The sequence below is a fragment of the Staurois parvus genome, unplaced genomic scaffold (genome assembly GCF_062004578.1).
Source record: "Staurois parvus isolate SC_StPar_1 unplaced genomic scaffold, SC_StPar_1.0 ptg000068l, whole genome shotgun sequence".
NCBI lineage: Eukaryota > Metazoa > Chordata > Amphibia > Anura > Ranidae > Staurois > Staurois parvus.
In genome coordinates this window covers 1,097,419-1,219,314 of record NW_028317864.1, presented here as the reverse complement: position 1 = coordinate 1,219,314, position 121,896 = coordinate 1,097,419, and the positions used below count along the sequence as shown (strand labels likewise).

General features: G+C 42.2%; 1 protein-coding gene and 1 pseudogene across 1 annotated transcript; one reads left to right on the top strand and one right to left on the bottom strand.

The window, feature by feature from the left end:
* Positions 1 to 2,045: 2,045 nt before the first annotated feature.
* ENG (endoglin) lies at positions 2,046 to 93,022 on the top strand. Its single transcript, XM_089669004.1, has 15 exons — positions 2,046 to 2,440; positions 33,205 to 33,359; positions 41,508 to 41,639; positions 43,604 to 43,763; positions 49,220 to 49,391; positions 53,120 to 53,246; positions 56,252 to 56,408; positions 57,838 to 57,947; positions 62,860 to 63,003; positions 64,974 to 65,003; positions 67,503 to 67,607; positions 74,702 to 74,926; positions 76,916 to 76,979; positions 85,637 to 85,738; positions 87,713 to 93,022. Exons 1-15 carry the CDS (start codon positions 2,389 to 2,391, stop codon positions 87,829 to 87,831), a joined length of 1,854 nt encoding a protein of 617 aa, XP_089525130.1. The 5' UTR covers positions 2,046 to 2,388; the 3' UTR covers positions 87,832 to 93,022.
* LOC149469484 (U2 spliceosomal RNA) lies at positions 69,544 to 69,659 on the bottom strand (annotated as a pseudogene).
* Positions 93,023 to 121,896: the final 28,874 nt, after the last annotated feature.

Sequence of the window (121,896 nt, the reverse complement as noted above, 5' to 3'; positions counted from 1 at the left end):
GAGATGCAGAGAATGGTGCTGGTGTTATCACATCAGCAAAGCTCTCTACATCATTGAAGAATACCCAGTGTTAGAGAAGAGGCGAAGAATAAGATTCCTGCATGTAATGGGGAGGCCTTAAGACTTCTGAAAAAAGGCAGGTATGAATAAAAAATACAAAAATACTGTCACTGCAGCCCGATTTCCTCCTGTTGTTCACTGATATCAGAACGTTTTTATCTTCCCACTGACAACATTGGGGTATTTTTTCTCCTGCTGGCTACTGTTGCATTACATTAAATGCTTCACAACCATTGCTTTCATTTTTATATAGTGCACCGACTGACTAGCCAGACTAACTATGTAAATATGCTATTCGTCAGGTCTATATGCCCAGGGAGAAGCAGGATGTGCACCCAGGAAATCTTTTTTGTGGGCAAGAGTGGCCTGTCCTGGAGCAGTTGACTCATTATACCATTTACTAAACTGATGTGTTGCATTGCATTTTGGAAATATTCTACCCACCGCAGTTTTAGGGGGGTGGACCCAAGGCATCTGGTGTGAATGAGTTCTTACTGCCAACAGGAGGTCCTACATACCATCAGGGCCACTATTACAAAAATGGGGCAACTGTCCTTGGCCCATCAGGTTTGTGTGGCACCACCAGATCCCCCAAACATCCTAAAGTTCTACTGCCTGCCACTGTAATCTGTGTAACGAGACCTTTCCTTTCAATCTCTGTCCGTGTAGTAGTACAGGTAGATTTACAAAGGATGGTCAAATTGCCCTTGTTTGATACAGTGCAAGGGAATTCTTACTATCAGTTACATAGGCAGAGTTTGAACAAAAGGGTTCAACTGCACCAATTAGAGTAATGGGCAGCAGGACTGTTGAGGATTTGGTGGTGGGCTCCTCCTAACCTACATGATGATTAAAACAGGCCTACTGAAAGATCAGAACATTCATTTTGCCCTCAGAATATAGGCCTTTTTTGGGGGGAGGTCTGTTGGGGGTCCAACCACGAGATATTTTTCCTGACCTCACCCATTTCTTTAAAAAGTCACCATGTTAAATACAAGAGCTTATAGCACTTCATCACTCTATAAAACTTACACCTCCCAATCTTCTGAGATGAGGAATCAGGGCACCTTTTAGCTCCAATATAGAGGAAACACACCTGCCACACCTCAAGTTACACAGGCTGAAAAGAAATAATATTTTAAAAATGCAAAAAAAGGATTGGTTTAAAACTCAGTTTTTTTTCCACCAATACCTAAGCAGACCATACATTAAGCAATTTTCTTTCCTGCAACCACAGGTTGCAGGAAAGAAAGTTGCTTGATTCACCCATAAACACATTCAGTGTTGATTCAGGGAATCCCTCCAGCAGCACTATTGTGTTCTGACAGCGGGAGGTTTCCCATACGTCAGAATACAATGATCACTGCTGGTGGCTATATCTACCGGCGGTGATCGAACAAAATGAACCCAACAGGCTGGTTATACTGAAGTCAATCGATGGATCCCTGGATGAACCCTGTTGAACCGGACAAATTTTGAACCATCTATGGCCGGCTTCATCCTTTTTAAAATAACAAACGCAATCATTCAGAAGTGGAGTACAAGGTTTAGGGTAGTATAACATGTCTGGTAGTTAAATAGTACATTTCATAGAGGTCTATACTGTACATCTGACCAAAAAGAGGGATAACTGAGGAGAAGAGAAGGACAAGGAGATATGATTCTAGAAAAGGGACAGACCCTCCGAATGAGGTACAGTTGGGAGAAATGTAAAACATTTTTCAACTGGAGTTCCTCTTTATTGCAAACTTTCGGCTTTATTAGTAGAAAACGTATTTGTTAGCTGCTGAAAATAGCCCATTGTGGAGGCCACACAGACGACAAACAACAGAACTTCAGAGTGACAAAAACATCAAGTTGATCCTCCTCAGTGGGGGTCACAGTACACCCCGCCTTCTGGACGTGTGTGAGGAGGAGGAGGGTCTGTTTTTCTGGTATTCGGGCTCCTTAGAGAATGTCTTTACTTGTGTAAAAGGCATTTCCTCCTCAATGCTGTCCAGCTGCCTAAGACCTCCCTTAGTCCTGCTTATTTCCTGCACAAGGCTCATCATACACAGTGTTGTGTGAGCACAGCAATCTGCACAGCTGTCCACTGCTAACTTTGCTGTCACTTCTCCAACTTCCCATCTATTCTTTATCTCTCTCTCTTCTCTTGCTTATAAGCTGATAACTCTGCTGTGGAGGAACAAAACCTGGAGTTCTCGGACTCCTTGCCCACACTCCGCTCTGTCTGTCCAGCTGTGCCTGTGCTGCGCTGCCTGCTAAGGGCTTACTGGAAGCCAGCGCCTTTGGATACCGGCTGAGGAAGTGCAAGGCAAACCCAGCATAATGAAGGCTCTGATGCTGCTGATTCTCAGCTGTCTGAGAATGGGACAACCAAGTAAGTCTCTTTTATTTCTACATGTGTAAACTCAACTGGAGCTTAACGGTCTTCTATTCAGCCTTGACCTGTGCCCTGATCTACAGGGACTAATTTGAGGTTTTGGAGGTTCGTATCTGCAAAGGTCCACCAGAGAAAGGGTCCCTGAGTTTCATTTGAGGTTTTTGAGGTTTGTGTCTGGAATGTCAACCAAAGAAAGGGTCCCTGATTTTCATTTGAGGTTTAGGAGGTTTATATCTGGAATGTCCACCAAAGAAAGGTCCCCAATTTTCATTTGAGGTTTTGGAGGTTCGTATCTGGAATGTCTACCAAAGAAAGGGTCCCTGATTTTCATGAGGTTTTGGAGGTTCGTATCTGGAATGTCCACCAAAGAAAGGGTCCTGATTTTCATTTGAGATCTAGGAGGCTCATATCTGGAATGTCCACCAAAAAAAGGGTCCCTGATTTTAGTTTTTGACCAGCTGTGCCATACTATTCTCTATCTTCGGGATCATAGATTCATTATGTATCTATTTATCTAAAAACGGGAATTTTATGTAGCTTTATGATTTAGTTGGGTTTCTGACCTTTGACAATAAAGCCTGTCCCATAAGGACATTTCAAAATTGCACTTTGATGAGTGCCTGAACATTACTCAATTAGCCCAATGACACCCCTAACTCTTGATCTATAATACACACATTTTATATGCCTACACTGATCACAATCTATATATCCAAACCTTTTACAAGAACTGTTACTACTCATGAAAAAATAACTATTTTATGAATGTATATTTCATTGTTTTTCCTTGTTGTTCTTTGTATGACAGGTTAAGAATCATTTTCACAATTGTATAATGTCTAAGGAAGGAACCCAATGAATCCTAAAAGCTTTAATAACTTAACAAAGCCAATTAAAATCCCAGTATGACTTAAAACTCCAAACATTCTGAAATACCTATTTATGATAGGCTAGTCTTTTTAAAGAGAATTATAGATATTCATGATGCAGAAAAAGACATAGTTTAAATTAATGTTTATAAGTACTAGGGATCCCCTGTAATCATCTAGGTTAATGCTAAATGTGTTAGGCTATGAATATAAAACTATGTTATTGTTAAATTCAATGTTTCCAGAATACTCACTTGAATTGACAATCTTATATGAAATATATAAAATCGTTTATGAAATTCTATTTCTAAGCCCCCCTTGTTATATCTATAAACACCTGGAAACTTCACACATTATAATTAACCTAATTCAAATAATATCACTTTGGACATTCAGATTTTTAAAAGGCTTGCACTAAAATATATTATTAGCCAATAAAAGTTACCAGCCACTTTATATTTTCCCTGTTCTACTAGTTAACTCGTTAACATGATACCAAATATTACAGCTACACCAAATTATGGCAGTGGAACGTACTTGGAGTTTTAGTTTGAAATGTTGGCACATGTGCTTCAGTCCAGCCTGCCCACCAAAGCCTGACATCTTTGGTTCCGACTATAATGATGTTTCTTATAGTCCAAGACTAGCCATACACTGTGTGATTTTACTGGATATGAGACTATCAAGGGCGGACTGACCATTTGAGAACTCGGGCACTGCTCGAGGGCCCGGGGTCAGTAGGGGGCCCCATGAAATGCCCCTGGTACCTTTTATAGGCTTTTTTTGAGTGTGGGCGAGGACACAGGGGCCCCATGATCCCCTATTGCCCGGGGGGCCCCATGAGTTGTCAGTCCTCCCCTGGAGACTACTGATGCTGTTCATCAGCCTCCAAAATCTCTTTGTTTTAAAACAAATTGCTTATCACAAAGGTACTACATTACCATATATACAGAGCTCTGCTGGGGTCGGACAAATTACAAACAATACTGGTCATGAAGACTTTCCAAAATAATCTATGATCCAAGCTTCACACCCTGGCTCAGCAAAATTAAACTAAACATGTTAAAAAAAGCATTTTTTTCAAAAAGATATTGCTGTGTTAAATTAGATTGTATACTTCTTCAAAAGTAGGCTATATTATATATTGTGTAAAACTACAGGTCCCAGCATGTCCTGTCTGTTGGAGGCTTTTTACAAACTCGAGGATAGATTTTATTCTGGCTTCCTATTGTGATTCTTGCTGCTTTTAGTATCCTTAGATGCTCTGTAGGTCTTAGGTTGACCATAAGCATCTTGTAGCCAACTCTTTGTGCACATCAGCCAATCAGATTATGGTTGATTGTGGTCAGATTACCGCTGAAGATATGAATATGTGTGTGTTCCACTGCTGTAAAAGGTGAATTTAGGCTACAGTCCCACTTCTGCTTTATGTATGGGGTAAAGTTTGAATGCATTCTAGATGAGGGTCCTATACATGTCTAACGTGCATTATATGGTGCGTTTTGCTGAAAACCACCACAAAAAGGTGCAGTAAGCTGACGGCGTGCCAAAACACAAAGCTGTCAATACAACTTTCTTTATTCTAATAATAACCTAATTTAAAAAACCTTCAACCATACAATTGTTAAAAAGCATTTTTTTTATATTTGATTGCGTGCTCAAACAATATGTCCAGCCAAACCTTTTTTTTTTTTTGTTATAGTAGAGTATGGGGAGTTTGGAACCAATTGTCAGCTCTTTATTGCTGTATGTGCCTCTGTTCTTGATTTTCCCTCATTTCCTGCCTAGTGAAACCATTGTCACCATCACAGAAAGTAAGGGTCCTCACTGAAGAAGACCCAGGTGGCAGAGAAAACCTGACAGGGGTTCTAATCCTTCCAGCATGTCTTTGGAGGTGGGAGGAAACCAGAGTACCCAGAGGAAACCCACACAACCACAGGGAGCACATGCAAACTCCATCCCCATGTAGGTAGGGTCGTGGTTACAAGTCGAACCAAAGACCCTAATGTTGCCGGGCAGGAGTGATGACCACAAAAAAACTTTTGGCTGTACTTCATGGATGATTTATCCATAGGTTTTTCTTTTTACTCCTGTTTAATTTGATTTGGTTTGGTTTTTGAGAATGTTTAGTAATCCTGTCCCATCAAAGGTATTCATAGGCCATTGTTCCGTAAAATGTGTGGGAAAGATCTGCATGTAAACTCTGCAGAAAAAAGTCAATTGACAGCGCTGTGATTTTAATGCCAGTCCCACGCAGCAAGTGACATCCTGTAAGAGGGGAAAACCTGGCGCCAAGTTCACAGCTCGTACACAAACTGCAAAATAGTCTAGGTGTGTGTTGGGTACAAAAAGGGACTTTTGATGGGTGGATTGTTTGCTGATGCAATCGCTAAAGCCATCAACTGTGACCATCATGCATACATTTATATGCTGGGTATAGTAAGGCTTAATGAAGAATATGAATAAATATGTAACTTCTTAAGAGAATGTCAAAACAGAAGAAAAAACAAATATGGGTGCCTTATCAAGTGGCGATATATTCCTACACGCAGATTACTTCATGCTTAGGAATCCTTTAAAGCAGGGGTGTCAAAATGGCGGTCCTCCAGCTGTTGCAAAACTACAAGTCCCATCATGCCTCTGCCTTTGGGAGTCATGCTTGTAACTGTCAATCTTGTAATGCCTCATGGGACTTGTAGTTTGGCAACAGCTAGATGGCCACCAGTGTGACACCCGTGCCTTAGAGTAAGGCAGCCAGTCATTTTAATGCCTTCTTTTTCTGAACATGCCAGCCAAGACAGAAAAATAAACAGCAAGCAAAAGATATATAAAATCCACATAGCTCAGTGTATCAGAATATCTGCGTGTGTGAAATAATTAGGCCACCAAGATCTGGAAGGCTTATCTGTCAATCTCAAGTTCACCCTTCTAATCATCCAAAGACACCATAACATTATCTCAAGCAGTTAAAGTCTTACTAAACCCGCGGACCCTGCATTCGCTATATCTGGTCACTTTAATAAATCTGTAACATCACTTGATTGTATCATGCCACTCAAATGCAGATCATGTTCATTGCGATTTCAGTATACAATCTTCTTTAGATCTCCCAACAGCAGTATAGTCCGAGGGCCCTTCTGACTGGTTAAATGTGAATGGATTGTTTAATTAGGCTCTTACGTTACATGGTTTTGGAAAATCCAAAGAAGAGTTTGTAAAATCAAGTTGTAATTCGCATGTCCATCTTAAAAATATTGGGCTGAGAGCTACCATACATCAGTTCTTTACGACAGATTTTCTCAATATTTTTAGAAAATTGGAACCCTGAAATAAATTTTAGGCCTCAAGGAACCCTCAGTAAGAATTATTATCTCTGCAGAACATAGGACATTATGATGATCAGTGAATTGTAGATGTAATAAAATAATTAACAATGGGGTGCACCTAGTAACCTTGATAACCATTTTTTTAGAACACCATTGATCTATATGACAAAAATATCCCTTTATACTGGTGGGAAGTGAAGGAATACCCGATTACATCAGTAAGCAATGTAATGATTCAGAGTAAAACCCCCTTACATTGGTGATTTGTAGAGAAATGTTCCCTTACACTGGAGATCACTGAATAATGGCCCCTTTACATTGGAGATCAGTAGAGAATGGCCCCCTTACATTGGAGATCAGTAGAGAATGGCCCCCTTACACTGCAGATCAGTGGAGAATGGCCCCCTTACACTGGAGATCACTGAATAATAGTCCCCTTACATTGGAGATCAGTAGAGAATGACCCCCCTTACACTGCAGATCAGTGGAGAATGGCCCCCTTACACTGGAGATCACTGAATAATAGTCCCCTTACATTGGAGATCAGTAGAGAATGACCCCCCTTACACTGCAGATCAGTGTAGAATGGCCCCCTTACACTGGAGATCAGTGGAGAATGTCCCCCCTTACATTGGAGATCAGTAGAGAGTGGCCCCATTACACTGGAGTTCAGTGAAGAAGTGTTCCCGTTGCATTGCTGATCAGCAGAGAAAGACTATTATATTAGGTACCATTGGAGAAGGAAACTTTTACATTGGTAATCAGTGTAGTGCTCCTATATATTAGTGGTTAGTGGAACAGTGCTCTTGTAAATGGGTGGTTTGCAAAGAAAGGTCCCCTTACATTCATGATCAATGTAGTGTCCTCCAATACTTTCGGTCAGTGGCAATGTGCTTACTTACACTCACCAGCCAAATTCCTTTATTGGGGTTGAATGGCCACATCACCTAGGAAAAAGGTAATAACCAGTACAGTGCTGCGAAAAAGCATTTGCCCTTCCTGGGATTTTTTTTTTTTGTGTGTGTGTATATTTGTCAGTAAGGGGGCAAATACTTTTTCACAGCACTGTGTTTTTTATTTCTTTGAAGGTAAAAAAAAGACAGTATTTTGAAATACTCCGGCCACTTTATTAGGTACATCTTGCTAGTGCCAAAAAAATATCTCCCACACCATTACACCACCACCATCATTCTGAACCGTTGATACAAGGCAGGATGCCTCCATGCTTTTGTGTTGTTTATGCCACATTCTGACCCTACCATCTGCATGTCACAGCAACCAGTCTGCCCATTCTCCTCTGACATCAACAAGGCATTTTTGTCCACACAACTGCTGCTTGCTGGATATTTTCTCTTTTTCGGGCCATTCTCTGTAAACTCTAGAGATAGTTATGCATGAAAATCCCAGTAGATCAGCAGTTTTTGAAGTACTCAGACCAGCCCATCTGGCACCAACAACCATGTTATGTTCAATGTCACTTAAATCCCCTTTCTTCCCATTCTGATGCTTGGTTTGAACTTCAAAATTGTCTTCACCATATCTATATGCCTAAATGCATTGAGTTACTGCCATGTGATTGGCTGATTAGCCATTTGTGTTACCAAGCAATTGAACAGGTGTACCTAATAAAGTGGCTGGTGAGTGTGTACTGGTGGTTAGTGGGGAAAGTGTACCCTTACATTACTGGCCAATGGAATAATGCCTGATTACATGAGCGCAGTGTCTCTTTACATTTGTGGTCATTGTAGCCCCCCCCCCCTTAGTTGGTGGTCAGTGGAGAAGGCCTTCCTTGCATTGGTGGGGAGTAGAGAAAGCCTTCCCTACATTGCTGGTGAATGGAAAATTGCCTTGTATACTGATAGTCTATAAGAAAAGTGCTCCATTACATTGGTGGTTAGGGCAGAAAGGCCCCCTTAGATTGCTGGTCATTGTGAGCAGTGTTCTCTTGATGGAATAGCAAGAATGATGCCTTAACATTATTGGTCAATTTAAAGAATGTGCTTCACAGACAGCTAAAAGGTTCACTGGTGTCAGTGGTTACTTATCTGAGAGATGAGAGGTGCCACTGGTCCCATGTGTGTGGTCTACAAGAACCCAAAGTTCCACAGAACCCTGATTGAGAAAGGCTGTCCTAGAAACTGCCTTACGACTCACTGGGGTTGATTTACTAAAATTGTACAGTGCAAAATCTGGTGCAACTGTACATGGTAGCCAATCAGCTTCTAACTTCACCTTGTTCAGTTAAGCTTTGACTCTCCAGTTTGCTGTATGGAATACTTTGCATGCCAGTTATATACATATACAACATACACTGAATCTTGTATTTCCAGAAAATTACAAAATTCCCCACTGTTTATCCCTATTAGTCAGCAAAGAGGACCTATCTAACGGAAAATAAAAGCAGATATCGAAGTTGCACACATTTCCTAATATATGTGATACTGTATGTTTCTATATCGCATAGTTCACCCTCATTGCAGCACCATCACTAAGACATATACTATAGCCCTGAATAAACTGGAGGGAAACTTATCTGGAGGCTGCACATGTGTAAACTGCATGCGGTAGAGGTGCCTTGACACAGCATGCATCTTGCACATCTTCCAATATATTTTAAATTAGAAACAGATATTGTGTCCTCTTTATTGGCTAGTGGGTCTGTGTGCGCTGCAAAATGTTACTGTATACTGTATTGTGCAATGAGCAAAATACCTCTCCCACCATGCACTGACCACATTAGTTATAGATTGATCGAGCGTCTTCCATTTCTACTGTCAGTTCCCAAGCATTCTGAGTCCCCAAGTATTCAGAATCTTGTAGTTGCTAGCCCTATTTTAAAAGAATGTTTGCAGTATGATTATAATCACGAAGGCGAAATACCCAAGAGGACCAGGCAATGCACGCAAACAGATGGTTTGTAGATTGGGAAGAGGTTTTCGACTAAAGCCAAAACAGGAACAAAATACTCAGAATAAAGAGAATTTCTCCCACATTAAATCTTGACTGCTGCTTTATAAGGGCAGAGGGGACCGTGTTGAGGGTTTTATCTATATTGCTTTAGTGGGAAATTGTGCACAAGATGACCTAAACTCAGAGGAATTAACAGGAACCTGAACTTACAGAATTATGGAGGTTGCCATTCGGGACTAGAAATGCTAGGTGCCTGGCTATCTTTGGTCTTTTGGTTTGGTGTAGTTTCTGAGTTATTGATCTGCATTATGTATGCAGTTTCAAAGTGTAGACTGCCCTGATTTCACTGGTTGCATACTTTGACAATTCTTCTCTTGGACCATTGGACAGCTACTTATGATTGTATACTGAACAATATGGTAGTGTGACAAGAGCACCCCTACCTGAAAAAAGAAGGTTACTAAGAGATCCACGCGGAGTAATATGGATTCAAAAAATTTACAGGCAATACTTTATTTGATCACATAGATCATAAGGAGGTTAAACATGAGCACGGTGAACATGTCAAGCAAATAAAATCATTTTAAAAGCACTTAGCGTCTTCATATCAGGGTCATTTAGGCAAGTAGAGTACCATATAAGGCAATATATGGTAATGGTGAGGTTTTGATCCTAGGTTTCCATGAATTTCCAGCTCGTATTAAAGTGAACCATAGATTCAGCAAATATGTTCCCAATATAAGTCAGGATGTGTAGAGTAGCCTCCTGATGTATGGAAGCTGGAACACAAAAATACACAAAAATGTATGAAAGTATAGGAGCTGAATCACATCCAGGCCTCACCAAGCCTCCCTCTTCAGTAATTAGTGGATACCTTCATTACCTTCTTAGTTGTGAAACTGTCATACCCGCTTCTCAAATGTAGGGACTTCCTGGATAGCCACCCCAAGTGAAACACAGTCCACAGTACCAAATGATTCTGGGGATATATATAAAAAATTATTATAAAGAACACAGGCATCAAGTGAACCCTGAAAGCAAAAAACAAAGTATGGGTATATTACCATCAATAGGGATCAAGAAGACTCCCGTCGACTTGAAATAGGATCAGGTCCTTGATGCTTGTTCAAAGGTGCATATGGGGGTGGGGAGCCAGGTAGTCACAGTACGTAGATTCCAAACACATATATTGTGTATATAGCAGGCCGTGAGTACCTGAGTCTGTATACCCACTGAAGGGGTTTCCAAAAATTACTCAATCTAAGAAAATTGAAGCGGTTTGAATAGGATATGGCTTTGTCACAGCATACAATGCCTAAATAGGATAGCATATAAGTATATATATGTATATATTATCCTCTAAAGAGGATTTCCAAAAAATTCCCCAAGTATACAGGGTAGATTAGGCCATGGAACGGCGGTGTCACAGCTCCTTGCTAGGAAGGCACGAGGCCCTCTGAAAACTACCATAAAGTCTACTACTACAGCGGTTCGCAAACGGCAATCCCCTAGGGGAATATACCTTCCACCGGTGGCAAGTTATTTAAGCTTACAGCTGTGTAGATTTATAGAGTATATCTGGAGCCAAGAGGGCATGTTATATGGGCCTAATCTACCCTGTATACTTTTTTGTACATTTTTCATACATTTTTGTGTATTTTTGTGTTCCAGCTTCCATACATCAGGAGGCTACTCTACACATCCTGACTTATATTGGGAACATATTTGCTGAATCTATGGTTCACTTTAATACGAGCTGGAAATTCATGGAAACCTAGGATCAAAACCTCACCATTACCATATATTGCCTTATATGGTACTCTACTTGCCTAAATGACCCTGAAATGAAGACGCTAAGTGCTTTTAAAATGATTTTATTTGCTTGACATGTTCACCGTGCTCATGTTTAACCTCCTTATGATCTATGTGATCAAATAAAGTATTGCCTGTAAATTTTTTTAATCCATATTACTCCGCGTGGATCTCTTAGTAACCTTCTTTTTTCAGGTAGGGGTGCTCTTGTCACACTACCATATTGTTCAGTATGCATTTTCTGGGTTTATGGATCCACACTTATACACTAAGTGAGTCGGAGATATGATTATGACACTAGCTATTCGTGTCATTCTAGGTGGCCTGTTTCTGTTCTATTTTTGTGACATACTTATGATTGTAACAGCTGTGCATGGGTTACACTGTCCATGGTACGTGGATTCATTTTGGGTATCTTATTTATGTCAGTAATGGATTGGGGTGTGCACTGCCCTGCGTACATACCATAAATTTGCTAAGAGACTAGAGAAAAGGGGCTTTTTAGCAGAAGAGACATACAAAGTAGGTGATTATAGTAATGAAACACGAAAAGGGGATTCCAAACTATATATACATAAATCCTTAAATCAATTCATATTTTGTCTCACAAGGTGATGTAAATTCCCTTTAAATAGAAAATAGAGAGACGGGGACCCCTCGAAGTATTACTAAACCCAAGAAGAAAAATTGAATATATTGCTGCTTACAAATACTTCTAGTGACACCACGCTACAATGTAACTCTTCTTTCTGTAAATACCTTAAATATGTACTGCAAACCATAATAAATATCGAAATAATAAAGAACAAAGAGGCAGCACACATAATAATAAACATTTAAAAAATAGAACAAAGTTAGGCTCTATGTACACAAGAGGTTTGGAAAACACTTCTGAACAATGGAAACTGACTGCTGGAAAACGTAGGTTAAAAAACGTCTGTTTGCATACCGCGTTTATGCGCATTTATGTGCGTTTAGAAGCGTTTTTTAAAGACAACATTGGGAGACCTTCCAAAATGCCCAGAATGCACTGAAAAACAGTACAAAATTAACTATTTCAGACATTCTGAGACAAAGACAGAGCAGAAGCAAAGAGAGCAGTATGTGTTGAGGTTACCTATCTTTTTTGGTTGTATTCACTATAGATCCCATCATGAGCATAATGGGGCGCGTTCTACCATTTTTTCCTTCACGCAATACCTGAAATTGACTGCGCTGGTGTGCTAGGTCCATTTGAATACATGGAAAATGCTTTGCATGCATTTCTGGACTCTGGACAGAATTTGGATATGGAACAGTTAAAAACCACTTCTATATGCAAACGCTTATAAATGCACTTAGGCGCGTTTACAAGAGTTTGGCGTTTGAAACGCTGATAAAATCTACTCCAGAACACAAGTTTGGTGTGTTAAAAATAAACTACTGTAAACTCAACTGCCTGTAAATGACCGTAAACGACGATGTGTACATTAACACATAGGAAACCATTAGGGAGAGTTCAGGGGCTGCTGAAAAAAATACATAGAAGCTCCTAAACGTGAGTTTATCAGCTGCAGTGTACATGAGCCCTAATAGTCTGTATGTGCAGTTTTAGTAAATTAGTAACTACCTCTACCAATGTGTATCATTCAGTACTCCAGGTGCAATCCAACCACCTACTGGACTAGACCTCACTGCATCAGAACGATCACCTGTTTGATATTGCACCTTGGATGTAGTAGTTATATTAGTTACCCTATACAAAATTACCTGTTGATACTACCAGAAATCCAGTGTCCTTGTAACTTCCTGTATACTGTACTGAAAAGGCAGTTTTTTCGACATTCCCATTCTCACCTTTTGGACTACAGAACTGTCACTTTTACGCCTAAGAAGAGAGGGGGAGCTGTTCTGTAGTCCTACCATACCACCTACTGCTGCTCCATAGACCCAGTACACTCAGTTGCTACCCTAGCACAGGAAGTGTATTAATGGCAGGATCACCAGGTGAAAATAAAGGGAAACAAATTAAAGAAAACTACAAGGAATAATAAGCTACAAATTTTGTTCCTGGGTTTAGATACACTTCAATAGTTTTGAGATGAGTATGTTCACACCAGCTGCTGTTACATCGCAATGGCCAGTATGCGGTGCAGTCTGGTCTGATCAGTGCATGCTCATGCACCAATCTCAATGGATTGCACTGCTCCTTTTTTTTATGGCTGTGCAGTGCAAGGTGACGGATTTCCTCACACTGTGCTGTGCTGTGCTAGAAAAAGTACTGCACGTATTTTTTTCAGCGTAAACTGCCTGCACACCACAGCAATGGAGTAGTGTTAACTGGGCAGATAAGGAGACAAGGCATTTTGCCTTGTCATGCTGTGGGACTGCTCTGGAATAGCTAGCCAAAATAGTCCCACCATCATCTGGTGTGAATGGGCCCTTACACATAGTCATGGCCCTGAACCCATGGTTACTGCAAGTTCTCACATGGGTTCCCACTGGTGCTCATTCCTTAGCTTCTTCCCCAGGTAATGTTGGTCAGATCTGAGACAGCATTTAAAACTGTAATACACACAGATCTGTCACTAAAGACACAAGAGCTATCCTTATTCATCCAGGTCAGTGATAATACACTCTTACCCAAGGGTTTGCTGATCTATATAGTTGTGCATGAAAAAACAAAATCATGGTTTCATTTTCTTTAGAGAAGATGGAATAATTGCCGAAAGCCTTTGCCTATAAATCGGTTACATACATACATAGGGCCCAGGGGCGGACTGACAACACATGGGGCCCCGGGCAATAGGGGATCATGGGGCCCCTGTGTCCTTGCCCAAACTCAAAAAAGCCTATGAAAAAGGTACCAGGGGAATCTCATGGGGGCCCCCTACTGACCCCTGGCCCTCGGGCAGTGCCCGAGTTTCCAAATGGTCAGTCCGTCCCTGATAGGGCCTACATAGCCCTGTTGATGCAAACAGATTGTCATAGTTTGGGTGGGATAAAGGTGGTCTTACACTAGAATTTCATTCTTTCCTTTCAAGAACATTTGTTTGATTTTTCAAATCATTAGTGGGGTCAAATTGATGTTCGTTTTCAACCTCAGTTATGACAATTTGAAGAAGCAGGAAGGAAATTTTTTCTCGATTAAACAAATTTTTAAACAGCGACAGTAGTTTTTGTTTAGAAAATTATATTTCTACCAAAATCCAATGTTAAAGGCAAACTAAATTTTTAAGTACTATTCAACTACATTTGTCAGGTCATCAAATGTACTGATTAATTTTCGCATGAACATTCATTGAAAAATGTAGTAGTGCATGGCCAACTTTAGGATAAATAGAATTGACAGATATCCTTGTGTCTTTGGGGACTTTGTAGAGCTGGGTCATCCATTATGCAACCTAGGCAGGAGCTTAGGGCTCAGTGACTGTCCAAGGGGGCCATCGACAACATTCATGCATCTGCAGTAAACTAGGGGGTTAGAGCAGTTGGCCAACGTTTTGCTTCACAGTAGCCGATGCATTTGCTGGTGTCTGATGGAGTGACATCAGTATAGACAGAGCAAATTGAGCAGCTTCTCTGTGCCATTGCAATCCTAATGAATGTCAATTAAAGGGATGGGGAGCCAAAACAGCTACCTTGATTAGGGCCTCACTGAAAAAATTGTTCTAATCATTATTGTTCCCTGACAGTGACTTCTCTTCTCCTCACTGATTTACAGGTGTAAGATCAGAAGAACCAAGCGTACACATTTATGGAATGGAGCTCTCTCGGACAATTAAACATAATTGTACCGTTTGCACATTTAAACCCCCATCTGTGTGTTGGCCACCGTAATAGTTAAATTGTTCTCTACATGCGATCGTAGTAGAAGCTATTTGTCTGACTTAATGTAGTTCACTGAATAAATTGTTCTGATTTGGACTCTGGAATATGTCATTCATGACAACATCCAGATCCCATGGAGCTCAGGGACATTACTCATGTCTGCCTGCAACTTGCTCCTCAATTCAAAGAATAAGCAGATCCCAGGGGAGAAAAGGCCCTTATATTGAAGATTTGGGCATAGGAATTGCTGGTATATGTTTACTTAAAGGGAACCCATGTTAAAATGTTGCAATTTAAAGTACCATCCTAACTAGAAAGCTGGCAGTGTAAAATGTCAGATTACACATTCAAATGCACTTCAGAGGTCTCCTAGGATGCCTATGCTGATTTCAGATTTCAAAAGTCTGTATTTGTACATGCACAAACGTGGCTCCCTGTTCTCCAGCATGACAATATCGGTGACTGATTATAGGTCTCTCAGATGTAAAGGGGGAGTGCCTCTGCTCCAGTAAAGGAAAGTGTACAAAGCCCCTAACACTAAACCTCAGGCCCAAAATAAAATTCTTTAGGTATACTATATCCCTTAATGTAACTCTTAAACCCAAACTAAATCTTAACCTAATCTATAAAGTTAACCCTAAATCCAACTCTTCATCCCAACCTAACCCTTAACCTAATCCATAAAGTGAACCCTAAATCAAACTCTTCATCCCAACCTAAGTCTTAACCTAATCCGTAAAGTTAACCCTAAATCCAACTCTTCATCCCAACCTAACCTTTAACCTAATCCATAAAGTAAAGCCTAAATCAAACTCTTCATCCCAACCTAACCCTTAACCTAATCCATAAAGTGAACCCTAAATCAAACTTTTCATCCCAAACTAACCCTTAACCTAATCCATAAAACCAACCCTAAATTCAAGCCTTCATCCCAACATAACCCTTAATTCTAACCCCTAAATCCAACCCTTCATCCCAACCTAACCATTAACCTAATCCATAAAGCTAACCCTCAAACTAAGCCTTTATTCCAAACTAAACCTTAATCTCCTTCATAAAGCTAACCTTAAATCCACCCTTCGTCCTAACCTAAATCTTAACCTAATCCATAAAGCTAACCATAAATCCAAGCCTTAATCCCAACCTATCCCTTAACCTTAAAGCTGAACTCCAAGTGGAAATAAAAGACACACAATAATGCAGTTCTGTATTAATTACACACACAGAAAATATTTAAAATGCAGGTACAGTAGTTATAGTCCCTGGATTATACTCAGTATCAGCATATTGCAGTACCCTGTACATAAAAGCTCAGAATCTGAGAGGGAGAAGGCCAGAAGAACAGAATGACAGAGAGAGGAGCAAATCTGTCTGTTGATTCTTTACTCATTGTCCAGTCACAGTCTGGAGGGGAGAACAAGACCTGTAAGCAGGGGTGTATTTACTGCAAGGCAAACTTGGCCCACTTGGCCCTAGACTTGCTCCCAACTTTGTGGGAACAGTTTGGGGATGGCCCCTTCCTGTACCAACATGTCTGCACACCAGTGCACAAAGCAATGTCCATAAAGACATGGATGAGTGAGTTTGGGGTTGAGGAACTCTATTGGCTTGCACAGAGTCCTGACCTCAACCCGATAGACTGCCTTTGGGATGAATTAGAGCGGAGACTGCTAGCCAGGCCTTCTCATCCGACATCAGTGACTGACCTCACAAATGCACTTCTTGAAGAATGGTCAAACATTCTCATAGACACTCCTAAATCTTGTGGACTGTTGAAGCTGTTAAAGCTACAAAGGGTGGGCAAACTCAATATTGAACACTACAGATTAAGACTGTGATGCCATTGAAGTTCATGTACGTGTAAAGGCAGACGTCCCAATATAGTGTGTGTGTATGTGTATATATATATATATATATATATATATATATATATATATAAAAATATTCCTATTGGCTGCTTTGTATGGCAGAGTGATAGAGATTAGTTCATGGAATGAGCGTTAGGGAGGATGCTGGACAAGCGCTGCTTTCCGGTGCATTAACGAGTGCCAGCAAATAAAATACTGTCCGGGCATATAAAAAACACCGACCATCTGTGAGTCCTTCACACTCCGCATTTTGATGGCTGTAATTTTTGCTTCTCTGACGTCATGGTTTGCAGCAAAGCACAAACAGAAACACAGGATGTCACCAAAAATAAAACTTTTTTTTCCACATAGGCTGCTGTTTTCCTGTTTACTGTATCCACACTAAAACTATAGGGGATGGTTGATTGTTGTCATAGCATCACCCTGGCAGAGCCGGTGCTTTTTCTGTTTAGGGCTTTGTTTGTTAGGCTTGTTCAAGGGTGAACCCAGATAAGTATAAAAAGCAGAAAGAGAGAAAGTGAGCACTCAACCAAATGACCGCAAGATGTTAACTTGGTCATTTTGTAAACGAAATGACGATTACAAAATAACCTAGTAAAAATCTTGAGGTTGATTGGTTGAGTGCTGGCTTTGGTTAATTCACTAAAACTGGAGAGTGCAAAATCTTGTGCAGCTGTGCATGGTAGCCAATCAGCTTCTTACTTCAGTTTGTTCAAATTAGCTTTGATAATAAAACCTGGAAGCTGATTGGTTTCTATGCAGAGCTGCACCAGACTTTGCACTCTCTAGTTTTAGCAAATAAACCCAAGTGTGTCATTGTTAGACCAAAAAAATAAACTAAACAGTTTGGTGCTGGATGGATTTGTTGCAAGGTACAAAATGAAAGGCCACTTTCAAACGAGCGGACCGACTGAGTCCTCCTGTCCATTTTTCAGACATAACTGATCGGACCACATATTGTCCTCTATGGGCAGGCAGAGGTAAACAGACATGTGTCTGTTTACACCCGCCAGCATCCGATCCGGTCTGGTCTGCCAAAATCAGGCAGATGGGGATATGTTCATCATCCGTCTAGCAGATTGGACGACAGTTGTAACAGACACGCAGTTCCTTAACATCCGACCGCCCCTTAAAGAATAGCAGGCTATGTCCGTGTCCGCTCTGCACAAGCAGAGCGGACACTGACCTGTCATCTGCTTTCTCAGCCGGGATCAGTAAACAGATCCCCCGTTGAGTAGGTGGATCCGCCTGATGGAGTCCGCCCTGCGTGAAAGGGGCCTTAACTGTGCATTACAGCTGAAATCAGAGCAGCCAATCACAGAGTAGCTTTCAACTGCCAGCTTACATTAAACCGTTGACAGCATATTCCTATTTGTCAAAACCCAACTTCACTCTTTAGCCAGTCTTACTAAAGAAAAGAACAGCCAGACTGATAACTGAGCGTACTTCACACCAGTTGATAGCAATTCAAAGTCAAGATGGAAAATGAAGCCTGTAAAAATACAAGGGACGTGATCAAATATACAAGAAACAGCACAGAATCAACTGACCAGAGATTCCAAACATATGACAAGGTACACAAGTGGTCTTATTTGAGTACTATAAATTTCAGACAAATGTTGAACTGAGAGGTCTTTCTGGATGAGAATCAGGAAAGGTAGGCCAGTTGTTCCCACATTCGCACCTCTCTCTATAGTTCCAAGATGGCAGTCTGTGCGGTCAATGGCCATTGGTCCACCCAAAAGCGCTGATCAGTCTAAAATATAATCTGCAGCTTATTAAAAAGTTTAACCCATTACCTGGTGTTGCCCTTCAAGGGTCTTTGAAACCCCCAAAAGGGAGTTATACTTTTGATATCTCTATTCCTTCCCCCACATCGTAGTGACAGACCTTGCTTGGGGGGACCCGCTGGGCTCCCACCAAACAGGCAACAATAAACAAAACAGACAGGAGTTTGCAGTTATTTATTGCGCATAGATGAATTACAATATACAGCACCATTTTCTGGCATACCTTGATCAAAGTTTGGCTTGAGAGGCACATATGCCAAGGTTTGGCAGGTATACCTAAAACATACGACCAATAATAGAATAATAATCATAATCCTTTGTGTGTATATATATATATATATATATTTTTTTTTTACTTTTTTTTATTTATTTATTTATTTATTAATTAAACACATACACACACACTACATATTTGTACTAGCAGAAGTGTGCTTATATATTAAACGGAATGTATGGGCATTCCTATTAATATGAATTTATAGCACAGTAAATGGCACGGTGCAGATTGCAGTGGTGCAAAGTATGTCATTAACATCACAGCATAAAGAATGTCAAGGGGCAGACCATGTATGTAAAGCAAACTGTACAGAGCAGAGCGATCACATACAAAACAGCAGATAGTAAAAAGCAGTATGTGCAATATAGCACAACAAACAGAACGTAGTGGTCCAGCACAGGAGGAGAATGGAGAAACCACTGCTTGCCATAATGGCAATCAAGATGTAATAAAGTGGAAAGGAGAAATACTAAAAGAATAAATTTATTGGCAGGGAATAAAATGAGTCGTTGACTCAGTAGTACATAGTTTGGATCTAGACAACAGTTCTGGTACCTGAACCTTTTAATCAGCAATTGTAGTCCCCATATTTCTATCCTTACAAGTTCACGTTATGACGTCAGTCCATCCAAAACTGATATTTCTAGCACCAGCTTTGTTATATTTCTCAATGACTCTGTCAGCAAGTTCCCAGGTCCACCCTCTACTGTTCCACTACAAGAGGGAATTTCTCTCCTAAAAAATTAATCTCGTCTCCCACAGAAGAGAGCCATGACCACAAAGCGGGCGTTTCACTTTGAGATTAAGGAATATTGGAACAAAATGGGTTAATTAGCCCACCAGCATCCATCTGAGTTTTGGGTAGACTGATCCTTTAAAGTAGTCAAGAATTAAATAGAAGAGCTGCTATTGCTGGTGAATCCACCAATTTGCCTTGTTGTTTAAGCTAACCAATGGCTTCTATATTTTTTGTAGAAATTTCTGGGAAAAGTTAGTCATCCTTATCTACAAACTTGTTTCAAGCCAGCAAATCAAAATACTAAAGACAGAGTATTATGTAAACTAGCATTTTTAGGAGGAAAGGTCAGCAATGGTGAACTCCATATTCTGTTAAAACAAGTCCCTTTAATGCAAAGTGATGGCGCTTGCCAGTAGACCTTGTATGACCAGTTACATCAGCTGGAAAACAATAGGTAGAATCAAATTGGTTGTTATGGCCAGAGTTGATCTTGGTTAAAAAATCCAAGTGTTGACAGATAATGCAGCCAGACTTGGTTTGTACAATAAGTTGAGTCAGTTTATTCCCTATTGATAATATGATTATGAAATGTACATGTAAGATCACTTGACATGTCCTAGACTGTTTTGTGTGCCGTAGCTGAGCGACTGATAAATAACAGCGAGGAGAGGATATGGAGGAGGTGGCGACATAGCGGAGCCTGAACCAGCTTTGTTTAATTCACTTGTAATTTGTCAAATAATGTCAATGTGTTTACACAGAGCTTTGGAGCAGATGGTGGGGAGGAGAAGCCAACGATAATTACGGATCCTCAGAGACAATGAAATAAGAAATACATTTCCGTAGAATGATCAGAATCTATTGAATGGACACAGTCATGTATATTTCTCTGGGCAATTCATAAAGAAATATCCCCAAGCAGAGATTAAGGCAGATTCAGTTGGGTGCTAGGTTTAACTTTCACTGTGAAGGTGAATTTGCTCCTGCCCGCTGCCACCTTTCAGACTTCCCTATTGATCCTTTAATGTGATGCATGGTCTTACTAATGAACAGCAAGTTTTGGGAGACAAGAGGAAAAGTGGCCAACTTAGATTTGTATTTTTATAGGTTTACATCAGAACTGTTAAAATTATATTTTTGTTTCAAGCCGATGGTAGGTTAAATCAACCACTAGCTTGCTTGGGAAAAATATAAGTCTATTCATCAAAAAAATGGTATAAAAAAAAAATGGCAGACTCCAATGAAGCACTTGGTCTTTTCGACTATCAGTCTATGAAGTTGATTTACTAAAAGAATGTAGTAAATATGCACTATGCTAAGAATACCCAATCACATACAAAGACAATAAAACTGTATTTTTACTTGCACGTGGTTGGATGACGGAAGTCAGAGCTTCACCTCATTCACTAAGCTAAAGAAAAATTCCCTTGCAAAGGCTTTAGTAATTCTACCCCAAATAGAATGCGTTAAGTCCTGTTTAACATACCTTGGAGGAGATTTACTAAAACAGAAGCACTCAGAATCTAGTGTAGCTGTGCATGGTAGCCAATCAGATTCCAGCTTCGGCTTTTTCAGTTAAGCTTTGACCAGGGGCGGACTGACAACTCATGGGGCCCCCGGGCAATAGGGGATCATGGGGCCCCTGTGTCCTTGCCCACACTCAAAAAGCCTATAAATAAGGCACCAGAGGCATTTCATGGGGCCCCCTACTGACCCTGGGCTCTCGGGCAGTGCCCGAGTGCTCAAATGGTCAGTCCGCCCCTGGCTTTGACACTAAATTCTGGAAGCCGATTGGCTTCTATGCACAGCTGCACCAGATTTCACTCTCCAGATTTAGTAAATCTCCCTCTGTATCTGCAGCTCGATGAATTGGGCTATAGCCATTAAAGTGGACCTAACAATCATTCAGGTCTACTTTATTAACACCAGAAGCTACAAATTTGTTAAGGAATTTTTTTTATCATTAAATCCAATTACCTGAAGAATATTGTTTTGTATTGTGACTGTTTTGTCTAATTAAGTGAACCTGTACTTTATTACACATTTTGAAAAGTAAAGTTTCACAGGGTCGGATTTTGACTTGGATAAGCTATATCAACTGCTATCCTTCTGTCCAACAAGCCTACAAGCTATATCAACTGCTATCCTTCTGTCCAACAAGCCTACCCTAATGACCATTGTACCAGTTTAACAGAACAATGGAATAGTAGATGACATTTTTCTGTGTCCCGACTTCAACTTTGCAACTTTACATTTTATTATAAAATGGAGAAAAATGTATCGAGACCTTAGATGGAAGGACCCAGTGAATATGTCCAGCAAAGCATAATAGAAATTTTGTTTTTACTGTTCACCTTTATTTAGCATAAAGTTAACTCCAGCCAAAAGGTTTTTTTTTTTTTTGAGTGGTAGAGTAAGGAATATTTCATACACCCAGTATATGCCTATATGGAACAATCCACAGCTACCCGAGTTAGCAAAACTTGAAGACTTTGAGCTTTGGAAACAATCCGGTATGCTATTCCTCCACCACTTGTTTTATAATGATGTTTTGTTTCCTTTCAATAACCTGGCAGAGATATATCAGTTGTCTAATAAGCGATTTTTCCAGTATCTACAACTGCACCATGCTGTACACAGCCAGGCAGCATCACTCCCACTGACGTACAATCCCTCTTCAATTTTAACAATGGCAGTCTCTACAACTTGTTCTCAACAGGGCCTGATAGGCGATTTGTACTCGGCACTTCAGACGGCGGTTAGTGCATGTGTACAGGTTGGCAGCCTTGGTCAATGGCTTCAGGATTTTGAGTCCCTTGATGAGTGGAGCCAAGCTTTGGAAATCTTAACCAAGGCTCCTTCCTCACAACGCTTGACCCAATTGTTCATCATCCAAAGAGTACACTATATTCCAAAGAGATTACACTCTTAGGGGAGAGTACACTCCCTGCCTTGTCCGAGATGTGCTGTGGGTACCCTCATACACATGCTGTGGCACTGCCCTAAGGTTTATCGCTATTGGGAGTCTATTTTCACCATCCTAAATATACTCTGCTTTACATATGTATTGCTTGACCCAAAAAATGGCTCTATTAGAAGTGGTCCAGGATAATAGTCTCCCATCAGATGTCCACTTAATGAGCATGAGATATTTATATTTAGCTCGTAAACTCATATTACAGAAACATAAGCCCAATGGGTAGATTTAAATTTATCAGCTCATTCCATTTTGTCCTTGGGAGCAGATACAGGGAGTTAGATGAAGACTCTACCAATGGTTATGGAGAATGACAATCTCTTAGATTCATAGAGATGCATTGTACAAGCGGTTAATTATTTAATGTGACAACTTCTGATATGGTACTAAACATTGTAAGAAGACTACTTTAACCCGAGGTTCCTTAAACCTGTTATGGCATGATGTATAGTTGCTTTGCTATATCTGTATTATGTATCTTCTTTCTCTTTGGAAGTCTCAGTAGTATCTCTACACATACTGTGGAACTTTTTCTTTGTTTTACTGTATAATTTTTTAATGTCAAATGAAAAAAATTGTTTCGTAAAAGTTACAAGAAAAAAAAAAGAAAAGAGGAATATTTAGAACTTTTTGCTCTCTGTGTCCCTGTAAGGAGACTATCAGGTGCGATAGGAGATTGCTGCTCACTTTCTGCCAGGGTAATATATCTCGCACAGGACAGAAAGTGAAGAAAAATTGACAAAAAAAAGGTCCCTCAAAAGGGACAGGATTTATAACCTGCCAGACGTTTTAATTCTTCCCCAGACTCAAACTAAACAAGAAAATGTTTGCTGGAGTCGTGCTTTAAATCTGATTGGTCAGATTTGTCCATAAGCCTTGTACCTTGCCATTAAGCAGAGCTCAGTGGAGACAAGCAGCGTGTTCCAAGCCCCGCGTCCATCCGTCTGCCTGGCTCCATCCTGTTAACATTAACTCAGGCTTGAAGTGTTCTTCTATCCTGTTTCGTGCTCAGCTCTGGGGATTGGGAGTTAGAACAGCAGATCTACAGGAACCGGCCTAAGTTCCTGAGTCTCGCATACCGGCTTGGTTAAACCTTCTACAGCCAACTCAGCTGTAACCAAGTTTTGTGGCTTCCCTTGCTTGAAAAAAATTTTCAAGGATATTCTAGGACTAGTTCGTATAAAAGGGCAAAGACTTTTTATGTGTGATCTCCAACTGCTATGAAAATTTGGCACATAGGTTAAATGATCTAAAGGCAGATTCACACTCCCACATCATTATAATAGGTAGCATTAAAGGGTATGGAAACCCTTTTACTTAGTCCTTTTTGGGGTGTTTAAGTGTAACTAAAGTCAGAAAAATTATATAAAGTACTGTACATGTTTCAAATTTCAGTTCTCAATTGATTTATCCTGGTTCTTAAAATTTATGTGTACATTTAGTTCCCTTAGATACCTAAGAATTGTTTCCAGATATCCACAATTCCTTTATTCTTGTGCCTACAATTACAGTGGTTCTGCTCTCTCTGCATCTCCCTTTGTAGTCACCCATTCAGATGCACTGAGAGCACAGAATTTAAGTGAGGACAAGTGATTAGCCTAATTGGAAAACACATGCCAGGGGCATCCCTTTAGAGGTGCATGTTCCTCCCTGCTGGCCATTGAATGGTGCAGACTTCAGCTGTGCTGTTCAGTTGCTCGATCACTGTTCCAGAAGCAGATCTGTGAATGTAATCAAGCAAATGATAGGTAGACATCATTGCTAAAGCCATCCAGAAGCCATCTTCCTTCCTAGAACATGCATGTCTAGTGGGTGCCAAGAGATGTGTTCTTTCATCTTTCCAATCAACTGATGTATCAATCCACCCAACACACAAACTGGCTGCTAGGAAGAAATACTAAAAAGCAGCAGCTGCATTGATGGACTCAGGGTATGCACACATTTTAACACTACTAATTCAGCATTGTGAGACAGCGATTAGTCCACTTTATTAATACTTAATGCAATGAATCTGAATTTAGTACTACTTTAAATATACCATTGAAATAATTTTGGTATATGTACAGTATACAAGTGCAAACTAATGTTGGTTGACCCCAGAAATGTGCTTAAGGTTAAATGTCACCTAGGGCGGCCATCTTTCTCCTCCCTCCCACTCAGATTGCCACCACTTCAACCCCTATGCCAATTTTTGCTCTTCCCCTTTGGTTGCTAGGACCCTGATACAGCAACAAAGGACACTGTTGCTCAGCCTCCAGAATCCTAGCAACCAATGCAATGCAGCTGTGTGTCATTGAATATTATTTATTTATTACAGGTGCTTATATAGTGCTGTCAATTTACACAGCGCTTTACATATATATTGTACATTCACATCAGTCCCTAACCCTCCAGGGGCGTACAATCTAAGGTCCCTAACTCACATTCATACATACACATACTAGGGACAATTTAGACAGGAGCCAATTAACCTACCAACGTCTTTGGAGTGTGGGAGGAAACCGGAGTACCTGGAGGAAACCCACACAGAGGCACAGGGAGAACATACAGGTGGTTGGGATTCGAACTAATGACCCTAGTACTGCCAGGGGGAAGTGCTAACCCTTTAACCACTGTGCTGCCTATAGGATGAAGGCAGCTGGACCGTACAGAATCATTGGTTGTTGTGGTGCAGGTGGGTGCCATTGTTGCAATGTGGGTGACAATGTTGCTTTTCCATAGATACAATATTGTGAGTGAGCATTGTCAGTCCACACACAAGACTAATATTTCTGTTTTTTTAGCTGTTAAAGTGTTAAACCAAGTATCTACACTTGGTACAGTTCAATGCAGTTAGTGGCTGGTTACCAGGGGCAGACTGACAACTCATGGGGCCCCCGGGCAATAGGGGATCATGGGGCCCCTGTGTCCTTGCCCAAACTCAAAAAAGCCTATGAAAAAGGTACCAGGGGCATCTCATGGGGCCCCCTACTGACCCCGGGCCGTCGGGCAGTGCGCGAGTTTCCAAATGGTCAGTCCGCCCCTGCTGGTTACTATAAGTTACTGCTTTGTGTACATGGTTCTTTGGTTCTTTTTATGTTCACAGGAATATATTGCACTCTTTGCCATCCTAGCTTACTCTGCCCATGCATGAACATAGTCTCTGACTGAACCTAGCTGCCATTGCCATTCTCGGCGTTGTTTTGCTGCCTGGCTCTAGGGAGACACTGAGACGCGTCGTGACGCTGGATCCTGTACATAACAGGGGAGGGGGGACTGTATTTATTTTTGCTTCCAAAGAACTTCCCTTTTACATTTTCCTCCCTATCTGATCCGCCGAGCGCCTCTCTCCCGGCACCCGCCAGCGAGACTTTATCTGATAATGACATAATGTGGTGCCAGCTGGCCTCTGAATGACGCAGGGAAAAGTTTCAGGATCTCAAGGAAGCTGTATTTACCACCTGACTGCCCAGGACCAGCCACTTTACAGGCTGGGGAACCACATACACAAAGATCCCAGACCTTTAAAGGACACCTTTAAAGAAATGATGAATATTTTTAAATGCTGAGCTCTATCATAAAAAATAAAATAAAAATAAAATAAAAAAAGCACAAATTGCATTATCTAGCCTAAAAAGCCTTCCAACCTTGAAAAAAAAACCCAAAGTGAGTAGGTGCTCTGTGTTACCTTTCTATAACTAAAATATCTTGCACAAAACTAAAAATCAAAGTGCTAATGGTGCTTAGAATATCTTTTCAGTGTTTTCAGTAAAGGCCAAGCACTACTAGACTAGGGGTATCAAGGAAGATTCTGTAATATTCCTTTTCCATTCTCCCACCAGCTAGAGGAGGGCAAAGTAAATTGTGACTTGAATTGTGCCTTAAAAAGGACATATATCAATATTATTATTATACAGGATTTATATAGCGCCAACAGCTTGCGCAGCGCTTTACAAGGGAGACAGTACAATTACAATACATTTCAGTAGAAAAGGAATAGGAGGGTCCTGCTTGTGGAGCTTACAATCTAAAGGAAGGGGGAGGTGATACAAAAGGTGATAGCTGTCGGCGATGTTCTGATGGAGGTGGATTAAGTACAGTTCTTAGGTGGAGGTGGGGTAGGCTCCCCTGAATAAGTGAGTTTTCAAAGATCTCCTAAAGGCCGACAGTATGAGAGCTGACCGGACATACTGCGGTAGGGAGTTCCAGAGGATGGGAGAGGCTCTGGAGAAGTCCTGGAGGCGAGCATGGGAGGAGGTGATGAGGGAGCTAGAGAGCAAGATGTCAATATAAAATCAGTCTAATATTGGTATATGTCCTCTTTAAGGCACAATTAAAGTCCAAATTCACTTTGCCCTCTTCCTCATGGGAGAATGGAGGAGGATTATTATAGTTACATAGTTAATCTGGTTGAAAAAAAAGACACGAGTCCATCCCAGTTCAACCAAGAGAGAAAAAAAGAAAAAAAAGACAGACAGACAGACGCACGCACGCACGCACACACACACACACACACACCCAATAGGAAGCCTCCATATACAATATCCTATACCCGCAGTTGGTCCAGAGGAAGGATTCTAGGATTTCTAGTTACTAAAGGGATAGTACCATAAGAGGGTTTTTTTTTTTTATGGTTCTACCCATGATGTGCAGTGGAATATCACACACGATTCCCATTCTTGTGACCAGTAAGAGTAGGGGTATCACACACGATTCCCATTCTTGTGACCACTATTTTAGTAGAGGTATCACACACATTCCCATTCTAGTGACCACTATTTTAGTAGAGGTATCACGCACGATTCCCATTCTTGTGACCACTATTTTAGTAGAGGTATCACACACGATTCCCATTCTTGTGACCACTATTTTAGTAGAGGTATCACGCAAGATTCCCATTCTTGTGACCACTATTTTAGTAGAGGTATCACACACATTCCCATTCTAGTGACCACTATTTTAGTAGAGGTATCACGCACGATTCCCATTCTTGTGACCACTATTTTAGTAGAGGTATCACACACGATTCCCATTCTTGTGACCACTATTTTAGTAGAGGTATCACGCAAGATTCCCATTCTTGTGACCACTATTTTAGTAAAGGTATCACGCAAGATTCCCATTCTTGTGACCACTATTTTAGTAGAGGTATCATGCACGATTCCCATTCTTGTGACCACTATTTTACTAGAGGTATCACGCACGATTCCCATTCTTGTGACCACTATTTTAGTAGAGGTATCACGCAAGATTCCCATTCTTGTGACCACTATTTTAGTAAAGGTATCAGACAACACCAAGCCTCTGCCCTACAATTAGTAACAGTGTTGTCAGCCTACCATGCATGCTCCTTCAGTTAGTCTTTGGGCTACCTTTGACATCTATCAGCCCATCAGCCAAACGAAGGAGCTTAGCAGTGTCAGCCTGCAATAGAAGTGCTGGTATTGGCAGGACCTCCAGGTAAGAAACTTTGCTATAGATTCATAAAAATTGATGGAGTTGCCACTAGAACAGTAATAGAGGGGAAATCTTTCAATGTGGACACTTTTTTCCTGACAGCGATCAAGAGAAGGGGTATGCACGTTGGAAAGACATCCTCTCACTTCCTGTTTAGTCTACAAGGTAGAAAGTAAATGGAAATCCTTCTAAGACACGGATGGCAAAAAAAAAAATGCCAGTGGTTTTAACAATTTCCTACTCAATCAAAAACTTCAAAAAACATTGTGGCTTTAGATATCCACATATACTTTCTTTTGCAAATGTGACATGTTGTGGTGAACAAAAAATCCTTAACATAGCAGCCAATCAGAATTCAGGTCTCATGATACTGTAGGCTGCTGCAAGTTATATTTTATTGGCATAGTTTACACCAGGGGTCTCCAAATTCTCTGTAAGAGGGCCACATTGTATTTTTTATAAATATTCATGGGACATCAGGATTCACATCATTGCCCCCCTTACATCAGAGCACCCCATACATCAGATTCCCTGTTTACCTAATGCTCCCCATCATTATCCCCCCTGACATCAGTGTTCCCCTTACCACTGTAAAGCAGCCCTCAGATTACTCTATTTTCTTTCCTTCTGCCACGGAATAATAACAGTACAGTGTGGGGGAACCTGTGCTGAAGACTGTGGGATTGGGGGGGTTGAAGTGGAGACCATAGGAAGCCTCTGCTGATCTGAATTCTCAATCAGTGCACATTGTAGATATGCCACTGGACCTAGCTACGGACCAAATAAAATCTTGTAGTGGTCTAGATGTACCTTGGGGCTGTAGTTTGGAGATTCCTGTACTGTACTGACAAAGTTGTCAAGTACTCCTTTCAGGCAGGGGGTGGCATGCAAGCCTCCGCAACAGAGAGTATGGTATGTAAAACACCTATCTTTTCCGTTAACCGGAAAGTGTCCACAAAATTGATCTTGGGAATATTAGCAACTATACAAATAGAAGGCAAGCTATTTTTTTTAATTCTTCTCTATAGACCTTGTAAAGAAAATATCTTATGAAAAAATAGGCGCCTGTAACAACCTCTATCACACATAATCACATTCTCTGTTATATTTATCCATAGAACTGCATCACGCTAGCAAACATGTCACTAGCAACAACTTGCCATTCATGGAGTTTCTCAGTCGCAATAATCTATGGCATAACTCCCTTGCTAACAGTTCTGATGCATTCGTGTTTCTGCCATTGATGGAGTGACGTCCATGGTGGTTGCGTTTTGGTGATGGTATCACTAGGGTCAGAAACACTGCTGTGGCACCACTCATAATGCTGTAGAAACATGAAAGGGTTACAAGACCATCATCATGAGGCCCTATCGCAATAAATAAGCCTGCGTTTAGCATAGTGCCCATACAGTGTGCTGACTCAGTGCATGGTCTGGTTCCATTCTCGGTATGTGGATCTTGCTGCTACTCAGGCCATCCACACAGTCAGTCTGTTCTCCATAGATAAGGGTTGTTTTTTGTGCAGGCAGGAAGCTGCGCACAATGGTGACTGCTCAGGTCTGTGACCCACTATGGAGCTTGGATGTAAGCCCCACTCAATTAAAGATTCTATTAATCCAGCGTGGCGCTTCCGTGTGTCCGTCCTCACCCCCTCGAGGCAGGAAGCTGCCCACACATCCAGAGGGCAGACTGCTATTTTTACTATGTGTCTGACTGGAGAGCACGTGGTGACACACAGGGGAACTCCGGCTCCCGAAGACTGACCCTCCTGCTGCTGAGTGACATGGTGGGACAGTCTATGACTCAATGACACCAACCACCAAGCTCTGTGTAAAGAATGATTCCACTCTAATGAAAAAGAAAAAAAAAAAGGCGAAAAAATTTAAACCTGTTAAAAAGGGAAGATTGTTTTTTTTTGGGGGGGGGGGGGGGGGAAAAAAGGTATTTGTCCCTGGTGGGAATGAGCAGAGTGATTTGGGTGGAAATTGACTTTCTGCAAAACACATGGGCTACAAAATGAGTAATTGTTATAATTTGTGGGCTACAAATGGGCAATTGTGTCAATAAGCTGGCAACAAAAAGGCAATTGTGATAAGCGGGCAAGAAATGGGCAATTATGACCAACTGAAATGGGCAGCTGATATAATACATACCGTATATCGATACAAAAATGAACAATTATTCCAATACAAAGGCAACAAAGGAGCAAACATGACAAAATGCAGGCAACAAACTAAATCATTGAATGAAGATTCCCGAATCCTCAGGACCCATTTAGGACTCTTTCAGACGTGCTCCAGTTCTTACCTCTCTCTAAAGCGATTTGCAATGGATAGAGGCCATCACAGCAGCGGTTGACAGGTGTTAAGGTGGCACTACTTCCTTCTCTTGACAACTATTTTTAATTGCCAAAAGTCACTTTTACATTTGTGGGACTGCGCTACAATTATGTAGCCCACTTGATCTCAATGGAAGAGTTTAACAGGAGGTGCCACCTGTCAAACTGCAGCCTGAATTCAAAAATCCATGGCAGCAAAGAAAAGCATTGCAACTGTGAAATGTGTACAGCCCTGTTCGGTTTTATTGTGACAGTTCAGTTGGGCAGGCAGCAAGTATCTAAAACACCCCCTTAAACCGAACCACACCACTACCTGCCTGGAGTTTGCATGGTCTCCTTGTGCCTACATGGGTTTCTTCCCACACTCCAAAGACATGCTGGTAGGTTAATCGGCTCCTGTGTAAATTTGTCCTAATATGTGTATGAATGAATGTGAATTAGGGACATTAGATTGTAAGCATCTTGACATCTTGAGGACAGGGACTAATGTGAATGTACATCATATGTAAGGCACTGCGTAAATTAACTGCACTATACAAGTACCTGTAATAATAATAATGACCGGTTACAACCTTAAAATCCACTAATTGTGCCTCCCCATTGATGTAATTGCATTTCAACATATTCCTATACCCCTAGCCTAAATGAGAATTTACCCATGCCACCTATGGGTATGGGGTGACTGCGAGGTTAAAATTTACACTAAACTTGGATATTTGCTTTAAAGCTAAAATTACCAACTAGCCATTGTACACTGCTAAAAAAAAAATTAAAGGAATACTTTCTAATCAGAGTATAGCATCAGGTTAAACTCCTGGGATATTGATCTGGTCAGGTAAGTAGCAGAGGGGGTTGTTAATCAGTTTCAGCTGCTTTGGTGTTAATTAAATTAACAGGTGCACTAGATGGGCAACAATGAGACGACCCCCAAAACAGGAATTGTTTTACAGGTGGCCACTGACATTTTATGCCCTGCTCATCTTTTCTGACTGTTTTTCACTAGTTTTGCATTTGGCTAGGGTCAGTGTTACTACATGAGGTGATACCTGGACTATACAGAGGATTTTTTTTGAGCAGTGTATATAGTTACATAGTTACAAAGCCGATCTAGTTCAACCTTAAAAATAAGAATTTTGAGAGATATTTTTTTTTGGTTTATTTGTTCCATGTAAGTAGAGTTACCCTTTAAGCCAATTAAGCTTTACTGCATTACATGGGGCTGGGGTCTAAAAATGCTGCATGCTGATTGGAGAACTTAATCAGGAAACTACATCCAATTCTCTCCTCTAGCGTCCGCCAAGCCTTGATAACATTTGGATTCTTTCAACCCTAGAAACGCATTGGGGTTGATTTACTAAAACTGGAGGGTGCAAAATCTGGTGCAGCTGTGCATGGTAGTCAATCAGCTTCTAACTTCAAATTGTTTAATAAAAAACTTTGACAAAAAAACCTGGAAGCTGATTGGTTTCTGTCCAGAGCTGCACCATATTTTGCACTCTCCAGTTTTAGTTAATCTGGAGTGTCTTTTTTGTACTTAAACTTTGTATTTTACTTTGCATGGAATACAAAAGAAGAAAAGAAATAGGTAACATAAGGGAGGGGGCAAAAGAGCAATATTCTGTACACCTAAGCAGGCTACAGATGGATCAAACCTCAGTCGGTTCAGCAGGGACCAGCCAAGATTTGATCCATCTAATAGCAACGCTGGTTGTACTGAATTTGATTCATTGATCGACTTCAGTACAATCAGCCTGTCAGATTTTTTGCATTTTTTAATCCCTGGCTCCTTTGCTTACCTAGCCGGCCATGTGAAGTGAATGGATCCGGTGACATCACTGGTTGTAAGGGCTCGGTAGTTCATGCATCCCCCGGCGTCCTTAACAAGTGGGAAGCAGTCAGATATAATTGTAATAATACTGCTATTTTACATGGCATTGGGCTCCCACTAAACTGCTAAATGTTTGTTCGCTCATCCAAAACACCAGTACAACCAAATCTTAATCTCATCCTAATTGCAACTAATAGCCAAGTTTTTCCAAATTTGAAACCATGGGTCTCAAAGCCAATCGATTATTTAGTTTATGTTATAGAGCATGTATCTGATCAGACTAGGTTAAATTAGTAAAATAAAGTTAGCCATTCTGCATATGATAGAATATTCTAGGATTTCTAAAAAAGTTTAGGCTAGAAGTTTAGCAAACATCATTATTACATTAAAATTACTTTCAGCTTAGAAATGTGTCAGACATATGTAAGAAAATTGTTTCATATTTTTCTAATAGGAATGTTTCCTCACAAGTCGAATTATAGAACAAAATGCATACTGTATCTACAGTAACACCAACTGTTTTAAAACTAACACTGGTCAAAGTAAAAAGGTTGCACAGAAAACAATAAAAAAAATAGCTATATACTGTAATATCACCAAAAGAAGCCCTGTGGGTCACATTAATGGTACATCTTGCCAACCCTGAAAATCTAAGCAATTTCCAGGGACGAAAAAAACCCACCCACAAACCATCAAAGCTTGGAATTGTTCTTGAGACTCAGGGACATGTGGTTACTATTGACTTGTTCTAACAATTATACTTCAATTCTTTCTTTTCCAGTTCCAGTTCCTGAGCGGTGTCACTTGCAACCTGTGGTTGGCAAAGATCAGATCTCTGCAAATGCCCAACGTCCTCTCATCTTAAAAGGCTGTGTGGGGAAAGTTACAAATCAAGAAGTGTATGTGCTCAATGTCGTTCATACGAAGGATCAACATGTAAGTTTTCTTCAAAAGAATTTATTTTTATGGCAACCTTCTTGCCGCCAAAGCTGTTTTTGCCATGTGTTTTTTTAACAGCACATTTTAAGCCTCGGGGGGTTTAGATAAAACACCCAAACATTATATAATTTTCTGAAATCAGAGATCCTGGAATATAAAAATGTTGAAAATGTTGGTAGTTGCAATTTTTTATGACATATGATATTAGAGCAACAGTTTATCAAACCCATATTTTCAGTGAAAAAAAAACAAACAAAAAAATCTCTTAATTTAATTTGAGGGCACAAAAACACAACTGTTTACTAATATATAACACATGAGGTTGCATTGGAATTAATAGAATGTATCTTTTTGTACCTAGGCGTTTATGTTTTTACATGTGCTTGCTTTAATGTTTTTTTTTTTCTTTATTGATTTACTGTATACACTTTAGATTTTTCATTTTTTTCACTTAACTTTAGTGCTATCACCTAAGGGACTGAAGCCCTCCATGTGATTACGCAATGGTCTTTAAGGAGAGTATCAGTCTATTGGCCCCCAAATGTCACCTTTGCACCTAATTGAAGCTGACTGAGCACAGATCATGATTGATTGATTGATTTTTATTTATTTCAGGTACTTATATAGCGCCGTCAATTTATGCAGTGCTTTACATATATAGTACATTCACATCAGTACAATCTAAGATCCCCAACTTACATTCATACATACACATACTAGGACCAATTTAGACAGGGACCAATTTAGATAGGATCCAATTAACCTACCAGCATGTCTTTGGATGTGGGAGGAAACTGGAGTACTCGGAGGAAACGTATGCAGGAACAAGGAGAACATGCAAACTCCAGGCAGGTGGTGCCGTGGTTGGGATTCAAACCAACGACCCTAGTACTGCCAGGCAGAAGTGCTAACCATTTAGCCACTGTGCTGCCCATTGATCAACCTCTTTATCAGCCATAGGAGCTGGAGAAGGACAACTGAAACTGATGAGATGCTTGTCAATACCATGTTGACTCAGTGCAGAGATCAGCAAACATATATATATATCCCAGCAGGGGTTCTAATCCTTCCCCACGCTTCCCAAAAATTTTAAACAAATCCAAAAAGAGCCAAGTGCAAATTCACATATTTTGATCCATAATTCCGTATCAAGTTTTAGAAGCTTGAGACTTGCAGTAGTTCAGGATTTAAGTACAATGTTGCTCAGAATGAATGTTGCTGGTCTCAAGTTTCAATAAAAGGGAAAGTGTTAGCCATGACCTGAAGTGACAACCTTGGTGCCAGCCATAAGTCTCCATGGGCAATAAACATATAATATGAACTTCTGTCTTGTCAGATCCCTGTAAACATTTATAATGCTTCTAACCAGGTGCTCTCTTATCACCATTTTCTTACATTTATAATGCTAGGACCAAGTATTTGAAAACTTAGTCCCAACTTGGTGCCCAAGTTCATAGACATAGTACTAGCTTTGTGGTAAGCCGGCAGATGGAACCAGAGAGCAGCGAAGGACACAGGTATCCGATACACTCCTTAGCAGGGGCGGACTGACCATTGGAGAACACGGGCATTGCCCGAGGGCCCAGGGTCAGTAGGGGGCCCCATGAGATGTCCCTGACACCTTTCATAGGCTTTTTTGGGTGTGGTTTGAGAATGGGCTAGGAAAAAGGGGCCCCATGATCCCCTATTGCCCGGGGGCCCCATGAGTTGTCAGTCCGCCCCTGCTCCGAAGTGTCAAACTCTGAAGATTCTCCTAAAGGTCTTAACTCTTGCAGGGAGTGTGTCATATCTTCTTTTGCAGGCTTTTTGTTTTAGAATGACAAGATCTGTATAAGCATACTATAGTAATGACGACAGAGAATATTATTTATAAAGCTGATTATTTTGCAGCCCTGGCATAGAATATCAGCTGAGCCAAAAACTGGAGTAGAAATGGAGTCACCCTTTAAGCCATCCCATCTTGTGTCATTGTGTTTTTATTGATGTATGCTTTCTGTGTACATAGTGCACAGGGTACAGTATGCTGGGTGGGAGGGGACGCACCATTCTTGACTTGCAGAAGAATTACTGGAAATGGACCTCAAGTTACCGTCTTAATTCAGTTCACGCGAAACAATGTCTTAAAATTCACGGGTTAAAAATAGAAAGTGAGCCGAATCACCAGGCGGCATCATCCAGGGCGACATTGTGTCGATAGAAGATCGAGTTCGCTGGGTCAGTGTGGTGACAAAACGCCCTTCTTTGTAAGGGGTTATAAGCTCGTGGCTATCGTCATTCAATTTAAAGGACTGTTTTTTCTCGACAGTATTTCTCATGTTTAACTTTCACCACTGTGAAACAATTCCGTTCTCCAGAGCTTTTTTTTTTTTTATCGTCACATTTTTGTGTTTTAATCTTAACTAAAAACAAATGTTTTGGCTACACTGCTGGAGGCCTGAATCAGGATAAATGATTGCTGCAGAGAAGTGAGCCTGGAATTAATTTAATGCTATTTGTTTTTCCCCAACATTTTTTATGTTACTCCTTTTAAATTACAACTCTGGCACTACCCCTCCCCGGCCCTCCTAAGTAAAATTGCCCTATCTAGAATGGAGTCATATAGCAAAGATCTCTGTAAATACCATGGTTGTCTAACAGAAATAAGCAAGCAGCTGAGATGGATGGATTAGTGCAGTTTAGCTTGGTGGGGCTGGCAGAAGGGTCAGTTAATAGTAGTAGATAAAAAGATACACCTTTCCTTTAAAAAAAATTAAACCTAATATAATTTTTTAAATATTTTTTTTAACCGGTTTCCTTTTTTGTTCTTGTTTTTGAAATACTGCATAATAGTATGCACCAGAGCCACATGCTACATACACTATATTGCGAAAAGTATTGGGCAAGCCCTCCAAATCATTAGATTCAGGTGTTCCAATTACCTTCATGGCCACAGGTGTATAAAATCAAGCACCTAGGCATGCAGACTGCTTCTACAATCATTTGTGAAAGAATGGGTCGCTCTCGGGAGCTCAGTGAATTCAAGCGTGGTACCGCGATAGGTTGCCACTTGTGCAATAAGTCGATCTGTGAAAATTCCTTCATACTAAATATTCCACAGTCAGCTGTTATTGTTATAATAACAACAAAGTGGAAGCAACTGGGAACATCAACATCTCAGCCACGAAGTGGTAGGCCACGTAAAATGGCAGAGCTGGGTCAGCACATGCAGAAGCGCACAGTGCACGAAGTCGCCAACTGCCTACAGAGTCAATAGCTAAAGACCTGCAAACTTGGTGTGGCCTGCAGATTAGCACAACAGTGCATAGAGAGCTTCATAGAATGGGTTTATGAGCAACTGCATCCAAGCCTTCCATCAAGTAAAATGCAAAGCGTTGGATGCAGTGGTGTAAAGCACACCGCCACTGGACTCTAGAGCAGTGGAGACGTGTTCTCTGGAGTGATGAATTTGGCTTCTCTGTCAATACAATGGATATGTCTGGGTTTGGTGTTTGCCAGGAGAACGGTACTTACCTGACTGCATTGTGCCATGTGTAAAAGTTTGGTGGAGGGGGGATTATGGTGTGGGGTTGTTTTTCAGGTGTTGGGCTTGGCCCATTAGTTCCAGTGAAGGGAACTCTTAAGGCATCAGCATACCAAGACATTTTGGACAATTTCATGCTCCCAACTTTGAGGGAACAGTTTGGTGATTGCCCCTTCCTGTTCAAACATGACTGCTCACAAGAACCATAAAGACATGGATGAGTGAGTTTGGGGTGGAGGGACTTGACTGGTCGGCACAGAGTCCTGACCTAAACCCGAAAGAACACCTTTGGGATGAATTAGGCATCATGTACATTGCTCACGTTTAGGATCTTTTGGCATTTTTTTTGCCAGTGCTCCTGAGCTCAACTCAAAAGCCTACGTGTCCATGTACACATAGGCTTTTACCAGAGTTTAGAAGCAGTTAAACGGTCCTCTTCTGAACGCAGAATAATCACGTTCAAGAGAGGAACGTTTTGGACAAACAAAAAGGCTAAACACATGTAAACACGGTTAAACGTTCGCTGCATTTAGCGCTTGGGCATTTATCAAGGTCAGTGGAAAATACTCTGGCCAATCAAATAAATAAACGTCCAAGCATTAAACCACAGGTAAACGCTGTACCGTGTTTACATGCGTGTTTGCCGTGTTTAGCATTCTGCTGTCAGGAGAGGTTAACGACTAGGTGAGTTAATGTGTACATGAGGCCTTAGAGCAGAGACTGCGAGCCAGGCCGACATCAGTGCCTGACCTCATAAATGCTCTTCTGGAAGAATGGTCAAACCTTCCCATAGACACACTCCTAAACCTTGTGGACAGCCTTCCCAGAAGAGTTGAAGCTGTTACAGCTGCAAAGGGCGGGGCCAATTCAATATTGAACCCTATGGACTAGGACTGGGATGCCATTAAAGTTCATGTGCGTGTAAAGGCAGGCCGACCAATACTCTTGGCAATATAGCGTATGTATATATTTTGTGACAGTGCAAGGGTCACTATGAAAATGGCCAGGAAAAAGACAGTTTTCATGTCTGCTTAGTGCAATGCTACAGAGCATAGATTTGGAGTGGAGAAAACTGCCTGTGCAGCTTTCTCTGGATATTACTGGATGGGGCACTGTAGTTTGGAGAATCCTAAGAGTTTTGGGTGGGATGGAATCTCCAACCCTGTGTCTGGGTGTTGGACAACCAGCAGGGTGTGTGCCCAGCTGCACACAGCCCTTATAATGATGGGCTTGCGAGAGCAGTTACTATTGCTGCAAGCCTGAAAACCAGAGCCCTGTCAGGAGAGCTAGAAGCTCCTGGTGGAGACTACAACCCTTGTGAGGGGGATACTAGGTCTGGCCAGCTACGAGAGTCTGGGAGACCAAGAGAGGGTCTGGGAGGCTGGAGGGAGTCCATGAGTCTCTGAAGGAAGCAACCTGAGGTACAGGGGAAAAAAAAAAAAAAAAAACTGTCAAGAGGCCATGTGGGGCCTCAACAGGAGAGAGCCTGAATAGCCAGTGATCTGGGAGACCAAGCCAAGCAGAGGTACTGCTAATCAGGGAGCCAGGTGGCTTGGCATTTTCATTGTCTTATTTTGAGTGAAGTTGAAACCTCCTGTGTGGGAAACCTTGTGTGGAAGGACTTTTAATTTATCTTTTATTAAAAGTGGGCTACGAAACCCTTAATTTTTAGCTCCTGTCTTGCATGAACTCACTTAAAAACGCATCTACCACTGAGCTAAGCATCCCCCATATCACAATATATATATATATATTAAAGTTTTACATAACAATAAAGTTGGACATTCTTAAAGCAGTAAAATTGTGTAATGGTCCCCCAACGCAGGTGGTGGATAAAGTGAAAATCAACAGACCCGCATTCTCCATAATTCTATCCTTTCTGTGGTGTGTTGTCTCTGCACAACATCCCCACTATCTACTGGCTACAAATGGAGGCAAACTCCCAAGCAGATATTAAATGCTACCTTACAATAACAGGCAGGCATCCTTTCCAGTAATATCCACCCCTCTGGCTCAGTTGAGAGGTGTCATGACTGGTGCAAACAGATAAACCACAATTTCACACGAATTACACCTCCAAGGAGAGAGAATCATCCAGTGCATGACCCAGTACCTCTACTCTCTAAACCTTCAGTCTATGAGAAGTCTTTACTCTGCACTCCCTCCACTGAAACACAGTCAGCTTCTGCTCCTCTTATTTCCACCCTTCACCAAAAGTCTGTTCTCGCTCTTCCGCCCCTGTCCACAATTAGCTTCCACTTTACCTTCCTCTTCCCATAATCCCCATCTCTCTGACCCCACATCTATGCTTAGACTAAATTCACCTAGTCTTAGTTTCTTCTAGCTTCAGTCCATGATCATATCCCAGTACCTTCTCTCTAGAACTACAATCATATTGCACACACACAAAAATACATAATAGTACACATGTTCATTTTGTAATTAATCAACTTTTCAGACAAAAATTAGTTTCAGAGATTCAGATTTTTACGAATCTCCAAATAGACACAGTAACGAATGTCACTGAATCAGAAAAAAAAAAGTTATAATGAAATTAACAAATGAATTTGTTTCATTCGGATGACATAACATCATGCTACAGTAGTTCGGGCCCATGGGGAAATGAATTCCGTTTTCAGATTTGTTCAATAATTCGGATTCGAGTAAAGTTGTGATTTAAATTGAGTTTGTAATTGTCACAGTTCATTCAGTTTCACAGTCTAATGCAATTCTTAAAAATTTGAGGCTGCCGAATTTAGCATTATTTATTCTCTTGCATTTAAAAATACTGAATGGGTACGATATATGAATACATGGTTATCATCATTCTTTGATGATAACCATATGATCCTAACCAGCTCTAGAATGCAGATGTATACGTAACTTTGATACATGTATAGTTTGTTTTTCCTCTTCTTTACTTTCCCATGCGTCCTGAAGAATCAGAAATTGGAAAAGCGTTGACTCATGAGGACTTATTTCCACATTATAGTCTCTTAAGGCAGTTAGTCAATGTGTGAATATACACTCATCGGCCACTTTATTAGGTACACCTTGCTACCCAGTGTGGTCTTCTGCTGCTGTAGCCCATCTGCTTCAAGGTGTTATGTTTAGTGCGTTCACAGATGGTATTCTGCAAACCTTGGTCATGATGAATGGTTTTTTTGAGTTACTGTTGCCTTTCTATCATCTCAAACCAGTCTGCCCATTCTCCTCTGACATCAACAAGGTATTTTCATCCACAGCACTGCTGCTCACTAGATATTCTCTCTTTTTCAGGCCATCTTCTGTAAACGCTAGAGATGGTTGTGCGTGAAAATCCCAGTAGATCAGCAGTTTTTTAAATACTCAGATCAGCCCGTCTAGCACCAACAACCATGCCATGTTCAAAGTCACTTAAATCCCCTTTCTCCCCCCATTCTGAGTTTAAACTTCAGCAAATTATCTTCACCACGTCTAGATGCCTAAAAGTATTGAGTTGCTGCCATGTGATTGGCTGATTAGCAAATTGTGTTACCAAGCAATTGAACAGGTCTACCCAATAAGGTGGCCAGTAAATGTATTGTCAATATAAAGAGTGGTAAATAAGTTAGTGTTGGATAATTAAGTGTGCAACAAGTTCAAAGGTTTTTATTAACCATTTGGTCGTGTGTTTTTTACGGTTTTGTAAAAAAATACTATATGCTTTTATGTATTTTTGTGGGTGTTCCTCTTCATACCAGTAAGTTTCAATGTTTATTTTTTTTTTTAAGACTTTAGGGTTCTTCTTGGGTAAAAAGGTTGAGAAAGGCTGCCATAAAATACACAAAAGTAATTTTCAAGTCTCAGGGAACCCTTACACAAACCAATGCTTTTGAAGATAAATGGGAAAAATTCATATACGTTACTGGTCAGTAGAAAGAATGCAGCCCTTACAGTGTTGGTCAGAATGCTACTCATACAGACAGCTAAAAAGATCATTGGTGTCACGTTCCTGGGTTTGCCAAGTGGTGTTGACCCTAGAACTATGTAGGCACTATCAAAATGGGAGACTAAATTGGCCACAGCTCAAGAAACCTCTGGAGGAACCATATTGAAAAATGACTAATCTATGAGGATCTCCTCCATGCCTCTACTCTCACTTCCACATTGTTGATTAGCTCATAGTGGGCCTCCTCCCTTTCCTCACCTATGATAATCTTTTGCCTTTTCAATGAATTGGTCAGCTTGCTCAACATCTCCTCTCGCTTTCCTCCCTGGTCAGCTCCTACTCTGCTCTCCCTTTCTCAATGTCCAATGATCAACTGCCCCTCTTCTCTCATCTTCTGTTATTATCAGCTTCCATCCTGTCACCTTTGTCTTCCCCCTTTCCCAGGGCCATGGTCAGTTTGACACCCCCCCCCCCCCCCCCCCCGCCTCCTTTACCTCCCCAGATCAATTTTACACTCACAATCATTTTACACTCTTTCAAAAAACATTCAATATACATTCTTTTTTCAGGCTTTTTCTCTTTTCGCTTGATACTGCCCACTTCCTGACCTCGGATGACAACGCTTGCTGTATCTATAGCGGAGCAGCGGTGTCACCATAAGAATGGCAAGCATTTACTTATAATACCAATAACATTTTGCTATCTTTCATCCAAGATTCTGAATCTGGACATCTCAAGAGAAGGATCAAAAGAAGAAGCCTCAGAGAAACCCCCTGTGCTCATTGTCAATGCCAATGCTCCTCTGTATATTTTTGTCAATGCCAATGGTTTTCCAGTTACTTTTCATGTAAGTAGGCAATATCAAAGGTGTGGGTGTGTATTGCAAATGCTAACAATTGAAATATAGCATGCAATTGTACATTATAATATTCATTCCCACCCTAATATAAACAACACACCATTTGTCACACAATCCATCTGCTTTTGATCACCTACCTAGTAGTGGTTTCTTTGGGAATTTTTTTACATTGTTTAAAACAACTCCAAACAGACAAATATACCATTGAAATACATATGAGAGAACGCGGTCTACTCAGTCCTGAGATTTACACAGCCCTTCCAGACAACACAGCCAGGCTTGAGAGATGACCTTTCTCTGGTGCAGTTAAAGTGTTACTAAACCCAGGCCCCTGCATTCACTATATCTGGTCTCCCATAGTACACACATGGAAATGCAATTGTTAGTAAATATAAATTGCTAAATACCTTTTCTCATCAGCAGTTAGAGCAGTCTTGTGACTTCTATCAGTGTCCAGCAGAGCACTGCATGTAGCTTGTAGGAGTTTTCATTCTCCACTGATTGTCCTACGAGACTGCATAACCCCTGACCCTATGCTGGACTCTGCTGATTGGCCCTGTGTTGATCACATGCACTGTCCCAAGAAAAAAAAATTTCTCTAGCACTACACACCAAACTGAGCATGTGCAGCATGCCCCAAAGGCTCTGTTCTATCAGCAGATCGTTTGGGGACAGTAGAAGAAGGGGAGGATCAGAGAAAACAGGATCAAACAGCTTTTCACCACAATGCAGAGTATAACAAGCATGCTTTACTGCTTATACACACTGATTTTACTGTTGTGGGTTTAGTAACACTTTAAGCAATACAGTTTGGTCAATTGTGTGCAGTGTGTTGACCAACAGTTTACATCCGCATAAATCTGAGAAGTGGGATTCCTGGGATAGGTGACCTTTTTCTGAAGGTTCTAGTTACTTGGTTACAATGCTAATCCTCTGGCTTTAGAACTGAGTCACTAACATGACCAAATATGCATATCAAAAAGGTCTTACTTCATTGGCTGCATACTTTTCTAGGTCACTGTTAGGAGTATAAAAACAGAATACACACACACCTTCCTGAATCACCTCTCTACCTCCATCCTGCCTATCACCATTTATCAGGGAGCCAGGAAGTAGTAAATCTAAAGCAGTGATCTACCTGGTGGCACAGTGTGACAGATGTACTGTTGTAGAATGCAAGACTTTATGTTAACCAATAGGAATAACAGGATTGGATTCAATCTTTAATCAGTTTAGAAAAGACTGATCAGTTAGCTGTTGATCGTCAGACAAGGGTTACCACACTTTAAGCTTGCTGTGGACTAGGGGTCTCCAAACTATCTGAACAAAAGGATCAGTTTACTGTCCTCCAAAAATTTAGTGGGCCAGACTGTGGCCAGTGGAGGTACAAAATGCCCATGGAAGTGCGAGTAAATCATGCCCCTACTTTTGTATTTGGGGGAGGAATAGTGACCCATTGTTAGCATCAGTCAGAGGAGTAGTGCCCCATTACTGATATGGGGGAGGAATAGTACCCCATCATTGGTGTCAGTGGAAGGAATATTGCCCCATCCTTGGCATCATTGATATGGGGGAGGAATAGTGCCCCATTGTCGGTGTCAGTGGCAGGAATTTTGACCACTGCTGCTGTCAGTGGTAGGTAATAATGCCACAAGGGCCAGATAAAAGCAAGCAAAGGGCCCCATCTGCCTCCCAGGTCACAGTTTGGAGACCACTGCTATAGACATAAGAGACAGGTCAGAGAGGATTTATTTTGGTCAGCTTGGACAAAAACTTGAACTATCCCAACCCACTGCAGATATAGAATATGCCAGGAGTGTCTGCTTGTTTTATAGACTACTGTTGCTAATGAAAACAGATCCTTCTCACACAGTAAATTTGCAGATTGTACTGTATATTGCCATATTCACTAATAGAAGTCAAATGTTATTTTATTTTTTGGTTTATATTAGTTCTCCAAATTAGTTTTGATGGTCCCCAAATCCAATGTTTCAAGTTTCGATGCAAAGGAGAGTGAGGAACTTCTACAATGGGCAAAGCAGGAATATGGGGAAGTCTCCTTCTTTGCTGAGCTGGAAAATGAACCGGTAATTCTTCTGAAGAGGGAGAAAAGTAAGTGATAGAGAAAGTCATATCACATATGATGGGGGGTTAAGGTGTTATACCATGAAAGTGTTCCCACCTTATCTCTGCTTTACGTAAAGTCAACATTTCAGATTCATCTGTGCTGATTTGAAGCTCTACTACTCTTTGATGTGCTCCAAGTACAAATATTCAGACAGATCCAGACTGTAAAAGAAAATGTTGAAGGCTTCAGCCAGCCACAGACAGTTCAAATCCGGTTTGGCAGGAACCAGCTGAGGTTCGAGCCATGCATGGGCAGGCTGAATGTACCAGAGTTGATCAATTGATCAACTTTGGTACAACCAGCCTGCTGGATTTTACAGTGGGGGGGATTCCTCTGTCAACACTGAACTGTATTGAAAAGGGGATTCTCCGTGGTGACTGCAGGAAAGAAGTTCACACCACTTATGACCTACCTTACACTTGACTCATGTTGCTGTCTTGGCCAAGTGGTGTTAGACCCCAAACTCTACAGGCATCATCAGAGGTCAGTCATCCACAGCTCAAGGAACCCCTCACAGCTCCTCTAGGATCTCAAGGGTTCCATGAAACCCTGGTTGTGAATGGCTGGTCTAGGCAAACAGCAGTGCTGACAACTTCCAAATCCAGTCACATATCTTTCTTGCTAGAGTTACATTTTTAAAGGGCCCGTCCTGCCTGCTGCTGTGTATTCAACATAAGGGTCTGTACTGTAAGGGGGGCATTCTTCCACTGAATATCAATGTAAGCAGCATTTTCCGCAATGACCCCTGATGAATTTTAGCAGGAGTTCCCTCAGACCTTATTTAAGGATTCCTTTGGAGTAAAAAAGGTTGAGAATGGCTGGACTAGACTCTGCACACAATTATAAAAAATCCAGCACCAATGATGAGTGTAGTGTTACTGTAATAATAATACACCCAGACAGGCTTGGTTGATCCATGCTACATGACTGTAAAGCGAACCACTTCTAACACATCTCTTATGAGACAGATCACCTTAAAACGTATTCCAGTCCAGCTATTTATTTTTTGTTTTAGACTGGGGAAAGAATACAGTTGCAAGAAAAAGTATGTGAACCCCTTGGGATTACATGGAGTTTTGCATGAATTGGGCATAAAATGTGCTCTGAACGTCATCTAAGTCACCGGATAGCGTATGTACTCTCCAGCGCCTCAGGATATGCACAGCCAAAAGGGAAGCCAAGGGTACCAGGACAGCGACAACCAAAAGGAAATGTTCCAGGGGTGCAGCCCTCCTCAGACGGGGAAATCAGCCACTGGATAGAGAGAAAACAGGTGGCGCACACACCTAGTGCATTATCCAAGGTTTATTGTAGGAATTAAATCATAAAAACATACTCACAGACGAAGCATGTATCTAAAAAGCATAGAAAAATGACAATGGCCACAATGGCGGGCAAGGTGTTCTCACAGTCAGTGCGGTCAAATGCTGACGCGTTTCGGGGACGAATCCCTTTCCTCAGAGCTGATGACCAACCTCTGATGCTGATGCACGATGAATGGAAAGTAAAGTAAGAGCCTCGCTGTTGATGTCATCTAAGTCACAACAATAGAAGAACACAGTCCGCTGAACATAATACTACACAAACATTAGATGTTGCCATGGTTTAATTGCACATAACATGTAAACATTCACAGTGCAGGGAGGAAAAAGTATGTGAGGCCCTAGCTTAATGACTTCTCCCAGAGCTAATTGGAGCCAGGAGTGAGCCAACCTTGAGTCCAAACAGTGTGATGATATTGGATGTGTTGCTGACAGCTGTTCTGCCCTTAAAAAAAAAAAACACACCTGTTTTGGGTTTACTGGTTTCAAGAAGCACAGTCTGATGTGAACCATGCCTCGCAGAAAAGAGCTCTCAGAAGACCTACGATCAAGAATTGTTTACTTGCATGAAGCTGGAAAGGGTTACAAAAGTATCTCCAAAAGCCTTGATGTCCATGTGTCCACGGTAAGACAGACTGTCTACAAATGGAGAAAGTTTAGCACTGTTGCTACTCTCCATAGGCGTGGTTGTCCTGTAAAAATGACTGCAAGAACACAGCGCAGAATGCTGCATGAGGTAAAGAAGAATCCCAGAGTGTCAGCTAAAGACCTACAGAAATCTCTGGCACATGCTAACATTTTTGTTGACACATCTACAATAAGGAAAACATTAAAAAAGAATGGAGTACATGGGAGGACACCACGGAGGAAGCCATTGCTGTCCAAAAAGAATATTGCAGCACGTTTGAAGTTTGCAAAAGAGCACCTGGATGTTCCACAGCACTACTGGCAAAATATACTGTGGACAGATGAAACCAAGATTGAGCTTTTTGTTAAGAACACACAACACTATGTGTGGGGAAAAAAAGGCACAGCACACCAACATCAAAACCTCATCCCCACTGTAAAACATGGCGGAGGGAGCATCATGGTTTGGGGCTGCTTTGCTGCCTCAAGGCCTTGACGGATTGTTGTCATTGATGGGAAAATGAAGAGTGCCTCTAGTACAATGAAAAAGGGTTAGAACCTCTGTCAGGATTTTGTTGCCGTGGACTTGGTGGAATGAGCACCAAGCTGGTTTTGCGGTTCAAGAATGTTTATTGGTTACAATGTTTGTTGTGCTTTGTGGGGGTTTCGGGGGGCCCCAGTCAACAGCATTACAGTATAGCATAAAGGGTTTACAAAGCCCATTAAAGAGACCCTTTCCCAAACTCAAACACTGCAGGTAAGAACAAAGAAAAAAACATTTTTTAAATTGTTACATGCAGTACTGTCCTTTCCCTAAATGATATCATTTATTGCTAGCTGTAAACAACAAGCACATACAGCAAAAATAAAAACGCTCAACTTTAAGAACTAATTTTTGTCCAAGACTTTTCTCCAAGACTTAGACTGGGAGGGAATATTGGCATCAGTGAACACAACACACAAATGGGAGTTCTTCAAAAAGACTGTATGTGAACACACTGCAAAATATATCCCCATGGGCAACAAGTTTAAAAGGCTAAAAATCAAAACTATGTGGCCCATGGACAAAGTTAAAAAAGCTATAATAAGAAAAGAGCTTTTATTAAATATAAAAATGAAGGAACACTATCATCATTTAAACATTACAAAGAATATAACTGAATATGCAAAAAAGAAATAAAGGCTGCAAAAATTGAAAATGAATGACATATTGCAAAAGATAGCAGGACCAACCCCAAAAAATTCTTCAAATATATTAATAGTAAAAAGGTCCGGTCCGAGCATGTAGGCCCTTTACAAAATAATCTAGAGTGGGTGACTGGGGACAAAGAGAAGGCAAATGTATTTAATACCTTCTTCAGCTCTGTGTATACAAAGGAGTATGGGGGAGCTCTTGTCCATAATGGACATGGTATTGCCACAGCTCCAGATGATCCACATTGGCTCACAATTGATATGATCCAAAAATATTTAACAGAATAAAAGGTGAATAAAGAACCTGGACTGGATGGCATAAACCCACGGGTCCTTAAAGAATTGAGCTCTGTCATTTCAAAGCCATTGTTTCTAATTTTTAGGTATTCATTAATGACTGGCATAGTACCACTGGATTAGCGTAAGGCCAATGTGGTGCCAATATTTAAAAAGGGGTCAAAATCTTTACCAAGTAATTATAGACCTGTCAGTTTAACTTCTATAGTTGGGAAGATACTGGAGAGTTTAATAAAAGACCACACAGATGAATTCTTGCTGGAAAAAAATATTTTAAGCAACAGACAGCATGGATTCATGAAAGACAGAAGTTGTCAAACAAATCTGATTTCTTTTTATGAGTTGAGCAAAACCTTGGACAGAGGGGTGGTGGTGGATGTAGTATATTTGGATTTTGCAAAAGCGTTTGACACAATTTCCCACACACGGCTAATGTGTAATGCAAAGTCTACAGGCTTGGAAAAATACGTATGTAAATGGATGGAAAACTGAGTGGTCTGGGGTCATCAGTGGTGTACCCCAAGGATCAGTGTTGGGACCCTTACTTTTTAATATACTTATAAACAATATAGGGTCTGAGATTACAAATCCCATTTTAGTCTTTTGCAGATGACACCAAGCTCTGCAGTGGAAAAATGTCCTTACAGGATGTCTTCAATTTACAAGCCGACCTCAATGTTCTGTGTAATTGGGCAACTATGTGGCAAATGAGGTTTAATGTTGATAAATGTAAGGTTATGCACTTGGGGGCTAAGAATATGCATGCATCATACATACTGGGGGGGGGTACAACTGGGGGAATCAATGGTGGAGAAGGATCTGGGGGTTAATAAGCTTAATAATGGCATGTAATGCCAAGCTGCGGTTTCTAATGCGCGCAAAATCCTCTTTTGCATTAATAAAGGTATAGACTCCAGAGAGAGATATCATATTACCCCGGTACTAATCATTAGTAAGACCTCATCTGGAATATGCAGTTCAGTTTTGGGCACCAATTCACAAAAAGAACATTGGGGAACTGGAGAAAGTACAGAGAAGGGCAACCAAACTGATACGAGGCATGGAGGAGATCAGCTATGAGGAAAGATTAGAGGAACTGAATTTATTCTCTCTTGAAAAGAGGAGATTAAGGAGGGATATGATCAACATGTATAAATACATCAGTGGTTCATATAGTGAACTCGGTGTAGAGCTATTCACCCTGAGGTCATCACAGAGGACAAGGGGGCACTCTTTACGTCTGGAGGAAAAGAAATTAAATCTCCAATTACGGAAAGGTTTCTTCACAGTAAGAGCTGTGAAAATGTGGAATAGACTCCCTCAAGAGTTGGTTCAGGCCAGCTCAGTGGATTGCTTTATAAAAGTCTTGGATTCTTTCTCGGATACACAGAAAATAACTGGATACTAACATTTATAGGTAAAGTTGATCTAGGGAATATCAGATTGCCTCTCGGGGGATCAGGAAGGCATTTTTTCCCCTTCAGGAGCAAATTGGATCATGCTTTGCTGGGTTTATTTTTTAGGATTATAACTTTTCTTTTTCTTTTTTTTAATAGTTAGTCTGGCTGAAAAAAGACAAAAGTCTATCCAGTTCAACCATGTAACTATGTTATGCTTTTTATTCACTTGTAATATGCTTTTCAACTTACAAGAAAATATGACTACTCCAGAGTCAATTCCCTAGCCCTTGCAGGTAATTTTCCCCTCTGGGAGTGTCTAATCGTCTCTGTTCTGACCCCAGTCCTCAGCCCCTTTAGTCACCTTTCTACATAACCATTTTGTAGCAGTGCCTGGTCTCTAGGCTTTAAATGTCTACAGAAGGAGGTTTTTACAGTTAAATAGGACGTATAAATAGATAAATGCACACGTAATTATGTAGGAAGATTTTTTTGTTGAATGATCTAATAGAAAGATCTCTTTAAAAAGGATTTATATATAACTTTATGTTCTGGCTGGATGGCTGGAGTTGTGCTTTAATATGGAAATTTTAATCTTCACAGATAAAACTGGACCTGAGTCTTGTGTTCCGCAGGACAATTTCAACTTTGGGGATAGGCTGCAATTACAAAGTAAAGACATAGAGAGCTGTAGTTATAAAGCCTCAGCACCGGGCTCAAAGGCTGAAATAAATGCCTACATTGTAGAAGTGACCCACACTGGGCCTCCATCAAGGTATGGGTAACCGTTGATAATTATATGTTGCCTGTGAATGGAATTTTTTTTAAACTTGAATTTCCAGTAATGCGGGTCACTGACCTGGGACACAAATACAGATTAGGAGCTCTGACATTTGGAACTAATTCACACCAGATGCTATTACAACACAGCAACTGGTGTGCAGAGTGGTCCAGCGGGATAGCTGCAGTGCTGATCTCTGCACATCTCACTGTTCACTTTTTGTTTTTAAACAAACTTCATTTAAATGTTGCACAGACATTTCATTGAGTTCAACTGATCACCGCTTTGTGCAAGGTGGACTGTCTTGCACAGTGCTGCACTGAAAAAAGTTCTGCATGCATTCCTTTTTTCAGAGCACACCAAAGCAATGCAGTGGTGTGAACTGGGCACATGGGATAAAGCATTTTGCCTTGTCTTGCAGGGAGGGGCTGTGCTGGAATAGCCATCCAATGCAGTCACAATGCACCTGGTGTGAATGTTCCCTCAACATTTTTATGCTTGTTCTGGGTCAGTGTCTCAGAAGTTATTGAAATTTAGAAGCGATGGCAAGTTTTGATTAAATTAATAGCAATAACTCTTTTGTAATGTGCCTGAGAAATGCATAAAAATGGAAAAAAAAACCCTGCAGTGAATGTTTCGTGAATGCCACATTCAAATCTTAATGCCTCCATAACGAATTTGCATGCGTTAATAGTTTTAAAGGATAAGTTCACCCTTCGTAACACGTTACATGTTACATCCATATTCAGGGTGTAACATGTAACATACTATGAACTGACCCCCTTCGATGGCTGTCACAATAAAACCAAAAAAAACACCATGGCCATGTGGGGCTCCAATTCATTCATTCACAGCATTCTATGAATGGGAAAACTACAAGTCCTGGCAGCCTTCATGGCTGCCAACTTGTAGTTTTCAATGACTTACCATGGCGTGGTAGTTCATTGAGCCTTCCCGTCAGTAGTATCTGCTTGCCCATACAGGATGTACGAGCAAGCAGATATACGGACAGGTCAGGGGGAGACTTGCATGGCACCAGCAATCTGCTGATCACTGGTGCAATGCTTTAGAGCCTCCATTAACAACAAAAACAAAAAAAAAATGCACATTTTTTTACCTTAAAAAAAAAAGTGCATTTATTTTTTGTTAAAAGGAGAACTTATCCTTTAATATATTTTTTAAGAGCATGTAAGGCTTTTATTTGGTACACTATTTAAAACAATGAAATCCAGTTTTTTTTTTTATTAAAAAAATAAATAGATAAATACATAAGAACTGGAAAAAAAAAGTTGTTTTTTTTCTTAATGAATGCATTATTTTAAATTGTGGAACTGATTCTAACAGTTAAACTATGAATATATTGCATCACAGATGAACCCTGCAACAGGAAGTTGGCAGGGTTCATATGCATGCTGAAGGCTTTCATTTGTCAGAGGAGCCTCCAGCCTGTAAGTGATTGGTAGGTAAGAGCTGACATAGCGGTCACATGATCAGGAACCAATCTGATCAGCAGTGGGGATTGACAGCCAGTAGCTGCACGATGTTGAGGCTATGTACCAGGGGCGGACTGACAACTCATGGGGCCCCCAGGCAATAGTGGATCATGGGGCCCCTGTGTCCTTGCCCAAACTCAAAAAAGCCTATGAAAAAGGTACCAGGGGCATCTCATGGGGCCCCCTACTGACCCCGGGCTCTCGGGCAGTGCCCGTGTTTCCAAATGGTCAGTCCCCCCCTGGTATGTATTCTCATTGAGGTGGTGGACACGAGTGGCTGAGGAACAAAAGAACAGGAGGGGGTTGGGGGAAACCTGACATGAGAGAAATGTGTAAGCTGCTAGTGCGGGCCTAATTCGGTTTTCTTGGCTGATAGGATAGCTTTAACCTAGTTAGCATTCACCCCAAACATTACTCAGAATTCTGTGTAAAAATGGTTATTCCCAAGAATCACTCCAGGTATAATCATTTATACATACAATTCCAAGCCCACATAATTCTAAAGGTTAAAGCCAAGGATGTTGTTAGTGAAGTTCAATCCTCTCTCTGTCATGTGACCCCAGAAGCACTCTGTGTTGCGCACTTCCCGGTTCACAGTCACACAAGTATGGAACTTGCTTATCATATGGCCGCTATCCTACAGTCACTCTAAGGCTCCATGCACACTAGAAGCTAAAAAAAAAAAAAAAAACTATAAAAAATGCAGGATAAAAAACATTAGCATTTTTTTTGCAGTTTTTAGGAGCAGTAGCATCTGTTAGGGAGCGGTGCCTGCTGGTGTCCTTAACAACCAGCTGGTTGTCAAGGAGCAGGCCAGCAAGCCCGCCACTGCATCCTTGACAACAGAGGAGTCATCAGCTGACAGCTGAATGTTAAAGCAATTGCTAGCAATGAAAACTTCAGAAAAAAAAACATGCCCTTAGAGCCGGATATGGATTTTAAGGAGACCCCACAGCAAGATTAAAAAAATAAACCGTGTTGGGTGAGACCCCCCCCCCCCCCCCCCTCCTAAATTCATACCAGACCATTTGCAAAAAAACTGTTTAGGAGCGCAAGCATCTGTTAAGGAGCGGCGCCCGCTGGCATCCTTAGCCAGCTGGTTGTCCAGGAGCAAGCCAGCTGCTCTTATTAACAGAGCGGTCATCAACTCCCCAGTGACAGCTGAATGTAAACAAAACAATTGCCGGCAATGAAAATGTCAGAGAACTTGGGTCTGATATGGATTTTAAGGGGAACCCATGCCAAACTTAAAAAAGAAACTGTTTGGTTACCTCCAAATCATACCAGACTCTGTGGGCGGGGGGCTTATTGGAATCTGGAAGCCCCCTTTAACAAGGGTGCCCCTAGATCCTCCCCCCATGTTAATGTGTATGGGGTACATTATACTCCTACTCGTTCACCAAAAAATGGTTAAAAATCAATAAAAACAGGACAGTTTTTGACAAGTCCTCTATTAAAAAAAAAAAAACACAAAAAAAAGACTTTCTGCTCCTAGAAGCTGAAGTTTGAAAATCACCTGTAGCCTACAGTAGTGTGTCTGGATCAACTCTGGGTATAGGATTATAATTTTTTTTTTTTTTTTTTTTTTAATGGTTGAACTGGATGGACTTTTGTCTCTTTTCAGCCAGACTAACTATGTAACATAGGATAACACTTGCTTGCTTCTAGGGGCAGAAAAAAAAAAAAAAATAACGCTCACAAGGAGCTAGTGTGCATGGAGCTGAATAGTCCAGATTTTAACAGCTGAAAGGATCCCAAACACAGGCACAATGAATAGTGCAGATCAAATGTTTTATTACATAGAAGAAAACAAATATGCTCATATTGCACCAATATACTGCGCTGGGCTCACACCAGCACAGATTCTGATCAGACAAGTCCTATTCACATAGTTGACTTGGAAGAAAGGAAAGTCATACATGTAAAAATCACTGACGTGTCACTGTGCTAGTACGTTACCACCGCTGATGCGTTTCAGGGCCACGCCCCTTCATCAGAGTCTGATGATGATTCTGCCGCCATAGCACAACAAAATATATACAACTATAGTCACATGGTCTATACACAACAGAAAAAAAAGAAAAAAGGAAAAGCCTACCTATAGTTCAGAGAAAATGTAAAGAAACTCAACTAGCAATGATTATATTTGCAGAAAGTGGTCATGTCTCCTGTGCTGTCCATAGTAGGAGCTAATCAATAACACACAATACCTCTCACCCTGTTTTCCAGCCACAACACAATAGACATTCACACCACAACTCTCAATGAACCATGTGCCAAGCCACCCATGTTATTCCTGGTGAGTGACCCCCACTACAAATGGAATATTCCAACCGCAGGATCTCTCGCTGTACAGGTAAGCCAAGAGTCATATGTTTTCATGTAAACTCTTAGGGCTAAGTTTAGACATGCAGGAAGATTGCTGTGCCTCTGAAAAGAGATACACATTTGGATCACTTTTCAGCTATCTTTGACATGCGGTGGGAAGGCAATATGTCACCTCCTCATCACCTGCTTTAATCTGAAAATGCTGCACTGCATGCAGTTGCAAAGTATTTGCCTTGCGGCCCATTCGCTTGAACGGGTTGCATTCAGCAAAACTACTGTCTGCCATATGCAGCCAGGAGGAAACTTTTTATTGAGACGTGAACAACACCATTCACCTCATTTGCAGCTGAAGGGGGCAATTGGGGGTAGGGGGGCAGGAAAAACAAATTTCAAATGCATGTTTTAATCGCCCCCAACTGCAAGTCTAAACAACCCCTTCCAATGGACTTCTCTCATTTTCTTTTTTGGTTTGTTAAATATACAAATTGAAAGAGTTTTGTTATGTGTGTTCAATAAGTGCAGAAACACCCAGTGGATCCTGCCAGAAATCCATTGTTGTCTTGGCAACACTGCAGTGTTGCATGTGGGCAGTGTGTTAGGACTACAGAACACCTCCCCGATATCCTATGGCAGGATCACCAGGTGAATAGAATGAGAAAAAGGGGTTGAAATGGTGATCTAACATGGCCAGTCTAAGGGCTGCTAACCTGCAATATATCAAATGTTTGATCTGGGATTCAGATACTCAGCTTTGATAAATGAGCAGGACTATTTATTTTCCTGTATATTATGCTGTGGACATGGGGGTGTAATAAATCTGAATTTGGAAAATGTGAAAGTGTTAGAATCTCAGATGTTAATGGATGCCTGTGTTTTCATTTATGAGAGGTTCTCTCAGGTCATGTCCACTTGGTACATTTCACCCGAACAGAAAGTGAAGGAAAATCTCCCTGCATGCTGTCTACTTGAGGAGTGGCAGACAGAACAGGAACTGAAGGGAAATCCCCCAGGGACACAGACAGCAATAAAAAAAAAGTACAGTGTGAAGAGCCTTATTCACACCACACACATACAACTCCAAAAAAATAAAGGAACACTTTTTAATCAGAGTATAGCATCAAGTCAATTAAACTCCTGGGATATTGATCTGGTTGGTAAAGTAGCAGAGGGGGTTGTTAATCAGTTTCAGCTTCTTTGGTGCACTAACAGGTGCACTAGATGGGCAACAATGAGATGACCCCCAAAACAGGAATGGTTTTACAGGTGGAGGTCACTGACATTTTTTTCCCTACTCATCTTTTCTGACTGTTTTTCACTAGTTTTGCATTTGGCTTGGGTCAGTGTCACTACTGGTAGCATGAGGCGATACCTGGACCCTACAGAGGTTACACAGGCAGTCCAACTTCTCCAGGATGGTACATCAATACGTGCCTTTGCTAGAAAGTTTGCTGTGTCTCCCAGCACAGTCTCAAGAACATGGAGGAGATTCCAGGAGGCAGGCAGTTACTCTAGGAGAGCTGGACAGGGCCCTAGAAGGTCCTTAACCCATCAGCAGGACCGGTATATGCTCCTTTGTTCAAGGAGGAACAGGAATAGCACTGCCAGAGCCCTACAAAATGACCTCCAGCAGGCCACTGGTGTGAATGTCTCTGACCAAACAATCAGAAACAGACTTCATGAGGGTGGCCTGAGGGCCCGACGTCTTCTAGTGGGCCCTGTGCTCATTGCCCGGCACCATAGAGCTCAATTGGCATTTGCCATTGAACACCAGAATTGGCAGGTCCACCAATGGCGCCCTGTACTTTTCACAGATGAGAGCAGGTTCCCCCTGAGCACACGTGTCAGATGTGAAAGGGTCTGGAGAAGCCATGGAGAACGTTGCGCTGCCTGTAACATCGTTCAGCATGACTGTTTTGGTGGTGGGTCAGTGATGGTCTGAGGAGACATATCCATGGAGGGACGCACAGACCTCTACAGGCTACACAATGGCACCCTGACTGCCATTAGGTATTGGGATGAAATCCTTGAACCCATTGTCAGACCCTATGTTGGTGCAGTGGGTCCTGGGTTCCTCCTGGTGCACAGCAATACCCGGCCTCATGTGGTGAGAGTATGCAGGCAGCTCCTGGAGGATGAAGGAATTGATACCATTGAATGGCCGCCACGCTCGCCTGACCCAAATCCAATAGAATACCTCTGGGATATCATGCTTCGATCCATCCAATGCCGCCAGGTTGCACCTGAGACTGTCCAGGAGCTCAGTGATGCCCTGGTCCAGATCTGGAAGGAGGTTTCATTTAAAAAGGAAACTCTGGGCAGAGTGGGGGCTGTGTTTGCTGGCTTTCATTTAAAGGTGCATTCTCTTGAGCTTAATCCTATTTTCCTTTACTATCTAGTGAGTCACAGACCTAAGAACTAGTGTACAGGATGGCAGTTCAGACTTTGCAGACGTCATTGGCTGCATTGCTTGTTCAATGTCTTACTAGGTAGCGACGCCATAGTTCATGTTGACTGGCTGCAGTCACTTTTCGGCTGAGAATTTTCAGACCAGTTTGCTGATCCAGTTGATGCCAGCAAGCCCACCCATAGCTTGATCATCCAAACTATAAGGTCAGCAACAATGTGATACATTCAGTTAAAATCTTTTTTTTTTAAAGATCCAACAGGAGTTACATAAATCCTATGCATAGAGAATGTTGACACTATCAGTCATAAAAGGTCGGCCAGGACGAAATGTGTCAATATGTTCACTGCATTGGATTTGTGTCCCGTTGTTGCCAATCCGTTAAAATGATCTTCTGACAGTTTTTTGCGACTATGTCTGTACATACATGTGGCTCTTTTTTATGCCTTACAAGTTTAACGCTACGCTATTGTCCACCCATAGCTTGAGGTTTGGTCAATTTCATAGGAATTGGCTTACATTTAATCGGTGTATGGCCAGAATTACTAAAGGACTTTTCAAGTGGTACATTTTGTATTTTTCTTCAAAAGACCTCTGAATATGTTTTATTCCGTATTTTTTTTTTCAAGGCGTCTGGAACATATAAATTATTCGGTATGGAGTTAAATGCTGACCTGCACGAGACATATAATAAAATTGTGGAGAAAGCTGAGAATATGAGTTCAGAAACCATAACGCTAATACGTGTTGCTGATGCCAGATCTGTAAACATATCTATGTCATGTGGTGAGTTATGGCGAATCCATCTGTATATACTATATGTATTTAAAGGCAATGTGCAATTGTTCTATATTTATTTTAATCAGTTGCATAGTTAGTCTGGCTGAAAAAAAGACAAAAGTCCATCCAGTTCAACCAAAAAAAAAAAAAAAAAAAAAAAAAGTTATAATCCTATACCCACAGTTGATCCAGAGGAAGGCAACAAACCCAGTAAAGAATGATCCAATTTGCTCCGGCAGGGAAAAAAATTCCTTCCAGATCCCCTGAGAGGCAATCAGATATTCCCTGGATCATCAGGACAAAGAAAAAAAAGTTTATACAATTATTTTTCAGGTAGCTAACAAATATTGCATATAAAATATTTTGTACTGCTGTTCACAGAGCTCAGTAGCTAAAACATACACAAGTGAATGCTCAAGAGCAGTAATTCCGCTTGTTCACTGCCTTTAGGAGGCTCCATAGAGATTTTAGCTTCAGTTCTGTCACCTTTACAGAGGTTATTCTGCTCTGTGAATGCAGTGCTCCTTTAAATTAAATGTTTATTTGTAAAACAGATTTTTTGGAAATGGTAAAAACACAGCTATGGAACATTAGTTTAAAAACACATGTAAATACAGCTAATATTAAATTGACCAGAAAACCATTATAGCCTGTGCTGGGACAAAGCCCTTTATCATCCAAGGCACAAAGGCCAAAGTGCATTCTTCCTCTTCTTCTTGGGCTGGGAACTTATTCTGCAGCATAGATTGCAGGCCTTGCCTTTTTTGCACCCCTCCCTGCTTCAGTACCTCTTCCACCTACTCCACAGCATGGCTCTCATTATTTTGTACATTTTCCCACAAGACCTGTGTCATAGTCGTTCCTTTGACTTATCTCCCAATTCTGTGAGATGAGAAAGAGGGTCATCTATCGGCACAAAAGTATGCAGCCGCACCCCCATTCCATGGATCATTATTAGTATTATTATACAGGATTTATATAGCGCCAACAGTTTGCTCAACACTTTACAATATAACTGGAGACAATACAGCAACAATACAGTTCAATACAAGAGGGTTAAGAGGGCCTGATCCTTGGAGCTTACAATCATGAAGTATTAATACACACACAAAAAAAAAAAAATCAAAAGTGCTGTATTTTATACTCTACATTTCAAAATAACATTAAAACATTTTTGGTATTTTAAAGCCCACCTGTGGGCTCCAGAAAAGAATAAGCTAAATTAAAAAAGCCATTGTGCATAGAGCCTAAGGCTCTAAATAGCTTGGAATGAGTCAGGTTCTCTTTAAATGCTAACTGATTATTATAAAATGGCAGGCAAAGTTGGGAGCAGGTCATTCTATACTTTAGGGTGGGTTTCTGTTGAGGAGTTTCTACAAGCTGTGAGTAAAATGGTGTCTAAAAAGGTTTGATTGTCTCTCTCTTTATATGGCAGTACACCACCCAACAACTCCGAGTCCATCCATATCTGAAGGTCAGTGTTTCAGGAGACAGTCAGTGTGTACAGATGAATACTTGGTCATCAAACTGGAAAAGAACCCAGAGGTAAGGGCAGCTAAAGAACAGGCCTGCTGTCCAGGGGGTTAATTGTGGTCAAACACATTCAAGTGACCCTTTCACAAGGACAGGTTTCTATGGGCAGCTCCTTGGCTTAGTGACAAGCCCTGGGGTATATAGATCAAGTCCCATTTCTGGTGCATCTTCTCCCTGTGCTTGCCTGGGTTTCCTCTCACACTCCATGGATATACGGAGTATATTCTACCAAGTTTGTCTTCCTCACAGTCTGCCTCAACAACAGATAAAGAGCTTTGAGTCAAGGGATAAAGCTCTATTGAAATATCATTCAATTAAACAGCTTGTACCATGTAAAGCGTGCCATTAATTGGTGAAAGCTTAGGTTCCTAAACATGTTGGGAACATTTTCCTTCATCATTTGGCTTTCGTATACTGTAAATAGATGGTGCAGCTGTCAATACAATAAAATACCCCAATGGGATCCATCTACTTTGTTTGTGTGTATTGAGGAATCTGCCTGCTGGCTGAACTAAAAAATACATTCCAGTATATGGCCAACTTTAGTGCCACCCTCCTCAGATTATTAGTACTAGTCTAGGGGCAAATAGACCACTACCACACAGCCATGTCCTTCCCTGCTACTGTCAAGTCTTTAAAAGGAAAACCTAACTGAGGTCTAACCACCCAGCTCCAGCTTATGCATGCCCTGCACAGGTTAAAATAAATTGGTAGCTCTCAATGCCATACTCCCACTATGACTAGAGCTTTCTCTGTAGACGTAGCACTCTGCAATGCACCGCCATCCTCTTCTGGGTTGAATGACATCCTCGGTCATTTAAACCCAAAAAGTCATAGAGACACCCCTGGCTGTGCATCATAAAATCTCACTAGGCTCACAGGAGAATGCTGCAGAGAATAGTACTCAAATCATTACAGGATGGGGAGCCAAAAAATGAAGGGCAGTGCCCAGCCTGAGGTTGAGCCTTTCAAAACTATGTCTGCTCTCTGAACTGCTCAAAAACCCACAGAATGAGCCAGGGACTCCTCCATCTTTGCTACAGGTGATCTGATTTGCTACTGTAGCTCTGTAACGGAACCGGAACCCAGACCGCACTGAGTTTTTCAGTTATACCACAGCTTCCCCTGTCCGAACACCATCCACGGACCACACCCTTGAAATCCCTCAGGAAACAGACAGAACGCAGCTCTTCTTAATACACAAAGCCAACTACTTATTTTTAACACAAAACACAGAATATATACAGAGGGCGGGGAAACACAACCAGGAACAGGAAATACATCATCAGCCCGCCCTATCAGTGGGAAGGGCTACAGGGAACCTCCCCAACCAACCCAAGACACAGAACAATGGGATGAAGCACATGGCAAACAAACAATGGACAGCCATGTGGCTTAGAACAAAGGAATAGCCACATGGCAGTAGACAATGCAGGAACACATGGCAAGACACAGAGCAATGGGGGTAGCACATGGCATAGAACAATAGGCAACCATATGGCAGGGACAAAGGAACACACACTATACACAAGACTGGGACATTCACATTTACACCCTGTACCCCTTAAGAGGCACAGGGTGGGTTAAACATAATGAGGGGGACATGAGCTGACCAAGCGGTCCCCCCACCCCCAAAAGTCACTCCCGTCACAAGCTCTTACTTCCGTAGGAGCCACTGGAAATTTCCCCAGTGGATTGCCCCACAGCAAGGCACATGACCACAATGACTGTTTTTCTAGGGGTGTGGTTTTTGCGGCTTTTATTTTGAAGATCTTGAATAGGGATGAGGGAATTGAGTGGGATACTCCAAAAAAAACTATGTACAAATTGTGGGCAGTGACCTCCTTTTTTTAAGGCTGAAAAAAAGTCCTAGCATAAAGCAAACTTATAGGCTTGTAGTAGTTAAAAGCACTCATGTAGATAAAAGGAATCCAGATTAAGTACAAAATAATACAGGGCTTACGCCATTCAGCGTGTAGCCTTAGTCATAGCCAAAAACCGATGCCCCCTTTAGCAAACACACAGCTGGCTCTCTAGCACATAAGGTGGTGGTGGTAGGGAGGGGTGGCACTAACCCAAAAGTCTCTAAGATGTCTAAACAGTGTATACTCACAAAATGTCCAGGGAAAGCTGGTTGCCTCCTTCCAACTTCTAAGCGACACTTTCCTCCAGTGAAAACAGACTAGATCTTCAGTCAGCTCTAAGTAGCTTCAGCATTCAGGCCTTCAGGTAGCCCACCTGGGGCAGCACGAACAGTGAGCACATGACATTGTTGCCATGGAGGGCAGCCGCCCTTCAGGCTGGACTGATCCTCAGCAGGAAAAGACCCTGAGCTCAGTGTGCTAAGAGAATATATACAGTCTCCCAGCAGCCATCAGGGCTTTGCTCCCTGGGATTGGCCAGGGCTGTATCAATATGCATGCTGCCATCTACATAGCTCCACACCTATAATCCAGAAAGTTCTACTGATTTCTGAAAAGCAAAAGGGAGCTATCAGACTGGAAGCATCTGAGAACACTGAACAGACCTAACTAATCAATTGCAGCCACACTGAATACAGTGAGGCAAGCTAAAATTTACCCGACAAGAATATACCCAGCTCCACTGAACACAGTTAGCCAGCACCAAATCTAATACAGTTCCAAAATCTCCTGTGCATGAGTGTGGAGGACTCATAACAGTCCTTGTGTCAACAAGATAGCCAAGGGATCTAAGCAACCTTGCTGCCTTCAACTGGCTGGGGAGAAAAGAAGCCTAGTGCATTATCCCAAGGGGGTTTATTATAAGTGTGTAAAAACATATATAGTCACAAACAAAAACTTGGGATACAATGATATGGAAATAGTGGTCTACAATCACAAAGGTGGTTAGATCCCAGATGAATATAAAACACCAAGTAGACACATTCTGGGAATCTGCACTGGCTTACGCATTTCAAGGGCAGGACCTCTTCCTTAAAACCAAAAAGACAAGGATCCACTTCATCCATCTTAAATACCTTAGTGACCATGCCATGAGAACCATAGTCTCCTCTTCATCCCAGGGGGCAGGAGACGGCAACAAAATCATTTTTTTTTTTTTTTTTTAATTCTTTTATTTTTATTTTTCTGTATTCAATATGGCGGAGTTGTGTAGCATGCTGGTGGCCCTATGTCTGGCATGGTGGAGGGAAGTTAGATAGTGTATTCTTGTAGCAGCCTGGACATGTGATTTCGCTGTGGTCGTCCACCCCTTGGGTGAGGTCTATGGTTCTCATGATATGGTCGGTAGGGTATTTAAGATGTATCAAATGGATCCCATCTTTTTGACTCTGAGGAAGAGGGCTTGTCTTTGAATATATTTCCATATCATTGTAACCCAAAAACTTTTGTTTGCGAGCATATATGTTCTTATTCAGCTATAATAAACTCCCTTGGGATAATGCACTAGGCCAGCCTGCCCTCTTTTCTCTTGTTTCCTTCCAAATCCAACTAATCCTAGCACCTATCTAGGAGGCTGCTACACTACAGATTTGTCTATGTTTTGTAATTTCCAGATTTGACGATTACGTCAACCAAGAAGGCAGTAGTATGAGAGTATCACAAGTTTGCCAATAGATTCCTTCTATATACACTAGTAGAATTTTGTTCAAAATGCTTCATTTCAAGAAAGTTTGTCTGATTATTCTATTATGATCATTTTTGACCGCAGCAACAAGAAAATTCAAAGGAGCAGCATGGAAAATTTTTCGACTGGATTTCTAACAGTTACCCTAGGTTCACACCTATGCATTTTCCGGAGCGTTTTGCAGAAACGCAGTACAGTCCATTTAACATGATTTCCTATAGGACATGTTCACATCTCAGCATTTTCACCTGGTGTGTTTTTTGGAAATGGTCAGGGACTTTTTTGAACGCAAAAAGTTGCCTTTTTGTTTCTATAGACTTCAATGGAAACGCTGCAGAAAAGTATGTATTGCGTTTTTGATGCATTTTAAATCTGCCTAGCAACAAGAAAAAAACTAAAAAAAACGCAATGCAGAAACGGCTCAAACGCAACCTGCATGGGTGTGAACCTAGACTTAATGTTTTTCTTCGAGAAAGTTTATTAGTTTAAAAGTTTGTTTGCTTTTCACATTTGATTTTGGAAAGACTTTCAAACAACATTCATCATGTCATTGTGTACTGAGAATGTTTATATAAACGTTTCTTCAAAAAAAAATGCTAGTGTATGGCCAGCTTTAGTGGCAAGTTGCCCATTTGATACGGAGGATGTCTCTCAGACATTTAAAGTGGTTGTAAACCTCAGACATGAAATATGAACAAAGCATATCCCTCTGTAGTGTGTCTCAATTCAGAGCACTAATGGGGTGATTTACTAAAGCTGCATGGTGCACAATCTGGTGCAGCTCTGAATAGAACTAATCAGCTTCCAGGTTTTGTCAAAGCTTAATTTAACAAGTTGAATTTCCCCTTAAGTGTCATTTCTGTCCACTGCCTCGTTCCTTTGCTAAAAGCACTTCTGATGAGTTTTCCTGACACCAAGAGGAAAATGGTGACAGGGGATTGACCTCCAGCAGATTGACAGCTTCAGTTTAATTCCCGTGAGCCATGTGGGGGTCCCTTCCCTCCAATCAGCTCTCAGAGCTCTCCTCACTGATGTAACTTCAGCTCCCTGCCCCCTGCTTTTCAGAGCTGAGAGATCCTCTGTAAATTCAACACTTTGAATGGATGTGGGGGAAAGACAGCTATAGATAAACAAGTACAACGTATGTATGAGGATCGGTTTCATCTCAGTGTATCACCTGAGGCCAGTCACTTCACTGGGTATACGTGAGGGTTTACAACCAATTTACGTTGGCCTAGGCTTAAAGTAACAACACATGATATGAGGTTTGTTTGGGAGGAAGTACTAAAGCTCAAAAAAGTTTATGTTTGCTTCCTAGTTCAATTGTCAGCTTCCCGAACCGGAGAACATACACCTGGAGGACCCTAAATGTACTGCTAAACTGGAGAACAACTCGCTTGTGCTGGTTGCCTCAAGGAACGAATGTATGTCCAATTACAGGAATGGGTATATGTTAAACTCGGTAAGTAAATTGGGGGGCTATAAAAAAGGGAAAGTATGATCAGCATATTACAATTGCAGGGTTTACCCTAAAGTGTATGTAAACTCTAACAAAATTCTATTCCGTCTGTTAAAGTGTTACTAAACCCTGGACCCGGCATTCACTATATCTGGTCTCCCACAATACACACAACATGAAAATGCAATTATTTTAGTAATTATAAAACTGCTAAATACCTTTTCTCATCAGCAGTCTTGTGACTTCTTGCAGTGTTCAGTAGATCACTGGTTACAGCTTTCATTCTCCTGTAGGAGGATGCAGGACCCCTGTCCTCTGTCTGGACAGTGCCAATTGGCCCTGTGCTGATCACACGCACTCTCCCAAGAAAAAAAAAACTCTAGCAATACACACTAAACTGAGCATGTGCAGAGTGTCTCCATACGATATGTCTCATCAGGAGATATTTAGGAGACACTGGAGGAAGGGGAGGATCAGAGAAAACAGGATCAAACATCCTTTTTACACAATGTGGAGGATTATCCCCTCAGTTTCCACAGCGAGTATAACAAGCATGCTTTACTGCATATACAGACTGATTTTACAGTTGTGGGTTTAGTAACACTTTTATGCCATTGGAAGGGGTTTTATTATATCTATGAACAAATCCCTGTGCTCTCTGCCTTTGGATATTAGTTAGGATTGTTCCCTGTTATCTCCATGGACTACAAAACACCTGCCCTGCTATGAACAGAGGGAGGTGTTAGAACTATTTAACACTTCCTGTCCTAGGGTGACAATGCTGCTCAGTATGGTTGTCACCCTAGGACAGGAAGTGTGTTAATGGAAGGATTACCAGGTTAAAATAAAAGTGAAAAAAAAACTGTAAAAATAAAAAAAAAAAATGTAATCAGCCACCACATCTAAGGACTGGTAGGCTGCAATATTTTTAGTCTTTTTCCTCTCTGTTTTCACCTGGTTATCTCGCCAGTAACTCACCTGCTGTATTAGAGCGCCTCCACTCTGCATGAAGGATCAAAGGGGACACCTTTGGACGGCAGCATTGTCAGTCTAGAGAGAAGGGAGTGTGAGATGTACTAGCCGATTTAAATACACAAACAAATCAAAGCCAAAACTTCAGCTAACAATTTTTAAGCAGTTCCAGTAATTTTTTTTCTTCATCTTTGGATAAAGGTTTTACATAAATAAAAGCTGATTATTGTAAGCACCCTTGTCAGTGGTAAACAGTTTGTCTCAACCATATAACTGCTAGACCTGCAGGACAGCTGGTCCTGTTGAAAAGCAATAGACATATGGGCAGACTCACCCAGTGAGTCTGAAGGAAAGCTTAAAAAAAAGAAAACTAATGCAGCTATCACATCTTAGGAATTGGTACGCTGCAATATAGTACATGTTGACTTTTGGGTTTAATACCACTTTAAACGACGAGCCATGAAGGCAAGTCACAAGTTGAAGGGGCTGGAGTAGTTACCAGGGGCAGACTGACCATTTGGAAACTCAGGCACTGCCTGAGGGCCCGGGGTCAGTAGGGGGCCCCATGAGATGCCCCTGGTATCTTTTTCATAGGCTTTTTTGAGTTTGGGTAAGGACACAGGGGCCCCATGATCCCCTATTGCCTGGGAGCCCCATGAGTTGTCAGTCCGCCCCTGGTAGTTACCCACAGCTCAGCAGATTTCCTGTATGTTTGACTACATTAAACCTGACTAGTAAATGCTTCAATCTGCCACAGAAAATTTCAGTATCTGATAGAAAATGAATACCAAGATGTATGGGGTTCTGGAAAAAGCAACAATTGCTGCACTAAAAATAGAGAAGCCAATGAGGCACTGACCATTAGAACATGAAACAGGTGGGGTTGTTCAGTTCTATGACTATTATTTCTTTTTGCTGCACATTGTATCACAGCTATTTGCAATAACGGCATATATAACTCTTTAGTTTACAATTTCCGTTTTTCTTTTCCTTTTTTTCAGCTAAATATAAAAGGAGAATCGGGAAAAGAGGTATGTGACCAAGCATTTCATAGAACTGGTCTACAATAGAATTTTCGTTAATAATTTATAAGACCTGTCACTTTCTGGAGTGCCTTTGATTTGATCAGCTATAAAATATACTTTTTGGTAATGCACGCTTATATTTAAAACTGAATACTTACTGTTCACCATTTGATAAGCCGTACTCTGACCATCAGCTGAGAGTCGGATGAAGGACCTCTCCTGAGCCAATCTGTGTCTCCCACTTCATCTCCCTAACAAGGACTTGTAGCTTGCTGCAGGACAGATGGAAGGATTTCTCATTCATGCCCCACTGTCTGCCCTGGTTGTCACCAGTTGGTCTTCCACTGTAACATATAGAATGACCAAAAAACAAAATTCTATTACCATGTAGTCGGTCAGCAGCTGAATAATCTTGCATTACAGTATATGGAGCAGTCTCTCTCAACCTTTTCAATACAGAGGAAGTAGCTTTTTGGTGTGATGGTCCGTGAGAAGAATGCTACTTACACTTGTGGAAGAATTACCCCCTTACAGATAGCAAAAAAGATCAATGGTGTCAGTGGGAACTTATCCGAGAGGCAGAAATTGCTCAAAGGACCTCTAACAACCTCTGGAGGAACCCTAGTTGAGAAACCCAGATATATATTGTGTCCATCTTTCTGGTACCAAACATTTTATTAAACATGGTGGAAAAAAAAAACCATACAAATCAAAACAACTCATATGATACAAAGTTGCACCAGCAAATAGAGGACATGGAAATATACTTGGACCAGGGGCGGACTGACCATTTGAGCACTCGGGCACTGCCCGAGGGCCCAGGGTCAGTAGGGGGCCTATGCCCCTGGTACCTTTCATTGTCTTTTTCGGGTGTGGGGGCGAGGACACAGGGGCCCCATGATCCCCTATTGCCCGGGGGCCCCATGAGTTGTCAGTCCGCCCCTGACTTGGACACATAGATACACATATAAGGCCCAATCAGGGGCCTAGATGATGCACCATAGGGCAGAAGGCTGTGAAGCCTGCAATCATGCTATTGAATACATAGGACACATTCAAAAGAAACAACAAAAGTGTAGAGAGCCCTATCCTGAGGAAATATTTTCCAAAGAATCATAGGACTATCATTATGGTATCTACAGCAGGTGACGACCAATCGGTCTTCACTAAATAAACCATGTGAAAGGAGAGAGAAGGAAAAAGTAAGACAAAGTCTAGGGAAAGCCACAGGGTCAGGAGCAATAGACTCCCCAACTCAAGAAGAGAATATGGTGTCCAACTTTCAATCATCTGTCCCCAACAGCAGATAACCACTGGATGTGCAGATACTGTCAGGTAGATACTTCCAGCGGGAGAGATGCATGGCTCCTTTCAGCCTGATATTGGAAATGCCACCATTGATCGTAACATCTGGGATCTCAGCTGCTAGTATCCATAGGATACTTGTTGCAGGAACCCATAGGAGGCCTTTTGAGACTTGCCAACTGATTGTTGAACCTTGACTGCATGTTTAACCATCTAGAAGTGGTTGGCCAAAAGGATGTAAAATGGTTGGCCATCCACTTCCAGCCAGCCAAATTTCTTTATGCCTTCTAGAGGACAGCTACATGCCGAAGTTAATTCATATACACTTATCTAGGCAGAACTGGCCGAAAGCAATGTGCAAACTGTTGGTACTGTTTAAATCCTGTATAATACCATCCAATCCCAAAATCTAGTCTAACCAGATGGTATAAAATATTTACACACCATCAACCTGTATTAGGGGCTATCCCTATGTGGGCAATAAGTTCCAATCATGAGTGCCACTAATAGGCCTAGTTGTCCTTCTCCAATGTTAGTACACGTCCCCACATTTGAGGAGAGCCGTTACGTGTACCTCTACCAGCACATATACAGTTCTATGCCCCACACTCTACCCCGCTTGCTTACCGGTCAAACCGGTTAACCGTTCCTCAGATAGGTCAATGCATTTGAAAACTTTACTTTCCAGATTAAGGGCAGACAATGACAGCAAACGTATAATTTCAGAGCACATTATATTCCATACTTGGCTTCTCACCTTGGTATTTGACTGCGGTCAGAACTTCAACCCAGTTGAGCACACTGCTAATTCTGTCTCCAGTTTCAGTCCTACTCTAGCCCTCAATAGGTATTCTCTCACCAGGAAATACCAGACACTAAAAGCTTTACACCTTTGCAGAAAGGGCCCCAACTAGGGAACTGAGCTCCTGTCTTTGTACTTTCCGCCCAAACTCCTGCCAAGAGAGGGTGCCACCCAGGGGGCAAAATGGGAATGATGCCAACACCCCCTTACAAACCCACTTCCCTGGTCTTTGATCACAAAATATGTGTTAGTAATATACTGTATGTGCACATGGCTCATTTTACTGCATAAACATTGAATGTATCTGTGGATCTCCAACATGATGATATAAACACCAGTTTTAGAAACAGTTACTGTTGAGATGAGATAGAAAATGTTTTCTCTTTGTTCTTCATCAGTATATACATTGTGAAAGTCCCACCATCCAAATAGAATTGCGCCATGGTCCTGATCTCCAGCAGAACACAACCACTTTGGATCCAGACCAGACTATTCAAGTGATGGCAAGTTCTTTTTTTACTTTTACAGCAGCTAATATAAATGAAGGCAGTCCTGTTCATTTCTATATAAAACACAGATTCTAAATTACAACATGAATCTTGCAACAGCCAAAGCTGTACTGTGCTATCATATGAATTATACACCAAGTTTCCAAATATGCTTTAAATTTGCTGGCAGTATGCCTAACAATCTGATTGTATGATCTCCAACATATCTACCAAATACTATGTGGTAAAAGGACCTGCTTGATAGAATATAAAAGCAATGTGTTGTTTAGGTAGGTCTATTGATAATTTTGGTGAATTGAAAGAAGATTGTGCAGATTGTAAAATAAGATTTAAATGTGTGCGGCCAGCATAACAGGCAAATATAGCAAACCTATACAGATCAGGGAACAAGAGAGTTCATGTTATTAGTACAGTTATCACTGGAAACTTAAGGATCAAAAATCAGCTGGTTCAGCAGGGACTCGCCAAATTTTGATAGATGTGTGGCCACTGCAGTTGAACGGCTTCCGTCCTCTACACTCCACCGAAACCACCTTACTCAAACTCTCCAACGACCTTCTAAACGCCAAAGCTAATGGCCACTATTCAGTGCTCCTACTCCTTGACCTCTCTGCGGCCTTCGACACAGTCGACCACCCCCTCCTCCTCAAAAAACTACACTCCCTCGGCCTCAGAGATTCTGCTCTCTCCTGGCTCTCATCCTACCTATCACAACGCTCTTTCAGCGTTACCTATAACGCTACCACCTCCCCCCCACTCCCCCTCTCTGTTGGGGTCCCTCAAGGCTCCGTCCTCGGGCCCCTTCTCTTCTCCATCTACACCTTCTCCCTTGGCCAACTCATACACTCTCACGGCTTCAACTACCACCTCTATGTCAACGACACACAAATCTATCTCTCAACCCCCCCACCTCACCCCCTCAGTCTCCCCCAGAATCACAAACCTACTGAGCGACATATCAGACTGGATGTCGCTCCACTTCCTTAAACTGAACCTCTCCAAAACCGAGCTCCTAGTCTTCACCCCAGCCCACACAGCACACCCCATTGACTTCTCCATCACGTCCAACAATACTACTTTTTTTTTTTTTAAGTCCGCAAACGTGCAAACTACAACGAAAAACCCGTAAGTGATCACAAAAAATGTGCAAGTGCGAACACCACACGAAAAAGTGCACTTAGGGGTGTGTTTGTCCTACCCCTGGAGGGGTTGAACCGTTACCCTGATCCCCCGGGGCACGAAGCTCCTGACAGGGACAAGGTTCCCATTTGGTCCTCCTGGCCAAAAGGCCTGGTGGACCACCGTTCCTTATGCCCAGCCGAAGCCGGACATCCAGTACTAGGCAAGGGGGCTCTCCCGAAGAGAAAGCCCCCTAGGGATCAGGGGAGGAAGGAACCAAAAGGCCACACATCCTCCCCCTAGACTTCAGGGTAGGCCGGAGGACCCACACCCTCCATCCGTGAAAAACACACACATAAGTAAAGTAAAAAGTGACAAAACGTGGGAGTGCATAATAACTAAATAGAATAGTAAAGAAAATAAAAAAGTGGTACCGTGCCGAATTGTGCACAGACCAGGCCCTGAGGCCCGTAGCAAAAATTGCCCTGGACTTAGCCAAAAGACCTGGTCCTTAGGGCACTGTGCAAAAAGAGGTGAAAAACAGTGGCCATGTGTCATCTTCACACCGTGGGGCCCCACACCCAAGTGTTACTAGTGAAACCCCTGAGAGCGTCTTCCCCAGGGGGCACTGAGTTTGCGGACTTTTTGCTTCCCCAGCCCCTGGCCAGACCAAGGTAGATCCATCCAAATCAGGAGGAACTGGGTCTTTCCAGCTTTCCCAGAGGAATTACTCCCAAGGCCCCAGAGCGAATCGTGGCGCTCCCTGGTTTCTGTCCCTCCGGTCCAGCCTTCCGGACCCCCATCATACCAGTGAGGGTACTATACAACAACCATCCCCGCAAAGCTAGAATGGTTGGGAGCACCCCCACTGGACACTGATAAGAACAGATACTACACTTGATCTTAGCCAAAAGGCCGAGAAGCGACAATACTACTATCAGACCCACCCAAGCAGGCCAGAGTACTTGGTGTCATTCTGGACTCCAACCTATCCTTCCAGCCCCAAGTCCAATCATTAACAAACTCATGCAGACTCTACCTCTGCAACATCGCCAAAATCCGCACGTTCCTAACCCCAGAAACCACTAAACAGCTCATCCACTCCCTCATCATATCACGACTCGATTATTGCAACTCCCTCCTCACTGGCCTGCCTCACCACAGGCTATCCCCGCTTCAGTCAATCCTGAATACGGCAGCCAGACTCATTCACCTTACCAACCGATTGCGCAACGGATCAAATTCAAAATCCTAACACTGACGTACAAAACTGTACACCATTCTGCCCCAAATTACATCACCGACCTAATATCCAAGTACCACCCAACACACACACTCTGCTCCTCACAAGACCTCCTTCTTTTTAGTTCCCTGGTCTCCTCCCCTATGCTCGCCTCCATGATTTCTCCAGGGTGTCACCCATCCTCTGGAACTCCCTGCCCCAACCCATCAGACTATCACCTACTCTCCTCTCCTTTAGGCGCACCCTGAAAACCCACCTCTTCAGGGAAGCCTACCCCACCCCCTGCTAACTTGCCGACCTCCTCCACTCTTCCTACCACTCCATCCCCCACAGCTATCTCCTCCTGTGCCACTATCCCCTCCCTCCAAGATTGTAAGCTCGAAAGAGAAGGGCCCTCGATCCCCTCGTGTATCTCATTGTATTGTTATTGTACCATCGCATGTTCTGTCCCCCTTTGTAATGTACAGCGCTGAGCAAACTGTTGGCGCTATATAAATACTGTATAATAATAATAATAATAACAACAACAACAAAAGTCAGTCTACCGCCCTTCTGGATAAAAGTTGGCCGATCTGCGGCTGCAGCGCTGATCTGTGTATTCTGATAGCAGGGAATGTCCCCACTGTCAGAATACCATAGTGCAGCAGGAAGGATTCCCCCATCCACCTCGAATGAACCATGTGTGGTCAGCTTTACTCAAAAGGTGGAGCTTACTCAAGGTCAGACTTGCAAGATAAAAGTTTGGGACTGCTGTCCTGTATGCTAGTGCAACCTGGCCAAGTCCTCATTGTTGCTGCGCAGTTTGCTCATTTTGTATGGTGTACTTTTATTGCTCTCGCTCTAGAACTGTACGCCTAGCAGAGCGTGGTAACAGTCCACCCTTTATATCTGGTGGTCAGTGCTAGGTTTACTAACACAAACGCTCTTGCAGCCTCTTCATTGGTGTACCTTGTGCAGCATTTACTCTTAAAGTGGAGATGCACCCCAAAAAGGAAGTTCCGCTTTAAAGGTTGGTCCCCTGCTCCCCATTAAGGATTGGCACCTTTGGGGAGCGGATGGGGAGGACATGTACCCAAATTTGACAGGTACACGCTCCCACTTCCGCTGCGATCGGAAACGGAAGTTGTCCTCCTACCCTCCCTCCCCAAAGTCTTGTGGGACACGTGACAGGTCCCAGAAGACAACGGGACCATTCAGGAAGTGCAGCACTATTCGCACATGCGCAGTGGGCACCCGACTGTGAAGCTGTCACAGCCGGGTGCGCACACTGAAGATGCCAGCACCTGGAATACAGGACGGCCCGTGAAACAGGCTGCGGTGGGGGCAACAAGGGATTGTGGGACAGGTGAGTGGATGTTTTTTTTTTAAAAGTCAGCAGCTACAGTTTTTGTAGCTGCTGACTAATTTTTTTTCACAGAGTGAGTGGAACTCCATTCACACCAATGCATTTTTTAGTGTTTTTTTGCAGAAACACACTACACTCCATTTAACATGGTTTCCAATGGAACAATGTTCACATCTATGCTTTTTTGGAAAGGTTTTTAAAGAAAAACAGAGATTTTGTTCAATGGAGAATCTGCTGAAGTGCATGGTAGTGCATTTTTGCCGCATTTTGCGTTTTGCATTTTTACTCTGCCCAGAAACAAAACAAAATTCCACTGCAACCAAAATAAAAAAAAAAGCTGAACAAAAAACTTGTGTAGAAAAACACAAAACAAGCACTGCAAAATGGACAAAAAGCAAACTGTATAGGTGTGAACGAAGCCTTAAGCTGGCCATACAATATGCAAATTTCAGCAAGTTCAGGATGACATGACCCAGCCACCTCCCTGGGTGGCCCTGTTGCCACCCTTCTGACCAACATTTTTTGATTGAACAGTCAAAGAAGCTGGCCCCCATTCAACCCCAATAGGCAAAACAAAGTAAAAAGGACAACTTCACTTTTGTGAATTTTTGTCACTTTTATAGACCATCTACCCACCCCCCTCAGTGTACCCAGCAGTGATGAATACATTCCTGCCTCGTTCTATGCATTTTACTTAACATTCCATATTCACGCTGCCTCGTTCTACTGTATTTGCTGTGCTGTATGCTTCCTATTAAACAACACCCAATTCTATGCACTGTGCTGTACATTCCCTATTCCATGCTGCCCCATTCTGCACAGTGTGCTGTACGTTTCCTTTTTTATTCTGACTCAATCTGTACATTCCCAATTCCATACCAACCCATTTTGTATGCTGTGCTGTATATTCTGATTTCTAGACTGTGCTGTACATTCCCTCTTCCACAGCATCCTATTTTGTATGCTGTGCTATATATTCCCTACTCCACACTGCCTTATTTTACTGTACATGCTGTGCTGCATATTTTCTATTCCACACCACCCCAATCTGTGCATATCCTATTCTGAGCTGTCCCATTCTTTTTCTATTCCATGTTGTCCTGTTTTGTACACTGTGCTGCACATTGCCTATTCCACACCATCCCATTTTGTATGCTGTGCTGTACATTCCCTATTCCACATTATACAGTTATGTATGCTGTGCTGCATATTCCCTATTCCACACTGTCTCCTACTGTATATGATGTGCTGTACATTGCCTGTTCCACACCATCCCATTTTGTATGCGGTCCTATACACTATATTGCCAAAAGTATTGGGATACCTGCCTTTACATGCACATGAACTTTAATGGCATCCCATTCTTAGTTCATAGGGTTCAATATTGAGTTGGCCCACCCTTTGCAGCTATAACAGCTTCAGCTCTTCTGGGAAGGCTGTCCATAAGGTGTAGGAGGGTGTCTATGGGAAGGTTTGACCATTCCTCCAGAAGCACATTTGTGTAGTCAGGCACTGATGTCAGATGAGAAGGCCTGGCTCACAGTCTGCACTCTAATTCATCCCAAAGGTGTTCTATCAGGTTGAGGTCAGGACTCTGTGCAGGCCAGGCAAGTTCCTCCACTTCAAACTCACTCATTCATGACTTTATGGACCTGATTTTTTGCGCTAGTGCGCAGTCGTCATGTTTGAATAGGAAGGGACCATCCCCAAACTGTTCCCACAAAGTTGGGAGCATGAAATTGTCCAAAATGTCTTGCTATGCCGACGCCTTAAAAGTTCCCTTCACTGGAATGAAGGGGCCAAGCCCAACCCCTGAAAAACAACCCCATATCATAGTCCCCTCTCCACTAAACTTTACACTTAGCACAATACAGTCAGGCAAATATTGTTCTCCAGGCAACAGCCAAACCCAGACATGTCCATTGGATTGCCTGACAGAAGCGTGATTCATCACGCCAGAGAAAACGTCTCCACTGATCTAGAGTAAAGTGGCGGCGTGCTTTACACCACTGCATGCTACGCTTTGCATTGCACTTGGTGACGCAAGACTTGGATGCAGCTGCTTGCCCATGGAGACCCATACCATGAAGCTCTCTATGCACTGTTGTTGTGCTAATCTGAAGGCCACACAAAGTTTGGATGTCTTTAGCTATTGACTCTGCAGACAGTTGGCGAATTCTGCGCACTATGCGCTGACCCCGCTCTGTCATTTCATGTGGCCTACCACTTGGTGGTTGAGTTGCCGTTGTTCCCAATTGCTTCCACTTTGTTATAATACCACTAACAGTTGACCGTGGAATATTTAGTAGCAAGGAAATTTCACAGATGGACTTATTGCACAGGTGGCAACCTATCATGGTACCACGCTTGGAGTCACTGAGCTCTTGAGAGCGACCCATTCTTTCACAAATGTTTGTAGAAGCAGTCTGCATGCCTAGGTGCTTGATTTTATACACCTGGGGCCATGGAGGTGATTGGAACAATTGAATCCAATGATTTGGAGGGGTGTCCCAATACTTTTGGCAATATAGTATATGTTTCCTATTCTACACCGTTCTATTTTGTATGCTGTGCTGTACATTCCTTATTCCACATGGCCTCATTCTACTATTTATGCTGCATTATATCTTTCCTATCACATACAAGACCACTTTCCACACTGTGCTGTATTCCCTATTCTATGCTGTGTCTTTTACACTGTGCTGTACATCCCTTATTACATGCTGTCCCATTATATATGATGTGCTGTACATTCCGTATTCCACACAACCCCATTCTGTATGACATGCTGTATTTCCAATAGTAGTCTGGACTTTTAGTGCTATGGACAGGGTAGCTAGTCATACCCAAATATTTCTCTTGTTTAGCCCAGTAGGCTAAATGAGAGAAGTCCATATGGACAATCTCCTGCTGCTGGCTTTTGTGTTCTGACATCAAACACGCACTGCTGTCAAAATACCAGAGCATCGACGGAAGCCGCTTTGCTGTAGTCACTGTTTAGACAACTTTTTTCCCCACTCAGCTCCTTCAAAGTCTGTCAAGCCAAGGGGTGTCAACAAAGCCATCCGTGGCTCGAATTTACAGGACTCAGTCAAGATTCTAGCCATGTATTGCCAGGTTCCATTTAATTGCCCCCACTACCTTCAATAGGTGGGGCTGTACAACATAGCAAGCAGCCTGCATTGGCAGTGGATAGTTAACCTAGATGCCACTGTCTACAGTCAAAGGTTGCACAGTGCTGGCCAAGGCCACAAGGTGAAGAGCCCTAGAGTAGAATAAGTAATATTCCTGCTTTTATTATACATTCATGTTTAAAGAGTTTATAGTGTGGTTTTGCATCCACCTTGTCTGTCATTCTTATTTATTTTATTATTTTTACAGACATCGGTCAGTATTCAAAAACATACTCCTGAGAATAACATGGAACTGAGAATGTGTACTCTGCTGGTGCGGGACAATGAGCAGATCCTGGACACAGTGAGGGGCCCAACTATAGAAGCTAAGAAATTGGTCTGGACACTTAATACAAGACTTCCAATGGTGGAAGCCCCAGTCTGTGCTAAACTCACATGTACCTTCTGTATGGCCGACCTAAAGTCGAAACAGGTAGCCATTTTGGGAAATCTGAGTGGATTTTCAGCAAGCATGGATTTTGAATTATTTTAGTTATTGCATATTCACATGCTGTCTCTGCCATATTTGTATTATGGTTTATGTTTAGATCAGGGCCATCAGATACCACGGGGCACCATCCTACATGATGTATCAACCCTTTTACCCATTGCTACGTTATTTTACAATGATCAATGGACTACGAGTGTATTGACTACCGCACTCCCATTACCGTATTCCTTTGAGAACAACAAATCTGTCTGCCATGGGGAAGGAGTGTAACATGTTAGAGTTCGCTTTTAATTGGACAGCTAGGAGATATTTTAACCTATGGTGAAGCCTTGTGGTCAAGGTTGTACCCTCACATGTCTTGGCTATTCAGAACCCTCTGCCAAAATGCTTGTCCACCTGAGAGTTTGGGGTGTTCCTGCCAATGTTGGTGTGTTTCAGCTCCTCCTGTTGCATTCTCCAGAATACAAAATAAAAATTCCAGCAGGGATGGTGGGAGTCTTTCATGCTGGCCACAGCAGGAGTGCAGACCCATAAATTTAGCATAGATATTTTACCAATAGGGTCTCAGAAATATAGGAGGTGGTTTAGCTCTCAAGCACCTCCCAAAAAACAAAATTAACTAAAAGGGATGAACTAATGCTTTACATTTGTCAACAAAGAGTTACTAGAATCTCTGAGGCCCTAAAATTGTACCTAAATGATACAGCCAGAGACCCTCTATTAATTTACTACTTGAAAAACTTCCCTCTGTCTCTGCCATGGTTCTTGCCCTGTACAATGTAATGTAATTTCTGGATGGCAGTGCACCATCTTGATACAGCATAGATTTATGCCCAGGTCCCTAGTGGATTAATACCTTTAATGTTTTAATTGCAGCCCTGACATGTTTTCCCCAGTTGCTGTATCTATTTCACTATTAGGGCCCATTTGCATCAGGGTGAGCATTTGCGATATGTTTATGGACACACATTTAAAGCTGAAGTCCAGGAATTCAGCCACTTTCTAAAAGGTGCTGGCTTACTATGATTTATGTCCAATAAGGTGCATGCCACCTTGTGGACTTACCTCTATAGTTTACAATTTGCATTTTTACAGAGTGCTGAGAGTACAGCTATCACTATACGTCCAGCGCTCTGATGCTGGACATTTGGGTCTCAACTCCTTCAGTTATCTACAGCTGCTCTGCCCACCCCTCCTCTGCTCTTGCCCAATCACAGAGTATTATGTGAACCGAAAGGAGTATCTCTCCTGTCAGAGCACCGTAAGTATAGTGACAGCTGTAAAAGAAATAAAACCATGGATCCATGGTTTGATTAAACCCACAACAAGCCAGCACATTTTAAAAAGCGTCTTAATTCCTGAAGTCTGGCTTTAAGGCAGCCCATTTCTTTAAATGGGCTTTTGAATGCACAACACCACATTAGTATTGTGTTGCAGAGGTGTTTTGGAGGGGATATTCTAAATTAATGGCAACATAGTGCACCAATGTACACAAAGTGCATTACCACAATGCAGTAGTGCAAATGGGCCCACAACTCAGCCTCATTCAGATGAAGAGCATTATTTTTTAATAAATCTTCAGGCAAGCAGTCAATTAAACAGATGAAATATACATATGCAAGCAGTTTTACCCGATGAAGAATTTGTGTTTCTGTCCATTGTACATCCCTATCCGGCAGGGAAGAAGACCTGATTTTTCTCTGCTGCAGTTAAACACTTAGAGGTCTTGTCCCTCCCCTACCCTGTGATTGGACAATGAAAGTAGTGAGGCATTCATCTCTAGGTCATTCTGCTCTCTCCTGCTGTCAGAAAATCCCTTGCTAGTACAACCGATTAGCCTTTAGTTCAGCTTTAGGTTACTGGATGCTGAACAGGAGAGAGAATGCATGAATTATTTTGCTTTATTAGCTGGAATATAGTTGATACACTCTGTGCATGTCTGACTCAATGCCTTTGTTTTTTTTTTGCTAGAATTGCCCGGCCCATTTCCAAATGCAGAAGTCACTGGACTTGGTTATTAGACCTCCAAATCATAGTAAGTAATTATAAAAAGTATTGTTGGAGCCTCAGATAAATTTTTGGCCAGGCTATTGACATTCTACTATTCACATATTCTTCACAAGCAGTGAATGTATAAAACAAGCCCTCTCTGACTTTGTAGCTGCAGGCACTGTGGGGCAAGTTCACAGCGGACAATCAAGTTCTTCAAGTAGTCCTCTCAGAAGTTCGGCCCCTCCTCCCTGCAGAGATTCAACAGCTACAATCCTCCTTGCTCCCTCCTCCCAGCAGTAACCCAGCAGCTAAGCTCCCCTTGCCCTCTCTTTCCAACAAAGATCTATCAGCTAAGATCCCTCTGTTCCCTACTCCCAGCAGTGATCCAGCATCTCAGATCCTTTGCTTCCTCCTCCCAGCAGCTAAGCAAACCCTGCTCTCTCCTTCCAGAAGTGACACTGTATCTCCGCTTCCCCCTGCTCCCTCCATCCAGCATCTTAGCTCCCTCCCTCCCAGCAGTGACCATGATACTCAGGTCCTCCTTCTCCCTCCTTTCACCAGTAACTCAGCAGCTCAGCTCTCCCTCCCAACAGTGACCTAGCAGCCTTCTACTCTGATGTACCCACATAACAGAAGCTCAGGGAGAGAGAACTAAACTGCAGAGAGAGAGAGAATGAAACTTGATTGCTTCTGCTGTCGGCTTTGAGGATTAATGACTCTACAATGCCTGCAGTTACAGAGGTGGCTTAATTTCAAGTGCATCTCTGAGCAGAATAAGAACATTAAAAACATAAGCAGTGCATCTCTACAATCCATGTACATTACCCTGTGCTTGTCTATATAAAAAACACTGTAAACTCAGAAAGATACCTGATAATTGCTAGAAATCCACTCCTAACTTCCCATAAAGAGCTGACAACACTGACTCTGCTCTTCCCTACTAGACTACAGAACACCTCTGCCTTATGTATAGAGATTAGGAGAAGGGGGTGTTCTGTAGTCCAGCAGGAGTAAACTAGACAGGACTGTCAACACTTCTAGGGATTTCAGTGCAGTAGAGCCAGCATTAATAGCTCATATAGGATATTATTGCTGACCTTCTGAAAAATGATAGCCAACTTTTTTTTTTTTCAATTTTACAATTAAAACCCAAACGGGGGTCTGACCCATCTGGCCAGTCCTATACTTGCCATAACATTTCATGTATGTGTACATATAGTACTATACTTTATATACAGATATTGCTGTCCTTCAAATTACATCGGTTGAAAGAAAAAAAGGCACAAGTCTATTTTATTCAAAATTGCTGTTTAACCACTAGCCTTCTGGGCACTTATACCCCCTTCGTGCCCAGGACAATTTTCAGCCTTCAGCACTGTCACACTTTGAATGACAAATTGCGCGGTCATGCAACACTGTACCCATATTAATTTTTTATATTTTTTTTTCCATACAAATACAGCTTTCTTTTGGTGGTATTTAATCACCACTAGGTGTTTCATTTTTTGTACAAAAAAAGCAAAAAAATTTAAAAAAAAAGAAAAAAAAAAAGTTTTTCTTTGTTTCAGTTATAAAATTTTGCAAACAGGTAATTTTCCTCCTTCACTGATGTGCGTTGATGAGGCTGCACTGATAGGCAGCACCGATGGGCACTGAGGAGGTGGTATGCATAGGCAGCACTTATAGGCTGCACTGGTGGGCATTGATGAGGAGGCACGGATATGCTGCAATGATGGTCACTGATAGGCGGCACTGATGGGCAGCGCTGATCATCAGTGCCGATCTCCTCTGTGACAGCTGCCGGTAAATCAGCAGTACTTTCCTTATGCTGTGACAGCGTGAGGAAAGTGCTGCCAATAACCGGCAAGTGTATTTACTCTGCGATTTGCTGTGTCATTGGACACAGCTAATCACATGGTAAAAGGCCACTGTGATTGGCCTTTTACCTCATCACATGATCAGCTGTGTCCGTAGGACACAGTGATTACAGAGATCACCAAATGTACGCCCCCTGGCGCATTCTGGAAGGATGTCATGACGCCCTCCCAGAACTGGGTAACTGCGCTGTAGCAGTCATTCGGCTATAGCGCGGCTACCAAGTGGTTCATTTATTTGTAATATTCAAAGCAAATTTCACTTGTCCATCCATGGCTCCATTCTTTATTTTGCTGATAAATAACTTTGAAAAACACCCCCCCACCATTTCTGTCTATGGCCATCTTGAATACGGGCAGATGATTCATGCAGCATTCACTTCTGAAAGAAGTGAGACCCCCCAAAAAAGGGACTTTTTGAGGCAAACGTCAAAAAAAGAAGCAGTAGTACCGAGATAAAATTAGTCAATTTTTGTAATTTTATCTCAGTACCTCTTTTGTTGAAGTTTTCCTCAAAAAGGGTCTCTCTCTTCTTACAGTGATTTGTGATGTTGGCGACTCAGGATTCAGATGGTGATCTAATAATTTACTTTTGAAATCCATCTGCCCTTAGCTCAGACATGCAGGGGGGTGGGCTTAGTTGAGAAAGACCCTCCTCCCCTCCTGAAGACTCCTGGGATGTATGACATCATTTGCTTAGGCATTGAAACCAGAAAGTAACTGAAGAAAAAAAAAATTTAAAAACAAGTATATATGATATACCTTCCTCTCTATTTACTAATGGTAGCAGCTTGAGCATAAAAAATAGTCAATGTTGATTGAAAGGGTAAAGTTCCCCTTTAAAGGAAGCTTTCAAAAATATTTTTCTCAACATTTTCCTACCCATTTTCTCCTCTCCCACTAAGCGGAATTAACTCTCTAACTTGTGTTTGACAGGTTTCATTACAATACCTAAGATTTTTCCCCAAACATACAAAACAAAAAAAAAGAAAAAAACAAAATCACATTCAGTTAGTTAGATTTTGCTCAACAAACAAAACCATGCTGTTCCTTGGATATCTCTCATTACTACACTAAATAAAATGTTAATTTGACACCAGTAACCATTAGAAAATCGAACATTCCAAAAATGACAGGTTTGTGAATACAATTTACTGGTGTGTGGTCAGCTTTAAATCTCCCAAGCAGAAACAGACAGCAACAACATGGGCTCCAACCTTTCCACTCTCTATCCAAAGCTGGAAAAAATAGTTTCAATTGGAGCTATACATTTCCCATATATAAGTGAAGGGAGAACAAGGTAAAATCTGCAGGTCTTCTGTTAAGACCACAGGCCATAATAATCCTGCAACACTACCCACACCTAAAGATGATCAGACCATACCCTATGAGAGTATAGGTATAGATGATCAGACCATACCCTATGAGAGTATAGGTATACATGATCAGACCATACCCTATGAGAGTATACCTATACATGATCAGACCATACCCTATGAGAGTATACCTATACATGATCAGACCATTCCCTATGAGAGTATACCTATACATGAACAAACCATACCCTATGAGAGTATACCTATACATGATCAGACCATTCCCTATGAGAGTATACCTATACATGAACAAACCATACCCTATGAGAGTATACCTATACATGATCAGACCATTCCCTATGAGAGTATACCTATACATGAACAAACCATACCCTATGAGAGTATAGGTATACATGATCAGACCATACCCTATGAGAGTATACCTATACATGATCAGACCATTCCCTATGAGAGTATACCTATACATGATCAGACCATTCCCTATGAGAGTATAGGTATACATGATCAGACCATACCCTATGAGAGTATAGGTATACATGATCAGACCATACCCTATGAGAGTATAGGTATACATGATCAGACCATAACCTATGAGAGTATAGGTATACATGATCAGACCATACCCTATGAGAGTATAGGTATACATGATCAGACCATACCCTATGAGAGTATACCTATACATGATCAGACCATACCCAATGAGAGTATACGTATATATATATAGGATCAGACCATACCCAATGAAAGTATACCTATACATGATCAGACCATACCCTATGAGAGTATAGGTATACATGATCAGACCATACCCTATGAGAGTATAGGTATACATGATCAGACCATACCCTATGAGAGTATAGGTATACATGATCAGACCATACCCTATGAGAGTATAGGTATACATGATCAGACCATACCCTATGAGAGTATAGGTATAGATGATCAGACCATACCCTATGAGAGTATAGGTATAGATGATCAGACCATACTCTATGAGAGTATACGTATACATGATCAGACCATACCCTATGAGAGTATACGTATACATGATCAGACCCATACCCTATGAGAGTATACCTATACATGATCAGACCCATACCCTATGAGAGTATATGTATACACAATCAGACCATACCCTATGAGAGTATACCTATACATGATCAGACCCATACCCTATGAGAGTATACCTATACATGATCAGACCCATACCCTATGAGAGTATATGTATACACAATCAGACCATACCCAATGAGAGTATACCTATACATGATCAGACCCATACCCTATGAGAGTATATGTATACACAATCAGACCATACCCAATGAGAGTATACCTATACATGATCAGACCATACCCTATGAGAGTATACGTATACACGATCAGACCATACCCAATGAGAGTATACGTATACATGATCAGACCATACCCTATGAGAGTATACGTATACACGATCAGACCATACCCAATGAGAGTATACGTATACACGATCAGACCATACCCTATGAGAGTATACCTATACATGAACAGACCATACCCTATGAGAGTATACGTATATATGATTAGAACCATACCCTATCAGAGTATACCTATACATGATCAGACCATACCCTATGAGAGTATACCTATACATGATCAGACCATACCCTATGAGAGTATACCTATACATGATCAGACCATACCCAATGAGAGTATACGTATACATGAACAGACCATACCCTATGAGAGTATACCTATACATGATCAGACCATACCCTATGAGAGTATACCTATACATGATCAGACCATACCCTATGAAAGTATACATGATCAGACCCATACCCTATGAGAGTATACATGATCAGACCATACCCTATGAGAGTATAGATGATCAGACCATACCCTATGAGAGTATATGTATACACAATCAGACCATACCCAATGAGAGTATACGTATACATGATCAGACCATACCCTATGAGGAGTATACCTATACATGATCAGACCATTCCCTATGAGAGTATACCTATACATGAACAAACCATACCCAATGAGAGTATACGTATACACGATCAGACCATACCCTATGAGAGTATACCTATACATGAACAGACCATACCCTATGAGAGTATACGTATATATGATTAGACCCATACCCTATGAGAGTATACCTATACATGATCAGACCATACCCTATGAGAGTATACCTATACATAATCAGACCATTCCCTATGAGAGTATACCTATACATGATCAGACCATTCCCTATGAAAGTATACATGATCAGACCCATACCCTATGAGAGTATACATGATCAGACCATACCCTATGAGAGTATAGATGATCAGACCATACCCTATGAAAGTATACATGATCAGACCATACCCTATGAGAGTATAGATGATCAGACCATACCCTATGAAAGTATACATGATCAGACCATACCCTATGAAAGTATACATGATCAGACCATACCCTATGAGAGTATACCTATACATGATCAGACCATTCCCTATGAGACTTTACTTCTACATGATTGTGCACAGCAATGATGTTTAGCTGCAATGTAACTGTCTACATTGAATATACAAAGGCCCAACTCCAATAACGTTGCCAGCATCTCAGCTTATTTGCCATAACCAATAAGTGACAAAAACCCTGCCGGAAGGCCACTCCTCTCTAATGTGTTTGATCTGGTAGGGCTTAATCATACAACCCCGATTTCAAAAACTTAGGATGCTGTGTAACATCTGCATAAAAACAGAATGCAACAATTTGTAACTCTCATAAATGCATATTTTATTCACAATACGACATAGAAAACATATAAAAAGTTTTGAAAATTTATGGCAGCAACACATCTCAAAAAAGTTAGGACAGGGCCACATTTACCATGGTGTAGCATCCCCTCTTTAACACCACTCTGTAAATGTCTGGGAACGGAGGAGACCAGTTGCTAGAGTTTTGAGAGAGGAATGTTGTCCCGTTCTTGCCAGATATAGGATTCTAACTGCTCAGTAGTCCTGGGTCTGTCATATTTTTTATTACAAGATGTGCCAAATATTTTGAATTGAGAGGTCTGGACAGGCCAGTTAAGTACCTAGAATCTTCTACTACCAAGGCATGCTGTTGTCATAGATGCAGTTTAACATTGTCCTGTTGAAATATGAAGGGCTTTCTTTGAAAGACATTGTCTGGATGGGAGCATAGGCTGCTCTAAAATCTGTATATATCTTTGATATATCAGCATTGATGGTGCATTTCCAGATATCCAAGCTGCCCATTCCATACGCACTAATGCACCCCTATAACATCAGAGATGCAGGCTTTTTGAACTGAGTGCTTATAACCATTCCAAAACTTGGAAGGTCCCGGTTCGCTTTAGTCTGGAGCATGTGGCGCCCATGAGTGTCAAAAAGAATGTCACATTTTGATTCCTCTGATCACGGACCAGTTTTCCACTTTGCAACAGAACATTTTAAATGAGCTTTGGCCTAGAGAAGATGGCAGCATTTAGGAGTCATGCTCAGATATAGCTTTTTCTTTGCATAATAGAGCTTTACCTTGCAAATCTGGATGGCACGACAAACTGTTCACAGAGTGATTTTTGGAAGTATTCCTGAGCCCATGCAGCGATGTCCATTACAGAATCATGCCTGTTTTTAATGCAGTGCTGTCTGAGGGCCTGAAGATCGCAGGTATCCAGTATTGCGTTTCAGCCTCGTTCTTTGTGCACAGAGATTTCTCCAGATCCTCAGAATTTTTTGATGATATTTTGAACTGCATATTTAAAATATTTGCAATTTTATGTTGAGGAACATTATTCTGAAATTGTTCGACAATTTTTAGATGCAGATTGGTGAACTTCTGACCATCTTTACTTCCGAGACACTGACTCTCTAAGATGTTCTTTTTATACCCAATCAGGTTACTGACATGTTGCCAATTAACATTATTAGTTGCAAAATGTAGATTTTACACAGTATCCCAACTTTTTTGGAATTGGGGTTGTAGGCATGTGATAGCTATGGCTAAATAAACTGAGATGCCAGTGACGTAATTGGAGTGCAACCTTTCTGTGTTAGTTTTATACATGTTGAGTGTAGACGGACTCCTGGGTTTGGCACCTGGCATCTGCAACAAGGGGTGATTTGAGAGATATCCTGGGTGGTGGTGCTCTGAGATCTTCTATTTGGGTGGTGGTGCTCTGAGATCTTCTATTTGGGTGGTGGTGCTCTGAGATCTTCTACTTATTATTAGTTGTAGCTGTTAAATGCAGATGGAATTTTTTTTTCAGCCTGCTCAGCTTTAGAAAGTTCCAATACACAGTTGTGCACCTCCCCCTCATTTGTGAAGCAAATAGCAAAATTCCATATTTTAGTAAAGTAGCCCACATTAGTTGGATAATTATTCAAGTGCTGGCTATGGAATTATACATACCCCAACTCTGCAAAAAACCTGTACTGAAAGCCAGACATGTGCCAGACATTTGAAGACAGTTCTCCCTTCGTTCGGAGAACTGCTTCATAAAAGGCATTCACAGGAGAACTGTGTTCTCCGAGAATGCCGTAGAACTGAGCAGCGATCATTTACCGCTGGTTCATAAACGGACACCATAATGCGGCAAAGCCCAAGTGGTGACAGAACTAATTGATCTGAATGTTTTCTCCAGGTCATTGACTCAAGTAATGAAGCCGAGCTCTCCTCACTACAGCCAGGGAACATTTTCAGCAGAAGAGGTTATGGATCCTCCATGTTTCCTCTGTACTGGTCCCCTCTTAGTGAGCTAGAAACATGATACCAGTATGCGGTCTGTAAAGTCTAATTGGAAAAGTCCTGAAGGCACCTTTCACTGGTGAAAACACCAAGACTCAAAGTCATATTTGGCTAACCATTTTTACAATGCATCAGTTTTCGTCATGTAGCTGTATCAGTTTGAAAGATAACAAAGTCTTTGGTTACAGTCCAGATGGGACTGTTATTGTCATTAACTTTGGGGACAAGCTGCTTCCCCTTCTTTTTATGACCCGGGTCCCAGTAATACTATTACAGACAGGAGCAGATTGCAGGGAGAGCAGCCACTGACCTCAGGAAGGAGTGCGAGGTGACCCCAGAGAACATGGAATGAGGGAGATGTGAGGGCAGGAAGGAAGCCACCGGAAGCCAAAATAAACATGCAGCCATTAGAGAGAAGAGAAGAGACACAGAGGACCCATCAGCTAGAAAAGAGGGGGGGGGAGAGGGTGTTGGGGCTCTGAATAGAGGAGCTGGCTGGCAGCACATTTTTACAAGGAACACGCCAAAACGCATACAGTCCTCATGATCGGAAACACAATAAAAACACATAAAATGTTCATTGTGGTAAACCACAGCGGCCAGTCAGATTCACTGAAGACATATGGATACATATTGGTTGGTTTGTTTCATTTTATCTTAAACAGTCAAAAACATTTAAGAGTGTAAAATTGTTCATTTTAAAGAAAACTGGTTTAAAGTGTTATGTCTTTTTTCAGAGCAGGGACTCGGGATGGGATCTGTACTGGGGATCACATTCGGAGCATTTGTCATTGGAGCGCTTCTCACGGCCGCCTTGTGGTACATCTACACGCACACACGTGAGTAATGAAGGCCATTTACAGTTTGGTGCTGTGTGCTGCTCATTGAAATATTCCTTGACGTGACTTCCAATATTTTTTTTTTCTTTTTAACAACCAGAATTGCTCTTTATTGATCATATGGATTGTACAATAACAAGAGCAGGTGTCAAAATAAAATAGTACATAACAGTAGGATGTAATTCCAGCATTAGGCTGAAAGATACTGTACAGACATTGTACACAAGCAGGGATAATGCAACAACAAAAAAAACAGGGTAGCTCAGCAAATCACATTGGAAAAATAGGTTGGAAGGGAGGACTCACCCAAGGTCCCAATATACAAAGCCTTCATGAGTATGAAAGGGAAATACTCATTGCCTTGACTTTCAAAGCTTTAATTCAATAGTCTTAGGTGGAACAGATTCCGCCTCTGGCTTCTTATACAGTAGGTCTTAGATACTCCAACAAACAAGATTTCCTTGCCAAATTCTTGAATATAATCCAGTCTATCTGGAAGTTTGGGGGGTTCTCTCCCTTCTTTTGGCATTTCCCACCACACATACATTGCATTAATGGGAATTTATTTTGCTTTGTTCCTGTAGGAACAAAGCGGCTATGTAGTGAAAAGGAGGCAAGTATAAACAGATGTGGGGTCATTCAGGCTAAGTTCACATTATTGTGACCTGCATTCTGAAAATTGGTAGCCCATTCATTTTAATGGACTGCCCTAACTGCAGAAACTCGGTGAAAGAAGTCCCAGACCCTTTATTTTAGATTGTGCCACATCAAGTAGCATGGTGCTTTAGCGTTACATTTATTGATGAATGGGAGTGCCTTTAAGAATTAATGGCACCCCACACATCTGCTAATGAGCCTTTGCCTGTGGGGGTTCCTGACCCTCAGTAATGTGAACCTAGCATAAAATGAACCTGTTACTTTGTCCTGCTGAGGCTCAAACAACAGGTTCACTTTAAATAACCCTAACCCCTTTATGTATAATAAACTCCCCTTGCACCATGATCCTCTGCACCAATGACATATCAAGCTGTCCTTAATGACACCAGCATCAGAGCATTCTGTTTTCCTATTACACTGTTGGATTTACTAAATGTCCAGAAGAGGCATAAAAGAGAAAGAAAAAAATAAAAGCCTCAATTAAAAAAGGAAAAAGTACAACCAAAGCTCTTTTGGCTGTACTTCTGTGGAGCACAGGTGTGTAGTTTGTTCTGCACTCCTGTGACCAGTTCCTAGCTGATAGCTGCTGTCGGGTGACATCACTCAGCCAGTCCAGGCTGGGGAAAGATCCAAACTTTATAAGTTAGGATCCACCCCAGAGTCTGGAGGAGCGGTACCTAGTTGAGAGTGGCTGTGAGAATTCAGCGGTCATGTGATTGCCAAGTTCTCACCCTTAGAGCCGGCAGGGGACAGATGCTGCATCCACCTAGGTATGTATACTGGGGAAAAAAAAGCCCTACTTCTCTTTTAAAGCTAATTCACCTGGTTTAGAATCTTTATTTTCAAAAAGGTGATAGTGGAGTCCAATTAGATTTAAAATTTAGTGCCACATTGCTAAAATAAAGATCCTAATTCTTGTTAAAGTTTTGTGAATTGAGCCTGGAATGTATTTGCTTGGTGTCTCATCACTCCTCTGGGCCCATTCAGACCTATACGTTTCCATTGAAAGTGAATGACACCACAACACACGGGTGCATAGGTCATTGCCAAAATGCAACTGATGTTTTTTTTCAAAAGGCAACACACCTCCAACATACATGCCTTGCAGAGTACCACAACCCATGCTAAAAGCACCATCATGCATTGTGTTGCGTTAGAAAAAATGGCGCATGTCCGATTTTTGGTCCTGATAATGAACACTTTCTGCAATTGTATAATCTTAATGCCCTGCCTTATAATATCCTGCAAGTGAAGATGGAATTATGCAGACATTTTTATTCGTTTCCTAAAACTACCATTTTTTTTCTCTTTATTTAGGTTCATCAGTTAAAATGCAGCCGGTCCCAACACTAACTGGAGGCTCAGAAAGTAGCAGCACAAACCACAGTATTGACAGCACACAGAGTACCCCGTGCAGTACCAGCAGCAGAGCGTAATATGGCATTGCCCTATCACAAGGACTACAGGCTTGGGGGGAGGGACATAAGAAGGGCCCTAAAAGCCCCTACAGCAGTACAGGACTTAATGTTGAAGCCCCCTTCAGAATGAATCCATCTTGAATACCTGCTTTGCCTATTTCAGCATAGTGATATCGGTTAAAATACAAGACGAGGATTCTCAATGACAGATCACTGATGGCCACAAACCAATCTGGGTTGAAAATACAGAATGGAACCGACCCAAGTAGCATAGTCTGTTGGCAAAACTCCTGAGAATCCAAAGCAACTGGGAAGGGAAGCACTTTTTTTTGCAGAAACATAAAGCTATAAACATCTTACATATGAAATTGTCCATCCAACCTACAGTTACTTGCTTTTACACGTAGTATATCTTGATAACAGAATGTATTCTGAACATGGATTTATTCAAACCCCATGCTTATGAAACTCCCCAGCTTTTATTCCTTTTGCCGTGATGGCTTTGCTGGTCTAAAAGTGAGAACTGTAGCAGATGCAATGAAAAATACCTCAGGAACATGGCAGGGTTTATGCATTATGGCACTAGGCTGGGGCCTGGTCATACCAAAGCTGTTCAGTGTAACACTCATCCTGGCTTGAATACTTTCAAAAATATTTTCAGATTGCATTATCATTCCATTTTATGCCAGTACCATTTTTTTATTTGTTTTGTGTTAATAATCCTGATTGCTGATCCTACTATCAGGAGCCCATGTAAACCCACCTGACTAGATATTGTCACGAACATGACTGCTGTCTGTTACAACCAAATGTTAATTTGAGCTATACTCTCAATGGGCATCTGAGGAATGCCAAAATTATAGAATCGCTATACTCTACACCAAAATGTTCACATGATCAAACACCTATAGCTGATCAGACCCTCCCCCACCAGACCATACCAATACATAATCAATCAGACCATACCAATACATGATCAGACTATACCAATACATAATTAGACCATACCAATACAGAATCAGACTATACCAATACAGAATCAGACTATACCATACCATACCCTACCGGACCACACCAATACATGATCAGACCATACCCTATCAGACCATACCAATACAGAATCAGACGATACAATACCGTACCGTACCCTACCAGACCACACCACACGAATACATGATCAGACCATATCCTACCAGACCATACCAATACATGATCAGACCATGCCCTACCAGACCATACCAATACATAATTAGACCATACCCTACCAGACCATACCAATACATAATTAGACCATACCCTACCAGACCATACCAATACATAATCAGACTATGCCATACCCTACCCTACCAATACATGATCACAACTTATTCTACCTGATCATACCAGTACATAAGACCATACCTCCAGTGGGGAAAATAAATATTTGATCCTCTGCAGATTTTGTAAGTTTGCCCACTTAAAAAGAAATGAAGGGTCTATATTTTTTATCATAGGTGGTGTATTTTAAATGATAGAAACAGCATATCAACCAAAAATCCAGAAAAAACACACGATACAAATGTTATATATTGAGTTGCAGTTCAGTGTGTAAAATAAGTATTTGATCCCCAAGTAAAGCATGACTTTGTGCTTGCCAACAAGGGTTTCTCCACCAAGTACTGAGGTAAGACGTTTCTTGTAGTTGGTTACCAGGTTTGCACACATCTCAGGAGGGATTTTGGTCCCTGACGTCCTTTGACAGCTCTTTGGCGTTGCCCTTGATGGGGAGGTTTGAATGGAAGAAAGCTTCTGTGGACCTGTTTTATATACATATCGAGTTATTAGGAGCATCTTCTTAAATTGACAGGACTAATTTGTGTACCACATGAGCATGGAGCCAGAATTATTGTTGGCTAGTAGAGGATCAAATACTTATTTTACTCACTGAGCTGCAACTCAGATTTATAACATTTGTATCGTGTGTTTTTTTTCTGGATTTTTGATTGATATTCTGTCTCTATCATTTAAAATACACCTATGATAAAAAATTATAGACCCTTAATTTCTTTGTAAGTGGGCAAACTTACAAAATCTGCAGGGGATCCAAGGATTATTTTCCCCACTGTACACATGATTAGACCATCAAAAATTTTCACTTTAGAATAACAAGGATTAGACATTCCCAAATCCAAAACCTGACAAGTCTACATATAGAGAAAAAACATGTTACATTTTTATTTATTTTTTACTATGTAAAAGCTTTTTTTTTTTTTTTTTTTCTTGGAGGTTGGATTTTGTGTATTATCCAGTAATGTTTTTTTATGAATATAATAATTACTGGGGTAATGATGGCTGCTGACTACAGCTTGGAAGGCTTGCTCGCCTTCCTTCTGTAATGAGATCAGACGATGGTTGTATATATTTATTCATGCTTATATATTACTTGTAAGGTTGTAGAAAACAAAATGTATTTCAGTGTGTTTAGAATATATGTCTATATATGTTGGATGTTGGTACATTATATATTGATTATAATCCAATGTTGCACTTGATACATACATTCCCTATAAAGCTATGTGTGACGCCATTTTCTGTAAAGGAGATGGATTGAAGAAAGATATTGTTCTGTAATATTTACTACATGTATATGGTCTATTTAGCCTGTTTGTAAAAGTGGCCAAAATGCAAGCCTCGTTTATTGAAAAACCAGATGAAAAACACACTGTTGCAATGGCAACCAGTGTAATGCCAAATGCCAATGCAATGCTATATTGATAAAGAAGACCAGAATTTAGTGACAATGGCTACAACTTCTCAGACTACAAAATCAGTGAATTTAATAAAACTATGATAACAAGGGAACATGCAAAATGCATTTCAGTCACATCAGCTCCTGCTTGGAGGACAATGCTCTTGGGCTTTGTGCATAAAAATGCCTCACAATTGTGTGCATTGTTTTGTGATGCCCCTCTAAATTCTTCAAGAAAGACATTTTCAAGGCCTAAATAAAATAAAAAAAAAAAAAAAAAAAAAAAAAGGAAGGCTGACCTGTAGTGAAGTTAGACTCACCTCCACAACCTGACTGCCTTGCCCCATCACAGTAATAACTGGTGAAAGAAAGCACTGTAGCACTTATCGGTCCTGCAGACAATAGCCTGAGCCTGCATGGTGGCCAGCCACATGACCAAATTCCTAGACATTTGGTCACATGCTCATACCATTTATTATTTCAAAAGGACCGGGTGGTCAGGATAACAGGAGGTACCTTTATAATATCCCTTCTTTAAAACAAACTAATGTGCAGACAGTGTAGCAACTGCACATACAGTACTGGTGTCTTGTGAGAAACATGGAGGTTTCCACTAGTGACCTCTCATTCTTTAAATGCTGACTGCCTCATTGTCATACTGATCCCCCTAATACTTCGAGTCTCAGACTCGGGGGAGTATGCAGGTTTAGACTTCTACTCTGAATTTTGTAATCTGCACATATTCCAGGACAGAGATTCAGAAAACATTGCCTCCAGATTCATCTGACTTCAGTATTTCTAAAGCTGGTCATACATGCAAATAGAGCTTCCCACCTACCTTTGTATGCGGCCATAGCAGAGTGTTGCTGCATCCGGAGGCGCCATTTACCTGCTTCCGAACACAGCAAACTCTCTACAGATATGAACCCATGTGAGTGTAAGGAATCTAAAGTATTAGCACAAAAGCCAGTCAACAGGCATTTCTAGAATAGTCATGCATTTCCAGGCTCCATATTTCTCTTAACAAGGTTTATTAAAGGGATTCTGTGAGCATTGTAGTATTGGAGGTGCCATTATTTAAAGCTGCAGGCGGTCATCCAGTCTTCTCTACCAAACAAGTTAGTTACTGACCAACCCCAAGCATACAGAAGTGGAGCAAGGCAGACCATAGATTTTTCGATATGCTTTCCTGCAACTATGAAAAATCGCTTAACACAGTCAGTGTTGATGGGGCAATCCCTCCCGTGGAGCTATTGATCTCTCTGTGGGTGTGAGGGGGTGGGGGAGTCGTTCCTGTTGGGAGAATGCAGAGGGGGTTATTTACCAAAACTGGAGGGGGGGGCTTGGCCAGGGAGTTGTCCCTGTCGTGAGAATGCAGAAGGGGTTATTTACTAAAACTGGAGAGTGCAAAATCAGCTTAGAGGTTTTATTTCCAAAGCTTAATTGAACAAGTTGAAGATAGAAGCTGATTGGCTACCATGCACAGCTGCACCAGATTCTGAGTGCTCCAAATTTAGTAAATCTCCCCCAATGATTATTGCCACTGGCAATAATTGCTTGCTAAAAATCCGACATGCTGGTTGTACCCAAGTCGATTGATGGATTGACTTTGGGATAATTAGCCTGCCCATAGATGGATCAAATCTCAGCCGGTCCCTGCTGAACTGGCCAAGATTCTATCCATCCATGGCTGGCTTAAGACTTTAAAGTACAACAACTGGAGGCAAACCTTTTTTTAGTTCTTACACAGAGTAGAAAGGGATCAGAATACCTTTCAGGTTTTTATTGCGGTCTAGGTCCCCATTAGGGAGAATCACCCTCTCTAATAGTCCTGTTCACCATTATTATCGAAAGTGGGAAAAAAAAAAAAATGTTGGGTTGTCACCAAAATAGGATTAGAGAAAAGTTTCCAATGGGCATACATCATTCTTGTGATCCTGGTTCAACTTATGTGGCCGGGATTCCCTCACTCACACTGTTTTGGCTATGGGCCGGGAAGAAAAGGGGAATCTCCCCAATGGGACACAGATGACAATAAAAACCCTGACGGTTATAAATCTTCCTTACTTTATCAAAAAAAAAAAAAAATGTTTCCTTTTAGTTCTACTTGCTGAAATGTGATATAAAAATGGTGTAAAGTTTCTTCTAAGCACAGCAATTGGACTGATTCATGAATACTGGTAAGGAATAATGAAGCACAAGTGAAGTCGTTTCTCAGAGCCATGAGCCTTTGTGGAGGTTGAAGCTTGGTTTGGCCGTATCACATGGTGCTTCTCTGTCTTTCAGTCTTCATAGATCAGCTGACCTGTGACCCCTTCACTCCATTGGCCAGTAATTATTACAGTCGTGTTGCAGAATTAACTATGTGAAATGCAGATATTACCGTGATTTCAATGGATGTGTTATTACAAACTTTTTCTATGTAAAGTGTAACCTGAAAAATAAAGTTTTTCAATCCATACTGCAATGGATGAAGTGAAATGATTATCTCCTCGTATTTTCATAGAAAGTAAGCATTCCAAAATCAAATGTTTGTATGATACATCACCTCATATACACCACTAGACCGCACATTTTAGGCCGTATTCAGATGGGCACTGGTGCCATATTGTCTGAATGAAACATTTGTTTTTGCACCTCCCCTGTGTGCAGCCTATGGAAGTGGCTGCAGGTGGACACAGCCGCCTGCATGTCAAAATTTGTCATCTACTTCCATAAGCTGCTTACACACAGCTCAGGATGGATGCAAGAGTGAGAACAAAATGCCTCACTCACACATTACCAGTGTCAACATCTGTCTGAATTAGGCCATAATGAAACTCCCAGAAAACAGGTCTTCATGATTAACCGCTTAGCGCCTGGCCCCATTAAGAGGTTTCAGACGGAGGCAGGCATTTCGGTCATGTGACCACCGCGCTTGGCTGTTACAGTGGTCACAAGATTGGAAAGCTCCCAACCGCAAGTAGCGATTGGCAGCTTTCCGTTACTCACTGGTAACTGTGTTGAGAGTGCACAGGGCATGTTCTCTCGGCACAGCATGGTTTAAATTTTGGTACACATATATGTGGCCTCTCACACTTAAGGCCGACTTGCCGAGAGGCTGCATATGGGTGTACGGCCAATGTGAAGAGGTTAAGCCCCAGAGGCAGGGTGAAACATGTTGGGGCATGGCTTGGATGAATCGAGCTGAGGCTGCTTTTACCTGCTAACCACTTGGGCCAGGTAAGGTGTGCGACGACCGGGCTATCTCTTCCTATTTCTACAGTATGTTTTGGGTCTGGATGAACCTTTCTCCAGCCTGAACCCTCACTAGTTAGTGGCATCCAATTCATCAGACCTTGTGAGCCTGAGCAGAGGACACTAAGCACTTATCATGGACCTGCTTTAATAGGTTTCTAGTTAAGCTAGGAAAATTTAGTTCCTTAGTGCTACTGTAAATCAATTGAGCAGCTTGTGATTATTTTGGCCTGTTCTGTGTCTCACTGGTTGCAAGTTTAACTGCTTCCCCCTGCCTTCTGGAGGGTTCTCTAAAGTTGGGGGCTGGGAGAGTCAAACCAGCAGCCTAAATATGTATGCAGTTCTAGCCTCCTTGGGGGAGGATGCCCAGTTAGTGGCTGGAAGGGAGCATACATAGTTTGAGGCCTGCAATAGAGGCATTCTTATTCAGGAGAAGATTATCCCAGTCTGAAGGGCTGCTGTCCCTCTGGGCAGTCCAGCTGTGGTTTTCTACTGCTCTTCAAGGTCCCAGCTATGCTAGCTGGGAGGCCTATTCTACTGAATGTTGCTAGAGCTGACTGAGGGACTTCTTTTTGGAATCTGCTCTGGAGAGTTCACAGGAGAGGTGTCGAAGATATTGGAAGGAGGCATCCAACTATCCAAGGACATTTGTGAGAGCCCACTGTCTTGTATGAGATCCCAATGTCTGTGTGCTGCTGCTGTCTCTATTGCATCACAATCAGCTTGTACTGAAAAGTGGTCATTGTCACTGTGTAGCTCAGCCCATTATTTACTGCTGCAAGGACTCTACTCAGAACCTTTAGGAGGAAGATAGGTATCCTTAAGTTACTACTTAATCCATCAAAAAATACCCCTAGACTGATTACTTAGCCAGAGTGACTGTCAAACACCGCCTGGCGGAACCTCTAGCGGTCCACAGAACAGGATTCCCTAGAGCGCGGAGTCTAAGTCCCAGTCTGCTTGTTCATCAGGGCCCCTGATGGTGGGGATGGACTTGGAGCAGACAGTGACCAGGTACACCCACCTGTGGTAGAGGGATCCACCAGAGGTATATACAGGTGGAGAGCCTGATGTGAAGAGATGGAAGGCCTGAGCAGTGATGACTGGATCCGTGCAGGACAGACGGATGGCAGAGAAGTGTGCATGGTCAGATGGGCCGGTTCGGTAATGGTGGGGTCAGCGCAGTACAAGGCAGCAGACAAAAGAGTAGTCAGGTCACTCGCCGGGTTCAGTAACAGGAGCTCAGATTGATAGGAATATCCAGGAGAGTAATCAAACGAGCCAGGGTCAGAGCAGGAGATAGTCAGCAGAGGTCAGGATCAAGCAGGGTCGGCAACAAGTCAAACAGCAGATACATAGGAACACAGGATAATCAGACCATACGGCAACTAGTGTCTGTGCAGGGGTGGTTTAAATAGGGCGCCCTGCACCGTCATTGGTGCCGGGCGCGCGTCTGCGAACGTGAGTGCGCATGCACGGCCACCACCGCCCAGGTCCGAGCGCCAGTGGATTAGGCCGCATCGGCGTTCTGCGCATGCGCAGATCCGTGCGCCGTCACGCTGGCTGACAGTGACTGTGAACCTGGCTGCTAGTGCAACTACTGGGGAAACCTTGGGATCAAACCAATGGGCCCTTTAAGGGGGTGAGCACTACAAGTATATGTCGAACGAGTTTGAGTTCTGGATAGAATAGGAAAAAAAAAGTTAAACCTGCCATTCATTTCATTTTTGCTGCCTGCATCTCAAGATTTCAGTTTCTTCTTGTCTTGAAGACACAATGGGAAGTCAGAAAAAAAAATCTGTACAAATTGGTGGTGAATTCCTTTCTTAGACAGTTGTTACCAGAACAGTTTTCCCCATTGCCTGTCTCAGAGCTCTTCCCAACCTTCTTGATCTAAGTCAGGGATATCCATTTGCCATTTTTGTCTGAGGTTTAAGAGCTAAGGGTGGTGAAGGATGGGAAAACCTGGTACAATGCAGAGGTTGGCTTAGAGAGGTGATCTTCCCGAAGTAGGGATTCCAGGGCAGATTGTAGAATCATATGTTGAGGAAACATATAATTAATGTGCAATCTGCAGATACCTAAAGTAGTAGTGGGAAGGGAGCCCATACTTTGCACTGAGATTAGCAAAACAAGAGGAGGTACTATATCAGTAATGGAGTTTATGTTGTGTTGTGCCAAAACAGATGGATCAGGAATAGAATAGAAATGTGGCAGGGATGGATTATGCCATAGGATGGTGTTCAGGGTAAGGGAGCACTGGAGAGCAGAATCCAGCTGAAGCCCCAAGGTCCAAGCTTTAAGCATGGTATACATGGAAGGTATTAAAGGATATGGGGCCCAGAATAGGAGCAGTTGAAGGGCTTCCAGTGAATGGAGGATTGCGGTCTCCAATATAGTAGTGGAATTGTTAATATGAGGGTATAGCCACCAGCGAGCTGTGACCAGCTCTGAAGCCAAAAAATACTTATGGAGATCTGGCATACCCAAGCTCCCTTGGAAGGGAGTCTGGTTAGCGTGGGGATTGAGGTCCCCAAAGGAGGAGATCATTTTGGTGACTTGGGCAAAAAAGGTGTTGGGAATCCACTGAGGGGAGTTGCGAAATAGGTAAATAAGTTTTGGTAAGACTTCAGTATGAGCTTAAAGCATACGTTTACCTTTGGGAATAAGTTACATGCTTTATTACACCCAGTTTATAGGGTTGAACATGTAACATGTCCCGAATGCTGCAGTTGCTGAACGTCCCCCCCTCTCCCTGTGACAGCAGTATGGGGAGAAGTTCCCTGTACTAGCTGTCACTTTTTAAACACAGTGTGGCCGTGCAGGGCTCTGCCCACGCGGCAGAGTCATTCATTCACAGAGTTCTGTGAATGAGTGAACTACAAGTCTTCGTGCCTGTTGGCTTGTAGATCTCAAAAGAAGATTGGGTCTATTGGGAAAAGGAGGGATTTATGCCAGTTCACTCTGAGACCAGTTACTCTGGCAAAGCATATTAAGACCTGTAATGCTGCCTGCAGGGAATCAAATTTGGGTCAGGGCTGAGAGGCTCTGCAGACCAGTTCCTGGATCCCTCCCCCTGCTCTGGAATCTTGGAAAAGATTCTAGAAGCAGTGGGCGGGGCTGCATACTCAAGGGACTCTGGCCAATCCCCAAGTAGGCGGCTTGGCATGGGACCAGAGCAGCCCTCAAGTATGACCAAGCCTGCTCAGCAGCAGGAGAGTTTGGGTGGACGATGTGAGGAAGCTGAGATGCAGGAGCCTGGGAGGGGGCCTTCCTACAATCAAGAACAAGGAAAGCAGGATCCCTAAACCTCACTGACCCCCAGAGAGAGGAACACCTGTAGAGCTAGGAAAGGAGCCAGCCCAGTAGAATCACTCTCAGGATAGACTGAGTGAGTAGTCCTACACCCCCTGGGCCAGCTAAGGGGAAAATATCACTCTGGTGGGAAACCTGATTAGCTCCTTACCTGGGACTGTTTCATTTAAGGTGGCAGGCAGTGGATCCCCTTTCCAAGAGATTCTGTCTGGCAGCTGGATAAAAAGAGGATTATCTAGGGTCTGGGGGGGGGGGGGGGACCAGGAGAGGCTAGAGAGCTATCCAAGAAGAGTTTCTGCTGTGTAAAGACTTGTAAATTGTTGCTAACCAGTTTGTTCCCAGTTCACTGTTCCTCGGGCATCCCATACACCCCTTACCCCATCCAAGTTCAACACCTATTAATAAAACAAAGCTAAGCTGAAGGACTGTTTACTCACTCAGAATACAAGTCTGAGAAAATGCGTGTTGCCTGGCTGTGCAGGACTATAGGGGGATCCAAATCTTCAGCAACTCAACCGGGGTTGTGCTACACCAGTTTCCAGCATTTTAGGGTCTCAATTGACCAATTTTCAAATATATATCACATAGTTTGTAGACTCTATAGTTTTCACACAGAATAAATAATATACATTGTTTTGGGTTATTTTTTACCCTAAAAATGTAGCAAAATACATTTTTGGCCTAAATTTATGAAGAAAAATTTATTTGCAAAATTTTGTAAGAAAAACTAAGCAAAACATTTTTTTTTTTCAAACCTTTTTCATTTATATAGCAAAAAATTAAAAACCCAGAGGTGGTCAAATAACACCAAAAGAAAGCTCTATCTGTCTCAAAAAGATTTCATATGGGTACAGTACTGCATGACTGAGTAATTGTCACTCAAATTGTGATAGTGCTGAAAATTGGCCTGGACGAGGATGAAAGTGTTCAGACTTGAAGTGGTAACATATTCACTCCTTCATGGTGGTCAGATTAGTACCCCCTTTATTATAATCAGTGTAGCCCCCCCTTATTTTTTGGGAAAGTGCACTGCCCTGTTTACTGTGGTCAGTGTAGCCCCACTTATTTGTGGACGATTTGACTACCCCCTTATTTTTGTCAGTGTAATTCCCTCTTCATTATGGTGAATCTAATCCACCGTTAATGGTGGTTAATGTAGTTCCTCCATTGTGGTTAGTGTAGTTCTACCTTATTTGTAGTCAGTGTAGTGCCCCTTTTATTGTGTTTAGTGTAGTTCCCCCTTTATCATGGTCAGTGTAGTGCCTCCCTTATAGTTATCAGTATAGTTCCCTTTTCATTGTGGTCAGTGTTGTTCCCTCTTTATCATGGTCAGTGAAACTCCCCCTTGTTTGTGGTCATTATATTGCTCCTATTATTGTGATCAGGATAGTTCCTCTTTAGTGTAGTTATTATAGTTCCCCCTTTTAATGTGGTCAGTTTAGTCCCCCTTCATCATGATTAGTGTAGTGCATTGTGGTCAGGGTTGTGCTCCCTTCATTATGGTCAGTATATTGCCCTCACTAGTCATAGGGAAACTGGACAAAGGGAGCGAAGGTATGTGCCCCTGGTGCGGGTTCTAGTGAGGTCACTGTTGCGTACCTGGTTGGGGAGCCTGATGTAGAGAGAGGGCGTCCTCTTACAATTCCCGCTCGGAGCACCTGATCGTGGGAACAGAGGGCGCAAAGCCAGGAGTGGCACAAGTGCCTGGTGGATCTGAAGCTGGTGGCAGGTAGCTGGGGACCGCAGGCCAGGTGCAGGTACGTAGATGCACCAGCGGACAGGTATGGCGGCAATCAGGATGCAGACTGGGACCAGACACCGGAGCGTGGATGCAGTAGCAGGCAGGTATGGCATTGACCAGGATGCAGGCCCGTGGGTGCAGCGGCAGGTAAGTATGGCAGCTGTCAGGATGCAAGCCAGGTGCAGGTAAGTAAATGTAGCAGAGTCAGACAAGCTGGGTCAGTATCAAGCGGGCAGATTGAGCACAAGGGAGCAGGCAAGCGGATGGTCAGGGATAGCCGAGGTCGGTGCAGGCGGAGTTCTTAGTCAGGCAAATCAGAATACAGATAACCGGATCAGAAATATGTGCAGGAACGTTGTAGACCAGAAGGCATCGATTTTACTGTTCTGCAGGTTTAAATAGGCCACCTGGCATGACGTGTATGCTTCCTGCGCATGCGCATGTTTTCTGCGCTACCGCGCATGCGCGCCCGCATGCTCCCGCGCCTGCGCACTCGCACCGCCATGGCCTGAGGGGATCCGTCGCAGTCGCACGGCTGCAAGGAGACAGAATCCCTGACAATCACCATGTTTGATAGTCATTTGCCTGGAGTTCTCTGAGCTTTAGGGGTTCCCCCCCAAAAAAAATTCTTTATAGATTTTGTCTTGTAAAAGTTTGCAGAACAGAACCAGTTGGCCATACCCTAGCTTGCTAAATACATCAAGCGTAAAAAGTGTATCAAATAAAACAATATAAAACTACAACTGAAACATCCAGTTTCAAGTCCAAGAAAATATCCAGGTCCAAATCAGCTAGTTGAATCTCTTGGGTTATAAAGGGGGGTTCATGCTAAAGCAGCTTTAGCGATATAGGAGTAGTCTACCATACTATCAACCCGACCGCCTCCCTACAGCGCCATGAGGCATTAGTTGAGGCTGAGCTAAGCAAGATGTCACAAACCTAGACGTATATATAAATTTATAAAGTGGGGTGGCTGAATTAAACAAATGCTTCTGAGAGTGTAAAGTGGGAGCCATGGGAGACTTCCACGTCAGACCTATAGCTTCTATACTGTAGGTTTAAATCAAAAAGGTGTGTAAAGCCTTAAAGTTTGCTTTCTTTACAAATCAGCCATGGCTGAAAAGAAAAACCTGCCCACTGCCAGCATGCTAGAGGACTCTTGTCTGTGTGGAAGCTGTGGTCTCTTCGCAAATGGTTCATCACACCCCCTATTAAGGCAGTAAAGCTCATGTTCCCTGATAATTAGCTCTTGCTCAATGGGGAAAGGGGGGGTTTGGACTTCTGCAGAAGCATCACTGCTTCCACATAATTGCAAGAGTCCTTCTCTGGAATCCTACTGGCAGGGCACACACCTCTCTGTTCAGGCTGTGGTTTCTTTAGAAACAGAATGAACTGCAAGACTTTGAACAATTTGTTTTGTACCTGGAATGTATTCAGTTTATTTAAACTGAAATTTCACTTTAATTTAGCCTCTTGACACTGGCCGCTCGGTGGGTGGGCCTTAACGCTGAGCAGCTGCATATACGTGGCCTTGTTAAAACTACTTACCTGCTGAGAGCGCGGTCTCAGCACGGTAGCCAGTGGTGACCGGTAAGCTCCCCATGCAGCCTTTCCATTGGGAGCTTTCCAATCATGTGCCTGTTTTGACAGCCAATCACAGCGGTCACATGACCCAAAGGTCCGCCTCCCTGCTTTTAGAACCCTTAAAGCGCTGGGAATGCAGTCGCCAAAGGGTTAACAAAAAAGCCAGGGCAAAAATGTTGTTTTCCCATGCAGTGGAGCCGTGCCTGCACTGCATGGGTTAAATGCTCGTTTTTGTCTAGGAGATCCTAAAGCTGAGATATACTTACCTAATGTGCCGATCCTCCAATCACAATTTGACTGGAGTTCTGCTTTAACCTTAAGCCCGAACCTTTGGCTTAACCATAACCTTAGTATAATCCAACACAACATTGACTCTTCATACCTACTGTATTTTTTGCTCCATAAGACGCACTTTTTTCTTCTAAAAAATGTGGGAAAATGTCTGTGCGTCTTATGGAGCGAATATGGAGTGGTCGGCTCGGTATTCCCACTGCCGCTGTGTCAAAATACCGGGCCGGTCGTTCGGTTCTTCTCTGCAGCAGTTCCTCGGTCCAGCGGTGTCCTCAAGGTCTTCTCTCCCTGCGCCAGCATCTTTAGTGTGGGCACCCGGCTGTGACAGCTTGCGTTTGTGCGAGAAGCGCTGCGCTTTCTGAATGGCCCTGTAGTCTTCTGGGACCTGTCAAGTGGAGGGAGGGAGAAGGACAACGCCGTGGAAGTGGGAGCGAGTACCTGTCAAATTCAGGTACCCACCCCCCCCTCCCCAAAAGGTCCGCAGTCTCTGGCCATCTCCTGTACTTCGTCCGCAGTCTCTGGCCATCTCCTGTACTTCGTCCGCAGTCTCTGGCCATCTCCTGTACTTCGTCCGCAGTCTCTGGCCATCTCCTGTACTTCGTCCGCAGTCTCTGGCCATCTCCTGTACTTCGTCCGCAGTCTCTGGCCATCTCCTGTACTTCGTTCGCAGTCTCTGGCCATCTCCTGTACTTCGTCCGCAGTCTCTGGCCATCTCCTGTACTTCGTCCGCAGTCTCTGGCCATCTCCTGTACTTCGTCCGCAGTCTCTGGCCATCTCCTGTACTTCGTCCGCAGTCTCTGGCCATCTCCTGTACTTCGTCCGCAGTCTCTGGCCATCTCATGTACTGTGTCCGCAGTCTCTGGCCATCTCCTGTACTGTGTCCGCAGTCTCTGGTCATCTCCTGTACTGTGTCCGCAGTCTCTGGTCATCTCCTGTACTGTGTCCGCAGTCTCTGGTCATCTCCTGTACTGTGTCCGCAGTCTCTGGTCATCTCCTGTACTGTGTCCGCAGTCTCTGGTCATCTCCTGTACTGTGTCCGCAGTTTCTGGTCATCTCCTGTACTGTGTACACAGTCTCTGGTCATCTCCTGTACTGTGTACACAGTCTCTGGTCATCTCCTGTACTGTGTACGCAGTCTCTGGTCATCTCCTGTACTATGACTGCAGTCCATTGGTTCAGAATATTTTTTTTCTTGTTTTCCTCCTCTAAAACCTAGGTGCGTATTATGGTCAGGTGCGTCTTATGGAGCGAAAAATATGGTACCTTGTTAGTGCCAGTGCAGAAATCATTCAATCCCCAGCTAAAAACAAGCTTTAAGAAAATGTTTATTTGTATCAAAACCCCAAACACCATGGCCTACAGCACAGAGCACCAGACTTTCCCTCCAGTCGACAATGGCTTTAAACCTGATGTATATTTGTCCCTTTAACTTCTCAGTCAGCAGGTTCAAACTTTGAATCATGTCTCTAGATGTTTATCATGTTTGCTTGGAATTGTTAATAGTTTATTATAGTAATAATGACCTCTGCCAGTTTGTAAAATAATAGGCACTTTCTTTCCTGCATGGTCCCTCTCGTCTGCCAGGAAATGCCCGGCCCAAGGTCACTATTACCAACATATACATGTTCATTGCTGTTTACAGCAAATGGCACATGTCTTCCATACACATACTGAGGAGTAGTACTATCATAGAAATATAGGCCAGTGGCTGGTGTCCTCATAGGGATTCAAATGACACCAAATGTCACAACATCAAATCTACTTTAGAATGACACCCAAAATGTCCAGAAGTGCAAAGGTGAGAGCCATTAGCCCGGTGTTTAGGCTTCCACCAGATTAAGTTGGGAGTGTACACATGGCAGAAGTGGCAGAGTGTGAAGGGATGCTGGATATACGTGATCAGCAACAGGGTGGTAGGCAGTTCGGGGAAACTCTTGTTTTGCCCTGTATACGCAAAGCACAGGTGCACTTTAAAGAAAGGCCTAGGTCAGAAAAAAGGAACCTACATGCAAGGCATGCACTTTATGATGGAGGCTAGAAACTGGAGAGCTACTTGTGGCATGATCAAAGATGGTGGCTGTTACCAAGCTGAAGTTAATAGCAGCTAGAGGACAAGGTAACAATTCGTTGGAGGTTAACCTGCATTGGATCGGTTCCTCACCCTCTTGCCCTAATTATTCTGATTGTTATTTTTCATTTCAGTTGGTTATAATTTTGTATTGTTCATGTCAAAGCAGTCCTCCTGGTCAAGTTGTGAAAGGGCTGTGGAGCTAGCATAGGTATAGTGTTCCCATACTCAATTGGAGTTACATTGTGGTAATGTGTGGTAGAGAGGCAGTATCAGGTATCAGGCAATATCTGGTAACTTGGTGTCAATTGTCTCTGAGGGACCTTCCCACTCCCTTGACAAAGAACATATTTTCTTTTTTTCACATCGTTCTTAAAATTTTTCCTGTCGAAAGGACAGCAGTTTGTACAAGCCATACCATAGAAATGGAATTCTGTATGTACTGTATATGAACCTTTCACTAGCTTATGAGTTAGATTTATATGATACAAAGCATTTTTGTACACTTGCTACAAATACTTTTATAGGATATTGAAACAGAAAAGGTTCTCAAGGTGGCGGGATGTGACTGGGTGTCCTATATACCTACCCCGAGGAAGTCACGAGCAGACAGTGACGTAACGCGTAGGTTCGCGAGTCCGCAGTTTCCGGTGCGTGGTGACGCACTTCCGGCGTGCGACGCCATCTTGCTGCACCTAGGAAGTCCCATTCACATGCAGTGCACCCACACATCGGTGAGGAGGGTGGACTGCCAGGAAATGTGAGTGTTGTTACTCTATACTTTCAAATAAAGGAGTCATTAATACTGCACTTAGAGGGCATTCTCTTTCTTGGCTCACTGGACTGGTGAGCCATTGTTCTTCAGAGACATCTTGGCTGAGTAAGAGAAACAGGAGTCTCACAAAGGGATCTAATGAAGGAGAAAAGCTGCTGGCCTATTTTGGATTAAGGATCCAGGGTGATCCTGCAAGCCTGCTGGCCCCTAGGGGTCACCGGGAGGAGGTGAGGAGGTAATCTAGCCACCTGTAGGAGAGGAGTTTGGCACAAATCACCAATTTTTTATCACTACACATCGCATGGTTATACCTATCACTTGGTGGACTGTGTTTTCCATTGATTATCTAAAAATTTGAATATATGTTTTTTGCACTTGTTTTGGCACTTTAGCACTTTGTTCACTTATAATAATACATGGTCACTTAATGTAATGTTTTTTTTCTGTATAAGCATGATTTTGATCATTTATCTTAGACACTAGATTAATTGTATATGAGATCACTTGAGGTATATATGATACATAGTTATTTATTATGTATTGATATTTATTTTATGTCATTTGTCATTTTTGTTGGTAGTATCTCATGGATTACACTATATGAATTGGTCACATATTTATTTGGTCACATATTTATTTACCTATCTATTTATTTTGAGCGCCACACTATTTATTTATGGAGTTTACACTGTACTAGGTATCAGCAGGGGAGTGTTGGCAGCTTAAAGTTGGTCTTTTCACCATTTATAGCGCAGGAGGATTTCTGATTATTTATAGTGTCCTATATACACTCACCGGCCACTTTATTAGGTACACCTGTTCAATTGCTTGGTAACACAAATTGCTAATCAGCCAATCACATGGCAGAAACTCAATGCACTTAGGCATGTAGATGTGGTGAAGACGACTTGCTGAAGTTCAAAACCGAGCATTAGAATGGGGAAGAAATGGGATTTAAGAGACTTTGAACGTGGCATGGTTGTTGGTGGTCTGAATATTTTGAAAACTGCTGACTTACTGGAATTTTCACACTCAACCATCTCTAGGGTTTACAGAGATTGGCCGAAAAAGAAAAAATATACAGTAAGCGGCAGTTATGTGGACAAAAATGTCTTGTTGATGTCAGAGGAGAATGGGCAGACTGGTTGCTGCGATATTTAGATGGTAGGGTAAAAATTTGGCACGAACGACATGAAAGACTGGATCCATCTGCCTTGTATCAACGGTTCACGCTGGTGGTGTAATGGCGTGGGGGATATTTTCTAGGCACTAGCAAGATGTACCGAATAAAGTGGCCAGAGTATTTCAAAATACTGTCTTTTCTTTGCCTTCAAAGAAATAAAAAAAACAGTGCTGTGAAAAAGTATTTTCCCCCTTATTGACAAATATGGGGAAAAAAAAAAAAGAAGGTTATTACCTTTTTCCTAGCTGATGTGGCCATTCAACCCCAATAAAGGAATTTGATGTCTGCATATTTTAGTAAGGGGTATTATGCCATGTATTGGTAGTCAAGGTTTGTAGGCCCCTTTATCAGCAATACCATTGCCAAGCAACTGACACGGTAAAGGGGAGGAAGGGTAAGTGCCCCTCCGAGTCATGCAGGGCTTTGTTGCTAAGATTTATATTAAGAATTTTATATTGTATTTACCTGATGTAAAGCACAGCAAGTAAATTATGTTTAAAAGTTTTTTTTGCTAGGCATAATAAAGAAAATATATAGAAATATATATATGGATTCCTTATACTTGCAGTTCATTGGTTACTACGACTCCTCCTTCTACCCCCAAAGGAACTTTGCCTCCTCAGCACCTAGCTCTGCTCTTTGGAGAGTCCTCTGGCACCTCAATACCATGTTTTTGTAGACATCAGGCAAACAGGGTAGCAGGAGAATGAGTATAAGGTTGTAAGCCGTGTACCGGGGTGGGCACCCCAGGATACAGTGAAGTCACGAACAAGGAAAGCAACCCCAACACCAACTTTTGCCACAACAGAATTTTACTTAGATGTAGCAAATAAACACAACCACAAATGCTGGAAACATACAATAAATTTACATACACCCAGCCCAAAGGCTGAGACCCTTGTGCTGCACAGCACGGCGCCTTCTGATGGATGAAGGTAGAAAGTGAAGTAATTTACCTACTGGCGGGCACAACTAAGCTGCCACACCTTACCTGTTAGTACCCTAAAAGAGCAGGAATCAGTGTATGGTATGGGCTAGCCTGCGGTGCAGCACGACAGCTTACAATCTTACACAAATCTATAGTATTCCCCCTCCCATAACTGGTCCTGTAGCACGTGCCTGAGTATTCCTTCTGAGCAAAATGCCAGTTTGGCTTAAGTTTGCAGGATATTATCAGCTCTCCAATGTGAAATGTCACTTTAAGTTGTGGAGTCCTTCCAATAATCAGTAACAACACTTGTGGCCTGACACAAACAGGGACCCTAACTAACTATAGACCTGGACTCAGTCTCAAGGCGCCAACACTGAAATGAGGTGCGTGCACGATCTTACCGACTCAGGTCTGCTTTGCATCCGCTGGTGACTCTGAACAGAACAAATGTCTCTCCAACAAGCATGCGGTCTCGCCGTATATGTTGCTTAGTTCCTCTGCTCTCATCAGCATTGCTGGCAGCAATCTCATCAGCATTCCTGGCACCAATCTCATCAGCTTCACTTAGCTGCAGCTCTGGTTACGAAGGGATGCTCTCACACCTGGATGTCATCAGATTCTCAGCTCACAGGGCCCCTTATTCACCATGCTCCAAAACATGGCTTCTCTCTCTCCTTCCTGTTCTGTCTCCACTGTGTGAAAACCCCACCTCTTCATGAATATACAAATATCTATGCAGTCTGAGGTTGTGTTAGAAAAACAGTGACATCTTGTGGCTAAACCGCAGAATGTCAGTCAAAACATTTAATTTACTCCACACAATAATTTACTTCCACACAAACAGTGTTCAAACAATGAGAGCTGTTTCCCTATCTCACAAGGTTCAACAAATTTACAAAGGGCACTAACCTGAGAAGAAAGTAGCATTATACATGCCTGACCCATTTGCTAAAACTTCGCTCTGTAGTAGAACTCCTGGAGTCGAACCAATTCCACTCCTTAGGCTATTTGGATAGCTATCCCCTCAGATTCCTCCTGCGGACACCTAATGACTGATTAACACACAGCGACGTAGTTTTCTACATATCCGGAAGTATGGGATAGGATTTGCACTAGGAGCTCTACTACAGGGTGAAGTCTCAGCAGATGAGCTGAACCACAGGTATATAGAACGCCGCTTCCTTCTCAGGTTAGCCCATTTGCAGATCACCTGGCAGGGTCACTCAAGTAGAAGCTCCTTAGACCCTAAAGAGGACCTGTTCATTTACCCTGAAAATACAAGTACTCTAGTAGAATTATAGGCAAAAGCATACACAGCAGGCCATCACTAGCATGAACATGGTGGTTTTTGTTATTCTGACCTCTCTATAGAACAGTTTGATTACGTGTTGATATTGACAGTAGTTCTATTAATCTCCACCTATTTTACCAGGTTGGCAATGGTGTTTATTCATCAATGAAACCATAGTCACCCCAAGTACAATGTAATAGGCAGCTAGTCTTCAATGGACTTAAACACTCTGGTCACACCGGGTGCATCTTGCCATACAATTTTCAAGTCGCATGGGAAGGCGCACCCTATTGGGAGTTAAAGCAGTCATATCAGTGCGATTCCAACTTGGTTGGACCCGCACTGATTTCTAAAGTAGTGTATGCGCCACTTCAGGTGCGACTTACATAGACATCTAGGCCGGTTTCAATGTCGGATCAGTGTGACTGGGTGACCCGGGGGGGGGGGGTTTTGGGTGGTTAAGTCGAATTAAAGGCAAAACTTTTTTTCATATTGGATCGAGTGGATCTGGGTCCCATTGGAGAGATTCCCCCCCCACCACCCTTCTTGTCTCATAGCCAAACAGGTAGTGAAAGGAAATCTTTCCATAGTCACCAGGACTAGTGTCCTCATTGGAAGAGAGTGTGAACTTCCTTTAGCGACAAGTAATTTAGAGCTCCACGTTGGAGAACACTTTTTACGCAGCTACAGTAGCAGATTTTTTAAATTAAAGATGACCATTGTAAGACCACACGACCCCCCCTTTCCGGCAATGGTATTGTTTGTCCAAACCCCTGTAACTGGACAAATTGCTGGAAAGCTTGGTCTGCATGGAAATGTGAAGAACAATACAAATAAAGACTTTCATATATTAAATACGGTCTGTACAGATTTAACTACATGCAGTTGTCAGAATACAAAGATTTTTGCTTTAGTGGGCTTTTCACACTCACTCTAGACCAGGGATAGGCAACCTTAGAGAGGTGGAGATCTGCCTGACCAACATGGGAGAAGTCAGGGATCACCGAGCACAGTGTTGCCCAGTGTCACCTCCTCACACCTGATTGAAACCTCTAATTGCCATATTACCGTGTTGCAAATGCACAACAATCATGGGTTTAAATCAGGTGGTGAGGAAGCAACACATTGCCTCCTGACCACCTGTCAAACATACTTGGATCACTTTTCAGAGGAGCAGCAGTGCCTGCTGTACTTGTGAATGAGCCCCCAGCAGCACCCTTAGGGTTCGTTCACATGCAGTGCAGTTGGTATCACTCTGTATCACAGCTACAGAGGTGGTGTCAGTTTATGTGGCTTTTCCTCCCTACTACAGCTTCAACTTTACAAGTAGTCCCTCTGCATTGCACTTTGATGCTTTGGGATGGCGAGTCAGCAAGCCCAGACCACAATCCACTAGTCACCTGGCCACAATCTACTGGTTACTGACCCCCACTCTAGTCCTTTATTCTGTGCTGACCCTCACTCTAGTCCTTTATTATTATGATATAACTGGACAGGTTTTTATGACCTACAGAAGTCGGATATTGCTGCTCCCATGATTTTTAGCTTTCTCCGCACATCCGATGACATTTTTCAGCCAAGGCTGTACTTCTGGCTCTGGCTGAACAGTGAAGTCATTGCACATGACATGGTGCCTCGTGCCTCAATTGTTTTGCTATCAGGAACCTTTACTGACAGCTGACTCAGCCCAACTGAATTTTGCTGTAAACTCCTCTGACTGTCAGATACATGCCCCAGTGTCCTTTGAGTGTTCCGTCTAAATTTGGCACCTGCATCTAGACTGCATTCAAGTAAACCCTCACATCCTGGAACATTTCTTCAAAGCTTTTGCATTGGGCATTTTTAACAAGAGATCCCAAGAGATCTGTTTAAGGCTTCTCAGACTTGCTGTGCTGCTTACCTCCCTCTAAAAAGAGATCTGCAGTGGATCACTTTTCAGAAGGTGATATTGCAGCTGCTGACAAGCATTTAGGATGCGCTATTGCCAGTGCCCAATGCTTGTATCCAGCACAACCTGGCCTAGTGGAAATTCCTGACCTAGTGGAAATTCCAGCCCTGGTCACCAGATCTCCAAGGTTTTCTAACATACTTATTTGATTTGTCTCCTACAAGCAGGAATCATTTGGAATGTTGTTTTCTGGCACTATTGACATTGGACTGTATCCCAAACTGTTAAAAAATGGCTCAATTGAGAGACTGCCGTGTAATATCTACCCCTTTTTAAGCCCCTTAAAGTTGTCTTGTGCAGACCCAATTGCTCATTAGCCTGTTGTGTTCTGTAGTGATATAGGGGTCAGTGGTTTGAACCACAGGGTGCGGCAGGAGAGCAGGCACCCAACACATGCAGTAAAGTCTCAGATCCAGGGGTATGGTCAGCCAACAGAGCATGTATCATTTCAGAGTTGTCAGATTTTCTTTCTTGACAATGGGACACTTCTATATTCCTGTAGCACAATCCCATGTGTCAGGGCTGCTGTTAGTAACCACAGCCCCCCCCCCCCCAAAAAAAAAAGTTTACGATGCTTGTTTCCATTATGAATGAACACAGCGAGTGATCGGTACCAATCACTCATTGTGTTCATTCAGGAAAGAATGGGTCTGGTACATGTGACATATTTACTGGACCCTTGACCTACTCTCCATCCTGAAGGATCCTGTTGTGTGCTTCCAGCCACTGGTGAGAAGGAGAGGAGGGAAGCCGGAAGCACTGCAGGGGTGGGGCACACAGGGGATATATAGTGACAGGAAGTGCACAGGGAGGGTGATGGGGTGCAGCAGGGGGATAATTACTGTAACCGATCCCCTGTATGGCTCTCTCTGCAGCAGCTGAAAGCTGGCTGCTTCTCCTCTCCCTCCCGCTGGCTTTCAGCTGCTGCAGAGTGAGCCATACCGGGGATCGGTTCCAGTAATTATCCCCCTGCTGCACCCCATCACCCTACCTGTGCACTCCCTCACTATATGTCCCCTGTGTGCCCCCACCCCTGCAGTGCTTCCAGCTTCCCTCATTTAATTTCCCCCCTCCCCCTGCTGTGCCAACCACCCTCCCTGCCCACATCTGATTCACCCATCTGTCTGGGCCTCGTATAGGATGACTGGTGATACCCCTTACCCCCAGCCCTGCCATGTGTCCCAACCTATGTTCCATTTCTATAGCACCCCGCTACATTCAGAAATGCCAAGCAACAAGGGAGCGGATATGTTGACTCAATGGATGCAGCATGGATTTCCAGCCTAATGTTTTAGAGAGGTGCTGCATCGTGCTTGCTGTAATCCACATTTCATGGAGTATGGAACATTCTTTCTACAAACTTTTCCTAGATTTACATTCCTGGATAAAAGACACATTAAAATGTAAAGTTGGCCAAACATGTCAAAACTATCTCAACATAGAAACTTTTTTTGGCAACTTCCTGAGAATTCTCATGATAATGATATTTGTGGTCTTCAAGAGGTCGGGGGTCAGCCTCATTACAGATGGCGCAGGCTGCAAAACTTCATCTAGTTTTCTGTTTATTTCTTCTGATAAGGCAGTGAGGGGGAGAGACAATCCAGTGCTGGAAATTACCATCAAGCAGACAAAAATATGAAGATCACTTAAAGTGCACCGAATGTGGAATGTCTGATGAGAGCACCAAGCTGGAGATCCTTTCCCACAATCAAATCTCTCATGGTTGCTTAAAATGGACCTGTACGCAAGATGTGAAAATCTGCCATCCTATAGGGAACGTTTAGAAATGTTAATTATGCCTAAGCGATGCCATGAAAGATTTAGTTTTTGTCATGTATTCCCCCTGAAAAATAGGAGTACATCCATGCAAAAAAGCAAAGCAAGCCAAACACATAGTTGTCTTTCAGTCTGTAGGCTGAACGACAAAATAAACGACTTGATTCCTCCATCCACACTAAACATGGTGGATAGACAAACCCTCCCCACCCACTGCCAGCTATGGTATTCTTAAAACTAAAACCAAAAGGAAGGAATGCTAGACCAAATTCATAAAGAGACAAAAAGACAGCCAATATGTTTCAGGTGCAAAATACGCAAAACACGCTCCTACATCAGGGCTACAAGACAAGTGCAAATATGTACGAATAGAAAAAAAAAAAAAAAAAGTTATGCAATCAATATCCACAAGACTGAAAAATATCTTACATACAAGAAATGGAGGGTTATTGTCTGGCCTAGGTAAAGTCCAAGTTTGTATCCCAGTAAAATGTTGTTGGGGGGGGGGAGGTGTGTAGTTAAAATTTGCATTACCAAAAAAATAAATAAATAAAAAAAAACTTATTTTAGAATAACATTTGCACTTACATCACATTAGGGTTTCAGTAACATGTATAAATTCTCATCCAGTTTACAGCCAGTTTAAGTCGTCTGTGACAAAACACATTGCGGTGGAGTCTGGAAACACACTGGTGGCAGATTGTGGGTGTTAGTGGACAGTGGTGAGCCAATCCTTGGCGTGGAATGGGGGGCATGAAAGAGGCTGTGGCAAGCTGGATAAGGATATACACTATATTGCCAAAAGTATTGGGCCAGCCCTCCAAATCATTGGATTCAGGTGTTCCAATCCCCTCTGTAGCAATCGTGCGCACAGATATGGAGGCGGACAACCATGTTGCTAAAGATCCTCCATCTTGTGTCATTCTCACTCCAAATCAGTCCGCCCTCCATTTTTGTTGTATGGCATGTGGTCTGTGTGTGTGCTGAGTTCAGGAGTGCATCGGACACAGCTGTATACACTTCATGGTTGTAAACCCAATTAGTTGATGCCATGGTGTCTGGCAGACTCTTGCTCTGAGCTGATCGTAAAGCTATAAACCCGTCAGTCACTGGACTTGAAAGCATTCCGGAATAGCAGTAAAACCTACATCCCGTTTGAAACCACTTTTTCATACAATTTCATAACTTTCAGCAGGAAATACGTACAATGAAACAAAGCATATATTCAGACAGGTCAGTTTGATGCGAGTCACCTGATACCTTAATCCCTAGATTACGTCTACCCGAGAGCAGAAAGTGATATCTCTTTAACCGTCACAGGCAGATATGTCATATCTCGTGTCTGGACATTCAGAATATCATTCTGCATATTATTTTACCAGTGGATAGGATGCTACATGTACCTATGGAAGGTTATTGACCATGGTATAACTTGGGAGGGATTTTGGTCCTGGCTAAGGGTCTCCGCCTAAACACCCCTTCCCGAAATGAGGCGATTGGCCCTTGGCTTCAGTAGACGCCCCCTGCTGGAGGACTAGAAAATAGGCTGTCAGGCCTGAGAGAGGTAAGATGAAGAGATTCTCCCGTTTAAAATCGGAACCAACTTTGGGAGAAACGGTACCCTTTTGTTCAGGACACTTGAATCTGCTTAAACCAAGTACTCTGGCAAGTATTCTACCTTTCTAAACTTCTTTCTGTTATCTCTCTGCATCTATCTATCTATCTATCTATCTATCTATCTATCTATCTATCTATCTATCTATCTATCTATATATATATATATATATATATATATATATATATATATATATATATATATATATATATATATGCTACATCATATGCAAACTAAGAATCCCTCTCTCTGAAGAGCGCTACTGTGTTTTAAACTTCTTCATACATCTGCCTGCAGTGACAGTGTGTATACAGACGCTTATTCAAACATCATAGTGTTACTGTCATACAAGAACATGCGAGCGCCAAACCTGTAAGCAGCTCATGCACCACAAGGTAACCATAAAACATCTCTAAAACAAATATATAAACCGAAGAGTGCAGTGCTAAAAATGAATAAACTATCATTAAAAACACATCAATGTGTCATATTATTAAAACTCAATAAAGTGCCCATATAAAAAGTGACATAGTGCAGTTCACAAGGAAGATGGATCCGTAATATGGTGCCATAAAAGTGACAATAGTGAGCACAATAATGTATTGAGATGCACCACTGATTAGAACATATGAAGTCCAAAATGGTCTCAAAACAGGTGATCTGTATATTTCAAGTGGTCATTCAGATGATATGCCAGAAATAGATATTAACCACTTGCCTACCAGGCACTTATACCCCCTTATTTACTAGGACAATTTTCAGCTTTCAGCGCTGCCGCACTTTGATTGACAATTGCGCAGTCATGCAACATTGTACCCATATGAAATTTTGATCATTTTTTTTCTCACAAATAGAGCTTTCTTTTGGTGGTATTTAATCGCCACTGGGCGCTTTACTTTTTGCGCTATAAACAAAAAAATTGCAAAAAATTAAAAAAAAAAATTATTATAAAATTTTTCAAACAGGTAATTTTTCTCCTTCACTGATGTGCGTTGATGAGGCGGCACTGATAGGCAGCACTAAAGGGCACTGATAGGCAGTACTAATTAGGTGGCACGGATAGGCAGCACTAATGAGGTGTCACGGATAGGCGGCACTAATATGCGGCACTGATAGGTGACACTGATGATGGGTACTGATAGACGGCACTGACTGGCATCACTGCTGGGCACTGACTGGCGGCACTGACTGGCACAACCGCTGGGCACTGACTGGCAGCACTGGTGGGTGGCACTGGTGGGCGGGCACTGGTGGGCGGCACTGGTGGGCGGAACTTGTGGGTGGTACTGCTGGGCACCGATCATCAGGGCACTGATCATCAGTGCCCTGATGATCGGTGCCGATCCTCGCTCTGACAACTGCCGGTTCTCGGCAGTACTTTCCTCACGATCTGACAGCGTGAGGAAAGTGCAGCCGAGAACCGGCAATTGAATTTCCCGGTGATCAGCGTGTCATTGGACATGGCTGATCACGTGGTAAAAGGCCGCTGTGATTGGCCTTTTACCACATCACGTGATCAGCTATGTCCGTAGGACACAGCGATCACGGAGATCGCCGGGTGCGCACCCCCTGGGGCGCGCAGGAGAGCGCGCTCTGGGAGGACGTCATATGACGTTTACCCAGAACTGGCCGGCCGCAGTGCAGCCGTCATTCGGCTATCTGTGGTCGGCAACTAGTTAAGACTGCGCACTCACCAGATAGATAATCATAAGACACAATTGTATATGATAATGAGCCAGAGGTCCCCTTTAAAAAAGGTTCTCAGCAGCCTGGTCAGGTCCAAGAGATCCCCTTCCTTCAGGTAATCTGCCACACAACAGCCGTCCTCCAGAATGGGCTCTATAGTGGTATTGGCTCATACAGGGCCAGAAAGAAGAAGGATGCCCATAGTGTAGTACTTTTTTAAAAGTATACGTTTATTACAAGTAGTAGTCAATACAACAGAAGGTAAAATGAGCTGTCACTGAACATATAGAGATTCAAAGATGGCTCACCCCTTATGAATACGTGCTATTGCACGAAACGCGTAGAGGAGGAGCTATACGCAATGACGTCACGCTGCCGAGACCACGAGGAGGTCCCGCGGCCATCTTTGAATCTCTATATGGTCAGTTGCAGCTCATTTTACCTTTTGTTGTATTGACTACTACTTGTAATAAACGTATACTTTAAAAAAAGTACTACACTATGGGCATCCTTCTTTCTGGCCCTGTATGAGTCAATACCACTATAGAGCCCATTCTGGAGGACGGCAGTTGTGTGGCAGATTACCTGGAGGAAGGGGATCTCTTGGACCTGACCAGGCTGCTGAGAACCTTTAAAGGGGACCTCCGGCTGATTATCATATAAAATTGCGTATTATGATTATCTATCTGGTGAGTGCGCAGTCTTAATATCTATTTCTGGCACATCACCTGAATGACCACTTGAAATATGCAGATCACCTGTTTGAGACCATTTTGGACTTCATATGTTCTAACCAGTGGTGCATCTCAATACATTATAGTGCTCACTATTGTCACATTTATGGCACTACATTACAGATCCATCTTCACGTGAACTGCACTGTCACTTTATAGAGTTTTAATAATATGACACATTGATGTGTTTTTCAATGATATCAGTTTATTCATTTTTAGCGCTGCACCCTTCTGTTATATATTTATCATAGTGTTACTGCTAAGATTGGCGAGTTTCCTCTTTCTCTGTACAAAAAAGTGGTGGTGGCAGTGTGAAGGGTTAATTGCGTAATTAACCTGACCCAGTAACAATCACTCTCAGGCTGCGGCACAGATTGTGGTCCAGTGAGCTGGAAAATCTTTGTGTAGGGTGCAGACGAGCGGGGCATTGTTACGCACGTGACAGCGTGGTTTTAGATTGGCTAGTCCTTCTGTTAGTGAGAAGAGCTGGGGGTCTGACGCCGCGACCGTCACACCCTCCATGGCCACAGGGGTATAAAATCAAGCACCTAGGCATGCAGACTGCTTCTACAAACATTTGTGAAAGAATGGGTCACTCTGAGGAGCTCAGTGAAATCAAGCGTGGTACCGTGATAGGTTGCAACCTGTGCAATAAGTCCATCCGTGATATTACTTTGCTACTAATATTCCACGGTCAACTGTTAGTGGTATGATAAAGTGGAAGCAACTGGGAACAACAGCAACTCAGCTACAAAGTGGTAGGCCACATAGAATGACAGAGCGAGGTCAGCGCATGCTGAAGTGCACAGAGTGCAGAAGTCACCAACTGTCTGCAGAGTCAATAGCTAAAGACCTCCAAACTTCATGTGGCCTTCAGATTAGCACAACAACAGTGTGTAGAGCACTTCATGGAATGGGTTTCCATGGCCGAATAGCTGCATCCAAGCCTTACATCACCAAGTGCAATGCAAAGCGTCGGATTCCGTGGTGTAAAGCACGGAACCACTTTACTCTAGAGCAGTGGATATGTGTTCTCTAGAGTGATGAATCACGTTTCTCTGTCTAGCAATCCAGTGGACATGTCTGGGTTTGGCACTTGCCAGGAGAACGGTACTTGCCTGACTCAGGGGTTGGGCTTGGTCCCTTAGTTCCAGTGAACAGAACTCGTAAGGCATCAGGGTGGAAAAAAGTGCTTTAGCCTATCTTGCAAGAGAGACAAAATGAGAAGGAGAGTGCGAATCTTGTCATTGGTGGAGGTGTTTACGCGTCGGATGATGAGAAGGAAGGAGGAATACCGGACACTGGAGGAATGCTTACTGAATGTGAAGGACTTTGATAGTTTGTAACACTGTTACACTGATTTGGCATTTTTTTTCTTTTTGGTTGCAGTGTTTTATCTTTGTATTACAGAGTAGTTTTTTTTCCCCCCATTGTCACTGCATTGTAATATTAATCAGTGAAATACACACTCATATACTCCAATCAGACATAACTTTATGACCACTCACCCAATATCGAGTAGGTCCCCTTTTGCTGCCAAAGCAGTCTTCACCCATTGAAACATGGACTCCACTAGACCTCTGAAGGTATGCGGTGGTATCTGGCACCAAGCCGCCAGTAGCAGATCCTTTAAATTGTTAGGTTGGATCTCCATGAATCAGATTTGTTTTTTAAGCACATCCCACAGATGTTCAATTGGATTGAAATTTAGAGAATTTGGAGGCCAAGTGAACGCCTCAAACTCGCTGTGTTCCTTGAACTATCCTTAAACCTTTTTTGCAGTGTGGCAGGGAACATTATTCTGCTGAAAGAGGTCACTGCCATCAGGGAATACCATTTCCACGAAGGGGTGTACTTGGCCACCAACAATGTTTAGGTAGGTGGTGTCAAGTAGCATCCACACAAAGGGCAAGACCAAGGTTTTCCAGCAGAACATTGCCCAAAGCATCACATTGCCTCCGCCAAGTTGCCTTGTTTCCAGCATGTTGCCTTCTTTCCATAATGTATCCCAGTGTCATCTCTTATCCAGGTAAGCGATGCAAACACACCCAGCCATCCACATGATATAAAAGAAAACGTGGTTCATCAGACTAGGCCTCCTTTTTCTATTGCTCTGTAGTCTAGTTCTGATGGTCCCGTGCCCATTGTAGGCACTTTTGGCTGTTGACACGGATCAGCATCGGCTTCCTAACTGGTCTGTGACTACACAATACCCATGTTTACTTGCTACTAAAAACATCCCACTGACTTTCAGATGTCATTTTAACGAGATAAGTAGGGATGCACCGAAATTTCGGTGACCGAAACGTTTTGGCCGAAAACGCCCCTTTCGGCCGAAATGAAAAAGCACCTATGCAGGTGCCGAAAAAACCCCAACCCTCACCGCCACCCGTCCCTCGCCACTTAGTAGTTCTCAGTCTTACCTGAGAAACCATCAATCCCGGCATTGAGCATAGAGTTGGGTGAAGGAAAGATGGCCGCCACCCATCTCTATGCCCTTGGATGACCAGAGCGATGTCACTTCCTGTTTCAGCCATTTATTTATTTATTTTTTAAAAGCACTAGATCAATGCTTTTTTTTTTTTTTTTTTTTTTATCCAATTCTTTACATTGCAGAGGAGAGATGTGGGATCTTATTGACCCCATTTCTCTAAATAAAGAGGACCTGTCACTAATTATTTCTATCACAAGGGATGCATGCATTTCTTGTGATAAGAATAAAAGTGATTACATTTTTTTTTTAAAGGGACAGTGCAAAAAAAAAACCCATTAAATAAAAAAAGTTTGAAGTGCCCCCGTCCCCTCATGCTCGCACATAGTGGTGAACGCATACATAGGCCATGCCCAAATATGTAAACAGTGTTCAAACCACACATACGAGGTATCGCTACGAACGTTGGAGCAAGAGCAATAATTCTAGCACTAGACCTCCTCTGTAGTTTTACACTGCTAACCTGTAGAAATTTTTAAAGCATCGCCCATGATGATTTTTAAGTAACGCAGTTTCATGCCATTCCACGAGCGTACGCAATTAAAAGCGTCACATGTTGGGTATCTATTTACTCGCCGTAACATCCTCTTTCATATTTTACAAAAAAAATTGTGGTATATATAGGATTTGTTTTTTTTAATCAGTGTATTTTTTTCCAAAAAATATATATTCATTTTTAAAAACTGCACATTTTGGTTTTCGGCCAAGCAAGTTCATTTTGAATTTTCAGTTTCGGCACCAGAATTTTCATTCGGTGCACAACTAATAAGTATTACTCAATTAACCTGTCGGTGGTCATACAGTTGTGGCTGATCTGCATTTTTTTTTTTGCATTAAGGAATGCATCCATCCAGACCAGCTGTCCGTTTATACCAGCTGGTCCTAGTACGCTGCATTCCAATCTGATCCGCCAGACTGAGGGGAGCAGATCCACCTTCAGTTAGTTTTTGCCAGATCAGATCAGAGGTAGCCAAGTGTAACCGAACACAAGTCCTTTTACATCCAGCTACCCATACAGGAGAATGGAGGGTCCGGTCTGCCTGAAAACTGGACAGGCGGGCCTGACCAAACCGCTTGTGTGAAAGGGGCATAAAGGGCATACATGCATACATGCTCAGACCTGAGCTTTTTACTATTAACCTCCCTAGCGGTATTCCCGAGTGTAGCTCGGGGTAAAATTTGAGTACCAAGAGCGGTAACCCCAAGCTACACTCCATCCAGGCTTACCATGCGGCGTTGCTCAGGGGGTCCCTGCAGCACTTACCTTGTCCTTCGCTCCCACGATGTGTCCCCTGCAGCGTCCCTGGCCATCTCCTCCGGCCGATGCCGGCATCTGGCTTCCGTGTTTCGGTCCCTGTGACGTCGGGACGTACGGCGGCCGTAACCGGCGGCAAATTTAAAAAATTTATTTTTTGTAAACGAATATTACATAGTAAAACATTGCTGTTTCAAACCATTTCACATACCTTTTGTCCCTACTGCTTTGTCCTGTGCCCTGCCTGCATTTTGACTGTTCTTTCTGCCTGGAAACTTAGAAATGTCCATGGCATCCAAAAAGCGTCCCTTTAGGTCAAAAGCAGTTTTAGACCAGCTAGAGAACAGCGATAGTAAATCAGAACTACTTGCAGAATTGAGTGATAATGATTCGTGGGGAAATTCGTCATCAGACACTGAAAACGATTCTGTGACTTAGCTCAATATTTCAAATTTCAGTGTTTTTGGTTTGATTATATTATTGAATTAAATGTATTATATTATTTTTTATGATTATTTATTAAATTATAATTTATGATTTCGTGTTTCAAGTTTTATCCTACCCGGGATGTTTACTAGACTCTTGTTCGGACAGATTTCAGTGAGTTATTCCTAAAAATTACAGGCCTACAATAAAAAAAAAATACATATTTCCATACAAAATAAATGGTAGGGCTTTCAGCACCAAAAATCTGAAATAATCATACCGCCTGGGAGGTTAATATATTTGAAGACTTTTTTGGGGGTTTGTCCTACTCTTCTGCAATCTGTCCTTCATTTTCCATTTTTGTGGCTTTGATTTCCTTTTTTCCATATTTTAATATATTCTTTGTAACTTTTCAAATGAGGATAGTGTTACTTTTTTATATTTTTCAAAAGCTCTTTTCTTATTATTTATAGCTTCTTTAACCTTGGACATGAGCCACATAGGTTTCATTTGTAGCCTTTTAAACTTCTTGCCCATAGGAATATATTTTGCAGTATGTTTGCATAGAGTCAATCTGAGAGATTCCCATTTCTGTTCTGTGTTTGTTAATGCCAATATTCCCTTACAGTCTAAATCTTGGAGAGCAACCCTCAGCCTTTGAAAATTTGCGCTCTTGTTTTTCATCTTTCCAGCATGTGCTTGATGTTTACAGCTTACATTAAATGAAATAATTTTGGTCACCGATACTCAGAAGTTCCATTACATTATATATTATGGGGCAGCACAGTGGCTAAATGGTTAGCACTCCCGCCTGGCAGTACTAGGGTCGTTGGTTCGAATCCCAAACACAGCACCACCTACCTGGAGTTTGTATATTCTCCCTGTGCCTGCGTGGGATTCCTCGGGGTACTCCAAAGACATGCTGGTAGGTGAATTGGATCCTGTCTAAATTGTCCCTAGTATGTATGTGCGTTAGGGACCTTAGATTGTACGCCCCTTGAGGGTACACAGTTGTGTTCAAAATAATAGCAGTGTGTTGAAAAAAGTGAATAAAGCTCAAAATCCTTCTAATAGCTTTTATTTCCATACACACAAATGCATTGGGAACACTACACATTCTATTCCAAATCAAAACATGAAGAAAAATAGATCAAATTTGTGTTGTTGTGTTGAAAAGTGAATATTAGACTGTTCAAAAAAATAGCAGTGTTTCTATTCTTCTTTACAAACTCAAACATTCACTATATAAACTGAAAAATTTTGAAGATTTTGCTTTCCTTTGAATCACTTAATGAATATTTAGTTGTATAAGCACTGTTTCTGAGACCTGCTGTACATCTGTGTTGCATGGAGTCACCCAACTTCTGGCCCCTGTGAACAGGTATTCCAGCCCAGGATGATTGGACTACATTCCGCGGTTCTTCTCTATTTCTTGGTTTTGCCTCAGAAACTGCACTTTTGATGTCACCCCACAAGTTTTCTATTGGATTAAGATCCGGGGATTGGGCTGGCCACTCCATAACATCAATCTTGTTGGTCTGGAACCAAGATGTTGCACGTTTACTTGTGTGTTTGGGGTTGTTGTCTTGTTGGAACACCCATTTCAAGGGCATTTCCTCTTCAGCATAAGGCAGCATGACCTCTTCAAGTATTCTGATGTATTCAAACTGATCCATGATCCCTGGTATGCGATAAATAGGCCCAACACCGTAGTATGAGAAACATCCCCATATCATGATGCTTGCGCAACCATGCTTCACTGTCTTCACAGTGTACTGTGGCTTGAATTCAGTGTTTGGGGGTCGTCTGACAAACTGTCTCCGGCCACTAGACAAAAACAACAATCTTACTTTCTTCAGTCCACAATATGTTGCGCCATTTCTCTTCAGGCCAGTCAATGTGCTCTTTGGCAAATTGTAACCTCTTCAGCATGTCTTTTTTTCAACAGTGGGACTTTGCGGGGGCTTCTTGCAGATAGCTTGGCTTCACATAGGCGTCTTCTAATTGTAACAGTACTCACAGGTAACTTTAGACCATCTTTGATCTTCCTGGAGCTGATTGTTGGCAGAGTCCTTGCCATTTTGGCTATTCTTCTATCCATTCGAATAGTAGTTTTTCGCTTTCTTCCACGTCTTTCAGGTTTTGGTTGCCATTTTAAAGCATTTGCGATCATTTTAGCTGAGCAGCCTATCATTTCATGTCTGGAACGACCCATTTTCCTCAGAATTTCAGAGAGAAATGCACTGTAACCAGCATGTACAACATTTGCTGCCTTCCTTCCTTAAATAAGGGCAATAATTGCCACCTGTTTTTCAAAGAATGAATGACCTCACTAATAGAACTCCACACTGCTATTATTTTGAACATGCCCCTTTCAATGAGTGATTCAATTACACAGAATCAGCAGCATGCATGTCATGACTGTTGGGTCTGTTGGATTTCTATTACTCTACTACACCTGCTAGTAAATTATTTGCCATGTAGAAATATAATTTCTACCAAAAACAGTGATCGATCAGGTTAGTGATGTCTGACTGCTATTATTTTGAACACGTGTGTGTGTGTGTGTGTGTGTGTGTGTGTGTGTGTGTGTGTGTGTGTGTGTGTGTGTGTGTAAAGCGCTGCATAAATTGACGGTGCTATACAAGTACCTGAAATAAATATCGACATTAGGAATAAGTTCTGCAATGTTTGAGATTAACAGGTCCAGCAGAGCATCATATCTAGTTGGGGCTTCTATAAAATTGTCTTGTAACGGCTTAATTACACTTACAGACATTTGACGAGGAGGCAATATGGTGCCTCCTCGAGCACCTAAAAACCTCAGCACCATGCCACAAGCGCAGGCATTGCACATTGTTGTGGCGTAACCCCATTAAGTTGAATGGTTCGTGTTCAGCAGGTAGTACAAATAAGAAATGCCAGTGGTTTGTAATACTGCAATATACAAAAATAAATATTAACAAACAATATGAACAAAGAGCAATGTAAACATAAAAGGAAAATAA

Bases quoted from the DNA above. Each gene is read 5' to 3' on its own strand.
- ENG (XM_089669004.1), top strand. From the start codon at position 2,389: ATGAAGGCTCTGATGCTGCTGATTCTCAGCTGTCTGAGAATGGGACAA. The intron at 41,640-43,603 runs GTAAGTAGGCAA...GGTTTATATTAG, and splicing joins GTTTTCCAGTTACTTTTCAT to TTCTCCAAATTAGTTTTGAT. The intron at 56,409-57,837 runs GTGAGTTATGGC...TTTATATGGCAG, and splicing joins AAACATATCTATGTCATGTG to TACACCACCCAACAACTCCG.